We start from the raw sequence: 144,179 nt of genomic DNA on the forward strand, positions 1-144,179 counted from the left end.
CCTTTCTACTCCTCTGTCTCTCCTCTTTCCTTCCTGCTCCTTCACTTCTCCTGTCTGGCCCCGGCCTCTTCTCTAGGCCTGCCTCGTGGAGCTGAGCTCAGGCTGAGCCTCAGCTCCCTGTCAGCTCTCTCTGGCTGACTACTTCTCCGCACTGACTAAAGATGGCTCCCACCTTTTATCTGCTTCTCTGTGTGAGCCCAGGTGACCAGCACCCAATGAGCTCCTTCCTATGCTCCAGAAACCATCCCCTTCTGCTCCTACATCACTGGGTTCTCTCCCCCCTCCCCACTCCAGCCAGGGACATGGTCAGTTGTGCCTGCAATTATATGAGAGCACCGTCGAGCTGTCCCCCGGAAATGGGGAGTGTGTATGTGTATGTATGCAGCTAACTGAGCCCTGGTCCACACTCCATCCTTACCTGGGAGTGGAATATCACACCTCTGGTCGAGGTGCAATACCCCTGTAGCAACCGAACCCTCGGGGCGCTACATATGCAGCAGAGTCCCAGTGTATACTATAGGATGTAAATACAGCAGAGTCTCAGTCTATCCTATGTGATGTATTCAGCAGCATCGGAATATCTTATGTGATCTATATACAGCAGTCTCAGTGTATCCTATGTGATATATACAGCAGTCTCAGTGTATCCAATGTAATTTATATACAGCATTCTCAGTGTATCCTGTGTGATGTATATTTAGCTGTCTCAGTGTCTTCTGTTTCAGTATATCTTCTGTATGAATACAGCAGTCTCAGTGTATCCTATCTGATGTAAGCAGAAGTATCAGTGTATTGTGTGTGATGTATATACAGCAGTCCCATTGTATTCTATGTGATGTATACAGTAGTCTTGGTGTATGATATGTGATGTATACACAGCACAGTCTTGGTGTATCCTATGGAATGTATACAGCGTATAAGTGTCTCCTATCTGAGGTATATACAGCAGTCTTAGTGTAGCCTATGTGATGTACATACAGCAGAGTGTCAATTTATCCTATATGATGTATAGAGCAGTCTCAGTGTCATCTCCTATATGATGTATATACAGCAGTCTTGGTGTATCTTTTTTATATATATTCAGTGTATCTTATGTGATGTATATGCAGCAGAGTCTTAGTGTATCCTATATGAAGTATGCAACGGTTGCAGTGTATCCTATGTGATGTATATACAGCAGTCTCAGTGTATTCTATGACATATATATACAGCAGGCTCGGTGTATCTTATGTGATGTACACACAGTATGTAATATATATACTGCACAGTACCTTCTGGTCTGTGCACTGGGTGTAATTCACAGTATCTGTACTATTCTGTATATATATATATATATATATATATATATATATATATATATATATATATATATACAGGACAGGAGAAATGGTAATGTGCAATGTACCACTTCTGTCCTGCTGAAGGATGGGTGGGATTGGGCCCTTAGGGAGGGTCAGTATTGGTAAGTTTATTATTTTATATGTTTGCAATCCTATGGGGAAATAAAAATAAATCCAGGACAACCTGTTTAAAGGGGTTGACTCAAGTATGAACGTTATTCGCTATCCTTGCGATAAACGTTCCAATCGCTGGGGGTTCTACTGCTGGGACACCTCTGATCCTGAGATCCAGGTCTCTGAAGAGTACCGTATGAATGCTAAATTCTTTTCAAACATGTTACAAATCCATCTGTTCCTGCTCCTAATTCTGAAGGCTCTCTGTTCTCACCATCCCTTCGCTGAATATTAGGGATAGCAGGAGGGCAGGGGAGGGAGGAAGTTGTACATTGATCTGCAGTAGAGCATGAAGGATGTGTGTCAGGGAAAACAGTACATAGACAAGGAGAAAAGCACATGAAGAGGAAATATGCAAAGTACTGGAGCTGTGCTGGTGCAGAAAAGCATGTGTAGTGTAAGGTATACTAGAGCAAATGAAGACAGCAGCATCCTGGATACACAGAGCTCATATCCAACCTATATTACTTGGAGGGACACTCCCACAGGAGAAAAATCTGAAGCTTGGAACAAGATGCAAATTACAGTACAGACCAAAAGTTTGGACACACCTCCTCATTGAAAGATTTTTCTGTATTTTCATGACTATGAAAATTGTACATTCACACTGAAGGCATCAAAACTATGAATTAACACATGTGGAATTATATACTTAACAAAAAATGTGTGAAACAACTGAAAATATGTCTTATATTCTAGGTTTTTCAAAGTAGCCACCTTTTGCTTTGATGACTGCTTTGCACACTCTTGGCATTCTCTTGATGAGCTTCAAGAGGTAGTCACCGGAAATGGTTTTCACTTCACAGGTGTGCCCTGTCAGGTTTAGTAAGTGGGATTTCTTGCCTTATAAATGGGGTTGGGACCATCAGTTGTGTTGTGCAGAAGTCTGGTGGATACACAGCTGATAGTCCTACTGAATAGACTGTTAGAATTTGTATTATGGCAAGAAAAAAGCAGCTAAGTAAAGAAAAACGAGTGGCCATCATTACTTTAAGAAATGAAGGTCAGTCAGTGCGAAAAATTGGGAAAACTTTGAAAGTGTCCCCAAGTGCAGTTGCAAAAACCATCAAGCGCTACAAAGAAACTGGCTCACATGAGGACCGTCCAAGGAAATGAAGACCAAGAGTCACCTCTGCTTCTGAGGATAAGTTTATCCGAGTCACCAGCCTCAGAAATCGCAGGTTAACAGCAGCTCAGATTAGAGACCAGGCCAATGCCACACAGAGTTCTAGCAGCAGACACATCTCTACAAGAACTGTTAAGAGAAGACTTTGTGTAGTAGGCCTTCATGGTAAAATAGCTGCTAGGAAACCACTGCTAAGGACAGGCAACAAGCAGAAGAGACTTGTTTGGGCTAAAGATCACAAGGAATGGACATTAGACCAGTGGAAATCTGTGCTTTGGTCTGATGAGTCCAAATTTGAGATCTTTGGTTCCAACCACCATGTCTTTGTGCGACGCAGAAAAGGTGAACGGATAGACTCTACATGCCTGGTTCCCACCGTGAAGCATGGAGGAGGAGGTGTGATGGTGTGGGGGTGCTTTGCTGGTGACACTGTTGTGGATTTATTCAAAATTGAAGGCATACTGAACCAGCATGGCTACCACAGCATCTTGCAGCGGCATGCTATTCCATCCGGTTTGTGTTTAGTTGGACCATGATTTATTTTTCAACAGGACAATGACCCTAAACACACCTCCAGGCTGTGTAAGGGCTATTTGACCAAGAGGGAGAGTGATGGGGTGCTACGCCAGATGACCTGGCCTCCACAGTCACCAGACCTGAACCCAATCGAGATGGTTTGGAGTGAGGTGGACCGCAGAGTGAAGGCAAAAGGGCCAACAAGTGTTAAGCATGTCTGGGAACTCCTTCAAGATTGTTGGAAGACCATTTCCTGTGACTACCTCTTGAAGCTCATCAAGAGAATGCCAAGAGTGTGCAAAGCAGTCATCAAAGCAAAAGGTGGCTACTTTGAAGAACCTAGAATGTAAGACATATTTTCAGTTGTTTCACACTTTTTTGCTAAGTATATAATTCCACATGTGTTAATTCATAGTTTTGATGCCTTCAGTGTGAATGTACAATTTTCATAGTCATGAAAATACAGAAAAATCTTTAAATGAGAAGGTGTGTCCAAACTTTTGGTCTGTACTGTACATATCAGTATGTCTGAAAATGAATGACAGCAGTCTGTAACTTGCAACTTTAAAGTGAAATTTTATTAACTAAGGTAACCATCAACATGTATAAATATTTTTTTTCCATGTGAAAGGGGTTTGTTGACTTTTTTTGCTGTATTATCTGAGAGTAGAATGATGTAGTGGCAGATAGCCTGATTCCAGGGATGTATCACTTACGGGACTGCTAGATGGAGTTTTGATAGAAACCTCCCTTTCTCTGTTGTAAATGTATCAGTGGTCAGAATAGTGAGCTCTGAATACCCAGCCCACACCCCTGATTAGCAGCTTCTTGTGTACACTGTGAATTGCTAACAAGCTGCCAATCAGTGGTGGGGGCGGGGTTACACAGATAAGCCTTACTTGTCTACCCATGAGAACTAGTCAGGCAGTGATAATCTTCTGCTGATAAAACAGTGATTGTATTGAAACTACAACAGACGGCCTAATAAGTGTTACATCCCTGGAATCAGGCAAAAACCTGCTGACCGATTCCATTTAAATGTTGAGTCTGTTAGATCATGTAATTTACCCATTATGTCTTGTATGGCTTCATTCTTTTACTTGTTGCTCATCCTAATACCTACTGTATATAAAACATCTTTCTAGGTAAAATAAAGTGCCGATGACATGTTGTTGATTTACACTTTAGATTTTGAGAAAGACACACAAGGATTCCTTGTTAAAACCAACTTTATTACAAAAGCAAATGATGCAGGATTTATTAAATTGAATTTTAAAATGTTTTATTCTCAGAGTACAAATTGTATGAGAGTCCGTGTGGTTGTTGTCCAATACAAAGCTCATTCCTGAGACATGCTGCACTCCATACATCAGAGGTCTCCCAGATATTACAGAACTAAAACTCCCAGCACACCTTTCTGGCAACTGTAGTTTTGCAACAGCTGGAGAACCACAGGTTAGAAGCCGCTACTGTTCGTGATCACATCCCCGGCTGATGCGTCAGATACGTGTACAGTAGGACCCTGTAGCCACATATTTACATGATCATCAGGATCAGATAGTCACTGGCACTGCCATTTTGAATCGCACATCTAAAGCTTTACAGTCCACAATGCTTTCTGCGTATATCAATATTCAAATACAGAATTTCATTTTTTATATACAACGTTCTATATACACCACTGCGCATGTACAGAATTATGTAGCTCTATAAATATTCTTTCATTTGTACAAAACATTTACATATGATCCATACGTGCCAACATTCAAGATTTTGCCAGGACAATCCGGCAAAGCAGACTGCTGAAAGGGCGAAGGTTAGCAAAACCACAACCCAAAGTTTGTTTTGGGTGTGTATGTCCCATATTTGGCATTCTAAATGTTAGTAAGTATGTATGATGAAGAATTAGAGAGGTTGTCCCAGTACAGACATCGAAGGCATTTTGCTTCTATATAGCATATATGTCTGACTGGTGGGAGTGCGACTGTTCTGATCTCCACTTTTTACTACAACGAAGTGGTGGCAACACTCGGGCACATTTATCAAGCTGTCTAAAAGAAAAAAATGTCTTTGCCCATAACAACCAATAACTAAACAGCTTTCATATTACTAAAGCAGTTTAAGAAATGAAAGCTTTGCCCTGATTGGACAAAAAGACAGTTTTAATAAATGAGGCCCACTATGACCTCGGTTGGCTAGACCTTATCGGAAAAGCCTAATGGAGCCAACAAGGCATGAAGAGTCACCGCTGCTACTACATTCAGTCACAGCAGGCAGGCCCTCACAGACTCTTGTAGAAATTGTATTGTCGGCCATATTGGTTATCACATATCTATCCCAGAAATAGTAATAAATAACATTAAAAAATGAAAAAGAAGACAAAGTTTTTAAAATCCTAATGGATAAGAATTAAGGATTTATGGTATATTAAGTTTTGATTTTAGGGAGTAGAAAACAATTGTAGTTGAGTCTATGTAAGCACTTTACTATATATGTGTATGTCTATAGACTCCCTGCAGGTAGGAATGACTCCATCTATGTACATGTCTATAATATTCTCTATATACAGATCTACATAATTCTGTGTACACATACATGTAACCAAACATATGTACAGTTCAGGTATTTTTACATATATATGTACATAGATCTGAATGTATACACGCGACCCATGCTCTGCCTATAACACAGATACAATCCTGTTTGGATACTGTAATACCTGCAGTTATGACAACCGACAACAACGCAATATTCTGCCTGCCTCTTGTTCTTCATCCTCAGCTGGAGACTTGAGCCGTAAAATTGGAGGGTCTCCACTGGTTGGTGTGTAGTATACAGTGGTCCCATTAGAGCACCATGGTGGGGTCCCAGGGTCACTGGAGTAATCTATACTTCCAGATCCAAGCAATTCACTAGTACTCCGGGCTAGGTATCGCCCCTGCTTGGCTGCCATCCTCTGTCTTTTTAGCTCAGAAAGAGTAAGAGGTGCCTGGTCCAGGACTCCACTCCACATAGGACTTTGTGAATATGAGGACAAAGAGTGATTGCTGTTACCATTGGTTAGTGGTGTGGGTATTGATGAATCGGTAATAGTTTGGGAACAATAGAAAGGAGGTAGTGGAGAGCAGTACCCATTCCGATATGGGGTTTCTGGAAAGATTTCTGGAGATGACAGGACTGTGTTCAGATCCATAGAATCGTGCTGTAAAAAGGATAAATATGAGAAATTATTGACTTATGCTGATGTCATCAATATTACGTTTGTCTTCATATCAGTCACACCTCAGGGTTTTGCTTCAAAGACGATTAACATCCATATTCTTAATTAATGTTAATTAATGGGTAGAATAGCAAAATACTTGTATAAATGAGCAAATTTAGAATTTCAATGAATTTCTCATTAAAAAATCCTCCTTGTTCTCAAGAACAGAGTCATTTTTAATTTTATTGCTTACTGCTCGTTGCCTAAGTTACGCACCACCACTGCAGTCTATCAACAGTGTCTGATCTCCTAGGCAAGGAGTGCTGCGCTTACAAGCTCTTTGTTATTCATTGTTCGATCCTGCCAGCTTCAGTGATCTTGCACTCCTCTTTTGCTGAAGAGGCAAACCAGCCACCTCGAAGACCGCACAGTATGGGCCAGCACTGCAATAATGCCACTGGCCCAAACTGTCAATCAATCAGGAGTGCAGTGCCTCCCGGAAATCAAAGCCGGGATGCTGGGGAGCGGAGTGCTTCTGAAACTAAATGATGATGATAATGCTTTAAACCGATGGGCTATTTATAATACTTATGTGTTCGTATATGGCAGTTGATTCGGGCTCCCACTGGCACCAGGGCATGGGGAGACTACTATGTCTGCTCCTCCTATAGCTACACCCTTTTATTATACAGGAAGGTGCCATATACACTGTGTGCAGAATTATTAGGCAAGTTGTATTTTAGAGGATTATTTTTATTATTGATCAACAACTATGTTCTCAGTCAACCCAAAAGACTCTTAAATATCCAAGCTTAATATTTTTGGAAGTTGGAGTAGTTTTTTTTTTAGATTTGGCTATCTTAGGAGGATATCTGTTTGTGCAGGTAACTATTACTGTGCAGAATTATTAGGTAACTTAATAAAAACCAAATATAATCCCATCTCACTTGTTTTTCAGCAGGTAAACCAATGTCAGTGCAAAAAATTTAGAAATAAACATTTCTGACATGCAAAAACAAAAACCCAAAAAATTAGTGATCAATATAGCCACCTTTCTTTATGATGACACTCAACAGCCTTCCATCAATAGATTCTGTCAGTTGCTTGATCTGTTTTCAATCAACATTGCGTGCAGCAGCCGCCACAGCCTCCCAGACACTGTTCCGAGAGGTGTACTGTTTTCCCTCCCTGTAGATCTCACATTTTATGATGGACCACAGGTTCTCTATGGGGTTCAGATCAGGTGAACAAGGGGGCCATGTCATTATTTTTTCTTCTTTTAGACCTTTACTGGCCAGCCACGCTGTGGAGTAGTTGGATGCATGTGATGGAGCATTGTCCTGCATGAAAATCATGTTTCTCTTGAACGATACCGACTTCTTCCTGTACCACTGCTTGAAGAAGTTGTCTTCCAGAAACTGGCAGTAGGTCTGGGAGTTGAGCTTCACTCCATCCTCAACCCGAAAAGGTCCCACAAGTTCATCTTTGATTATACCAGCCCATACCAGTACCCCACCTCCAGCTTGCTGGCGTCTGAGTCGGAGTGGAGCTCTGCCCTTTACTGATCCAGCCTCTGGTCCATCCATCTGGCCCATCAAGAGTCACTCTCATTTCATCAGTCCATAAAACCTTTGAAAGATCAGTCTTAAGATATTTCTTTGCCCATTCTTGACGGTTTATCTTATGTTTCTTGTTCAAAGGTGGTCGTTTTTCAGCCTTCCTTACCTTGGCCATGTCCCTGAGCATCGCACACCTTGTGCTTTTTGATACTCCAGTAGCGTTGCAGCTCTGAAATATGGCAAAACTGGTGGCGAATGGCATCTTGGCAGCTTCACACTTGATTTTCCTCAATTCATGGGCAGTTATTTTGCGCCTTTTTTGGCCAACACATTTCTTGCGACCCTGTTGGCTATTTGCCATGAAACGCTTGATTGTTCGGTGGTCACGCTTCAAAAGTTTGGAAATTTCAAGACTGCTGCATCCCTCTGCAAGACATCTCACAATTTTGGACTTTTCAGAGCCCGTCAAATCTCTCTTCTGACCCATTTTGCCAAAGGAAAGGAAGTTGCCTAATAATTAAGCACACCTTATACAGGGTGTTGATGTCATTAGTCAACACCCCTCCTCATTACAGAGATGCACATCACCAGATTTACTTAATTGGTAGTTGGCTCTCAAGCCTATGCAGCTTGGAGTAGGACAACATGTATATAAAGTATCATGTGATCAAAATACTCATTTGCCTAATAATTCTGCACACAGTGTAGTGCAGGTCTGGATCTGATATATTCCTATCTAATTCTAACACACCTCTTTTTCTGTAAATAAAACAAGCCATTTTCTAAAATTATGTTGTATATATGTTGTCTACATCGACATGGTCCCCCATTTTTCATCATGTAATTTTAGATTTTCCTCTGTTACTTTACTGGCATAGCTGTCCAATTTACAGCATATTGCTCTGCTTGCTACAGTATATGATATCCTTTTGTTTTTTCCATGTTGCTATACAGCAGATGGAGGTTATATATTTTATATATTTTTTGAACATCTAAACAAATGTTTAGAATTTTTCTAGCTTATTTTGTGCTACTTTCTTGGTTCTGTAACACAATATGTATAATTCTAAGTCTAGATTCTAATTTTAGAGATGAGAGAATCAATTCGCCGAACCCTGGTCCCCCGGACAATTAAGTAGTTCATGGCCGACGGATGGGAGCGATATGAACCATCTTCTACCTGTCGGAATTCCAGATGATTTTCCTGATTTGTAGATGTAGAGTGACATGACTGTTGCGGCATGATGTCACGCCGGACCTACTAATTAGAAGAGGTGCTGGGGATGCCGGCAGATAGGAGGTGGTTTGCAGTGCTCCCGTCCGGCTGCCTTGGAATACTGAAATGACCGGGCTTTTTCATCGATTTGGTCATCTCTACTAAATACTCAACTGACTATTAAGTTCACGAGCAAGCAAGACATTGCAGGTCTAGTAATTGCCTATTTCTTAGAAAGGGATGCTTTCTGCTGAAACTTCAGAAATGCCATACATTTACAAGTAATAATATTTGAAACCCTAAACCGGAACAATACTTACCACAACACTCAAGAAGAAGCCTCCCACTGCCAGAAGGTAAATATGTAGACCATATCTTCCAAGATGACCAAGCCATGACTGCTTGCCTGCCTGTATTCTCTACTGTACAAGTGGTTTAAATATTCAGCAGAAGTGCAAAGACAGGCAACAGAATCTGCTGTATCTGCGCCTGTGCTGAATGCTTTCATCACCTGAGCAGTAGAGGACACAAATTTGGAAGTGTTCATGTGGGTAATCATGAGACCACTGTAATCTTGGGAGCTATGGATAGGGCAGTCCATTTATACACTGTACTCTTGGGCAGTGGGGGGCATCTACGTACGTTCTGCAGCACGCAATGAGATTCCTATGCAAGTACACGTCAGTGTATGATATTTCAGAATTTTCAGAAGAAAGGGAACAACTACTTTATCTATTCATTTGAGGGGTTACATAAGTTCACCAAAAGACTGTAAAGAGAGTTTTGCAGAGTTGAACGCATTTTAACTGTAGACTATGAGTATTTTTAGGGGTAAAAACACACAAGTTGTTCAAGTGGAAACCACTTCAATAAATGCTCCAGTCTTGAAGAGTTTTTGGAGTTTTTCCTTTCCTGAAGCATTTCCTGAAGCAATTTTGAAAAGGTTTTGAATAATTTTGGAAGAGTTTTTTTTTATCCTGTAGCATTCTTTGCAGCCTTTTGATTTTGTGTCCAGTTTGATGAGGTTTCCTTCAGGATCTGCTTCAAAGAAGTGTCATGAACTTTCTTTTTTTCCGCTAGGCAACTTTTTCAAGAGTAAAAAAGCTAAAAAATATGAACTGCAAAATGGATTTCCCATAGAAATTAATAAGAAAAGTTTTCCACGCATTTTTTAGAAATATTTTGGAGCTCCAAAAAGCTCCATGTGAACATGATGGTGTCATACTGTATTAAAGGGAACCTGTCACGTCCTAGTTACTATCATCACTGCCCCCATTGGTTTGTTAGTGATGCAATGTGCATCACTAACAGGCTGTTTTCATGAAAATCGGTGGTAGTATAATGATGTTATAACATTTTATATACTTTATCTACCTGCTGGTATTCAGTCATAGGGGTGTGGTTCTCAGATTCAGTCATGGGCGGGCGCAGCATTCAGTCAGTGCTGGCGCCACCCATGACATTTGAATGCTGCTCCTGGCAAGCGCTAAGTTTATGGGGCGCATGCGCATTTGCACACGCCGGGAGCCACAGGTCACAGCATGTGCGCACTGAGGCTGGTACACACACAAGAGACAGAGCCTGCCGTGCAACATTAGATTTAGTTAATTTCTTCTGTTTATTCTTTTTATTTTATGTCATTTTTATACTATATTGTTTTGTCCATTTTGTAACACCTTTGTATATTTTTATAAGCACTGCCTACTTTTTTGAATTAAATATATAAAAATGTAATAGCTTCGTTCCTCTTGCTCTATAAACTGCACCCCTGAAGCCATATGCTACCTGCCTGTAACGGGTGTCCAATCGGCCTGTATAAATGATTGGTGGTGGCTACTTCCTTTTATTATTGTGGAAAGGGCAGTGACCATACCATGGTATATATAACTATATATTCCATGCTTTGGAATCGGATGTGTATATATTAGACACTCGCTGTGAATTCCCCAATAACCGGCCTAATAGTGGAAGCAGCCTTGGCCTTGTCCATCACTCGTCAGTCAATTGCGGAACTGTCCTGACGATTGGAGGCAGTAGAATGCGTGATCTCCCAGTGTTTCCTTGACAGTACAGTATGTTCTTCAGTTAGTTGCCAAAAACAAATTATGCGACTGTTTGGGTGACTACTATTTGCTACTATTTATCTAATTGAAAATGAAAGAGGTGGCTGAGCTGCAGGAACAGCCACTAAGCAGGGTATGGAGCAGTAGTGTCCGGATCCACACACTGTTTACTTCCAGTCATCAGGAGAACTGCAAACAGCTGATCAGATGGAGTACAAAGTGTTGGACCCCCACTGACCAGATATTTTAGGTCATCAATATGTAAGTCCTGGACAACCTCACAAATTGCAACTATTGTACACAGTTTTGTTGTATATTCCACCCCTTCTGGCAACTGGAAGAAACAAATCATATAATCTAAGGTTTTCAGACTCCGTATTTACCCTTTGCATGTCAGGACTGCCTTCTTCTTCATCTTGAGTCACCTCGGCATCCCCTGCAGAGACGAGACACTGCCACACCACAGCCTCCTTCTCATACTCCCGTCTGTACATATTTGTTCTCTCTGACAAGCTGGCACGTCGCACTACCTTCCTGAAAGTTAAAAAGATGATTAGACTGCTGCAATGAAATGTGCATTATGTTTGGTTGTGGTATTTGCAAAATGCATAGACTGAATGGATAGATTTTTCAGCCATCTAAGTATCAAGTAGGACCTCATAACGTCTTTGAAGGGTTTGTCTTACCTTAACCCCTGTCTCATAAGGACAGGAACCACATATACATGATAGATCCAGGAGCTGCTCCCTCCCATTCTTGCAGACCCAAGGCTCCCATGCCTTTTGTGGAAGTCAAAGTTTGGTATATACTGCCACTTTTCCAGTGATGACAGCTGATCAGCAGTGGATAGACATACTTGCTTGTTTTCATACAGTGGAAGTATTTTTGCTGGGGCTAGATGTGTCTCACTATGGTATGCAATGCAAGCACAGTACCAGCGCAGGTACTCAGAAGAGAAGACTCTTCATCATCTTCAGGACAGTCCGGAGTTTGGGTCATTACTGACCAATTATGAGGCATCTTTAAATGAGGCATGAGCAGGTCACATCTTGCTCCCAACTTCAGGAACACAGGCATTGCCAGCCTACAAGGGCCATCGTCAAAAGTTCTGGTCAAATGTGTGTTTTTTAAAAGTAGCAGGCAGTAGGCCTTTCACCTTAACAGCCATTAAGAGCTGAGGAGTTTAGTTTGTTACCTGACATCCTAGGATTTACTTTGTACTATAAAGTGAAAATTGATTTGCCTGTGTAACCCAAAAGATGATGATCCTGTGAATTAATATTCCACCAAAATGTTGCACCATATATAAATTTGGCACCATTTACCAAGACATAGTTTAGATTAAGACTGGCATATGAAACAACAGTCTGCTCAGTTAATTATAGTAACATAATCGTAGGGTGATCCCACTCACTGCATCTTGCTGCATACATCCCAATCTTCAGCTACTATGATACCCAATGGCCCACCATTTGTTTCACATCCATGCAATTGGGCATCATGGCGGGTGGAGTTTAGGATGCACACAGCAAGATGCAATGTGCTCACCTTAAGACCTTGATCACACTGTCTCTTTGCAATGCATTTGGAGGTCCCACCTGTATCCCCTTAAAAACGAGCTTCATACCGACCCCCTTAAGGGTCATAGACTACTATGACATAAAAGGGAGATTCAGGGGAAACCCCTGAACGCACTGCAGGAACACATGTGAAAGGGACTTTTGGGTTGAAAATAATTAGAAGATTGAATCGAGCTTTTAAGAGTCGGACCTTCACCTATGAGATATTGCTTCCTTGCATAATGAATAATAATAATGAAAGCATAAATTCGAACCTTCGCTTCCCATAGTATTGTGCTGAAGAAAAGAGTCTTATGAAGTTTCTGTTAGCATAACATAGTACTTAAAGGGAACCTGTCATGTCAAAAAACACTATTAACCTGCAGATATTGGGGTCAATCTGCAGGTTAATAGTGTTCTAAAGCTGTGCAGCCGCCACACTGAAGGCCAGACTACTGGGAAGAAATGAACTTTATTCCTCCTTGCATAAGCATATAACTTAAATGGTTATTCCCAACTTAGCCATCTATGACATATCCACAGGATATACCATAAAGGTCTCTGAAAGGTGCAAGAATCGGACTAGCATCTATCTCCACCCCTGTCACACCTGTATTTTGTCACCTGATCCCTCAGTTCAGTCCAGATGAATTACACCCCAGAGTACTGAAGGAGATCGTAGAAGAAATTTTAGAACCACTCTCCCTAATCTTTGAAAATTCTTGGAGAACAGGAGAAGTCCCAGAAGACTGGAGAAGAGCAAATGTTGTTCCTATCTTCAAAAAGGGGAAGAAGGTGGACCCAGGGAACTATAGGCCGGTGAGTCTGACTTCTATACCAGGAAAGATCTTTGAACAAATTATTAAACAACATGTATGTAAGTACATGGATAAGAATGAAGTGATTAACCAGAGTCAGCATGGGTTTGTAACTAACAAGTCATGTCAGACTAACTTAATTTCCTTCTATGACAGAATCACTGACTGGGTGGATCAGGGAAATGCTGTAGATATAGTATATCTTGACTTCAGCAAAGCATTTGACAAAGTATCTCACACCATCCTTATTGAAAAAATGACCAAGTATGCAATGGACCAGGCAACTGTTAGGTGGATTCATAACTGGCTTAGTGATCGGACTCAAAGGGTGGTTGTAAATGGCTTCACATCCAGCTGGATGAATGTCTCAAGTGGGGTACCACAGGGCTCCGTCCTGGGACCTGTATTGTTCAACATCTTTATCAATGATTTAGATGAAGGAATTGAGGGTAAACTGATTAAATTTGCTGATGACACAAAGCTAGGAGGGATAGCTAATACTAGAGAAGAGAGAGAGAGGATTCAAAAAGACCTAAATAAACTGGAGCAGTGGGCAGCAACCAACAGAATGGTTTTTAACAGGGAAAAATGCAAAGTACTACATCTGGGCAATAAAAATGAAAAAAGCATATACAGAATGGGAGGAATAGAGCTAAGCAACAGTACATGTGAAAAAGACTTAGGTATACTAATAGATCATAGACTGAACATGAGTCAACAGTGTGATGCAGCAGCAAAAAAGGCAAATACAATTCTGGGATGTATTAACAGAAGCATACAGTCTAGATCACGTGAAGTCATTATCGGTCTTTACTCCTCTTTGGTCAGACCTCATCTGGAATACTGTGTACAGTTTTGGGCACCACATTTTAAAAAAGACATAGACAAACTGGAGCAAGTTCAGAGAAGAGCGACCAGAATGGTGACTGGTCTGCAAACCATGTCCTATGAGGAACGGTTGCAGGATTTGGGAATGTTTAGCTTGCAAAAAAGAAGACTGAGAGGAGACTTAATAGCTGTCTACAAATATGTCAAGGGCTGTCACATTGTAGAAGGATCATCTTTATTCTCATTTGCACAAGGAAAGACTAGAAGCAATGGGATGAAACTAAATGGGAGGAGACACAGATTAGATATTAGAAAAAACTTTTTGACAGTTAGGGTGATTAATGAGTGGAACAGGCTGCCACGAGAGGTGGTGAGTTCCCCTTCAATGGACGTCTTCAAATAGAGGCTGGACAGACATCTGTCTGAGATGATTTAGTGAATCCTGCTTTGAGCAGGGGGTTGGACCAGATGACCCAGGAGGTCCCTTCCAACTCTACCATTCTATGATTCTATGATTCTATGATTCTCCAAGGTAGTCGATAGCAGTAAAAGTAGATATGACTGACTAAATATTTGATTATGCAGGTGAAAGACTGTTCAGGTATCAGGGGCAATTATTTATTTGCCCTTTGGTGAGGAATAGCAAAAGTAGCATTTTTTTGTTGAACACAGCATATGGCGGTCATGATGGGACTGGGAGTGATTATATCTCTGGTGGGCTGAGTGAGAGTTAGAAATGAAGGAAGGTTTGTATTCGAGGGTAGAGTTCATGAAAGCCGGTAGGCAGCAGGGCAATTGGTGAAGTGTGCTTCGTTGCGTTTTTGTAGCGTTTTGCGGCGTTTTTACGGCCGCGAAAACGCTTGTAAAACCGTCTGCCATGCAAAGCAATGTGAATTCGGATGTGCTGTGCACATGATGCGCTAATTAGCGTGCCGAATTCGCATTGTGTTGCAAAACGCAGCATGACCATTTCTACCGCGATTACGCTGCAAATTCACGGCCATTGAGGAACATTGAAGCGCAGCAAACCCGCAGGTATATGTGGATTTGCTGCGTTACAATTAAATTCAATGGCCACGAATTTGCAGCGTAATCGCGGTGCGTGTGGTATCCAGGATGAAGAGGAGACTACAACTCCTCTTCATCCCGGCTACCACACGGTGAAAAAAAGAAATAAAAAAGTAAAAAAACAGTATACTCACCTCTCCGGTCTGCTCCCGGTGGTGTCCTCTCTCCTTGGCGTCCCGCGGTGTACTTGCAGGACCTGCAGTGACATCATTTAGTCAGCTGATGGTCACATGACCACTGACGTCAGCGGTCAGGTGATGGTCGCGTGACCATCAGCTGACTAAATGACGTCACCGAAGGTCCTGCCAGTACACCGCGGGACGCCGAAGAGAGAGGACGTGGCCGGGAAGAGACCGAAGAGGTGAGTATACAGGTTTTTTTTATTTTTAACTTTTTAATTCTTTTTTTTTTTTTTTTACTATAGATGCAGCATTTAAAGCATCTAAGTTAGTCACACAACATAAATCCATGGCGGTTACATGGATTTATATTGTGTGACCATCTTGTCAAGCACGTTTCCAAGTGATGCTCAAAAACGCATGTAAAAACGCTGAGAAAACGCATGTAAATCTGCATGCGTTTTTTTTCTGCCACAGAGAGGCAAAAACGCTCTGCGTCAAATCTGCTACGTGGGGACATAGCCTCAATGTAATAACCAAGCACCACTTTCTTACTGACCCATGACTTCCAGTGCTGGAGCTCCTGCGGCTCAGAGAAGACTTGTTTTTCTGCTGAGATTTCATTATGAGGTCGTGCTTGTGCTTCAGCTCTAGGAGCAAAGAGCGGAGGTCCTCATCCTCACACAGATCTGGGGACAAAGTGTAAAACATACATGAAGTCACACTACAATAAGACACCACCTCAGAAATCTTTCCTTCCAGACAAGTGATGGACATGATTAGTCCTCTCTATCTAATCTTGAAAATGGAGAGCACCTTGATAAGGAAGTCTTAAGCCCCCGTCTCACATAGCGAGATCGCTGCTGAGTCACTGTTTTGGTGACGCAGCAGCGACCTCACCAGCGATCTCGCTATGTGTGACACTTTGCAGCGATCAGGCCCCTGCTGTGAGGTCGCTGATCGCTGCAAAGTGTCCTGGACCATTTTTTGGTCCTTGCCCTCCCGCTGGTCAACACACATCACTGTGTGGGACCAGCGATCAGGCTGGTAACCATGATAAACAGCGGGTTATTAGGGGCACACGCGCACTTAGTAACCCGCTGTTTATCATGGTTACGAGCCTGCTACGGTGAGTGGTAACCTCCCGCTCACCGTAGCAGAGTGGTAACCATGATAAACAGCTGGTTCCTAAGTGCGCGTGTGCCCCTAGTAACCTGCTGTTTATCATGGTTACCAGCCTGATCCTGCTTCAGCAGCAGGCTGGTAACCAGGAGCAGGACATCGTGGAAAGATTCTTTCCACGATGTCGCGGCTCCCCTGATCGCTGGTGAGCCTGCCTGTTTGACAGCTCACCAGCGATCACTTAGCGACGCACTAGCAATACCGGCCAGGTCACATCGTTGTCGGGATCGCTGGTGCGTCGTTATGTGAGACGGTACCCTTATAAGAGCTTCAAATACAAGGTGGAGAGAAGCTAATTACCATGATACCTCATTAGCCATTTTTGCACAGTTGCACAGTAGCAAGTAAATAAATTACATATTCATCACTACTGTTTCTCCCTCATAAGCATACAATGGGTGAGCCAGTCCTGATGTGTCTACATCAGAGACCACACAGGAGTAAAAGATAAGAAACGGTAAACATGGATCAAACAAACCACATCACCTCAGATGTTTTTTGCACCCAACACGCAGATAACATATCTGCCCCCTGATAAAGCAACTATTTTATGCACAAACCACTTTTTTCCCTACATATCTACCTCTGTTAGTGGTAACATTGTATTATTGTTGTATAAAATCTATATATTAGGAACATTCACCATTTTTAGGGAATTCATCCTTCCCCTATTCTAATATAATTTTGTTTATCCTTTTCTACCTGTAAGGCTGTGTGCCCACGATGCGTTTTTTAAGCGTTTCCGCAGCGGCAAAAACGCTGCAGAAACGCTTAAAAAACACATGGTTGAAAGCCTGCCATGTTCCCCAATGATAATCCGCATGTGCTGTGCACATGCTGCGGAAATTTCCGCTGCGGATTATCATTGCGGAAAAAAACGCAGCACTACCAATTATTATGCGGAAGTGCTGCGTTTTTGCCGCCATTCACTTGCATTGGAACGCATGGATTCCACATCACTGTATATGTAGATGCGCATTCCATGCGTTCCAATGTGCGGATGGTACCTGGTGTGGAAGAGAGGAGACTCTCCTCCGGACCTGGGTACCATAGAACCTGTGAAAAAAAGAATAAAATAAAAAATAAATGTTATATTTACCTTCTGACGGCCCCTGCTCTCCTTGTCTTCACTTGCCGGCAGCTCGCGATGGACTGAAGGACCTGCGCTGACGTCATAGTCATGTGACGGGTCACGCGATGCTGACGTCGGCAGGTCCTTCAGTGTACTGCGATCTGCCGACAGCCAGGACGGTGAAGCAAGATTTATTTTTTTATTTTTAACATTTCTTTGGGGTCACACTATATAAATCCATGCCTTTTGCATGGATTTATAAGGTGTGACCAAGTTGACAAGCACTTTCCAAGTGATGCTAAAATCGCTTGGAAAGAGCTTGACAACCCGCATGCGGAAATGCATGTGAAGAACGCTTCACATCCGCTTGTCCCTGGCAGGAAAAACGCATGTACAATCCGCATGTACAATCCGCATGTACAATCCGCATGTACAATCTGCATGTACAATCCGCATGCATTTTTTCTGCAAGGGGAGATGCAGAAACGCTCAGGAAAAATCCGGAGCATTTCTGCATCGTGGGCACATAGCCTTACAATATATAAGTTGCTGTATTTTGGAACCATTTTTTAAATATATTTTTATTCTTAGGATTAATGTAAACATAACCACTCCTTTCTTAGTTGATATTTGTAAGACCATCTCCAAGTACATGTTTTAAATGTTTTTATATGTTGTTATTATTATTATTATTATTTATTTACGGTATATAGCACCATTGATTCAATGGTGCTATACATAAGAAGGGGTTACATACCAAATACAGATATCACTTACAGTAAACAAACTAACAATGATAAACTGGTATGGAGAGAAGAGGACCCTGCCCTTGCAGGCTTACATTCTACAGGATGGTGGGGAAGAAGACAGTAGGTTGGGGGGGTTGCAGTAGCTCCGGTGTTGTTGAGGTGGCAGCAAGTAAGGTCATGGCAGGCTGTAAGCTTGTTTTAAGAGATGGGTTTTCAGGCTCCATCTGAAGGATCCTAGTGTGGCGGATAATCAGTCGTGTTGAGGCACAGAATTCCAGAGGATGGGGGATATTCAGGACAAATCTTGGAGGAAATTGGGAGAGGAACGAATAAGTGTGGAGGAGAGAAGGAGGTCTTGGGAGGACCGGAGATTACATAATGGAATGTATTGGGAGATTAGTTCAGAGATGTATGGAGGAGAGAGGTTATGGATGGCTTTGTAGGTCAGTGTTAGTAGCTTGAACTGGATACGCTGGGCAATTGGGAGCCAGTGACAAGATTTGCAAAGGGGGGTAGCAGAGGAGTAACGAGGCGAGAGATGGACCAGTCGCGCAGCGGAGTTAAGGATGGACTGTAGGGGTGCGAGAGTGTTAGCAGGTATGCCACAGAGGAAGATGTTGCAGTAGTCGAGGTGGGAGATGATGAGGGCATGCACAAGCAGTTTAGTAGATTGAGGGTTGAGGAAAGGACGGATTCTGGAAATATTTTTGAGCTGGAGGCGACAGGAGGTGGCAAGAGCTTGGATGTGGGGTTTGAAGGACAGGGCAGAGTTAAGGGTTACTCTGAGTCAGCGGATTGTCGGTACAGGAGTGACGTCATTTATTGTGATAGAAAGATCAGGTGGGAAAGATATGCGAGATGGGGGAAAGATGATGAGTTCAGTTTTGTCCCGCTTGAGGAAGCGGGAGGAGAAGAAGAAGGATATGGCTGCTAGACATGCTTGGATTCTGGACAGCAGAGAGGTGACATCTGGGCCGGAGAGGTAGATCTGGGTGTCATCAGCGTACAGATGGTACTGGAAGCCATGGGATTTTATGAGCTGCCCCAGGCCAAGGGTATAGATTGAGAAGAGTAGGGGTATTAGGACAGAGTCTTGAGGGACTCCAACAGAGAGGGGGCGGGGTGAGGAGGTAGTGTGGGAGTGGGAGACGCTAAATGTGCGGTTAGAAAGGTATGAGGAGATCCAGGATAGGGCAAGGTCTTTGATGCCAAAGGAAGAGAGGATCTGTAGTAGGAGGCAGTAGTCAACTGTATCAAAAGCAAAGGACAGGTGAAGAAGAAGGAGTACAGATAATTGTTAGCTTTGGCTGTAAGTAAGTCATTGGTGATTTTGGTAAGGGTAGTTTCGGTGGAATGGTGGGGGAGGAAGCCAGATTGCCGGTTGTCGAAGAGAGTTAGATGAAAAGTGGGAGGAAAGTTCAGCGTGACAGTGTTGCTCAAGGAGTTTGGAGGCAAATGGGAGCAGCGATATGGGGCGATAGCTGAACAAGGCGGTTGGGTCGATGGATGGCTTTTTGAGGATGGGCGTGATTGCGGCATGTTTGAAGGCAGCAGAGAAGGTACCAGAAGTTAGTGATAGGTTGAAGAGATGGGTTAGGGATGGAATGAGTGTGAGGGTGAGGTTGGGGAGGAGGTGGGATGGGATGGGGTCAAGTGCACAAGTGGTGAGGTGTGATTTGGAGAGGAGACGAGTAAGGTCTCTTTCCATGATGTTGGGGAGGGAGGTTATGGGGGAGGGGCAATGGTGTGGAAAACAAAGGGGTTGTGGTGGTTGGACAGTAAAGACTTGCCATGTTTGGTCAGTCTTGTTTTTGAAGTGTGTGGCAAACTCCTCAGCAGAGATGATGGAGGTTGGAGGGGGCAGTGGAGGGCGGAGGAGAGAGTTAAAAGTGTTGAATAGCAGTTTGGGGTTGTAGGACAGGGAAGATATGAGGGTTGTGAAGTAGGCCTGTTTAGCAAAGGTGAGGGCTGATTTGAATGCGAGTGTTGCTTGTTTGAATGCAGTGAAGTCATCTTGAGAATGTGTTTTCTTCCAATGCCGCTCCGCAACCCTGGACGCTTATACTGTATGTTAATAATAAAGCTATATGTTTCTAAATTATTTATGGTATGTGTAGTCTTTCTTTATAGGTTCATTAAATAATTTAATAGATCGGACATTTATACACACGATGATATCAAAATGTTTATTTTTTTACTTTCTTTATTTTTTAACGAGCAAAAGGATGAATGATTTAAACTTTTACATATTTTTTAGATTTTTAGTATATATGTATATATTTTTTTTTTACTTTACTTTTTTTTTATTTCCCCCTAGGGAACTTGAACCTATGGTCAGCTGACCACTCATACTGTATCTGATGTTCTCGTGGGAGGTTAACAGGATTGAGTGGATAAGCCCCTGGCTGCCATGGTAGCCCATCGCGAACACTGGCATACAGTCATATGAAAAAGTTTGGGCACCCCTATTAATCTTAAGCTTAATGTTTTATAAAAATTGGTGTTTTTGCAACAGCTATTTCAGTTTGATATATGTAATAACTGTTGGACACAGTAATGTTTCTGCCTTGAAATGAGGTTTATTGTACTAACAGAAAATGTGCAATCTGCATTCAAACAAAATTTGACAGGTGCATAAGTATGGGCACCTCACCAGAAAAGTGACATTAATATTTAGTAGATCCTCCTTTTGCAAAAATAACAGCCTCTAGTCGCTTCCTGTAGCTTTTAATGAGTTCCTGGATCATGGATGAAGGTATTTTTGACCATTCCTCTTTACAAAGCAATTCCAGTTCAGTTAAGTTTGATGGTCGCCGAGCATGGACAGCCCTCTTCAAATGATCCCACAGATGTTCAATGATATTCAGGTCTGGGGACTGGGATGGCCATTCCAGAACATTGTAATTGTTCCTCTACATGAATGCCTGAGTAGATTTGGAGCGGTGTTTTGGATCATTGTCTTGCTGAAAGATCCATCCACTGCGTAACTTCAACTTTATCACTGATTCTTGAACACTATTGCCAAGAATCTGCTGATACTGAGTGGAATCCATGCGTCCCTCAACTTTAACAAGATTCCCAGTGCCGGCATTGACCACACAGCCCCAAAGCATGATGGAACCTCCACCAAATTTTACTGTGGGTAGCAAGTGTTTTTCTTGGAATGCTGTGTTTTTTTGCCACCATGCATAACGCCTTTTTGTATGACCAAACAACTCAATCTTGGTTTCATCAGTCCACAGGACCTTCTTCCAAAAAGAAATAGGCTTCTTCAAATGTGCTTTTGCATACCTCAGCCGACTCTGTTTGTGCGTACTTGCAGAAACGGCTTCTTTCGCATCACTCTCCCATACAGCTTCTCCTTGTGCAAAGTGCGTTGTATAGTTGACCGATGCACAGTGACACCATCTGCAGCAAGTTGATGCTGCAGCTCTCTGGAGGTGGTCTGAGGATTGTCCTTGACTGATCTCACCATTCTTCTTCTCTGCCTTTCTGATGTTTTTCTTGTCCTGACACTTCTGGCCTTAACAAGAACTGTCCCTATGTTCTTCCATTTCCTTACTATGTTCCTCACAGTGGAAACTGACAGGTTAAATCTCTGAGACAGCTTTTTGTATCCTTCCCCTGAACAACTATGTTGAATAATCTTTGTTTTCAGATCATTTGACAGTTGTTTTGAGGAGCCCATGATGCCACTCTTCAGAGGAGATTCAAACAGGAGAACAACTTGCAAGTGGCCACTTTAAGTAGCTTTTCTCATGATTGCATACACCTAGCTATAAAGTTCAAAGCTCAATGAGGTTACAAAACCAAAAAAAGTGCTTTAGTAAGTCAGTAAAAAGTAGGCAGGAGTATTTAAAACAAGAAAATGATAAGGGTGCCCATACTTATGCACCGGTCAAATTTTGTTTGAATGCAGATTGCACATTTTCTGTTAGCACAATAAACCTCATTTCAAGGCAGAAACATTACTGTGTCCAACAGTTATTACATATATCAAACTGAAATAGCTGTTGCAAAAACACCAATTTTTATAAAACATTAAGCTTAAGATTAATAGGGGTGCCCAAACTTTTTCATATGACTGTACAAGTCAGTTAAATGCCCTTGTCAGTGACTGACTGCAGCATTTAAATAGTTAAACAGCAGTGATCGGAGATAGCTCCAGTCACTGCTGTTACAGGCATATGCTGGCGGTGTAACACAGGCAGTGTCATGCCGATATCGAGCAGGCAGAGCCCTGCAAATGACCTGTGACTAAAATGTATGTCATAGATTGTTAATGGCTTCAAGTGAACAAGCTGCCAAACAGATCTATACATTTCCCAATAAGTAGTAGGTGCTGTTGCATGTACTAAAACTTCTTGAAATACAAATCAACCATGTCAGGATTCTCTGGGGTCTGAGACGAGTTCGGGTGGTCACATGGCAATTTGTATACTTCGGACACATTCCGACTAGATGTTCGTAGGTGGTCTCAATTTATTTAAATTGAGCAAGGCCAAGCACATCTAGTTGGAATGTGGCTGGAACTATACAAAACCACATACAGTACTTGCAGTTACATTACCGCCTGGTATCGCAACAGATACCGGAAAATCCTGACAGCGTTCAGTGCACATGCTGTGAGGATGTAGAAGTCTGCAGTCATACAGAGTGATTGCAGACTTCTATCAAAAGACCATACAACCCATTTAAAAATTATGAATGTTTTCTCTCTCGCTTGTACCAAGATCCAATCCACTAACCACAAATTATAAGGCATAATTTAGAAGTATTTTGGTGATTTTTGGTGAAAGATTCGTTATAAAAATATTAAATGGATGACAACAATCAAAATGACCAAAACATTTGACATTCATGACAAGTATTATTTTACAGTACAAAAACTGTCCATATATCTAGTTTACCAAGAAAGGGCGGCATAACATTTCTGTGTATTGAGGATTGACCTCACAACACTATGTATGAAACTCACCCAGAGGAGTTTCGTCCAAGGAAGTCTTACTGCTCAAACTGGCACCGTGTGACACCAAAATCTCTGCTACATAAATCTGCAAAGCAATTAGAAAGAACTTACTAAAATAATATAATCAGCAGATTATTTTTGGAAATTGCTCTCCTTAACAAATCATATCCCCATCAGTTGCCCATCTTTCTGGATCACTGACTATAGTCAAGAGCAGTCTGAGATCTACTCTCTCTTCTGTCATTGGATAGCAAAAGGGTGAAACTCCAATAATATTTCATGGTAAATTACAAATAATACCACCCAAACTTACACATCTTTTTACTAAGGATGTAGCTGCACTGACTGTTCATAAGGTAGCAGGTAGCAATGCCTAAAGAGAAGGGTTGAAAGTGCAAGTTCATCTGAAGGTGTATGATGATCTGCATTTAAGATGATGTCGTGCAGCTTTGGTCTCTCCAGAAGGTCCACTTATAGTCCTGTTTTAATTGAGAAGTCCTAATGGAGACTTGCACTAGCGCAGCTTAAACCAGCCTCAATATGGCCAGCTCCACACTTCTATGGAGATCTGAACGTGCCACTCTTTAAGCTAGAGTAAACCATAGTCTCTAATGCTAGAAAATAGATTGGATGTAATGGGAAGGGGTTAGGTTGGTTTCAAGAAGTATTTCTCTTATTATGATCCATAATATTTGCTTCGTCCAAACACTACAAAAAAACTCACTTTACTTGTCTATCTCTTTCACTCCCATAGTCTTTGAATAGAGCAGCACCACACATTTACAATAACCGCTGCTCCATTTAGTCAGGGAACAAGGAACCCCGTTCTCACTAACCATGATATCCCAACTATAGGACTCAGAGTGATCAGAAACATTACCTATTTTGTGCATTCTTCAGACAATCCCTTTAAGCCAATAAATTGAAACCTTTATATATGTTATAGTCGATACAATCCTTACCTGTCCCCAAAAAGCTGCGGCATGAAGAGGTTCCCACATGTCAGGATCTTTGACTTCCACAAAAGCCCCATTTTCAAGTAATGTCTCTGCAACTTCTGCAAAACCCCTGGAGGCTGCAACATGGAGCTGTAACAACAGAGAACTCAAGATAAGAGCATATTCATCTACAATATCCAACGTAAATTATCTTCTACCACTACACAATTTGACCCTGGTGACACCAGGATAGCATACAGGCTTATTCGGACCTGGGGGATATATCTGGTCTTACTGTATATTTTTATTCTGCAAAACACCCATGAAGACACATGAAGATCCATATGAATTCAACAATGGGCCCCAATGACTTACAGTGGGCTGGGTAAAACAGGTTCCATTTACAGCAAGAATAATGCTGCATGCTACAATTTTCTTGCCATTAGAGGTCCACTACTTGGACAACCCCTTCTTAAATGCTTTAATCCTCCATGAAATATATAAAAACCATACTCCTGGACCTCAGCCCTTCCAGCAACGTCATCGCGGAGTCTGTCGGTGTGGCGCCCCTGAGGATTCAGTCGCCACAGAGGTACTGCACCCCCCCCAGAGGTGTGGTATCTCCTTCTCTCAGGTAAGGAGGGAGTGCTGCCCGGAACCCCAACACCGGCATCCAAGACTACACTGCTCCAGGCCGGCTGGAAGGGCAAGATGCAATGTGTTTTCCTGATGAGCCCTGTCCCTCGCTTGAGTGGGGGGAACCCAGAGGTAGGGGGAGCCAGTAGTGGGTGTGGGTGGAGGAAGTAGTTTAAGGGAGCACTATAGAGTGAGATATATAAAGGGGAGCCATTTTAGGGTAGCAGGAGCGTTCGGTAGAGGAGTCAGAGGAGAACAGTCAGGGAGCAGAGGCTCTTTAGGAGCTCTGCTCCACAAGTAGGGCCCAGTCCTAGAGGCCCAGGTAGGGAGTAGGCTCTGTTCAAAGAAGGGATCCTAGGGGGTACGGCGAGTGCAGGACGGCACCCGTACGCCCCGCATCTGTCAGAAGACAGAGGGATCGTAGGCCGCAAGAAGGGGACCGGCCCCTGGTCCAGCCGTGTTACTCCAGGTCTCGGCTGGGAAAACCGGAGGCTTCTGGCTTATATAGTCAGTTGCCGAAGCCGCATTCTAATCCCCGTGAGGGTCAAGCAGGTCCGGGAACTCCGACGCACAGGAGGGACTTCAGAGCACCCGAGCGGGATTGAGAGTGGGCAGCCCAGGGCAGGAGGGAGAAAGACCCAGCGTGAAGTCGGTCTAGCTAGGAACACAAGAAAGTTGGGTTCTGTCCGGTACTCCTAATCTGCCTGAGGAAGTGCTGAACCCCTGCCTGGTGAACGCAGTGCGACGTGGGAGGCCGACAACTGTACAGTGCACCAGTGGAACTGTCATAAGAACTGTGAGTAAAGACTCGGATGACTGCACCGCACTGCCTCCGTCCATTCTTTATCTGCGCCACCTTTCCCTCACTGCACTACAACGCCCAGCGCAACTTCTACATCCTACACTGCCCTGGAGCTAGCTCTACCTGTGGAGAGCCACACCATCCCTGCTGCCGTAACACCAGCTCCAGACGACTGCTCCGCAGAGGCGGCTCCCTTTAGCCGCATTCCACAGGTGGCGTCACGAACGTTATTTCAAAACCCCATATTAATAGGAGATTCCCCTTTTTACTGACCGCCCTGGGTCACGGACCGGGCCAGCCACGTGATATCCCCCAGCGACCAGGGGCCCGGCTGCCGAGTACCCCACGGCCCAGGGGGCGCGTCACCGGCACTCATGGTACATTGTTATATCATGTGACTGCTGTAGTCCATCAGAGGCCGCTAATGGACTGTAGAATTCCTTCTTGGGGAAATGTGAAGGTAGCAGCCCATCAGCTGCCACTGATAGGAAGCAGCATTCATGTCACACCACAACGTCACATGAGTGCCGGCAGACACAGTGCAGACATCACTGGAATGGCATATACAGTATATGTTTTTTTCCTTATTTTACATTGAGGATTATACCATTTAAGAAAGAGTTGTCCAAGTATTGGACTTTTAATGGTAAGAAAAGTGTAGCATGCAGCACTACTCTTCTAATTGAAACCCCCTTTAACTACAACAGAATGGCTAAGAAATATACAATTTTCTAATATATACTGATTATTGGAATATTTGATAAGGGTACGTTCACATGGATTTTTTTACATGAATTTTTCCAATATACTAAGCTATAGGCATTCTATAGACCCCCAAACACATTAAACTAATGTCGGCCAAACCTGCTAATATCATTGGACTCGGTTGATATTCTTAAAAGGGTTGTCCAGTCCAAACCAACAAGTCTGCAGTCATTCTGTGTGACTGGAGACTTATGAATCCCCCAGCGAATGCACTGTGTGCTGCGGGGATTCGCTGGTTTTATACCCGGGACCAGAGGGTATGTATGAGTAATACATGCTCCCGGCCAGTGGACGCAGCCTCGATCTCCAATAGAAGTGTATGGAGCGAGGCTGCGCCCACTGGCCGGGTGCATGTATAACTCATACATACCCTCTTGTCCCAGGTCTGAAACAGGCAAATCCCTGCAGCTGGAGGGATTCATAAGTCTGCAGTCACACAGAGTGACTGCAGACTTATTGGTTTGGACTGGACAACCTCTTTAAGCCTATGGCAGCCTCCTGACTCTCCCCTGACAGATGATGATGGGGGAAATAAAGATCCAGCAATTGCCCCCAGAACATGGAGCCTGAGGGAGGCTCAAAGACCTTCTTCCACATACATAAGAAGACAACAGTATTATAAATAGCACATTTTAGTTAGGGGCTGTAGTTACAGTTTTTGCATTGGTAACAAGTTTTGCCTCAATTTGTGAAGAAAAGACAACTATGGGGGAAAATTACTCAGATTACAGTCGTATAAAAGTTGTATATTTTTACCCAACCTGTAGTTGCTTAAAAATATTGCAGCTTTTTTATACTTGTCCCACCCACTTTAAATGGAGGTAGGGTCTTCAAGGGAGGAGTATGGTCAACCACAGCCCCTCAGACATACTATATTAATGTTATAAAGGCTGTGTGCCCACTATGCGTTTTTTAAGCATTTCCGCAGGGGCAATTCCACTGCAGAAACGCTTAAAAAACGCTTGGTAGAAGGTCTGCCATGTTCCCCAATGATAATCCGCATGTGCTATGCACATGCTGCGGAAATTTCCGCTGCGGATTATCATTGCGGAAAAATACGCAGCACTACCAATTATTTTGCGGAAGCGCTGCGTTTTCGCCACCATTGACTTGCATTGGAACGCAAGGAATCTGTATCACTGCATCTGTACATACGGAATCCATGCATTTCAATGTGTGGATGGTACCCAGGTTTGAAGAAGAGGAAACTCTCCTCCAGACCTGGGTACCATAGTACCTGTAAAAAAAGAATAAAAAAAAAATAAAATTATACTTACCTTCTGATGGCCCCCGGTGCGCTCGTCCTCCCATGCCGGCAGCTCGTGGTGGACTGAAGGACCTGCACTGACGTCATTTAGTCATGTGACGGGTCACGTGACCTCTGACGTCTGCAGGTCCTTAAATCTACCGCGAGCTGCTGGCAAGCAGAGACAAGGACTCCGGGGGCCATCAGAAGGTAAGTATATATTTATTTTTTACCATTCTGTTAATGGTCACACTATATAAAATCCATGCCGGTTGCATGAATTTATATAGTGTGACCAAGTTGACAAGCACTTTCCAAGTGATGCTAAAATTGCTTACAAAACGCTTGTCAACCCGCATGCGGAAATGCATGTGAAGAACGCTTCACATCCACATGTCCCTGGCAGGAAAACGCATGTACAATCCGCATGTACAATCCGCATGTACAATCCGCATGTACAATCTGCATGTACAATCCGCATGCGTTTTTTTCTGCCAGGGAGATGCAGAAACGCTCAGGAAAAATCCGGAGCATTTCTGCATCGTAGGCACATAACCAAATAATAAATTATAGCCGGAATCTACTCCAGAGAGCTTAGCTTTCTGTTTGGGGGACACGGACAACCCAAAATTCCCACACATTCGCAATTAGGCCATGTTCACACGTTCAGTATTTGGTGAGTTTTTTTACATCAGTATTTGTAAGCCAAAATCAGGAGTGGAACAATCAGAGGAAAGGTATAATAGAAACACGTCACCACTTCTGTATTTATCACCCACTCCTGGTTTTGGCTTACACATACTGAGGTAAAAAACTGACCAAATACTGAGCGTGTGCACTTGGCCTTGGGGAATTACTAATTACAGTACACGAGGAGTGCACATTATATTATCTGTATAACATGAAGCGTGTAATGGGTGATTCTGGTCACAACAGCCTGTAGTGGACGTGAACACATAACCGTTATTGGGGAAAGTAACATGACCGCACTATTCCTCTCACCAGAGTGGCCCCCTGGCTGTCTGTTCTGTTCAGGTCCTGTCCGGCTGCTACCAGCGCTCTGACATCGCTCAGCATGTGACGCTCCGGGGCCTGCCGAGCCTCGTTAACCATTTCTTGTGTGATACCTAGAGAGCGGTGAATGTAGGAAGACGAGGTACAATCTCAGTGACATTAACAGAGAAGCCAATGATACATTCTCATATTAACCACCCCAGTCTGGTAAGTGATTAGCAGCTCGAAGGAAGGAAAAAAGCTTTGCCTCCCACCTTTGTAGGTCATGCAGTTCTCTATGACGCTCAGCGTGGCTTCATCCTCACACAGGTCGTACACCATGTTGCCGTCTGCATTTACTGCCAGCAGATCTGCACCACTGGGGACAGGACAGAATCAAAACTCACTGTGATTAGTCTTACATTGGTGGGAACACCTAAAAGATAACTGCTCAGCACCAGTTACATAAAGAATTAACATCTGTACTGCTCCAGTGTCCCATTAACCAGCACAAACCTCAATACTTCTATCAATACCAAGTTTCCAAAATATATCGATTTTTTGCTATGAAAAACCTTTATAATTATCATAGTACAAAAAAATATGGCAGTACAAAGTGCACAAAAAAGACAAGTAAAGCGGAGAGAAGGTGGTCATGGCAACAGTATTCAGACAATAGTATAAAAATAGTTACAGCAAACTACAGGCAGAGTATATGGCGCTGCGTCAGTACATGGATATATATTAGAGATGATGTATACAGCTTGGCATTGGTGTGACATCTATAGAAAACATTTCTGGAACTATTTTACTAATATTGATCCAAATTTACAGTCTGTCTTATAGTCCAAAGAAACATTTACTGTTGCGAAGGCTTCAGGGCTAAAATCTCCCAGAATTCCTTAGCGTCACTTCACCTTTGATCTCGGACTTGATCTTACATCTGTCGAGAGGTGGAGGTGAGATATACAAGACTTAGGCCATGTGCACACATTCAGTATTTGGTCAGTATTTTCCATCAGTATTTGTAAGCCAAAACTAGGATTGGGTGATAAATACAGAAGTGGTGACGTGTTTCTATTACACTTTTCCTCTGATTATTCCAATCCTGGTTTTGGCTTACAAATACTGATGGAAAAACTCACCAAATACTGAACGTGTGCACATGGCCGTAGGCGATCTTGTATATGGTTCCAATTCTAACTAATATCCTGGTAAACTAGTTCTTTTTGGTTCCTATTTGTACATTTATATAGGCTGAAACACCAGCAACAATGCTGGTAAATTGGTATCCTACCAGTACCTGGCAATGATTTGTGTAACTCCATAGGCTTATATGACTTCCACTGAAATCAATGGAGCAAACACTGTATCCAGGTAGTCAAGGTTCAGTTTAAATCCATGGGGTGTAATGCTTCACCAATACATTCTATAGAAATGTATGAGTTAGGTGCTGACCTTAAAGGGTTATTCCTACAATGGCAATTTTGTTTTTACAAAATAACAGTATATGCATGACTATTGTTAATATATAATACAAGCAAAACATAAAGTTTCTTTCATGTACCTTTGTGGCTTGTTTTCATCTCTTTCAGCTTCACAGAGCTGAATGGGTGGTCCGATTAGATGTACTAAAACTACATTTTGCAGCAGCGATTGCTGTTTCTCACTGCAACAGGCCTGTCCCTTTGCTCTCATTGTGTGTGCTTTCTGATAGAGATAGACCTTCACAAGGCAGGGGCATATTGCCCATAGCAGCAGAACTTCCATTGGGGATTTCGATTCAATGCTATCTGCACCCTTAGTATTCAGATACAGTTGAATATAATGAGGGTGTGACAATTCATCCTGTGCGACTGACCTCTCACTCTCAGCAGGTGCCTGTGCCTGCTGTAAACGGTGAGCAGATTGGAAAAGTTCACCATGGGGGAACGAGGGCAAGGTGAGTGTTCCTTTTTTTTGGAAGAGCTCTTGTGGCGCCCCTGAGGGTTCAGTCGCCACAGAGGTACTGCATCTCACCCAGAGGTGTGGTATCCCTCTCTCAGGTAAGGATAGAGTGCTGCCCGGGACCCTAACACCTGCATCCAACACGTCCACTTCAGTAGGGCAGGACGAGATTGCTCCTAAGGGAGAGCACAGTCCCAGGTCCCTGGCTGGAGTGGAGGGGAACCAGGTGAGGGGGAACCATGTAGTGGGTGTGGGTGGAGGACGTGGTTCAGGGGAGCACTTGTGAAGGAGTTGTATAAAATGAGAAGCCATCTTGAAAGAACAGGCAAGTCTGAGAGGAGAAGTGAGGGGAGCAGGGGCTCTGCACGAGCTCTGCCCCAGAGTGGGCCTAGCAGGGAGGCCCAAGACTGAGAAGGAGAGAGGAGCAGGAAGGAAGGCTCCAGGAGGAACGAGAGGATCCTAGGGGTACGGGCAGTGCTGGAGGCCACCCGTACGCCCGAATCTACCAGGTGTGGAGGGATCAAGCCGCAGAGGGGACCGGCCCCTAAACTAGTGGAGAACTACAAGACTCAGCTAGAAACCGGAGGCTTCTGTACTTTTAAGGTGCAGTTGCCACAGCCACAATTACATCGCCGAAAAGGTGGCCACAGAGGATCCAGGTGACTGCAGGTCGCCCGACAAGACCCGAGGCTACCGGATTGGGACACTGATTATGAGGCTCAGGGCAGGAGGGTGAGAGCCAGCGCAGGAAGACGAATGAGAAAGGCACATAGAAAGGGGTCCTGTCAGGCACTCTTGAACTACCTGAGGGATTGCTGAACCCCTGCCTGGTGAACGCAGCGCGACATGGGAGACTGTAATCTGTACAGTGCAACCTGAGGAACTGAACAACTGTGAGTAAACTCTTAAGACTGCACCCCACTGTCTCTGTGAATTACTGCTGCGCCATCCCTCCCTGCACTACACTGCACTACAACGCCCAGCAACTTCTACAACATCTACACTGCCCTGGAGCTAAACTCTACCTGTGGAGAGCTAAACCAACTGGATATCATTTCACACAAAACCCCAAAAATGGGCCAGATCTACAGGATAGGGGTTACTTACTAGAATGGTGGAAGTCTGAGTATATTACTCAGCTATCTTTGGCTGTTCCATAGAGAATTGAGTAATCGTGTGGTCGGACCTGCACTGATCGAGTAGTTGTCATGTACTCTGTATATAGGTGATAACTTTATCTTTCTGGAATACCACTTTACATCTCAAGGATTCAAGCAGATTTCCAGGACACTGTGAGCAGAGGTAAGTGGGAAGTCGGTGGAGCATGTGCAAAGGGTGCTGGGTGCTGTTAGAACCTTGCTCTTAGGTTTTTTCCTTTGCTGGTCACATGACCTTGTTGGCCTATTTAATCCTGCTCCGCCCTTCTGGCTTTGCTGGACTTCATTGTATAACTACTTTCTAGCTAGCCTGTGCTCTGTATCTAACTCTGTTAGTTTGCTTGGTCTACGGACCTCTATGTTCTATATATTTTGTTTGTTCGTCTGTCTGCTACTATTTCTGTTAGGAGGTGTCCCATTTTCCTCCCAGTCCTTAATACTTGTAGGGATTCCTTCCCCACATCTATAGGTCTCCGTACAGACTAGCTTAGGACTTTAGCAGGTCTGATCGCAGGATCAGGTCCCCTGTTACATCGTAGGGATTTAGCTGAGTTCTATCGTAGGGACAGATCTCCTCTCTTTCCTTAGCTCTGGTAGCAGAACATAACAGTAAGTCCAGCCTGCAAATTCTCTAAGGAAAGATTTTTCTGTTCCATCATGGTGTCGGTTCAGGATTTGGCTCATCGCCTGCAGGGACTCTCTCTGGAGGTGGCCGAGCTCCGTCAGCACGTGAGTAACTGTCCTGGAGCACATTTCTTGGAGCCTAAGGTATGTTTGCCGGATTTATTTTTTGGTGAACACCGAGAATTTTTTTCATTTAAAAATGCTTGCTTATTGTATTTTCGTTTGAGACCCAAGTCCTCTGGGGATGAATCCCAGCGCATAGGGTTCATAATGTCACTTTTGCGCAAAGAGCCTCAGGAGTGGGCCTTTTCTTTGCAACCTAGTGATACATGCTTCAGATCAGTGCATAGTTTTTTTTCTGCTTTGGGACTATTATATGATGATCCTGACCGTGTCTCATCAGCTGAGACTGAGTTGAGACGTTTGAAACAGGGATCAGGTAATGTGGAAAAATATTGTACTCATTTCCGTCGTTGGTCTACTCAAACAGGGTGGAACGATTCTGCTCTGAAAAGTCTATTTCTTGCTGGGCTCAATGAAAGGGTTAAAGACCTGCTAATTGCTTATCCTACACCTGAAGATTTGCAACAGGCTATGCAATTAGCTATACGGGTGGATAGGAGACTGCGTGCAAGGGTTAATGAGAGCAAATCCTCTGCTATGTCAGTTTCTGGTTATGAGAATGTGTGTACTAACAGTGGTGAACCGATGGAGATTGGATCGGTGGCACCTCGCTCTCAAGAAAAAGACCGTAGATTTTCTGAAGGCTTGTGTTTCTATTGCGGAAAATCTGGTCATTTGATTAAAGGCTATGAGCTTCGTATGAAGAAAGAAAAAAAAATGGTCAGTCATGCCCGTATTGCCTGTTTAAATTCCAAGGGTGTATTTTTAGCTGCTTCCACGATTGCTCAGGAAAAATTAATGGAATTTCGGGTGTTTGTTGATTGTGGGTCTACTCTGAATGTAATTGATGGGGGATTCTTGGAAAGACTCAATTTAAAACCCGAACCTTTATCATCCCCCATTGCTGTGGTTTCTGTGGATGGTTCCCCTTTGAAGAATATTACTCTCAAGGTCTGTGAATTTCCTCTCACTATTAATGGTGTTCACCATGAGAAATTGGATTTGGTAGTTTTGAATAACTTGCCTTCTCCAGTAATATTGGGATTGCCCTGGTTAAAATTTCACAATCCTGTACTGGATTGGTCTACCAGTGAAATTAAATCCTGGAGCCATAAATGTTATGACAAGTGTTGTAACGGGCGTATTGCAGCTTTGGATAGGGGAGAATTGCCTGTTCCTATTCAGGATTTTTGGAGAGTTTTTTCTGAGAAGGAATCGCAGGTTTTGCCTCCCCATAGAGACTATGATTGTTCTATTGAATTTGTCCCTGGAGCGACTCTTCCTAAAAGTTGTTTATTTAACCTTACTATTCCTGAGAGGAAGGCTTTGGAGGAATACATACAGACAAGTTTGGTCGCCGGTCACATTAGGCCCTCTAAGTCTCCTGTGGCGGTTGGATTTTTTTTTGTAAAAAAAAAGGACGGCGGTTTACGTCCTTGTCTGGATTTTCGTGAGATTAACAAAATTACTGTACGCAATCCTTACCCACTGCCATTGATTCCTGATCTGTTTAACCAGTTAATGGGGGCCAAGTGGTTCTCTAAAATTGACCTTAAGGGGGCATACAATCTGTTGCGCATGAAGGAGGGTGACGAATGGAAGACTGCTTTTAACACTCCTGTGGGTCATTTTGAGAATCTGGTTATGCCTTTTGGTCTTACTAATGCTCCTGCATTTTTTCAGAATCTTATTAATGACATCCTTAGACCTTTGATCGGCAAAAATGTGGTTGTGTATTTGGATGACATTTTGATTTATTCGCCGGATCTGGAGTCTCATTGGCGGAGCGTACGTGAGGTATTACAGTTATTAATGGACAATTCGCTTTTTGCTAAGCTGGAGAAATGTGAGTTCGCTGTACAGAGAATTAGTTTTTTGGGTTACATTATCTCCAGCGAAGGTTTTGAGATGGACCCGGTTAAAGTTCAAGCTGTACAGGAATGGCCTAGGCCTATTGGTTTGAAATCGATACAGAGGTTTTTAGGTTTCGCCAATTATTACAGAAAATTCATAAAAAATTTTTCTAGTATTGTCAAACCTCTGACCGATCTCACCAGGAAAGGTGCTGATGCGGTTCAGTGGTCTTCTGAGGCCATTGAAGCTTTTGTGTATCTCAAGGAGAGGTTCACCTCTGCTCCCATCCTTATGCAGCCTGATGTGACTAAGCCGTTTTTGGTTGAGGTTGATGCTTCCTCTGTGGGGGTTGGCGCAGTATTGTCTCAGGATAACGGGGATGGATTACATCCCTGTGCCTTTTTTTCAAAAAAATTTTCAGAGACTGAACTGAATTACGATATTGGTAATCGGGAATTATTGGCTATTAAACTCGCATTTGAACACTGGCGCCACTTCTTGGAAGGTGCGGAATTTCCCGTTCAGGTTCTTACGGATCATAAAAATCTGATATATCTTGATGCTGCCAAGCGCTTGAATGCCCGTCAGGCTAGGTGGGCACTGTTTTTCTCGCGGTTTAATTTCTCCGTTACTTACATCCCTGGTACTAAGAATGTTAAGGCGGATGCCTTGTCTCGCAGTTTTTCTCCCATAGTCGGTGCTGAGAAAGAGGAGAACATTTTACAAGAAGGTGTTGTGATAGCTGCTTTGGACTCCGTTTTGGAAGATGAGATTCTTAAAGCACAGGAGAATGCCCCATCTAACACTCCTCATGGGAGGTTGTTTGTGCCTGGGACCTTTAGGAGAGATTTGTTTGTTGAGTGTCACGAATCTCGTTTGGCAGGTCATCCCGGTATCTCTGAGACCAAGAGACTGGTGGGTCGCAGTTTTTGGTGGCCTGGATGGCAGAAGGAAGTCATTAAGTGGGTGCATCAATGTACTATATGTGCTAGATCTAAGTCCTCACATACTCCTGCTGCGGGGTTGCTTTGTCCTTTGGAGGTTCCCAGTGCTCCTTGGACACATTTGGCTATGGACTTTATAACTGACCTTCCCCCCTCTGAGGGTTTTACTGTCATCTGGGTGGTCGTGGACCGTTTTAGCAAGATGTGTCACTTGGTTCCCTTCGTCAAACTGCCCTGCGCTAAAACTCTCGCTAAGGCCTTTGTCAAGGAAATTGTCAGACTTCATGGCGTTCCTACTGACATTGTTTCTGATAGGGGTCCTCAGTTCGTGGCTCGTTTTTGGCGTGCCTTTTGTGACAGGTTGGGAGTTCATTTGTCGTTCTCGTCCGGATATCATCCTGAATCTAATGGCCAGACAGAAAGGAAAAACCAGGATGTTGAGCAGTTCTTGCGTTGTTTTGTGGCAGACAATCAAGAGGGGTGGTCTGAGTTTCTGCCACTTGCTGAATTTGCTCTGAACAATCATACATCTTCTTCTGCTGGTTGTTCGCCTTTTTTTTGTTGTTCTGGGAGACATCCGTCGTTTGGGTCGTTCTCCAAGTTGGGATCTGCCGTGCCTGAGGAGGAGAATTTTTCCGGTGATTTGGAGAGAGTTTGGACGGATGTGCGTGGTAATCTTCAGGAGGCCAACAAAAAATCTAAGGACTACTTTGATAGGAAACGACAGGAGGTTTTGTTCGCTGTTGGTGACATGGTTTGGTTGTCCTCTAGGAATCTGCGGTTGAGGATTCCTTCTAAGAAATTGGGTCCCAAGTTTGTAGGGCCCTTTAAGGTGCTTCAGGTTGTCAACCAATCTGCTGTTAGGTTGGAGGTTCCTACCTCCTGGAGAATTAATCCGGTATTTGATGTCTCTCTGTTGAAAAAAGCTGTTGTATCGGATTGTGACGCCTCTGCCTCTGTTCCTCCGGTGGTGGAGGACGGGGAATATGAAATTTCTCGCATCCTTAACTCTAGACGGTATAGAGGTAGTTTGCAGTATCTTGTGGCCTGGAAAGGTTTCGGACTCGAGGATAACTCTTGGGTGAGGTCGGATGATGTTTCCGCGTCCAGACTTATCAGAGCGTTTCACAGGAGATTTCCTGATAAGCCTGGTCCTAGGGGATCCGGAGGATCCTCTTAGAAGGGGGGGTACTGTTAGAACCTTGCTCTTAGGTTTTTTCCTTTGCTGGTCACATGACCTTGTTGGCCTATTTAATCCTGCTCCGCCCTTCTGGCTTTGCTGGACTTCACTTCATTGTATAACTACTTTCTAGCTAGCCTGTGCTCTGTATCTAACTCTGTTAGTTTGCTTGGCCTACGGACCTCTATGTTCTATATATTTTGTTTGTTCGTCTGTCTGCTACTATTTCTGTTAGGAGGTGTCCCATTTTCCTCCCAGTCCTTAGTACTTGTAGGGATTCCTTCCCCACATCTATAGGTCTCCGTACAGACTAGCTTAGGACTTTAGCAGGTCTGATCGCAGGATCAGGTCCCCTGTTACATCGTAGGGATTTAGCTGAGTTCTATCGTAGGGACAGATCTCCTCTCTTTCCTTAGCTCTGGTAGCAGAACATAACAGGTGCCAGGTGGGGAGCCAACAAGCCAATCTGGTTTGGATAGAATTTATATAGAATATATATGTGTCCCAGGTTAAAGAAGGTCTAGCCGCAACTCTGCAAGACATTGTGTTGCCTGATCATTGCCACCTAGCAATAATCTGGGTCATGTATGCAGACTGGCGTGCCAACTGAGCTTGTGGTCAGTATGAGGAAGTGGCGGTGTATTCCCAACTTCCCACACAATCACCACATTTCCAAACATAATCAGCAAAAGAATTTGTAAATAAACTATATGAGTAAGACTGGGTTCACGTGAGTCTGTATATGGAGCGCAATGCCCAGTCTGGGGGCTAATCTACCAACCCAAACTTACAGCCTCATATGTGTCTATAAGGCTGTAAATTCAGGTCAGGAGACCGGCGGTCAGTCCAGATATTGTGGTCCATATACGGACCACAAAATATGCTTATGTGAATCTGGCCAAAATGGTTCCTGAATACCCCCTTAACATCTTGACATTATAAAAAAAAACAAGGCCTTAGGGTGCACAGAGACTGTATGGCAGCAGAAGGAAGCATACAGAGGTACAGTATAGACCACCCCACCGAGTGCCCTATAACAGTAATAGAAAATGCTCCTGAAAGGAGTTCCTATCAAGAGCGTTTTTTACCATGAGAATCCTATATGTGTGCACGTTTTCTACAATAAATACCTAAGTGCACAGAAGTGCATATTTAGAACATATTACTCTGATATGTAATATCTCTATAAACCTAGAGAATATGCAGGATTATTTTTAGGAATGAACTTAGCAGGGCGACATGAAGCTATTTGCGTATATGATAGAAGATTATTAACCATGGAAACATAATACGTATGTAATTGTTGATGCTAATAGGGTGGTAAACCGCCTTGCCACTTTTAATTACATACTTAGAATAAAGAATACCGCTTGTAACCACAAGGTGGCAGAATAACTAACCAGACCAAGGATATTTCCCATGTGAAGAAGATGGGAGTTATTTTCTTTAATAACATTAAGTAAATGCCATATTGAGGAGAACAAACAGGAGTATTCCCTAATAACATAAGGGCCTGCGGAGATGCACAAAGCAATAATGAAGCTGGAGCTTTCAGGGTCTATGCTGCACGTTGACTCTTCACAGAGAACAATATAGAATATTACCAGCAAACACACTTACTGCTGAATCAGTATCCGCACCAAGTTGGTATGACCACAGGTCGCCGCCGCGTGGAGTGGCGTCCACAGCTCGTTGTCTGTGACATTCACATTAGCACCATGTGATAAGAGCAACTTGAGAAGATCTTCATAGTTATCAATGCAGCACTGAGGGGACAGAGTGACAGGACAGATGATGTGACATGGCATGAAACCATGATCTGAGATAAAACAGGTTTCCTGACATTGTGACAGACAAAGACACAGGACACTGTATGAGACACAACAACATCACACTGACTGGCAAAATGCTGGAGCCACTAGATAAGAGGATGACACAGCAAACTACTAAAATATGACTTTTACTTCAATGCACATGAGATGAATTGGTGTGTTGAGGAGATCTAAAGAGTAAAATGACTAAAAGAATAAAATGAATAAAAATCTAAAAAAAGATATAAAACAATAGTAATTATATATTAGTGCAATAGTATTCCCATATTATACTTTTATGGTTTATTTGTTGGATATGCAATAAAGGTCTGATGGCGGGACCTTTACGGCATATCCATAAAGGTGGGAGTTCCAACTCTGAGACGCCTACTCAATGGCAAATAGGGGTCTATTGACTCACTATCTGCCTGGTGATGTGGTTACAATAAATGGAGAGTGTACACGGCTCCCTCCATTCACACGTATGGGACACATGGAAGGAGTCTGTGGCTCATCTGGCACAACCAGGATCCACCTATGAAAGTCCCACCTATCTTAGAAGAAAGGTCCCCTGACCTCCCATTTGGCCAGGTGACATGGCCGACAGTGGCTAGAAAGGTCTCTACATATGAATGCAGCTTTGTCTATTCAAGTCTATAGATGTTACACAAAGATATGATGGAAGTTATTAGTAGTCTGTGGCTGAACGTGTCCATAATGGAACTCAACTGATTGATAGATGGAGGTGCCATTTCTAGAGCACCCACCTATTAAAGAATGGAGACCTGATGACCCTGTTCTGCCAGTCGTGGTGGTCAGTAGGGTTTGCAGACTGAATCAGAAAGAGTGTGTGGCTCTCTACCAACAGGTGGAGGAAAAGCCTCAGTTGGGTATAACCCTATAAAAGTTTTTCTCTCTAAAATTAAATTACATGAACAACTCAAAAGCTTTTCATTTCCCATAGTCATATAACATGCATGAATATTATCTTCCCAAAAATCGAGGAAACTTGTCATCTTGGAACCTTCATAAAACAAGCCCCATTATTTCTCTGTTAATAGATCATTGAAGATGCAGATGTATTAAGGAGTTTACAAGATCAGACAAACAGTGGGTGGCACACAATGCCTTCCTTATAGTGAAATTCATGTTGGGAGCAAGGAATGTGCTGAAGGCTGAAGTTCTTTCCCACTGCAAAGATTGGCATAGGCTCGGCTTAACCACATAACTGCTGGAAAGCCACATACTAGGACACACTTTAGGTAGAGACGTTAGGATGAAGTCAGCGGTGGCAATGGCTCAAGACTATATACATATCCTCATACCTGATGTAGAGCTGTCAAGCCATCTTCATTGCTCAGGTTGGGGTCCACCGTGGTCTGCAGTAATAAAAGGACTGCAAAACAGAAAGCAACATAACACATATGTAATTATGCATTGGACAATAAGATGTTTCCATATTGCTCTATGTTCCCCAAAAATGGTGACATCGCCCTTAGTTTCTGCTTCTGTCCAACACATTGCAATATTTTAACTATTTCTAAGCTAAGGAGAGTGCAGAGTGGGAATACACGCGATTGATAGCAAATCCCTGTCCAAGTCTATGATGGCTTAACGTGTCTATCTCATATCCATGAGTACATTGTGGTGTATTTTATCATGTTGCAGACTCTTTAACAGGAATTAAAGGTGGATATAATGTACATCAGAATGTAACAGATCTACACAGCTGTTTTCTGAAAGCCTCTTCATGTCCTCTAGAGACAATATATTTGTATACTTCAATTTCTATTGCAGAGATATCCATTAATTCTAGGTCACCAGTCACCCATTGATCGACCCGTGCTTTATTTAATACTGTATTCAATTTAACTGTGTGATTGATTGTGGAGAGCATAACTACTTGCAGAGCAATGATGGTTTTCACAAAGGTCAAACAGGGCCTCATTGCCTCCAAGCCAAAGGATGTCTTGTGCATACACCATCAGGCATAAGGGTGAGTTCTCATGTAGCGGCCATGGCACACCAGAGGAGCGACCATGATACAGTCGAAAACTATATCTGTCGCTTCACGAATTGTATTTAAAAGTTACTTAAATTTGCAGATAAAACTCCTGTTTCTCTGCAAAATAGACTAGGCCTTAAAAATCAGTTTGGAAACTGAGCCAATCTGTAGTAAAAATGTGGTACTTGTCAAGGAATATAGTATCTAGTAGGGAGCAAGTGACAGACAGTTCTTGAAATTGACGTATTGGAAACAAAAATGGGCAAGTGTCCATCCCCACAGGGCCTAACATGGTCCTATTGTGCCTCATAGAAGTGTGACTAAGATCAAATACTGAAGAGTAGATAACAGGGTAAAAATCATAAAAATGGCAGATTTCGTGGTTATTTTTGGTAGTGGTTAGTACTTGCCTAAAGTGGTCTAAGGAAGGACACCTGGTAAACCTGTGACAAGGTCATGGGCTTCCAAGGCTCACTGATGTACGTGGGAGTGAAAATGAGCTTATTTCTTGTGATTATTCGGAGAAGAAAGAATGAGTGCTACCATGAATCCTGTGTCATGCCAACAGTAAAGTATCCTGAGACCATTCATGTGTAGGGTTGCTTTTCATCCATGGAGCGGGTTCGCTCACAATTTTGCCTGAGAACACTGCCATGAATAAAGAATGGGATCTAAATATCCTCCAGGAGCAACTTCTCTCAACGATCCAGGAGCAATTTGATAATGGACAATGCTTTGTCCAGCATGATGGCGCACCATGTCACAAGGCAAAAGTAATAACTAAGTGGCTCGGTGAAGAAAATATTGAAATTTTAGGGTTCATGGCCAAGAAATTCCCCAGATCTCATTCCCATTGAGAACCTGTGGTCAATCCTCAAAAAACGGGTGGACAAACAAGAACACAAAAAATGTGAAAACTCCAAGCACTAATTAAGCAAGAATGGGTTGCCATCAGTCAGGATATGGCCCAGAAGCTGATATTCAGCTGCCAGAGCGAAGTGCAGAAATCTTAAAAAATAAGGGTCAACATTTTAAACATTCTTTGCATAAACTTAATGTATCTGTTAATAAAAGTGTAAAAATGTATTACATGCTTATAATTGTACTTCAGGAACCACAGAAACATCTGACTAAAAGATCTAAAAACAATGAAGTAGTAAACTTTGTGAAAACCAAAATTCGTGCCAGTCTCAAAACTTTTGGCCGCGTCTGTATGTATCATGACTCCTAGGTAGTAACTGTTTTTTTTCTATTTTATTATTTTGGTACACATACTATGCTAAAGTGTGAAGCTTCCTGAAAAAAAGGTTAATATAGAGCTAAGTTCCAATTAACCCCTTCACCTCCAAAGCAATCAGAGGGAACTGTAACCTTTCCACTCCAGCACACTTAGGAGTGAAGTAATAGTTGTCTCAACAATTATTAAAGGCTTTTCAACTAGGTCATTACCATTTACATGAACCTTTAACACTGGCTACTAGTGCTGGAAGTTGTGGCAGAAAATGGGACATGGTGTAGACCTGCTCTATGTGTGATAGGTGATCAGATGCCAAAGGTCAATGTCTTGATGGCGAATGACGCAAAACACATGGATTTTTATGTCGCTCCTTTACATGGGAAACTTGATATATGGACTTCTTATCAATAGAAGATTTTTCTCACAACGCATTTGTAGCCCCCATGTGTCCACCATACATGGCCATCCAAACATTAATCCAGAAAACTGGCAGGAAAACAGATAAAGGGAATCTATCAGTAGGATCAACCCTCCTAAACTGTTTATATGGGCATATAGGTCATAGGAATCTGAATAAAATGATTTGATATCTGTGATCTGATGTCTTATTCCAGAGAAATCCATGTTTTTCTTATATGTAAATGAGCTGTTCAGGACTATGGGCCGGACACTGATCTGTATGAGAATCTGTCTCCAGAGATTATTATAAATGAGAGGGGGCATTACCAGTGTGAGATATGTAACTTTCACTACATTAAAAAAACTAGTGAAATGTACTCTTTAAAGAACATTCCAGGCAAAACTGATAGACTGTTTTCTGTCCAATGTAGGGGCTGAGCATGACTGGAGGACTCTTAGGCCCCACTATCAGTATTTGGTCAGTATTCGGTCAGTATTTTTTCTCAGGAGTGGGAGCCAAAACCAGGAGTGGGTGATAAATGCAGAATTGGTGACTTGTTTCTATTATACCTTTTCTCTGATTGTTCCTCACCTGGTTCTGGCTTTCATTCCTGAGAAAAAATACTGACCAAATACTGACCAAATACTGATAGTGGGGCCCTGGCCTCTGACTGCAACCTTGAGTCTTGTACCACACCCCTTCAGGCCCTGCACTAGGCATTCATTTTTCCCTTGAGTGTTCCTTTGCTTGGTTTTGGACTGATTCATATAAATCACCATTTCTACTAAGGTAATATGTAAGAGTGCTAATTATACCATCAGCTCTCTTCTGAGCGCTCAGAACCATATAAACAATTTATTAATGTCAATATCAAAGCTAAAGCTTGAAAATTTCCTTTTGGGTTACAGTAGTGCTCAAAATAATAGCAGTGTGTTCAAAAACACAAGTTAAGCACAAAATCTTTAGGCCATGTGCCCACGATGCAGAAATGCTCAGGATTTTTCCTGAGCGTTTCTGCATCTCCCTGGCAGAAAAAACGCATGTGGATTGTACATGCGGATTGTACATGCGTTTTTCTTGCCAGGCACAAGCAGAAGTGAAGCATTTTGATCATGCGGGTTGTCAAGCGCTTTCCAAGCGATTTTAGCATCACTTGGAAAGTGCTTGACAACTTGGTCACACTATATAAATCCATGCAACCAGCATGGATTTTATATTGTGTGACCAAGTTAGTTGAAAAAAATAATAAAAATGGTAAAAAATTAAAAAATACATATACTCAATTTCCGATGGCCCCCGATCTCCTTATTCGATGCGTCCGGTCTTCCTGATGTCTGGTGGTTGTGTAAAAGGACCTTCCATGACGTCATTTAGTCATGTGACAGGTCACTCGACCGCCGATGTCAGCTGTCGTGTGACCCGTCACATGACTAAATGACGTCATGGCAGGTCCTTTTAGACCATCAGGAGCTGCCGGGGAGTCAGGACGCATCGCTATGGAGACCGGGAGTCATCAGAAGGTGAGTATAATGTATATTTTTTATTTTAATTCTTTTTTTTACAGGTACTATGGTACCCGGGTCTGGAGGAGAGTCTCCTCTTCTCCAGACCCGGGTACCATCCGCACATTGAATCGCTTAATATCCGCATGTGCACATGTAGTCATGCGGATATTAAGCGATTCAATGCAAGTCAGTGGCCGCGAAAACACCGTGATTACGCACAATTTAGCATTCCTATGAATCACTAAACTAATATTTAGTTGAATACCCACAGTTTTTTAGAACTGCTTCACATCTATGTTGCAACCAACTTCTGGCACGTATCAACTGTTATTCCAGCCCAGGATGCTTTGACTACATCCCACAATATTCTGACATTTGTTGGCTTTGATTTAGAAATGGCATTTTTGATGTCACCCCACAAGTGTTCTATCGGATTAAGGTCCAGGGATTGGACTGGCCACTCCATAAACTCAATTTTGTTGGACTGGAACCAAGATTTTGCTTGTTTACTGGTGTGTTTAGGGTCGTTGTCTTGTTGAAACACCCATTTCAAGGGCATATTCTCTTCAGCGTAAGGCAACATGACTTCTTCAAGTATTTTAATATATGCAAACTGGTCCATGATCCCTGGTATGCGATAAATAGGTCCGGCACCATAGTAAGAGAAACATGTCCATATCATGATGCTTGCACCACCATGCTCCACTGTCTTCAGAGTCTACTGTGGCTTGAATGCAGAGTTTGGGGGTTGTCTGACAAACTGTCTGCGGCCCTTGGCCCCAAAAAGAACAATTTTACTTTCATCAGTCCACAAAATGTTTCTCCATTTCTCTTTAGGTTAGTTGATATATTCTTTTGCAAATTGTATCCGCTTCAGTACATGTCTTTTATTTAACAGTGGGACTTTGCGGGGACTTCTTGCTAAGAGATTAGCTTCACACAGGCGTCTTTTAACTGTCACAGTACTCACAGGTAGCTTGAGACTGTCTTTGATCATCCTGGAGCTGATCATTAGCTGAGCCTTTGCCATTCTGGCTATTCTTCGATCCATTTGAATGGTAGTCTTCACTTTTCTTCCATGTCTCTCTGGTTTTGCTTTCCATGTTAAAGCATTGGAGATCATTTTAGCTGAACAGCCTATCATTCTCTGCACTTCTTTATAAGTTTTAACCTCTCCAATCAATTTTTTAATCAAAGTACACTGTTCTGTCTCGAACGACCCATATTTCTCAGGTTTTCAAGGAGAAATGCATGTACAACATGTGCTGGCTTCACCCTTAAATAAGGGCCACATGATTCACACCTGTTTCTTCACAGAATGATTGACCTCACTAATTGAACTCCAAACTGCTATTATTTTGAACACACCCCATTACAATTAATTATTCAAATGCACAGACTCAAAAACATGCAGATCATGAATGCTGAGTCTGTTGGTTTTCTTAGCATCTACTGCACCAACTGGTAAATTGTTTGACATGTGGTAATATAATTTCTAGCAAAAACAGTGATTAATCTGGTTAATCATATTGGACTGCTATTATTTTGAACACTACTGTACTTCTAGAGCTACGCAGGACTTTATCGCCAGTGATCCATAATTTTAAAAAGTCAGTAGGGATAATAGAAAGTGCTGGCAACGCAGAAAAGAAACTTGTCTAAAGCCCCCCATACACATTACATTATTGTCTGCCATACCCGCCAATTTGGATGAGCTTGGCTGACAGTCTAAGATCTATGGAAGCTCCTCACTGTCCACCAATAGATGATGTCAGGGGTCAGAAGGCTTGTCTTCAGACTGTCGATCCTTTTGTTCACTAAGCAATAAGCTGCCAGCAGAGAATGTCTCGTAGTGGCTCTCAAAGAAAACACGGGAGCTCTCAGTCAAGACGGGAAAGACAGAGGAGATAGCTGTCGGCCGTACTATATAGGTGTCTGGTACACGCCACTCTCCCTTAGGAGGTCGTGCTGCAGGGATATTTCCATCCACTCTGCTTACTTTTCAGCATTTTGTGGGCTGGCTGTTGGCACTTATAACTATGCAAGTTGACTTTAAATACCACTGGGTACTTACATTTGTGCTACAACCTGTATATTTATTCCGATGGGTCTTCATTGTAGTACGTGACTTGATATTTACTAATGTTATATATACACTACAGGTCTCCTTTTGTGGTATATCAATGTTACTATTTTATATGATTGTATATGTGATGAAGTGTATGCGCCTCTCCTTTTTCTTTCTGTATTTCCAATGCACACCATTAATTGGTTTTAATAAAGTGTTCGTAATTTCACTATACACGTTTTATGTAATTTTTGACTTTATGATCGGTTTTCTTTGTTTGGTTTTTTACTTTAATGGCTGAGCCTGAACCACGAAACGGATGAGAATAGGACATGTCTCACGGACAGGACACGGATCCATTTTTAAAACTGATGTGTTTGGATCAATAAAACTCTATGAGTCATTGTGCTGCTGCTTAAAAAACAACAGCACGCACGTGTCCAGCGAATGCGTGGATTTAACCTGAATCTAAGAATCCTTGCCTGGTGAAGGCCAATGTTCCCATCGCAATTTTATTTTGATGATCAAGGACCCTAATAAATTAACAATGGTAGAAATCTGGAGATTGAGAAAGTCCAAACATTACCTAAGACTTTGTCTATGTCCATGAGACATATCGAGAAGACAAAGTCATCAGCTTACCAATTTAAGGTAACAATAATGGCTTGTTGGCTGCGGTGCACGAACAAGGCTGCGGTGCACGAACAAGGCTATGGGCCGGTTCCCAAAAAGGATAAAATAGAGAATTTATGGCTCCAGCATTCAGACATGAAAATGTTAACAAACCACTCTAAAATTAAAGAAAAAAACAATAAAAGAAACACTTAGCCATACAGAGCCTTTAATCATAGCTATCATGGGCTTGAAACACGTAGGGAAGTGTTTCTTTTATTTTTTCTTTAATTTTAGAGTGATTTATTAAAAATGTTAGCATTAATGTTAACATTTTCCCTTGCGGATACTGGAGCCATCAACTTTCTACTTTGTCTATGAGACCTTGAGTCATGCGCATTTATTTCTACTCAAATACCATTTACATGAGCGCTTGTACATCGATACTATGTATTACTCTGCCCCTTGGTATGGATTGCTGCTAACAAAACTCATTATTAAAGATAAAATACAGCATTTATTGGGTTTGATATCACATATTAATTGATGTTATTCTTTGATGCTTCTGTATTTTTTTATTACTTTGATTATTTTGGTTTGATGATGTCATTAAATATAATTGTCTCAATTTGCAGATGTCACTGTTCTATCTATCTATCTATCTATCTATCTATCTATCTATCTATCTATCTATCTATCTATCTATAGATGGAGTGCTAATATATGATGGAGAGCTAATTTATAAACCACTTTCCCACTGAGCACTGCCTGGCTTAACATCTTTCCATTCCATCTTTCATTCTTCAGAAGGAGAAACAGTACCCTCTCGATCTCTGTCACTGGACTTTCAGCAAGTCAACCAGTACTCTACTTTGCACTAATGGGGGCCAAGGAATCCAAAAATACTGTCTACAGATGGAGACTTTTCTTATGGGATAAGACTGGTTTGTCCCAATATCCTAAGTCTTTTAGCAAGATTTGTTAAAGGGTTGAACGTTGACATACACCATAGCTACTTCCAAAAGGCCATCTTTCTTCCTCCTAGTGTGGAACTTACTTGTAGACCTTTTTTCCTAAAAAGTATTTCCACGTCAGCTTTCAGTCTCCACAAGGAGAAACAGTACCCTCTGACCTCAGTCATTGGACTTTCACCCAGACAACCAGTACCCTTCTCTTTACTGATAAGGGGTAAGAGAACTCCAAAAAAACAGCAGGTGGAACCTTTTGGTTTTGGATAAGACTCGTTCATCTCCATATTCCAAGTCTTGATGCAAGGGTTACCTAAAGGTACTTTTCATCCAATCATTCAAATATATAGAAGTATCCACAGCCCCTGCTCTCTCCTCTCCTTTATCTCTCTCCACTTTTCTCAATATTGGTTTTTTTTTTGTATTTTTTTCACAATTATTTATTATAATTACAATAAAAAATAGCGCAAACAAGGTGACATAGCCATAATCAAATGACAATCAGTTAGAATTACCGAGCGATATATAGAAGCTGCTTGACATTAAAAGCTACAAAGTTTCTGAGGTAGTCCTAACACACTTCTTGTTTCATCAGTGACTCAAGTTTCATCTCTGTCCCCCCCCTCATGCTTTACACTGCAGCACTGTGCATCAAACACATTCAATGAGACGTCAGCGCACACTAAGATGATTTACATCAGATAGTATCATTATGGACTGCGTGCAGTTAAACCATAAAGTTAGCCCTCATAAGGGGGGATGGCCGGAACCTTCAAAGCCCTTAGCTGAAAAACCTTTACATTTCTGTTTACAACAAGAACGACTCTGAGAATTTTTTACCACTTGATCACCAATGAAAACAGGATACAGAATTACCACATCCTGCAAGGTATACATAACATTGTGCTTTGCAAAAAAATCACATAAAAGTCTGAAGCTATTAATAAATATTGAGGGGCTCGGAAGCTCAGAAAATGCGTCTATCACAGAGATCAGACAGAAACAGTCATGGAACTATCTGATCTAAACTCTTGGCAAGTGTCATTATGTGCATAGAAACATATGGCCCCCATAATTTCTATACATGGACAATTACACCATATTCTAGAATCAGGACCATGAATCCCTGCTGGCCCTTTAATATTGTGTGTGTTTACTGGTTGGGATTGTTGTGGTCTATAACGGTTGCATCTGTCAAACCAGATCTTGAGTTACCAGCTACAACTGTCTGTACTCGTGACCTCTCAGAAAGATCTATATAGGTTGTCTCCCATCATATGTATAGATGATTCTCTATGCAACTGAATTTAAAGGAATCTATATTGGGTAGTATGCATTTCTTCTTTTAAGGCCACGTTCACATGTTCAGTATTTGGTCAGTATTTTACATCAGTATTTGTAAGCCAAAACCAGGAGTGGGTGATAAATACAGAAGTGGTGACGTGTTTCTATTAGACTTTTCCTCTGATTGTTCCACTCCTGGTTTTGACGTACACATATTGAGGTAAAATACTGACCAAATACTGAACGTATCCTAAATCCACCTTTGGACACAAATTTTTCTAGAATTACATACAGGTATTTTTGCTTAACAATCATTTTTATAATTAGGTATCATGGGAAATTCTGCACTGTTTGACCTTTATAGTCTCTGTGTTGCCACCATCTATTGCAAGTTGCAGAATGAGTTAACTGAGAATCTGTCAGTGAAACTATTCTGCCAGTCCAATGGGAGAGCTTGTAAATCTTTTATTTGTCACTTGTTTTAACTGATTTATAACCCCAGATCACATCAAAGTTGAATGTGCAGGGAAACAACGAGTCTATAAAAGCAAAACTGCAAATTTTTTTCATTAAATTGAATTGCAAAAATAATTTTTAGCCCCAAATACATGCATTTAAGTAAAAAAAAAATGCCCCCAGAGGTGGATAGAAGCCACATGCAAGAGTACAGACATATAGTTGCACGCATCCCAGATTGACCACAGATTTGATTTGACAGATTATAGTTTAATCAGGCTGCAATTTTGAAACGTTTCTCAAATTTAGATGACACTAGACAAATTTTCACAACAGACAAGTTTAATAGCTTCCCAAAAAAGTACTAGAAAGTCCTGCATGTATTATGTTTAAAGAGTAACTGTTATTTTAATGTTTATTTCATAAATGAATAGTGCACATGAAAATAAGCAACTTTGTAATATATCTTGTCAGTGAAATCTGCTTCTTTCTCCTCCTTTCTCATTCATTCTCAAATTCTCAATTTATGGGTAAAATGTGTATTTAGTGAAGACAGTTGTTACATTACTGAGATGGGAGATGACATTTGGTGCTTCTAAAGTTCTATGGAGAGGGGAGGAGCTAGAGACAGAGCTCCACCTCTCCCTCTCATCTACCAAGTACCGTAGAGTAGGACTGCTCTAGGTCTACTGCACAGGCGCAGTAACTGTCTTATTAATGTGTACTGAGCAGGTAAGAAGTAGCCGGGCCAGAAGCTAATATGCTCGCTCCTGACTTCCCAGCCATGATCACAAGCAAGAATGCCTGGGCTAATTTAAAGAGAACCTGTCATCAGAATTTTATACCCTGAAGTAAGGGCATATACTCGTATATAAAGGTGCTGTAATGCTGAGTAAACTCTTATTTTTCTTGTAGAAATCTGTTTTGCTGTTTTAGAGAAATCCATAGTTGAAATTGTATACTGAGTCACAAGTACAGTGGGGAGGACCCTGCAGATACAGCTCTCCTGCCTCTCTCTTTATTCTCTGCCTCCTGGGTCACATGAGTGACCTGTCAATCAGAGACAGGAGGCAGGCAGTGGGCGGAGAACAGGGCGAGAAGCAGGAGAGCTGCAACTGCAGCGCCCAACCCCGGCACTGGCAGATCATTAGCACATAATTCAACTGTGGATTTCTCTAAAACCACAAAAGTGATTTCCACAATAAAGGTGAGGATTTATTCAGCATTAAAGTGCCTTTATATACAATCCCATTAGTTTGGGGTATAACATCCTGATCACAGGTTCTCTTCAATCCGATCAGTGGGGATGATGGGTGTTACTCCCCTAATGATCTCGTAATGATGACCTATCACCTGGAGAGGTTAACCCCTTTAAAATAGATCTTCCAAAAGAAACCTTACTGTATAGTTAAATGTATAGCTAAAGGTTCTCCTACATATTAAACTAAAATTGATAAAGATGGATGATTTCAGCCATAATGAAAGTTCACCTGGTGAAATTCAATAAACGATTTTTCAAAGTGACTGGTGACACACCGTCATTATCTGGAAAGAAGTCGTCCACGTTTGATTCTTTTTGGCCCATAGTTGGCCAAAAGATCTTTGGTCCCTTATGTCATTGAAAATGTATGGCCTGGGTGAATTGCTATATGGACTATAGTGTAGACAAACATTTCCCAGCCAGATACTTCTTCCATCAACAGACTACTTCTCTATAGTGTGTATGGCCCCTTACGAGTTGAGCCAAGCAGCAGAGACGCTGCCTTGCAATGGTGAACCTGAACCACAGCATTGTTCTTGTGGGTTATTGAGCCCCTTCGCTCCACCAGCATTACTGGCAGACATTACATCTTTAATGTTACTCCTCAAGGTGCCAGTAGATAGTTGTATTGAGTTCTGAGTTTTGGAGAAAAAGTATAAGATCATTAACCCTTGCATTTCATAACCAGCTGAACGAAGGTGGAGCGAGACTCCAACAACCCTCACGCGGTGTCTCTCCTGCTAATGTGTCATGTCCACCCCCTATGTTCCCTTAAACAAAGATCTGGTACTCGGCTCTCTCAAACCCGCTGGCTCCGGTTCCTAACAAGTCTGAATAACAAGCTTCACCAAGGTTTATTGGTACAGAAATAGTCAGGTGTCCTTGTGCTTCTTTAACCCTTACTGACCCACCCAGTCACCTTTGTACTGCCGAGACCTTGACGTTCACACCTTTTTTTTTTACTTCCCATCAAAGTCTTATTAATTCAGAAGTTAATCACATATTTTAACCTTGTCGAACGCTCTTTCTGACAGGATGTTCAGAAGTCAACATTGTCATGTCAGTGGAGCTAGTAATTATATCAGCCCTCGTATTATTAACCTGACATTATGGATCACTCTCATTCTTACTTCGCCGCCACAGCATGTTACAACACAAAAGCACATTATAAAAAAGGACTTATTTAAAGGGGTTGTCTAGGGCTTTGATATTGATGGCTTATCCTTAGAACAGGTCAACGATATCAGATCGGTGCTAGTCCGAAACCCATCACCACCACTGATCAGCTGTTAGCAGTTCTCGCTGTGCATTGAAGTTTGACAAGAACACCACAACTCCGAACACGGTGTATGACCATTCTTAGGAACTCCAGCTCAACTCTCATTGAAGTAAATAGGAGCTGAGCTGCAATACCAACATTTCCCTGGGCTATGGTGTCCTACACTGTGGCCACTACAGGACCTGGTAACAGCTGATCAGTGGGGGTGCTCCACCAAAGGGATACTGATACCCCAAGGAGAGGTCATCAATATTGTAGGCAGAGACAACCCCTATAACTAGACTCCAAGAACAGGAATGGAAGTTTGCCTTACACTTTTATGATATTCTATTCAAAAATTATCTTTAGGCTGTGTGCCCACGTAGCGTTTTTCAAGCGTTTTTGATGCGGAATTTCCGCAGCGGAAACGCTTGTAAAACGCTTGGTAACCCGCACCCCATGGTCCCCAATGGGATTCCGCAAGTTCTATGCACATGCTGCGGATTTTTCCGCAGCGTTTATGCTGCGTTCAAAAATCCGCAGCATGTCATTTAATTTTGCGTTTCCGCAAGCAGAATTGCCTTTGTCCAATGCATAAAAAACGCAAGGCAATTCCGCATGTGGAAAACGCGTGATAAACGCGCGAAAAATGCGCGATAAACGCGTGCGGAATTCCGCATGCGTTTTTCCGGGAGAGGACTTGCAGAAATGAAGCAGAAATTTTCTGCTTCATAAATGCAACGTGGGCACATAGCCTTAATGGGTTATCCCATAAACAGCATATATCACCTATCCACAAATGTATCCTGACTCAGGATCCGAACACTTGGACCCATCACCAATCTCTAGAACAGGGTCCAAAAGTCTCCTGTGTAAAAAGCTCCACTGCTCCATTATCTGTTAGTTCTGGCTCCTATTACAGAAGTTTAGGGGCAAGCGGATTTGAATTGATATAGAGCTCCCTGAAAAATGATTATTTGCTTGTTTTTACATGCAGACATCTTAACCAGTTTAGGACCGGGCAATTTTTCCCGTTTCTTAACCAGTCACATTTTTTCATGCGCTTTTAACGGCTCTAAAAATATTCTCTTTAGGATATTCAATTAATTTTTGCCTCTTTTTTTGGTGATACATGGGACTTCATTTTTATGCTATTTTTATATTTATTTATTTTTTTCTGATATGAGAGGAAAATGCAAAGGAAAATAGGAAAAACATTTCTATTTTCACTTTTTTTTTTCATTTGTTTTTTTTTTACAATCACAAAACATTGCTAAAAAACATTTTAAATTGCGTTCCCCTTTCTGTAGAAATTATATTTATATATTGGACATTTTTTTTTTTCGACTGAGAAGGGTGTAGAAACACTGATTTGGACTGGCAGCGTCTCTTTTTTTTGTTTGTTTTATTTTGTTATATTTTTTCTTATTTTTTATTTATTTACTTTTTTTTCATTTATTTCACCCACTATGTCCCATAAGGTCTTAAAATAACTTTGAGGGGGATTTTAACATATTAACACATTCTTTTCATTGCTGATTCTCCCAGCAACTGAGACTGGTATATTAGCCCAACATACAGGGGAAATTCAAACTCCTAGCATAGCAGAGTTGATTGGGTATTCTAGGATCCAGCAGATACTGCTGCGCCCCTACACCCAGCAATCACAGGGTTACTGGTTCTGGAGACAAAAGCACTGTCAGTACTTCCTAATCTGTATAAACAAGCGCTGGTTCAGCTCTGTTTATAGGACAAAAAAGGGTGACATGGTAATAAACCATCTCTGCCTTCTCTATGGGGAGTCCAGCTGTGTGTGGCAGCCACATAACCATCTCCACAGCTGAACAGTCTCCTGCAAGCTACTTACATTGTGATGATGTTTTAGAACGTCAGTGCAGAGCAAAGTGTGCACCGCCCAGACGTTTATGGTATATGGGCAGTCTAGAAGTATTTAAAGGGGTTTTCACACAACTGAAAGTTATTCCTTATTCATAAGTTAGGTGATAATGATCACTGGGTGGCCAACTGTCGGGTCCTCCAGCTATCCCAAAAATGAAGCTCTGCAAAGCCTGTCTGAATGGAGTGAAGGTCGAGCATCCACTCCAAAAACCAGGTGAGGAACAATCAAAGAAAAGGTATAATAGAAACAAGTCACCAATTCTGCATTTATCACCCACTCCTGGTCTTGGCTCCCACTCCTGAGAAAAAGTACTGACTACTGATAGTGGGGCCGTGGTCTAAGGGTAACTTTTAATTTAGGGAAAAATACTTCAAGGGCCTTTCACATGGTGATTATCAGATGAAAAATCATTAGTGGAAGAAAGTTCCGATTCAATGACCAGTGTAAACATGTACAGTGATCAATAATTGACAATTTGTGGTTTGCCGATGATCACATCTTCTATACTTATGGGCAGTACATCCACTTTTGGAAACATACAGAACCCTTACACTTACACACAGATATGGGTAAAATAGGATAGTCTATAGGCCCCATGCATATTAGATTTATGTCACCCTAACACGCTGCTTTCCGCCAACCATCCAGTGTGTACACATGACACAGAGAAGATTCAGACAGTATGAATTCAAACCCCTGATCCTTTTGTTCTCAGGGAAAATAAGCAGCTGACAGAGGAATCTGACAACAGCTTACTCCTTTCTCCTGACTGATAACACATGAATGCTCCATCCAGAGAAATAGCTAACAGCTATTTAAAGGGAACCTGTCACCAGAAAAACGCTATTAATCTGCAGATATTGGATTAATCTGCAGGTTAATAGTCTTATTAACCTGCCCGGCGCCTGCACTTAGCCCAACGCTGCAGGGAGAAAATGAACTTTATTCTCTTGGTAACATTCGGGTGTCAGTCGCCAGCACGGGTTCAGTCACCGATCTGAGAATACAAAGCGGCGGTTATAACCAGGCCGTGGACATGGTTACAGTGGCCGCTCTGTATTCTCAGAGCAGTGACTGAACCAGCGCCGCCGCCGCCCCAGTGACTGAAACTGGAACGCTGCTGGGGGGAATAAACTTCATTTTCTCCCGCAGCGTACAGCTACAAGCAGGCGCCCGGAAAGGTTAATAACACTATTAACCTGCAGATTAACCCCATATCTGCAGGTTAATAGCATTTTTTCTGATGACAGGTTCCTTTTAAGGAGTATGGAATTATTGTGTCTATCACGATTACATGGGGACTAAAAGAGGTCTTCCAAGATTTATTTTTTTATTCCACTTGCTTTCCCACTGTAAAATGTATAAAAGACATCATGACTTTAGAAATTAGGAGAGCTGCAGCCAAACACTGGGCTCAGCAGTGATGCCGACAGTCAGTATGAGACAGCTCAGACCAATAATTGGTAGTGATTACGTACGTTGTAGTTGTGATGTCACCGCTGCAGCTTGTCAACAATGACTGGGGTCCACTGCAGAGAGGAAGCGCTGGATCTGCAGTGGGTGAGTAAAGTTAACTTTATTATTTTTACAGTGGGCAGAGGAAAAAATTTAAAAAAATAGTGGAAAACTCTATTAACGATAGTCCAATGCAAGTGTTCCGCAGCCAACATCATACTAGGTTAAAGCTGGCCATAAGATTGGTTGTACCTACTAATGATTAGTGTTGAGCGAATTTGTTCGCAATTTCAAATTCGTGTTCGGGGTTCCGGCTTGTTCGCGCAAAAAAATCGGCTCCGCCCACGATAACATCTGCATGACAGCGTGGCAAATCAGGGATGTTCGTGGACGGAGTCGATTTTTTTGGCGCGAAAATGCCGGAACCCCGACCACGAACACGAATTTGAAATGCCGAACAAATTCGTTCAACACTACTAATGATGAAAAGATGTTATATTTATGGGGGTGTTTCCTTCATCCCTTTACAATGGATTTTGGAAAAAGAAGGATCTGGTATGTTGGATCCTTTGTTTCTGCAGGAGATAAGCCTCTATAAGGGTTATTACCCTTGCCCCACTGATGTAAACAGGCACGCTAGGCTGAGGGTTCACCCAACAGCTACGGCATGTGTATGCCCATTCTTAACCTTTACTAAAATCATTAATCAGGTTAAGGGCTCGTTTAGACGAGCGTATTATACGGACGCATGCTGTCCATGTAAAAATCAGAGACCAATCACTGACCAATGTTATACAATAGGGCTGTTCAGATGACAATTTTTTTCACTCGGTATGAGTGTCTATGCAAAAAGAAATTGCAGCGTGCACTATTCTTTTCTGTATTCTATAAGTCATTAGGTACAAAAAAATCGTATTAAATACGGCCATACAGATCCCATCCCGATGCTGTGTAAGATACTGTGCCCCAATCTGCCCGTCCCTGTGCTATGTGGCCAGCATCGGAGAACGTGTTTACAGCATATTATGTAAAGCCTGTTTTTTATCAGGATTTGTAAATGCATTTTTTTTCAGCCTCAGTGCTTATTACTAACAACACTGAACGCATCCGCCCACGATCCCACGCACTGCAATGATTTTGAAGCATCTGAATTCTATGACTAACAGAACAAATTTCTAAACACTTGTAATTCTTAATCCCACACAAATCAGCAGATGCGGTAATCGTTCTCATCTATACTAAAGAAGGTGAAAGAAACAATCTGAGCCGAACATTTACTGCGTCTTACTTTATTGCAGGGCCTGAAGGGGCGATGTATGACAAACACTAATGAGAGAAGCATTGTGTCATGCTCCACCCCCTCAGGTCCTGCACTAGCCATAACACAATGTATTACTTTGGCTTAAAGTGCTCCTTTAACATATTTTTGTTCTATCTCAATACAGATCGATAAATGCCTCATATGAACTTATCATTACAGATCTGCATAAATCTCAACCCTATTATTCTAGAATAACCCTCTAAATGCCTCTACCTTACCACCCACACAGCATTGTCTCCTAAACAGCTCAATCTATAGCCATAGCCCCATCCAAACAAACTATCCAATCTGTATTAATCATTCGTGTCCATTAATATACATCTTTTATTGATATCACAAAAAAATAGAAGACAGCACTCCTTTTAGCAAAAAAATGTTGTTGATTTTAATGGCCCATAAGGGCTAGTGGCGACGTTTCGGCTCCAATATGAGAAATTTGAGAAAGGTCCATATTGGAGCCAAAACGTCGCCACTAGCAGTTATGGGCCATTGAAATCAACAACAATTTTTTGCTAAAAGGAGTGCAGTCTTCTATTTTTTTGGAATATTTGAAGGTTTGGTATATGCCTGAGGATTCAGCACCCGCTATTTTTAATTGGATGCTTGCTAGTGCTGCTTTAATTTTTGTTTTTCTATTATTGATATTGTACAATGAAAATTCATAGCTCTTTTTTAAACTAATTGTCAAAATCAACTTTGTCAACTGTTTTGTTACCAAAATGACACAAATTATTGGTACAAGCAAAAATTGCAGGTCAATCACTGACTACCATCTAAATTTGCTTTTACACACAAGCCTTATGTTCCTCTATTCCTGCTGTCTTCTGTGGTTCATATTTACCTTCTTCTGGGTCATTCCTCAGACAAGCCTCATGGAGGGTGACACGGGAAGGAAAAGACACTCTTTTGCTCCTTGTGGGGGTCTTCCTTCTAGCTTTCTGTTGACGCCGTCTCCTGTTCTCCTCATCCCTCTCATTCTGGGCCCACCTCTTCAGTTGTTGCTCCCTTCGTTTCTTGGCTGCACGTAGTCTTTCTAAGGTAGATGCCTTCTCCAAGAGCTGAAGTTCTGCCAATAGATCCATTGGCTTTGAGGCCATATCTGACTGTCAGGACAGCATAAGTTCCTCTCTCACCAGATGTGGATACGCTGACATATCTGTTAAATAAAGGAGAGTATTCACAACTATGACATTTAGAAGTCTGATTTGTCTTGTGTGTAGTGAAAACACTCAAGTGCTCAAAGCCAAAACAATCGAAACGGTTAACTGGAACACCATCACTTTCGTGTTTTCGGTTATTAATATTTATCTTTTAGCCTTCTTTGAGCGCTCCAGGGGACAGTTCCATATTTAACAAACCTCTCTCGTTATACTGACTTTTGCTTTACAGTTTTTCATTTAATTGCACTTTGGATTAAATGTACAAAATAGGCACCTACCACCCACCTATCTCTAGCAGGAGGCTAAACAAATCACTTAAGACTCCATAAAAATCAGATAGAAGTTGTTGTTTTTTTGGAGGGACCAGCCAACTATCTAATTGTGTATGGTGAACACTCAAAAGATAATATAAGGGGAGGTATGGAGCAGATTTGGTAAATTTCCTTTCCATTTCTTTTGTTCTCTTGGGAGATAAGCTGCCGCCAGATGTGTCTTGCAGCAACTTAAGCCCACCATACACATCAGATGACTTCCAGATGAACGATACTTTGGCAGCTCGTTTTGCCATCAGTTATCTCGGCCGGCTCTCCCATACACAGAGAACTTGTTTGGTTGAGTGCTCCTTTGTTCTGTGTAAGAACACTGGAAGAAGAAAAGGATCAGCTGTCTGAAATTGGACATCCCGGATCCTTAATTTCCCAGACAATACCCATTAGAGTGTTGACCAAACCAGTCGATGTAGGCAAGTCTAGTCAACATTAGTCTTAAGTTTAAAGGGAACCTGTTATGACTGAAAACCAGCGACTACTGGGAAGAAATAAATTAATTTTCTCCCAGTAGCCACACTTTCAGTAAGACAACAGAATTGTAATTCACTTATGCGCAGACTAACCCTATATCTTCAGGTAAATATCATTTTTCGAAGTAACAGGTTCCCTTTAAGGCCCCCATTCATGTAAAAAAGCTGTCTGCCGACCGATTGTTGTCTTTCTTGGCTCCTCCATACACAAGAATTTTCGGTATGGTCAAGCATTGTTATGTTCCTTATGAGAGAACTCCTTTGCAGCGCCAAACAGAAGGATTGGCCATTGAACTTCAGCAGCTGCTGGATCTCTCTTTTCACCAACATCTACTGTCGAGGAAGAATCAGGAGGTCCCCATACACATAAGACTGTCGACTGATTCTGTCAACATCAGGCAGTTTGGATGACTTTATTCCAGTGTCTAACTGGGCCTTTAATTGCCTCTTGCCATTAAAAACACAAGCATTTTGGGAAAGCAGGGCATCCAAAATATTGGTGAAAAATGCCTATATACCTTAGATAAATGTTAGCTGAAGGGTTGTTCAGATGACAGCTATCTCTCTAAACTCTCCCATACACATGAACGTTCAGCTTGGCCAAGCATTCATGAGCTTTCTATTGGGATAAAAGAGTAAGTTGAAAGCAGAACAAGAGGATCGACTATTTAAAGGGGTTATTGGGCCTTAAGCTACAAGTCTGCAGTCACTCTATGTGACTACAGACTTGCAATTACTCACAACGCGCACACTGTGAGGATTCTACGATGACGGTGCCGCGAGCGGCGGGTTCGTGACCGCAAGTATATGATTTGCATACATGCAATCACGTGCCGACTAGATGAACGTGGCCCCTCTCAATGCAAGTGTATTGATCAAGGCCAAAATCAGTCTAGTCGTAATGTAGCCAGAAATATACAAATCACATACTTGCAGTCACATGACTGCCCGTTCACAGCGCCAGAGAATCCTCACTTTGCATAGTGCGCACAATGTGAGGATTCACAAGTCTACAGTCACATAGAGTGACTGCAGACTTGTAGCTTAAGACTGGACAAACCCTTAAAATTCAAATACAAAGTTGGGAGGCCCACGAAAATTAGATGGTCATACATATTAATCTAATGGGAGGCCCCCATAGACATTAAGCTAACGTGTAGGAGTGGAAGGCATAAAGCTAAGAAACCATGACTATAAAGATATCTACTGTATAATTAATACATACTACAACGGGGGACAAAGGAGTTGGACTGGCCCCCTCAAAGATAAGAAGATACTGGTCTGACGTAATCATGAGGCCAAACAGAAACAGGGCTTATGATGTTCAGAAGAGGAAACCCCAATTAGGTAATCTTGTTACTGGGGATCATCATTTTTGGGGTTGATGACTGAACTGTCATGTAGAGTTGGCAATTCAATTACACATGTGCTTGTTCTATATAGCTGGTGAATGGACCAACAGTATAATCATAAGGAATGGGCCAAACAGACCCCAGGAGGACACTGTATCCCATTCAATAGTACTGATAGAATACCGTATAGCACAATGACCTAATTTGTATAAAGGGGTTTAATCTCTGATCATTCAGCTGTGTGACACATCCTGTATGGTAAGAGAAACAGAGGTGTCAATTGAAACCAAAGCAGGAAAGACAGATACAGACTGGGCCATGTGGTGACTTCCTGCACTGAAGATCAGCAGAGAACATGAACCACTAGAAGACAATGGAAAATGCACAGAATATGCAATAGCATGATAGAAAGAACAGACTGCAGTTAGGACACATTGTTCCTTAAGTTATAGCAGAAGGGTTCCTTTTCTTGCCTGCAATTTACTACCTACAAATCCAGGTGTCTTGAGCAGCTGCCAATGTTTTCCCAGTCTAAGTACACATCTTATGGGAGGAATCCATTGAAAGAAAATTAACATCTTACTCCCAGGGATAGCGAAAAAAATGAACTGAAAAAGCTATTCATCAAGTGTCACTGGCAATAAAATGGTTGATATTGGTTCCTTTTCAAATAAAGATGGATAGGTGATGTTTATTGGTCTGAAAGCAATGTCTCCTCTTCTGGGTATTCTGGTGACAGCCCTGTGACCTGCATAATGGAAAATACTGATGACCACTACAGAATCCTACCTTGTCATGCTGCCTATCTGTTTGGTACAGTCATAGAGGTGCAGATAACATAGCTGATATAGTCAATATGATTGCATTCATTAACCCCTTACGGGCTGAGCAATTTTTCATTTTTTCCTCGCCCTTTTTTCCTACTGGTGAATTTTATCTGGGAGTTTTCTCCCAGCCTGTAGGCAGCAGCAACTTTTATTTGTAAGAAGGTAGCCCATAACCTCTTAGGTGAGCGATGACATTTCTTTACAGTGGGTACGGAAAGTATTCAGACCCCTTTACATTTTTCACTCTTTGCTTCATTGCAGCCATTTGGTAAATTCTAAAAAGTTTATTTTTTTCTCATTAAAGTACACTCTGTACCCCATCTTGACTAAAAAAAACAGAAACGTAGAAATATTTGCAAATTTATTAAAAAAGAAAAACTGAAATATCACATGGTCATGTAAGTATTCAGACCCTTTGCTCAGTATTGAGTAGAAGCACTCTTTTGAGCTAGTATAGCCATGAGTCTTCTTGGGAATGATACAACAAGTTTTTCACACTTGGATTTGGAGATCCTCTGCCATTCTTCCTTGCAGATCCTCTCCAGTTCCGTCAGGTTGGATGGTGAACGTTGGTGGACAGCCATTTTCAGGTCTTTCCAGAGATGCTCAATTGGGTTTAGGTCAGGGCTCTGGCTGGGCCAGTCAAGAATGGTCACAGAGTTATTCTGAAGCCACTCCTCTGTTATTTTAGCTGTGTGCTTAGGGTCATTGTCTTGTTGGAAGGTGAACCTTCAGCCAAGTCTGAGGTCCAGAGCACTCTGGAAGAGGTTTTCATCCAGGATATCTCTGTACTTGGCCGCATTCATGTTTCCTTCAATTGCAACCAGTCGTCCTGTCCCTGCAGCTGAAAAACACCCCCATAGCATGATGCTGCCACCACCATGTTTCACTGTTGGGATTGTATTGGGCAGGTGATGAGCAGTGCCTGGTTTTCTCCACACATACCGCTTAGCATTATCACCAAAAAGTTCTATCTTCGTCTCATCAGACCAGGGAATCTTAGTTCTCATAGTCTGGGAGTCCTTCATGTGTTTTTGAGCAAACTCTATGCAGGCTTTCATATGTCTTGCACTGAGGAGAGGCTTCCGTCGGGCCACTCCGCAATAAAGGCCCGACTGGTGGAGGGCTGCAGTGATAGTTGACTTTGTGGAATTTTTTCCCATCTCCCTACTGCATCTCTGGCACAGGCACAGTGATCTTGGGGTTCTTCTTTACCTCTCTCACCAAGGCTCTTCTCTTCTCTGATTGTCAGTTTGGCTGGACGGCCAGGTCTAGGAAGACTTCTGGTGGTCTCAAACTTATTCCATTTAAGGATTATGGAGGCCACTGTGCTCTTAGGAACCTTGAGTAATGCAGAAATACTTTTGTATCATTGGCCAGATCTGTGCCTTGCCACAATTCTGTCTCTGAGTTCCTTGGGCAGTTCCTTTTGAGTTCATGATTCTCATTTGGTCTTACATGCACTGTGAGCTGTGAGGTCTTATATAGACAGGTGTGTGCCTTTCCAAATCAAGTCCTATCAGTTTAATTAACACAGCTGGACTCCAATGAAGGAGTTGAACCATATCAAGGAGGATCACAAGGAAATGGACAGCATGTGACTTAAATATGAGTGTCTGAGCAAAGGGTCTGAATACTTATGACCATGTGATATTTCAGTTTTTCTTTTTTAATAAATTTGCAAAAAATTCTACATTTGTTTTTTTTTCAGTCAAGATGGGGTGCAGAGTGTACTTTAATAAGAAAAAAAATGAACTTTTTAGAATTTACCAAATGACTGCAATGAAACAAAGAGTGAAAAATTTAAAGGGGTCTGAATACTTTCTGTACCCACTGTATATATTTATTCCTCCTCTAATAGTGTGACCCCATTGTGTGCACGTTCTTTCCCTCTAAAGTACATCCTAGAATGGTAGACTATATCATTTGAGGCTGTAACCTGTTATGAACTAGATAAACCTTTGTGTCTAACACCTCTAACAAATGCAAAAGAAAAAAAAAAAGCCCCAGACACTGACCTAACCACGAGCGTTCTGTAATAATGTTTGGCAAGTGGACAAAACAGATGCAAATACAAAAATGTCTCAACCTTAAGGGAGAATACATTTATTTAAGTCTTTTACTTCAAGAACTTTTCCAGTTGTATTTAAATAACTTCTTTGAATAACCCTGATAAGATACCTATTTCACCTCACCTTGGAGACTAAGGCGATGTAGCCACCATTAGGAGTGCTGAAAAATAGAGATAGGAACCAAAGGTGTTCAGCTGAGCCAATTGTGCCATCCTTCAACCAACTGGTGGTGGCTACCGCTCATAAGGAAGCTTTCACTGGATTCAACTGTAACAATTTTTCAGCTGTGAAAAGTTTGAAGGGAGAAGTTAGCCAGCCTAGACAGGTCACTCTCTATAGTCTCCAGCCAGCGTCTGCATCTAACACCTACCTCCATCACTGCAGCTCAGGCAGCAGCCAGATGTAAGCAGTGAATGGAGAAGAAACAGCACAGCTCTGTTGACTGTATAGTGGCCATTTTCAGAGGCTGCAGCTCAGCTCTAATTGAAGAGAGTAGAAGCTGAGCTGCAGTTCTCAGCCATAGCTACTAAGTAATGAACAGAGCTGAGTTGTTTCCCATGCACTGTTTGCCTCTGGCTACTGCCAGAGATGATCAGTGGGGGTGCTGAGTGTTGGACCTCACCAATCTCATATTGATGACCTATCCCAAAGATAGGTCATCAATACCCAAAAAGTGGACAACCCATTTAACCAAGAAAATGAAGAAAGGGAAATGAAAGAGAAGAAAGGAGGAGAAACAGTAAAGGCCCCATACACATTAGATTAAAGTCATTTGAATCTACCAATTTCGACAGGACATACCAGCCATCTCCTGTGTATGGGGGCCACATTGACAGTATTTGCCACTTTCAAGTTCCCTATATACCATGGACTTAAGTCAGCTGAACCTGTCAATATCAGAGAGGAAAGGCTCTGGCCTGTTGGCTTTCCTCCTGTCAATCCTTTTGCTCTGGGAAATAAGCTGCTGCTAGAGGAGCCTGGCTGCAGCTTTTTCATGGAGAACGCAGGAGCGCTAGGCCAAGTCAAGTGTTCCTATGTGAGCAACGGAGTAGGAGGAGATTGTTGTCGGCCAAATGATCATTTGGCCAACAGCTATCAAATGTGTATGAGGGCTTTAAATATGAATACCCAATCCAGTTCTCAGGGGAGATAAACTGCTAAAGGTCTCTACTGTATGTTGGGAATGATAGCCATTTTCAGGATCATTTTTGTGTAAGGTTTATGTGGGAGTCTGAAGAGATTGCCATATGATGACAACTATATCATGTGTATGGGAACATTTGATGAGAAGGAGTGAATAATTACACAAAAAATGAGGACCTCATCTACAAAGGAGTTTATGGCTTTTTCATAAACTCATAGTAATCCAAGGTGAAATGTTTGAATATCTGTCATGTACCACACTACAGATGCAATTTCAACTATGGACATCTTAAAATAATATCATCGATAAAGTAAGCACCCACCAAATAAAACTGCAGATCAGGTAAAACTGAAAGCTGCTTTTTCAACCTACTCAAACATTCAGTCAAGTGCTGTAGGTGGTGTGAGAGGTAGTACAAGCCATGTCCTTGTTTCCATAGAATCTCTTGCCCTATCTTTTCCATCATTGCTGATTCACTAAGAGCTAGAAGATGAATAACACATCGCTCACTGTACCTCCTACCTGGTTAAACCACGGTGCAGCCTTTTAATCTGCTGTTTCAGGGGAATTTAGCTTGTGTAGGGGCATAGCTAGAGGAGAGGGAGCTGATGGGGCATCAACATGCAATTCTACCTTGGTCAGGGTATTTAGACACAGGGCTAGGGAAGTGAACCGAATCTTTGGTGAAGGAAAGCGTAGCCACTTACAAATAACGGATATTGAACTGCACTGCTGATCCTTTAAATGATCATGTGTAAGTGAACGATAAAGCTGTCCAAGAAAATCAAATTGAATATGAGATAAAATATTATGGACCACAGAAAAACCAATGGATCCATAACTGACTCAGCACTGACCTTCTTCTTCAAGCACAGATGACCAGATCAAAGCTTACACTTGAAATAGCATAAAACAACTCTGTTTAGAAAAAAAAGTACCTAAGAGTTGGTGGACAGATAGGATCACAGAATTAATGAAGGGACCGTTGAAGGGACCTAAATAGAAGACAGGCTGGTCTAGGACAGGACACTCTGTCACCTAATAACCATTGAATATCAAATCATTTCCATTTCCGGCCAGTAAATAGCTATAATAATTCGTTCATATATCTATAAAGCTCACCATCCAGCTAACCTGGACAGTGCCCATTCTCTTAAAGGGGTTACCAACTCTTTTTCATGGATGTCCTATCCCTAGAAGAGATCATTTAATATAAGATGAGCACCCGCCAATAAGCTGTTAGCACCTTCATCAGTGGTCAGACATAAATGGTGCAATGAGCTCCGTATACTGTAAACAGTGGGCATTATGAGTACTGCGGATCACCTCCTATTCTGTTCAACAGGAGCTGATCTGTAGTACCCAGGAGAGGCCAGTAAGTAGTGTACGGAGCTGTGCTGTTCCACTCACTAAACAGTGTACGGAGCTGTGCTGTTCCACTCACTAAACAGTGTACGGAGCTGAGCTGTTCCACTCACTAAACAGTGTACGGAGTTGTGCTGTTCCACTCTGTACAATGTTTACAACCAGCTGCCATCAGAGGTGATAACAGCTGATCGGTGGGGGTGTAGGTATTGACCCCACACCTATTATTCCTAAGGATAAGTCATCATTATAAAAGTAGTGGTCAACCCCTTTAAGGCTATGTTCACATTTGCATTGTGAGCCTCAGTTGCCAATTCCGTCACAAATGGCAGTAAGAACAGGGCATTATCATACAGCACTTCTTTTGCTGTCAAAACTATAGACGCAACAGTACCCCAGCAAAGCCCATTGAACGTCGGACCCCCAGGTGGGGTCTGTGTGGTACTGTTGATATCTGTTGTATTCTGCATCCAGGAAAGCATCTTCTGTTATAAATAGATGTCACAGTGCATCTCCTGGTGTTCCCAGGTTCTATAAATGTGTTCTGAAAGCATGAGTAGACTTTTGTAGAAGAAGCAAAGAACTTCTTAGTTCTACCTTCCATGGCCAGTCCTGTGTTCTGAAAACTTGGATGTATTAATCCGTGCATGTGTACTGAGTATAACTTTGTATAGCTTCATTTTAAACTGTAAAATTCAGAATTTCTTTCCTAAACATTTATGTAGAAATAGAAACAAAACATTTAAAATGCAAAGTCTACATTTTATGAGAATAGTACATGAATGTTACGTTAGACCGGTGAGCACCTGTGTGCAGCTATGCACCTGCTGAGCAAGTGCGTCCCGGGATTTTGGAAAATGCTTACAACTGTGAAAATAGGTTAGGAATCAGGATTATGTGAATAAAGCTCAGGCGGGGTTCACAAACCGAGGGCCAACGGCAGTTAAAAATGTTTAGGGAGAAATGACACCCAAACGTAGAAGGACCCTATATATCTCCTTCCTTTGGGATTGAATCTGAATATTCCCAATAAAGCAAGTGCACATTGAGCTTCGCATAGTATGCATAGAGCTTCCTTGGGTTTAGATATCAATCTGAGCACATTCTGCATACAGAGGTCCTAAATAGGTAATACAGAAATGGACAATCAATAGATCACATCTCCAGCCCTAGTCCTGTGCCAAATTCACCCTATACTGCTTTGGCTGTGTACTGTAAATGCAGCAAATGTCAAACACTAAAGATACCCATCTGTATCTATACATATATATATAATGTATAATATACACATGTATATAGCCATCCTGGATGACCAGCGCACGTGTTCACTCACACACGATATGTAGTCCGATAGAAGAATATACAGGTATCATGTGTCCGTTGAGGATAAAGCACCTGCAGCGAAGTGATGGGAGCTATGTGTTCCCATACATTAATACATATTTCACTGTAATAATATATACCGTATACCGGAACTATTCTTTCCTTTGATTTCTACATTTTTGTACATTAAATATAAAAGCATTACGTAAAATACAATACCGTCATGGTAGATCTAGCATGCATAGTATAGCACACATACATTTAGGCTATGCAGATAAAATATACAGGTACAGATCATCTCCACATACTGTGAGCAGCACATTCATATCCATACATACCTATATAATATGCAGGGATTGAGATCCAAGTGACAGCATAGAGGGACTAATGCAGACAGCACAGAGCTGTATAGACACAGTGCACAGTGCTGGGAGCTCTGCAGGGTAAGAGAGGAGGCGTCTGCTGCAGCCTCACTACCCAGAGAGGAGGAGGGGGAGAGTGCAGAGACTTCTCATTACACAACTCCACCTACAGCACAACCTAGCGCCACTCCATCTACATACAGTACACCGACTGCATGCCTTCTACTGTAAATGCCACCCTGCTGCATGCTGTATAGCTTCCATTACAATTATTATTATTCTTTTAATTGACCTTATTGATTACTATGCTCAATCTGATATAATGTTATATCCATTACAGCCGATCTGGGTCAGCTTCTTTATTGTTCTGGTGCTGCGCCATTGGGTTCTCTATAAAACTGTACCCTATATAGTATTTTCTGCAGGCTCTGCTAGCACATATACAGTTCACAGATACCATATAATGTCCAAATGATCATCGTCAGTTTGGATGGCTCCCCATACCAATGCTAAAAATTGTAAAAATTAAACCTCCAGACAGCTATCTGAATAAAAATACTCTACGACTACATAAATACCACCATATAGAGCTCAAACATACTGTGACCAGATATCAGCTCCAGAAATAAAGTAGTCTAATGACAGTGCTATATAGTATCAAAATTATTAGTTGTGTTGGTTAAAGTCCCGGTTGTCAGGCATCAATCAGTTCTACACACCCTGAAGATCTCCCCTATTTTTCACCCTGGCATTTGTGTCCATTCCAACTGGTTTCTTTTACTCAGGGCAAAAACATATTTAGATGTTTTAGGATTGTGTCTTATCACTAGTTTCCTAAACAGGTTCCAAGGAAGATACTCTATCTCCTCCAAAAAGAATTCATATTAGCTCATTTTGAGAAGAATGTTTCATTTTACAGCCCCTTGAGCATTTTACTATAAAAAGAGCTTGATCGGGATGCTATTATCTGCTTCCTCTCTATAGATAAAACAGTTCCATGGTCAAAGCCTGGTTAGACAGTTTTCATCGTGCCTATAGGTCTTCAACTTGTGCATTTCCAATTGCTATGAAACTCTCAGTATGGTGCAGGCTATCAGGGCATCCTGGGAGTTGTAGGTCTGAAACAGTGACAGACCTACAGCTTTCCCCTAGTAATTGAATCTGATCACGGGGATTTTGCGAAGCTGGACTACTGACTGTCAGTTAAACATCTATCCAGCTTCTTTTCTAAAAGAGGTTGTCATCATTACGTAAACCGTTAAATTTCCATTTTCATTTGCCGTATTAGGCAATTTTAAGTTAATGGAGGGGCATCCTCAGCTCAGGATCCTTAAAGGGGTATTCCCATCTCCAAGATCCTATCCCAATATGTAGTAGGTGTAATAATGGTAATATTAGCAAATATCTCCAATTACAAATGTAGTATATTTTTTTCTGATTTGCTATCTCCTCATGTGCAGGCATCGCAGGACCTTAGGTATCCATGGTTGCGTCCACTGATAAAGTCACAGTTAGCTAGTTGCTAGTGGTTGTAACCGTGCATACCCAAGGTCCTGCAATGCCCTGTACATGAGGTAAGAGAGATAGGGAATCAAAAATACTATACTACATTTCTAATTGGAGGTATTTGCTAATATTATTATTACACCTATTACATATTGGGATAGGATCTTGGAGATGGGAATACCCCTTTAATGCTTAGCCAGAGTGGAGAGTGCCTGTGAAGATCATCTCTCACTCTGTTGGACCTGCCCTGCTGTACACAGACAGCCAATTGGTTTAAATAGGCAGCATGTAATAATTAGCTTCTACTGTGGTGGGACTGTGCAAAGTCTGTAAGAGGTGCTAGCTGAAAAAAGGCTACCTCGAAAAAACTTAGCATCAACCACTCTGTTTGGGAGATCCCAGAGAGGAAACCCCGGCCCTCAACCTTTAACCTTTGGGGAACCTTTTTTTCTTCCATGGATCATTTGGATATTCATAACATCCTACGGTGGCCGTACAAATGTCACGCTAACTCCCTCAAAGTACGTCCTGATGCTGCCACTGGTGTCAGGACATAACTTTTCATTGCACGCTCCTCAGCATTCAGCAGTGAACAGTGCGTGTGTGTGTGACGCACCCCCTGGGCCGTGTGTGGGGGAATACCCGGAGCCGGGTCTCTGTGTAATGCTGGGGGTTGTAGTCTCCGTGGCGGCGACCCGGTCCCGTGGCTCAGGGTGGTCAAACCAGTGGCGGATCTGTTTACTTGATTTTGTAATGTTTAAATGTCTAACTACGCCACCCGTGGATTGCGATCACTGAGAACCGCCGCTGTGGGGCAGACCGCTGAGGCTGATGTTGTGTGCGCAGCAGAGGGTAGTATAACTCCCCACGGGAGGAGTATAGCCTCAGGGCAGCGTGTGTAGATGGTGAGGGTTGTGGTGCATAGGCGCAGCAGAAATGACTCAAAGTCCGTGCAGTTCAGGGTCTTTACTGTTGGTAATAAAGGAGACCCTGCCGGGAGTACTGGCTAACATTCGAGGCCTGGTCAGTCTGTGAGCGAACAAGAGTCCCCCTGGCCAGGTGGAGGTGTAGGCCTTCCCGTCTGACTGCACTCTTCCTGGCTACCTCGCTGTAGTCGTGTAGTAGCCCATGTCCCTGAGTGTACCGTGTGGTGCTCACCCATATGGCTGGTGACTTGGGACCTTTGGTTCCTTCCGCTCCTCGATGGCGGTGCCGGTCCCTTGCGTATGACTGAGCCTCCGGGCTTTCTATGGCCAGAGGACCTGAAATCCCCTGCCAGGTGGTTTCTGCTGCTGGATGTTAATATCCTCACAGCCTCGGACTCCGGTGTCCGGTTCTCTGCGTCTTCTGCCAGGACGAGCTCTGCTAGCTTCCAGTCCCTGGCCTTCAGCTCCTGGCTCCTACAGAGCTCCTTGCTGCTGCTCTGTCCCTTCCTCTGGAACTAGACTTCTTCGCTAACCCCGCCCCAGATCCAGTTTATAAAGGGCAGGTTCCTCCCCTCCCTGGACTGGGGCAGGAGGTGTGGCATGCAATATTGCTCCTGACCAGGAAAACCCATGCTCGCTCTCAGACATGGTATTTCTACCACTGTGGCAACCAGACCCCTGGGGTGCTCACAGAGCAAGAAGACATTATAGGGCCAGCAGTCGGCAAAATACAGCTGCTGGCCCAGCACTGTGGTCCCCGGGAATCTTCCTAGGGGCCGGATAAAAGGTGATCAACGGTCGTAAATGGCTCGTGGACCTAAGGCTCCCCACCCCTGCGATAGATGATGGCAGGGGAAAGAAGATGCCAGCACATTAGATTTCTGACTGCTGATCCTTTTGTTCTCTAGGAGATAGGTCCCCACCAGACAAGTCCTGCAGAGGCTCTCTCATAGAGCACACAGAAGTACTCCTCTGACACCTATCTATAGTGTGTGCAGGGCCTTAAAGTCATTATTAAGAGATAGACTTGGCTATGATTCCAGAGATGAGGCATTAGAAGTTACTAAGTCCCCATTGCAAATTATAGAAAAGTCTGACAAATTGGCCGACTAGCTAATTAAACTATTTTTTTTGATAAGATTAAATCTAGCAAATGGATGGTGACAAAATTAAAATATAAAAAAATATATTTATTTTTTCATTATTTTTCTTTGCTCTGCCTTTCTTCTTTGAGTTTGGGGAGGAGAAAGGGAATGTGATCTGGGATGACTTCTTAAGGTTTATTCTTATACGGAGAAATTAATTAAGATTTAAAATAAAAAAGTGCGAACAAAGCAACACATCATCCCTACAAAAGTGACAATACAACAACTGTTGCTGAAATTACAGACAAGATCAGAGCAATTTTAAAAATGCAATCTGCCAAGGTAAACGTAATGGATACATGCAAAGAGTGTTTCACGGGGACATAATTTACCAAGACAATAGCAAGTAAAAGTGAGCTCACACAAAGAAACAAAAAAAGTATTCTGAAGTGTACCATGGAAAACAAGTTAATTGCACCTTATCATCACTAAAGGTTATCGTAAAGTTTACTAGGAATTGACTGGTTTGAACTTCTAGGTATTTAGTTAACAGGAAAACATTATGTCAGCCCATACTATCTGTAGCATGTCAATAAAGGGGTTGTCCACCTTTTTTATGAACTTTCTAACATGTTGTAAAATAAAACAAACTAAGCATAGTCACTTTACCCATCCTCCACTACTCGAATGCTGTCTGGGTCTCCGCCTATCTCTAGTCTCAAGTATGGTTGCAGTGGTCAAATGTCCTTTTGTCCAGAACAAGATGTCTGGAGACCTGCTCAGTACATCGTGTTCTTGTTGTAATGCAACCAATTTCTGGATGCAATGGTGACACATTGGCCCAATCCAAAAGTAGTACCTAAACTCAACCAGTTCTATTTGCTCTGTTCAAAAATAGATGTGGAAATTAATTGTTTAGGAGACAAAGGTTTTTTAGCTGGAAACTAGTTGCAAACTGATGAAAACCGTGTGATGGACCGGGGCTTTAGTACTTTAGCTAAAGAAAGCAATCCTGATAAAATGGAGTTAGCACAAGGAGCTGGTTGTCGAAAGCCTTGAAGTTAGGAGTTTGTATGGCTCCAGGATGTCTTCTCAGTGAACTCCCAGGTATGAGCTAACCGATTATTGGCAGTATTTCAGGAATGTAGGGATGTTGAATTAAAACGTAACCCCTTTCCGACACGTTTTGTATATGTATGTGACTTGTGTGCAAGTGTATGGAACAGGCTACCCAAAAAAATATGGTAGACTTGCATTTTTTTTCACCATTTCGCTCCATTTTTCGGTTTTCCAGTATGCTTTATGGTATAATGAATGGAGTCTTTCAAAGTTACAACTCTTCCTGCAAAAATCTTACCTAAATAATGGCTACATCAATGGAAAAATAAAAAGTAATGATTTTCGGAAGGTGAGGGTAAAAAAAATTGGCCACGGTGGGAAGGATTAAACCTTAAGAGAAAAATTGGTCTTTGGTTTTCCCAGTGTTATATAGCTTTAATAAAGGGTTGATGCCTTCAGGATTCATCCAAATGCTGAAAAAGTCACCATCAGAGTAAGGGGCCCAAATGCACAATATATCGTTGGGCCGATCTTTTGGCCAGCAGTTACCTCTCTCAACTTCTTAATACACTTCTGTTCTGTACAAGAGGGCCGCTGTCAGACTCCTTTGGTGGCGTCTTATCTCAGCATAAGGATCGACATTCCAAAATCAGACATGCAGAATCCTTATCTCCCCTGACATCACCTGTTGGAGGAGTATTGGGAGACACCTATATACGTACATTAGACTGTCGGCGGAGCCTGGAAATATATGGATTTTTGGCAAATGTTGGTCTAATTTGTATGAGGGCCTTAACAGTTACAAAAAACATCTTATGTTACTGAACCTCTTAGAGTTGAATTATAAAGGGAAAACAAAGCCCCAGCAGAGCCATGGGCGTGTTGACCTATGACTCAGCTTTGTAGGGCAAGCAGTTGCTAAGCACAGTTTCTAGCTTAGTGTGGCCGTTTGTGGGGTCAAAAGTTTATAGGGTGGAAAAAGGGTGGTGGTTGGCAGTTACAGGGAAGTATATATAATTAAGGCGGGGTGAGAGCTGATAAACGGCAAGTAGGCACCACTGTGAAAGGTCCAGCCCTCCTGCCCTGTGAACTTTGGAGTAAGTAACCTGGAATAGTTAAACTAAGGTATTGAGGGTCATCGGGTCATTTTGGCAAGTGGTGGAAAGGGGGTTCTTGGAGTTGGTAGCAAAATTGTGGTGGGGACTTTGTACATCTGGTAGATGGTAACCTTCCCGTTATGTCCGGAATTTGATTAATTGCCTGGTGGATTTTGGGACTCTTCAGGGTGGGGTCCCTGGGAATTGGTGATATGGAAAGGATTTTCCAGCAACTGAGATGACCCGAGCCTGTGGTCTCGGATGGGGGTAATGCTGGATGGTTTATTTATTATATTGGTTTCTGCCAGGTTTTGGTTCTCCAAAAACCTCCTCACCTTTAAATTATTTATTACAGACAGCATGGTTGCTCAGTGGTTAGCACTGCAGCCTTGCAGCGCTGGGGTACTGGGTTCAAATCCCACCAAGGACAACATCTGCAAGGAGTTTGTATGTTCTCCCTGTGTTTGTGTGGGTTTCCTCTGGGTTCTCCAATTTCCTCCCACACTCCAAAGACATACTGATAGGGAATGTAGATTGTGAACCCCAATGGGGACAGTGCCCATAATGTCTGTAAATTGTCTGAATTGTAAAGCGCTGCGGAATATGTTGGCGCTATATAAATAAAAAGATTATTATTATTGTAATGTTTGTTGTGAGTAGTAGATAAAAAAATAAATCTACAAATGTGAATATTTGAACTGGATGTTTAGGTCTGCCCAATATTTACACCAAATAAACATGGATAGGGCAACTTCTGCTATTTGTACAAGGATTAAAAGAGTTGCCCAGATCCCTGATCTCAACATCATTGAGTTCGGCCTGAAATACATGAAGAAACTGAAGTATTTACACAAGTGTACACCCACAGAAGGTGTGTTGTTAATTCTCCATGATGTTTGTAATAACCTCTCTGCCAAGTTCCTTCGAAAACTGAGTGCAAGTGTACCTAAAAGAATTGATGCTTTGATGCTGTGAAAAGGCGGTCACACCAAATACTGATATGATTTAGATTTTTATCTTGCTCATTCACTTTGCATTTTGTTATCTTATAAAAATAAACTATTAACACTTCGGTTTGTGATGGCATTTTTACTTTGCAGCATTTTTTTCCTAGCCTGTCTACAACTCTTGGTCAAATAGCCCTTACACAGCCTGGAGGTGTGTTTGGGGTCATTGTCCTGTTGAAAAATAAATGATGGTCCAACTAAACGCAAACCGGATGGAATAGCATGCCGCTGCAAGATGCTGTGGTAGCCATGCTGGTTCAGTATGCCTTCAGTTTTGAATAAATCCCCAACAGTGTCACCAGCAAAGCATCCCCACACCATCACACCTCCTCCTCCATGCTTCACGGTGGGAACCAGGCATGTGGAGTCCATCCGTTCACCTTTTCTGCGTCGCACAAAGACACTGTGGTTGGAACCAAAGATCTCAAATTTGGACTCATCAGACCAAAGCGCAGATTTCCACTGGTCTAATGTCCATTCCTTGTGTTCTTTAGCACAAACAAGTCTCTTCTGCTTGTTGCCTGTCCTTAGCAGTGGTTTCCTAGCAGCTATTTTACCATGAAGGCCTGCTGCACAAAGTCTCCTCTTAACAGTTGTTGTAGAGATGTGTCTGCTGCTAGAACTCTGTGTGGCATTGACCTGGTCTCTAATCTGAGCTGCTGTTAACCTTCGATTTCTGAGGCTGGTGACTTGGATAAACTTATCCTCAGAAGCAGAGGTGACTCTTTGTCTTCCTTTCCTGGGGCGGTCCTCATGTGAGCCAGTTTCTTTGTAGTCCTTGATGGTTTTTGCAACTGCACTTGGGGACACTTTCAAAGTTTTCCCAATTTTTCGGACTGACTGACCTTCATTTCTTAAAGTAATGATGGCCACTCGTTTTTCTTTACTTAGCTGCTTTTTTCTTGCCATAATACAAATTCTAACAGTCTATTCAGTAGGACTATCAGCTGTGTATCCACCTGACTTCTGCACAACACAACTGATGGTCCCAACCCCATTTATAAGGCAAGAAATCCCACTTATTAAACCTGACAGGGCACACCTGTGAAGTGAAAACCATTTCCGGTGACTACCTCTTGAAGCTCATCAAGAGAATGCCAAGAGTGTGCAAAGCAGTCATCAAAGCCAAAGGTGGCTACTTTGAAGAACCTAGAGTATAAGACATATTTTCAGTTGTTTCACACTTTTTTGTTAAGTATATAATTCTACATGTGTTAATTCATAGTTTTGATACCTTCAGTGTGAATGTACAATTTTCATAGTCATGAAAATACAGAAAAATCTTTAAATGAGAAGGTGTGTCCAAACTTTTGATCTGTACTGTATATATATACTGACACATAGAGGTACGGTAAGGAAGCATAAGATAAGTGTGGAGGAGTTCTCATCAAGATGTTTGATTGTACTTAACAATGGCATTAAAGGAAACTGATGAAGGAAGAGGAAGCAGATGAGATAGGGGGAAAGAAAATAGGAAGACGCTTACTCTATTTACGACACATAGATATGATTTAGTAGTGACATTACTCACTGACTAAGTGTGGATTTACAAATGGGGAAGGTGGGGGTAAGTTAAAGCAGTCTCTAAAGGGGTTCCCTGGTTTCGACAGTCCCTACTTTAAAAAAAAAGGCTTTGACAATAGGTTGTGCTGTCCTGCGGAGACTCCAGCACTCAGTTGTAATCTGTATCAAAAACTGGCAGCAAGTGTTCAATTTTCCTACAGTGTGTTACATGTCTACATGGATCTATACTCACGACATCTACTTCAGTTGCCAGGAGCCGCTCTATTCACTCTGCAGATGGCGCTAGTGATGGAAGAGATGTTATAGCCAGTATCTCAAGACACTGCCCAGCCAGGGATTAGTCTGAGGCTGAGACTTGTGGTTCCACTATGCCAGGTTAATGGGTGTGTGTGCTGTCAAGTAGCTTAGCAGGTGTAATCAGTTCTCTGCTGTGGCTAATGTGTCCTGTGCTGAGAAAATCTTATAAATGTGCCCCTGCTGTGTACTGTGTAATAACCACGTCGGACCGAGCAGGAACATGGTCTGCACATACCACATCTACTGGGCAGGGGAGGACGCAAAAGAGTATAAAGACAGGACAGCATAGGATCACAGCTGATTTTTCTGTAAGGTACAACATGTTTAAAAACAGTCAGCAAATGCTTTACCTCACAGAAATAATCCCATTCTGTTTTGTCTGTATACTCTTTTGTGTCTTCCCCTGCCCAGGAGATGTGCAGACCATGTCCCTGTACGGTCAGACACAGCCATTACACAGTACACAGCAGGGGCACATTTATAAGAATATCTCAGCACAGGAATATTTTTTTAACACATCCAATTGTGGAACTTATTTTTATTCCAAGAATCTATTGATTAAAATATACTTTGTTAGTAGGAAAATCCATTTAAACTCCCAACATTCTGCCAAAGTTGGCTTATATTGTGCCTGGAAATTCCCTGAATTCTGGTGTTTGTATTCTGAGTCCTGATATAATTGTGGCTTCTACCCTAGCTTCATCTGACTCTGTTATTCCCTTCTAGTCTGACCTAGGCCTGTTTGCCTATGTTCTGACTAATTGCCTGGTTAACCCGACTATCCCTCAGACTTTGGTTTTGGATTTCTGATTCTGTCCTTGTATTGTCACTCCAGTTATTGATCCAGCTAGCTCACTCTTTCGTCTGGCCAGCAGGCACTCTGTGGAAGCAACCCAGGGGACAGCATTGAAGTCCAGATTACAGTACAGTGGTTAAAGCAGGGGTGGGGAACAATAGGCCCGCGGGCCATTTATGGACCCCGAAGACTTTTTCTCCAGCCCCTGGGAAGATACGCTGGGACAGCAGTGCTTGAGCCAGCAGCTGCGTTTTGATGGCTGCCAGTCCTTCAATTTCTACTTGCTCTGCGAGTGCGCAAATGCAGCGTGCATTACTGAATGCTGCAGCGCGTGCACTGAAAGATTACGTCTTGACATAAGCCAGTTCCAACATCAGGACCATAGGCGTACTATAATGAGGGCAATCTGGGCTACCGCCCGGGGCCCCGGGGCTCCGGGGGGCCCATGGCCAGATTGCCTTCATTATAATATGTGCGGCGCCGCGACACATACCGGCAGTCAGAGGCGGGACGCCCCCTAACCGCTCCCCCAGCAGCTGCGCAGGGCCGCTGCTTCTTCTTCGGCCAGGCTAGCACCGCACCTGTTAACTTTCCTGTGCGCGGCCGTGTCTGCTAGTGTGACATCACACAGTGAGCGCCCTGCACTGCTACTTACCACAGGAGAGGAGCTGGACGACTGGAGCCGAGCCGGTGGATGGTGAGTGTGTGTGAGTGTGTGTGTGTGTGTGTGTGAGTGTGTGTGTGTGTGTGTGTGTGTGTGAGTGTGTGTGAGTGTGTGTGAGTGTGTGTGTGTGTGAGTGTGTGTGTGTGTGTGTGTGAGTGTGTGAGTGTGTGTGTGTGAAGGCAGATATCATTGTGTGATGTCTGTTTATATGTATTTTTGTGTTTCAAATGTGTTTATGCGTGTATGTACAGTACAGACCAAGAGTTTGGACACACCTTCTCATTTAAAGATTTTTCTGTATTTTCATGACTATGAAAATTGTACATTCACACTGAAGGCATAAAAACTATGAATTAACACATGTCTGAAAATATGTCTTATATTCTAGGTTCTTCAATTTTGCTTTGATGACTGCTTTGCACACTCTTGGCATTCTCTTGATGAGCTTCAAGAGGTAGTCACCGGAAATGGTCTTCCAACAATCTTGAAGGAGTTCCCAGAGATGCTTAGCACTTGTTGGCCCTTTTGCCTTCACTCTGCGGTCCAGCTCACCCCAAACCATCTCGATTGGGTTCGGGTCTGGTGACTGTGGAGGCTAGGTCATCTGGCGTAGCACCCCATCACTCTCCTTCTTGGTCAAATAGCCCTTACACAGCCTGGAGGTGTGTTTGGGATCATTGTCCTGTTGAAAAATAAATGATGGTCCAATTAAACGCAAACCGGATGGAATAGCATGCCGCTGCAAGATGCTGTGGTAGCCATAATGGTTCAGTATGCCTTCAATTTTGAATAAATCCCCAACAGTGTCACCAGCAAAGCACCCCCACACCATTACACCTCCTCCTCCATGCTTCACAGTGGGAACCAGGCATGCAGAGTCCATCTGTTCACCTTTTCTGCGTCGCACAAAGACACGGTGGTTGGAACCAAAGCATCATCAGACCAAAGCACAGATTTCCACTGGTCTAATGTCCATTCCTTGTGTTCTTTAGCCCAAACAAGTCTCTTCTGCTTGTTGCCTGTCCTTAGCAGTGGTTTCCTAGCAGCTATTTTACCATGAAGGCCTGCTGCACAAAGTCTCCTCTTAACAGTTGTTGAAGAGATGTGTCTGCTGCTAGAACTCTGTGTGGCATTGACCAGGTCTCTAATCTGAGCTGCTGTTAACCTGCGATTTCTGAGGCTGGTGACTCGGATAAACTTATCCTCAGAAGCAGAGGTGACTCTTGGTCTTCCTTTCCTGGGACCTTGTGAGCCAGTTTCTTTGTAGTCCTTGATGGTTTTTGCAACTGCACTTGGGGACACTTTCAAAGTTTTCCCAATTTTTCGCACTGACTGACCTTCATTTCTTAAAGTAAAGATGGCCACTCGTTTTTCTTTACTTAGCTGCTTTTTTCTTGCCATAATACAAATTCTAACAGTCTATTCAGTAGGACTATCAGCTGTGTATCCACCAGAATTCTGCACAACACAACTGATGGTCCCAACTCCATTTATAAGGCGTGCGGCCTCCCGCTGTGTATAGATGACTAAGTGCGGCCTCCCGCTGGATATAGATGGCTACGTGCGGCCTACCGCAGTGTATAGATGGCTACGTGCAGCCTCCTGTGGTGTATAGATGGCTATGTGCGGCCTCCCGCTGTGTATAGATGGCTACGTGCAGTCTCCCGCTGTGTATAGATGGCTACATGCGGTCTCCCACTGTGTATAGATGGCTATGTGCGGTCTCCCGCTGTGTATAGATGGCTACGTGCGGCCTCTCGCTGTGTATAGATGGCTACGTGCGGCCTCCCGCTGTGTATATGACTCGCCCCATGGGCCGTGGGGTACTCGGTGCAGGGCCGGTCGTTGCTTGGGGAAATGTCACAGTGGCGATCATTCAAAAGGGGATTTTTATAGGGGATTTATGTACAAAATTCGTGACGCCACCTGTGGTATGCGGCTAAAGGGAGCCGCCGCTGCGGAGCAGGTCCTCTGGAGCTGATATTAGTGCAGCAAAGCTGGTGTGGCTCTGCACAGGTAGAGCTTAGCTCCAGGGCAGTGTAGATGCATTAGGAGATGCTGGGTGTTGTAGTGCTGGGGTGATGGCGCGGATAATAATCACAGAGACAGTGGGGTGCCGTCTTCCGAGTTTACTCACAGTTATTCAGTTACTACCTCCCACATCGTGCTGCGTTCACCAGGCAGGGGTTCAGCAATCCCTCAGGTAGTTCAAGAGTGCCTGACAGGACCCCTTTCTCTGTGCCTTCCTCAGTCGTCTTCCTGTGCTGGCTCTCGCCCTCCTGCCCTGCGCCTCGCAATCAGTGTCCCAATCCGGTACCCTCGGGTCTTGACGGGTGACCTGCAGTCCCCTGGACCCTCTGTGGCCACCTTTTCAGCGATATAATTGCGGATGTGGCCACTGCACCTTACAAGTACAGCAGCCTCCGGTTCCTAGCTGAGCCTTGTAGTTTTCCACTAGTTTAGGGGCCGGTCCCCTCTGCGGCTCGATCCCTCCACCGCCTGGCAGATTTGGGCGTACGGGTGGCCTCCAGCACTTCCCGTACTCCTGGGATCCCTTCTGTTCCTGGAGCCTTTCTCCTGCTCCCTCTCCTCTTCCTTCAGTCCTGGGCCTCTCCTTAGGCCCGCTCTGGAGCAGAGCTTGTGCAGAGCCCCTGCTCCCCTCACTTCTCCTCCTCTGACTGATCTGACTGGACTGAACTGAACTCACTTCCCAGGATGGTTCCCATTTTTATATCACTCCTTTTCCTGTGCTCCCCTGAACTACGTCCTCCACCCACACCCACTACATGGTTCCCCCCTCACTTGGTTCGCCTCCACTCCAGCCAGGGACCAGGGACTGTGCTCTCCCTTAGGAGCAATCTCGCCCTGCCCTACTGAAGTGGATGTGTTGGATGCAGGTGTTAGGGTTCCGGGCAGTACTCTATCCTTACCTGAGAGCGGGATACCACACCTCTGGGTGAGATGCAGTACCTCTGTGGCGACTGAACCCTCAGGGGCGCCACATACCCCCTTGGTAAAACACAGCACGTCCGGGGGCTGGAACAGAGTAAAAACAAGGTATTTCAGACTAACAAAAATTTTAGAATGCATTCACATATAAGATTAATCAGCAAAACTTTTTCTTCCCTTTATGGGAGGCACATTACTTGAACGTTACTGGTTTCTTTATCAAAACATTATAAGAATTTTTAAATAACATTTTTCTTCACATATAAAACATTGGCCAACAGGTTACAGCGCGATCTGTAACCGGGTGTCCATTTTCTTTATCAAGGTGCAAACTAGCAAACAGGAACATGAGGGACCCGCCCGAAAACCCTCAACGTAGGCTCTGGGCGTGGCTGCAGGGCATAGAGGATCCAGGCGTTGGACCACGTCTTTGGCCACGCCAAACGGGTTTTTGTTCTGAGGTCAGCTTTGTATGTATAAAACCAATAAGGGGCACTTTAAGAAGTGCAACTATTTACAATGGAAAGTTTTTAGCTGCTGACCGTGCACAAGCTAAATGTCCTTGTACTTTTACCGGGTACACTAAACAAATAAGCAAAAACTCTTCAAACACACAAAATTATTATCTCAATATCCTTCCGGGTAACTTATGTACAGTTCAGTTCCATCTACTATGCTTTAGTAGTGGTATCGCCGCTGGGGAAACACCTCATTTTTGCAGGCTGACCCAGTCGGGTCATCAGCCCTAGACTGCGGGGGCAGGTCCTCTTCCTCCTCGACCACTCTGTACACCTGGAGGGCGTACCACCCGCGTTCCCCCTTGTGTCGGGTGAAAGTGAAACGATCACCGGGATAGAGGTTCCTGTCGGGATGTCCTTTCTCAAGATGGGACTTGACATCCCGCCGATTTACAAATATATCCCGGGCTATTTGTGGATCTCTTATGAAGCCCCATCCGGCTTCCAGGTCAAATTTGACTATAAGCCCCGCCATACGGGGACTGGGCGTGACGGATTCTGTCTTGCGGGCTTGAGCTTTGGCTGCCATATTCCTGGCCTCCATCTGCTCCCAGCGCATCCGCCGGGTGTGCAGCTCCCTTTCTAGCTGCAGGAGTTCTTGCCGGCAGTATTCCTCCCTACTGAGGGCTTGGGCCTGGGTCTCCCGGGGGAACCCCATAAGATTCCCCTCCCAGTCGTCCCACCGAAATTCTTCTTCTCTTTGGTAGGCAACCGGGGGCGCTGGTGCAGTTAGTAGAGGGGGTCCCTGCTGGTCCTCGACTTTGTCGGACCAGTCTTAGGTGGTACGTCCGTACACCCACTCGGGTGCAGGGGCAGGTGGCTCTGGAAGGGGGCCGAGCAGCAGGTCTGCGGCATGGGCGCCCGGAGTTACAGGTTCTGGGCCCAGGAGCTGCTCTAGGGCGAACGCGCCCGGGGATGGAGGATTCTCCAGGAGGCCCAGGAGCAGGTCAGAGCTTTCAGCGCCCGGGACAGGGAGACTCCTCTTACCTGCTCCCACGGCCGCTCCTGTGCTGCACGCTGCCTCCTGGTGCTCATCAGACTCCGCCGGGGCTGGAACGCTGCTGGTGGCACATAGCGTTCTCTGCTGCCGAGCAGCAATCTTCTTTAGCAACTCCTTCTTCCATCTCGCGACTGCTGCCTGCTGGGCCTCCTCCACTCTGCAGCTCAGCTCGTGCACCTCAGCTTGGAGGAACTCAGTATCCTCCGGGGACAGTTTAGAGATCACCCCCTCCAGGGTGATGGGTGTCTTGGGCTGCTGCAGGCCATGGGCGGGAGCTCGGTCCTGACCTCCATCCATGTTGGCTTCCGGGTGCGGTCTGTCTGGTCTGCTGGAGACCACACCCTGTCTCCACTGTTTCTCTCCTCCTCCTCTCCCCTTTCAGTTGCGGTTCCATGGCAGCTTGCTGTCGGTCACCCCTTGAGGCGGTCCCCCCACTTTGATGGACACATCTATATACATGGCCACTGCTACTTGGGGCGGGCTCCGCTTTTAGCGCCATTCTGGAACTCGGCCCACGATGGGAGGATCTTTGTTGTCCTTGATCACGCACATAATGGCGCCCGTTCTTCTGGGGCGGGCGCAACATTCAGTATAGAACAGTCTCTAGGCGCACAATACCCGGTGACAACGGGTGGGTTCATATCCTGTTTGTGAAGTCAAAGATGGCGCGCCCCATGGGCCGTGGGGTACTCGGTGCCGGGCCAGTCGTTGCTTGGGGAGATGTCACAGTGGCGGTGACCCGGTCCGTGACCCAGGGCGGTCATTCAAAAGGGGATTTTTATAGGGGATTTATGTACAAAGTTCGTGACGCCACCTGTGGTATGCGGCTAAAGGGAGCCGCCGCTGCGGAGCAGGTCCTCTGGAGCTTATGTTAGTGCAGCAAAGCTGGTGTGGCTCTCCACAGATAGAGCTTAGCTCCAGGGCAGTGTAGATGTATTAGGAGATGCTGGGCGTTTTAGTGCAGGGGTGATGGCGCGGATAATAATCACAGAGACAGTGGGGTGCAGTCTTCCGAGTTTACTCACAGTTTTTCAGTTACTACCTCCCACGTCGTGCTGCATTCACCAGGCAGGGGTTCAGCAATCCCTCAGGTAGTTCAAGAGTGCCTGACAGGACCCCTTTCTTTGTGCCTTCCTCAGTCGTCTTCCTGCGCTGGCTCTCGCCCTCCTGCCCTGCCCCTCGCAATCAGTGTCCCAATCCGGTACCCTCGGGTCTTGTCGGGTGACCTGCAGTCCACTGGACCCTCTGTGGCCACCTTTTCAGCGATATAATTGCGGATGTGGCCACTGCACCTTACAAGTACAGCAGCCTCCGGTTCCTAGCTGAGCCTTGTAGTTCTCCACTAGTTTAGGGGCCGGTCCCCTCTGCGGCTCGATCCCTCCACCGCCTGGCAGATTCGGGCATACGGGTGGCCTCCAGCACTTCCCGTACCCCTGGGATTCCTTCTGTTCCTGGAGCCTTTCTCCTGCTCCCTCTCCTCTTCCTTCAGTTCTGGAGCAGAGCTTGTGCAGAGCCCCTGCTCCCCTCACTTCTCCTCCTCTGACTGATCTATCTGGACTGAACTGAACACACTTCCCAAGAAGGTTCACCTTTTTATATCACTCCGTTTCCTGTGCTCCCCTGAACTACGTCCTCCACCCACACCCACTACATGGTTCCCCCTCACTTGGTTCGCCTCCACTCCAGCCAGGGACCAGGGACTGTGCTCTCCATTAGGAGCAATCTCGCCCTGGGTGAGATGCAGTACATCTGTGGCGACTGAACCCTCAGGGGCGCCACATATAGATGGCTAAGTGCGGCCTCCCACTGTGTATAGATAGCTACGTGCAGCCTCTCTCTTTGTATAGATGACTACGTGTGGCCTCCTGCTGTGTATAGATGGCTACATGCGGCCTCCCGCAGTGTATAGATGGCTACGTGCGGCCTCCTGTGGTGTATAGATGGCTACGTGCGACCTCCCGCTGTGTATAGATGGCTATGTGCGGTCTCCCGCTGTATATAGATGGCACCGTGCGGCCTCCCGCTGTGTATAGATGGCACCGTGCGGCCTCCCGCTGTGTATAGATGGCTACGTGCGGCCTCCTGCTGTGTATAGATGGCTATGTGCGGCCGCCTCCTGTGTATATATGGCTACGTACGGCCTCCTGCTGTGTATAGATGGCTACGTGCAGCCTCCCGCTGTGTATAGATAGCTACGTGCGGCCTCCTGCTGTTCATAGGAGGATTGTGGCAGCTCATATTGTGTGTAGGGTCTCATACTGTATATAGGGGATGTCAGCATACTTAATTGTGCTCAATATTAAGACATGCATTTAATGTAAAAAAAATATTATAATTAATATATTAATATTGTGCCAAATTAATTTCACGTGAACTGTCACATTATCTATCACAGGGAATCATGTGACATGTCACATGATACATCAGGTGTGAGTGTGGGGGGGGGCCCCGCGCCTTCTAAACGGCCCGAGGCCCTTGCTACTCTTAATCCACCCCTGATCAGGACACTTTGTGGGAGGTGTTAGCACACAGTGTGCTCCGGTGCTATAGGAGAAGACAGCAGCGGCAGCCCCTCCTGTGAAGTCTATACCATAGCCCCAATCCCTCCTGTGATGTCTATACCGCAGCCTCAGGGTCTCCTGTGATGTATATACAGCAGCCCCAGCGTCTCCTGTGATGTGTATACAGCAGCCCCAGCGTCTCCTGTGATGTGTATACAGCAGCCCCAGCGTCTCCTGTGATGTCTATACTGCAGCCCCAGCATCTCCTGTGATGTCTATACTGCAGCCCCAGCATCTCCTGTGATGTCTATACTGCAGCCCCAGCATCTCCTATGATGTCCATACTGCAGCCCCAGCATCTCCTGTTATGTCTATATTGCAGCCCCAGCATCTCCTGTGATGTCTATACTGCAGCCCCAGCATCTCCTGTGATGTCTATAGTGAAGCCCCAGCATCTCCTGTGATGTATATACAGCAGCAACTGCATCTCCTGTAATGTCTATACCGTAGCCCCCATGTCTCCTGTGATGTATATACTGCATAACCATTGTCTCCTGTGATGTATATACTCCAACCCCAGTGTATCCTAAGTGATGTATAAACTCCAGGCCAGATGTCTTCTATGTGATGTATTCACAGCAGTCTCTGTGTCTCCTATGTGTTATGTTCTGCTACCAGAGCTAAGGAAAGAGAGGAGATCTGTCCCTACGATAGAACTCAGCTGAATCCCTACGATGTAACAGGGAACCTGATCCTGCGATCAGACCTGCTAAAGTCCTAAGCTAGTCTGTACGGAGACCTATAGATGTGGGGAAGGAATCCCTACAAGTACTAAGGACTGGGAGGAAAATGGGACACCTCCTAACAGAAATAGTAGCAGACAGACGAACAAACAAAATATAAAGAACACAGAGGTCCGTAGACCAAGCAAACTAACAGAGTAGATACAGAGCACAGGCTAGCTAGAAAGTAGTTATACAATGAAGTCCAGCAAAGCCAGAAGGGCGGAGCAGGATTAAATAGGCCAACAAGGTCATGTGACCAGCAAAGGAAAAAACCTAAGAGCAAGGTTCTAACAGTACCCCCCCTTCTAAGAGGATCCTCTGGATCCCCTAGGACCAGGCTTATCAGGAAATCTCCTGTGAAACGCTCTGATAAGTCTGGACGCGGAAACATCATCTGACCTCACCCAAGAGTTATCCTCGGGTCCGAAACCTTTCCAGGCCACAAGATACTGCAAACTACCTCTATACCGTCTAGAGTTAAGGATGCGAGAAATTTCATATTCCCCGTCCTCCACCACCGGAGGAACAGAGGCAGAGGCGTCACCATCCGACACAACAGCTTTTTTTAACAGAGAGACATGAAATACCGGATTAATTCTCCAGGAGGTAGGAACCTCCAACCTAACAGCAGATTGGTTGACAACCTGAAGCACCTTAAAGGGCCCTACAAACTTGGGACCCAATTTCTTAGAAGGAATCCTCAACCGCAGATTCCTAGAGGACAACCAAACCATGTCACCAACAGCGAACAAAACCTCCTGTCGTTTCCTATCAAAGTAGTCTTTAGATTTTCTGTTGGCCTCCTGAAGATTACCACGCACATCCGTCCAAACTCTCTCCAAATCACCGGAAAAATTCTCCTCCTCAGGCACGGCAGATCCCAACTTGGAGAACGACCCAAACGACGGATGTCTCCCAGAACAACAAAAAAAAGGCGAACAACCAGCAGAAGAAGATGTATGATTGTTCAGAGCAAATTCAGCAAGTGGCAGAAACTCAGACCACCCCTCTTGATTGTCTGCCACAAAACAACGCAAGAACTGCTCAACATCCTGGTTTTTCCTTTCTGTCTGGCCATTAGATTCAGGATGATATCCGGACGAGAACGATAAATGAACTCCCAACCTGTCACAAAAGGCACGCCAAAAACGAGCCACGAACTGAGGACCCCTATCAGAAACAATGTCAATAGGAACGCCATGAAGTCTGACAATTTCCTTGACAAAGGCCTTAGCGAGAGTTTTAGCGCAGGGCAGTTTGACGAAGGGAACCAAGTGACACATCTTGCTAAAACGGTCCACGACCACCCAGATGACAGTAAAACCCTCAGAGGGGGGAAGGTCAGTTATAAAGTCCATAGCCAAATGTGTCCAAGGAGCACTGGGAACCTCCAAAGGACAAAGCAACCCCGCAGCAGGAGTATGTGAGGACTTAGATCTAGCACATATAGTACATTGACGCACCCACTTAATGACTTCCTTCTGCCATCCAGGCCACCAAAAACTGCGACCCACCAGTCTCTTGGTCACAGAGATTCCGGGATGACCTGCCAACCGAGATTCGTGACACTCAACAAACAAATCTCTCCTAAAGGTCACAGGCACAAACAACCTCCCATGAGGAGTGTTAAATGGGGCATTCTCCTGTGCTTTAAGAATCTCATCTTCCAAAACGGAGTCCAAAGCAGCTATCACAACACCTTCTTGTAAAATGTTCTCCTCTTTCTCAGCACCGACTATGGGAGAAAAACTGCGAGACAAGGCATCCGCCTTAACATTCTTAGTACCAGGGATGTAAGTAACGGAGAAATTAAACCGCGAGAAAAACAGTGCCCACCTAGCCTGACGGGCATTCAGGCGCTTGGCAGCATCAAGATATATCAGATTTTTATGATCAGTAAGAACCTGAACGGGAAATTCCGCACCTTCCAAGAAGTGGCGCCAGTGTTCAAATGCGAGTTTAATAGCCAATAATTCCCGATTACCAATATCGTAATTCAGTTCAGTCTCCGAAAATTTTTTTGAAAAAAAGGCACAGGGATGTAATCCATCCCCGTTATCCTGAGACAATACTGCGCCAACCCCCACAGAGGAAGCATCAACCTCAACCAAAAACGGCTTAGTCACATCAGGCTGCATAAGGATGGGAGCAGAGGTGAACCTCTCCTTGAGATACACAAAAGCTTCAATAGCCTCAGAAGACCACTGAACCGCATCAGCACCTTTCCTGGTGAGATCGGTCAGAGGTTTGACAATACTAGAAATTTTTTTTATGAATTTTCTGTAATAATTGGCGAAACCTAAAAACCTCTGTATCGATTTCAAACCAATAGGCCTAGGCCATTCCTGTACAGCTTGAACTTTAACCGGGTCCATCTCAAAACCTTCGCTGGAGATAATGTAACCCAAAAAACTAATTCTCTGTACAGCGAACTCACATTTCTCCAGCTTAGCAAAAAGCGAATTGTCCATTAACAACTGTAATACCTCACGTACGCTCCGCCAATGAGACTCCAGATCCGGCGAATAAATCAAAATGTCATCCAAATACACAACCACATTTTTGCCGATCAAAGGTCTAAGGATGTCATTAATAAGATTCTGAAAAAATGCAGGAGCATTGGTAAGACCAAAAGGCATCACCAGATTCTCAAAATGACCCACAGGAGTGTTAAAAGCAGTCTTCCATTCGTCACCCTCCTTCATGCGCAACAGATTGTATGCCCCCTTAAGGTCAATTTTAGAGAACCACTTGGCCCCCATTAACTGGTTAAATAAATCAGGAATCAATGGCAGTGGGTAAGGATTGCGTACAGTAATTTTGTTAATCTCACGAAAATCCAGACAAGGACGTAAACCGCCGTCCTTTTTTTTTACAAAAAAAAAATCCAACCGCCACAGGAGACTTAGAAGGCCTAATGTGACCGGCGGCCAAACTTGTCTGTATGTATTTCTCCAAAGCCTTCCTCTCAGGAATAGTAAGGTTAAATAAACGACTTTTAGGAAGAGTCGCTCCAGGGACAAATTCAATAGAACAATCATAGTCTCTATGGGGAGGCAAAACCTGCGATTCCTTCTCAGAAAAAACTCTCCAAAAATCCTGAATAGGAACAGGCAATTCTCACCTATGCAAAGCTGAAATACGCCCGTTACAACACTTGTCATAACATTTATGGCTCCAGGACTTAATTTCACTGGTAGACCAATCCAGTACAGGATTGTGAAATTTTAACCAGGGCAATCCCAATATTACTGGAGAAGGCAAGTTATTCAACACTACCAAATCCAATTTCTCATGGTGAACACCATTAATAGTGAGAGGAAATTCACAGACCTTGAGAGTAATATTCTTCAAAGGGGAACCATCCACAGAAACCACAGCAATGGGGGATGATAAAGGTTCGGGTTTTAAATTGAGTCTTTCCAAGAATCCCCCATCAATTACATTCAGAGTAGACCCACAATCGACAAACACCCGAAATTCCATTAATTTTTCCTGAGCAATCGTGGAAGCAGCTAAAAATACACCCTTGGAATTTAAACAGGCAATACGGGCATGACTGACCATTTTTTTTTCTTTCTTCATACGAAGCTCACAGCCTTTAATCAAATGACCAGATTTTCCGCAATAGAAACACAAGCCTTCAAAAAGTCTACGGTCTTTTTCTTGAGAGCGAGGTGCCACCGATCCAATCTCCATCGGTTCACCACTGTTAGTACACACATTCTTATAACCAGAAACTGACATAGCAGAGGATTTGCTCTCATTAACCCTTGCACGCAGTCTTCTATCCACCCGTATAGCTAATTGCATAGCCTGTTGCAAATCTTCAGGTGTAGGATAAGCAATTAGCAGGTCTTTAACCCTTTCATTGAGCCCAGCAAGAAATAGACTTTTCAGAGCAGAATCGTTCCACCCTGTTTGAGTAGACCATCGACGGAAATGAGTACAATATTTTTCCACATTACCTGATCCCTGTCTCAAACGTCTTAACTCAGTCTCAGCTGATGCGACACGGTCAGGATCATCATATAATAGCCCCAAAGCAGAAAAAAAACTATCCACTGATCTGAAGCATGTATCACTAGGTTGCAAAGAAAAGGCCCACTCCTGAGGCTCTTTGCGCAAAAGTGACATTATGAACCCTACGCGCTGGGATTCATCCCCATAGGACTTGTGTCTCAAACGAAAATACAATAAGCAAGCATTTTTAAATGAAAAAAATTCTCGGTGTTCACCAAAAAATAAATCCGGCAAACATACCTTAGGCTCCAAGAAATGTGCTCCAGGACAGTTACTCACGTGCTGACGGAGCTCGGACACCTCCAGAGAGAGTCCCTGCAGGCGATGAGCCAAATCCTGAACCGACACCATGATGGAACAGAAAAATCTTTCCTTAGAAAATTTGCTGGCTGGACTTACTGTTATGTTCTGCTACCAGAGCTAAGGAAAGAGAGGAGATCTGTCCCTACGATAGAACTCAGCTGAATCCCTACGATGTAACGGGGAACCTGATCCTGCGATCAGACCTGCTAAAGTCCTAAGCTAGTCTGTACGGAGACCTATAGATGTGGGGAAGGAATCCCTACAAGTACTAAGGACTGGGAGGAAAATGGGACACCTCCTAACAGAAATAGTAGCAGACAGACGAACAAACAAAATATAAAGAACACAGAGGTCCGTAGACCAAGCAAACTAACAGAGTAGATACAGAGCACAGGCTAGCTAGAAAGTAGTTATACAATGAAGTCCAGCAAAGCCAGAAGGGCGGAGCAGGATTAAATAGGCCAACAAGGTCATGTGACCAGCAAAGGAAAAAACCTAAGAGCAAGGTTCTAACACTATGCATTATATATAGCAGTCTCTGTGTCTCCTACGTGATGTATACAGCAGTCTCAGTTTCTCCTATGTGATGTATACTGTAGTCTCAGTGTCTCTTATGTAATGTTTTTTGTAGTCTTGGTGTCTACGATGTGTTATATATACAGCTCTCTCTGTGTCTCCTATGTGATGTGTATACAGCAGTCTCTTTGTCTCCTATGTGATGTATATACTGCAGACCAACCCCTCCTTCAGTTCTATAATTGTAATGTGAGTAGTGATGAATTTCCCACTGTGAGGAGACCAGCAGTGTAATATACATGTGTTCGGTACAACTTACTGCTGTGATCAGTTCATTACAAAGCTTATCAATGCAAAGAGTCATATGCAAATCTGGAAAAGCAATTACAAGTGGCAACAACCCCCATACCAACTAACATCACAGCCACACCACAAAGAAGCAGCTCCTGCAATCACATTAAGGATGAGTTAATTAAATGTTTGATTAAATATAGCCAAATAATTTTCAAATTGATAATTTTTGTATGGCCGCTAAAGGATGATATAAATATCCAAATGTTCCTTGGCAGAAAAAAGGTGAAAAGGTGTAAGCCAAACCAGGAGTGGAAGTCAGAAGAAAAGTATAATAGAAACATTTCACCACTTCTGTATTTATCACCCACTCCTGGTTTACAAATACTGAGGTAAAAAACTGACCAAATACTCAGCGTGTGCACGTGGCCTTAGGCTACATTCCCATAATGAGCTTTTGGTGAGTTTATGACGCTGCATATTTTTGAAAAATTACAAGTAACCCATCTTAATCTGCAACATCAAAAGCTCACCAAAAAGCTCACCATGGGAATCTAGCCTTAAATGAATTAGGTTACTTGCGTTTTTTCATTGTGTTTTTGACACTGCGTTTTTCTGCCTCCTGTTGGTGTGTCATATTTTAAATAAAGCTGCTTTGTTTTTGTTACTTCCTGGTATTTGGCTTTGACAAAACTTTATTGATACAGTCATGTGCTGAATACATGTGTTTTTGATGCGTTTTCAAAGCGGAAACGCACTAAAAACACAACTGCATTTTTTACCTGTGGATTTTACGCATCTAATCCAATTCTATGGGAAAAATCTGCACATAAAATTCAGCGTACCCGTAAGAGAAGTTGACATGTTGCAGATTTGAAACACGCACCGCAGGTCAGCTTATGCTGTGTAAAAATCATGAGTTGGTGAAAAATGCTGAAGAGGTGGACGTGTTTCTGTTACATTTTTCCTCTGATTGTTCCACTTCTGGTTTTGGCTTCCAAATACTGATGTAAAATACTGACCAAATACTCAATGTGTGTACGTGACCTTAACTCCCTCACGACCTTGGACATATCTATACATCCAGGTTGGTAAGTACATACTGACCTTGAACGTATGGATACGTTCTGACAATTTTGCACGCCCGATTACCGCCAGATGATGAGCTGACATGACAGCTGACACCTGGTAATCACTGCCTGGATCGGTGCCCTCCCCGCTCCTGCCAGTTTATCTCACTAAATGCTGTGATTGCAGCATTTAGATGGCAGGCAGAGGGAGAGGGCTCCCTCTACCCTCCGATCGTCATCGTGAGGGGCTGATTATTGCCATAGTGACCCGATGCCGTCATGGCGACATCCAGGTCAACAGAGCTAACAAATTTGTTACATCATGTTCAGAGCATGGTGTATCAAGCTTGTATGTCAGTGCAGCACTGACAGTTTATAAAGCATAGCAATACTCGTGCATTGCTATGCTTTACAAGTGACCAAAGTGGAAAAAAAAGGGACTAAGTAAAAAAGTAAAAAAAAATTGTAAAAAAAAATCACTAAATAATAATACAATATATATGCACATATATTGTACCCATAAATAAATATTTTAAGAACAAAAAATAAAAAAGTACACATATTTGGTATCACCGCGTCTGGAACAACTCGACCTATAAAACTGTCGAACAAGTTAACCCCTTCAGTGAACACTGTAAAAAAAATTTAAAAAAGAGGCAAAAAAAGATGCTTTATCATTATAATGCCAAAACAAAAAGTGGAAAAAATGCGATCAAAAAGATGAATGTAAATAAAAATGTTATCTCTGAAAATGTCATCTTGTCCCGCAAGAAACAAGCCACCATTCAGCTACATCAGCAGAAAAACAAAAAAGTTATAGTTCTCAGAATAAAGCGATGCAAAAATAATTATTTTTTCGATAAAATAGTTTTTATTGTGTAAAAGCGCCAAAACATAAAAAAAATATATAAATGTTGTATCGCTGTAATCATACTGACCCGAACAATAAAGCTGCCTTATCAATTTTAACACACCCGGAACGGCATAAAAAAAGCCCCCATAAAACAATTCCTGAATTGCTGGTTTTTGTTCATTCTAGCACTGCAGCCTTAAAGCACTGGAGTCCTGGGTTCAAATCCCACCAAGGACAACATCTGCAAGGAGTTTGTATGTTCTCCCCGTGTTTGCGTGGGTTTCCTCCGGGTTCTCCGGTTTCCTCCCACACTCCAAAGACATACTGATAGGGAATCTAGATTGTGAGCCCCAATGGGGACAGTACCCATAATGTCTGTAAAGCGCTATGGAATTAATGGCGCTATATAAGTGAGTAAAATAAATAAATAAATAAATTCTGCCTCCCAAAAATCAGAATAGAAAGAGTCCAAATAAAGTCATGTGACTGAAAATGGTACCATTAAAAACGTCACCTAGTCTGGCAAAAAACAAGCTCTCACATGACTCTGTCAGCCAAAATATGGAAAAATTATAGCTATCAAAATCTGGTGATGCAAAAATTTGTTTTGCAGTAAAAGTCGTCTTTTGGTGTGTGACAGCAGCCAAACATGAAAACCCGTATAAATATGGTATCGTAATCGCACTGACCTGAAGAATAAAGTCGTCTTATCACTTATACGGCACGAGGAATGGAGTTAAAAATAAATAAAACCAATTCTTTACCTGCTGTTGATTTTTTCATTCTGCCTCCCAAAAATCAGAGTAAGGCTCGGCTCACATTTATCCTGCACTCTACGCTGTGCGCTTACACCGGAGTTTCTGTGTAAATCACACGTAACAGAAGATTTCTTATAATGAGGTAGATGGAGGCCTGTGGTGCATAAAAACGCGGTGCGCCACAGTTTTGTGCACTTCTGAAAAGAAGGACAAGAGATGCCAGACGGAATCCAGAGTAACTCTGCTCAAACCAGTGCAGCAAAATCTGAACTTCAATATGCCGCTTCTTCCCTTCTGAGCTTTGCACTGTGCCTCAAAAGTAGTTTTTGACCATATATGGGGTATCGACGTACTCAGGAGAAACTGCACAAGTTGGGGTTAAAAAAACATTTTTGTGGGAAAAATGTGATTTTTTTATTTTCATGGTTCTAAGGTATAAATTTCTGTGAAGCACCTGTGGGTTCAGGTGCTCACCACACATCAAGATACATTCCTTGAGGGTTCTAATTTTTAAATGGGGTCACTTGAAGGGGTTTCACTGTTTAGGCACATCAGGGCTTCTCCAAACACGACATGGCGTTTGCCAATGATTCCAGCCAATTTTGACCTCCAAAAGTCAAATGGCCCTCCTTTGCTTCCAAGCCCTGCCGTGCACCCAAACAGTAGTTTTCCCCCACATATGGTGTATCAGCGTACTCAGGAGAAATTGCACAACAAATTTTGGGTTCCATTTTCTCCTGTTATCCTTGTGAAAATGCAAATTTTGGGGCTCAACTTTATAAACTTCTGTGAAGCACGAGGGATTTCAAGGTGCTCACCACACATTTAGATAAGTTCCTTGAGGGGTCTAGTTTCTAAAATGTAGGGTCACTTGTGAGGGGTTTCCACTGTTTAGGCACATCAGGTGCTCTCCAAATGTGACATGGTGTCCGCTAATTATTTAATCTAATATTGCATTTAAAAAGTCAAATGATGCTCCTTCCGAATCTTGCTGTGCACCCAAAAAGTAGTTTTTCCCCACATATGGGGTATTGGAGGGCTGAGGAGATATTGTACAACAAATTTTGGGATCCATTTTCTCCTAGTAACCTTGTGAAAATAAAAAAAACTGGGTCTAAATTATCATTTAAAAAAAAAAAAAAGTTAAATATTAATTTTTTTCCCCACATTCCATTAATTCCTGTGAAGCACCTGAAGGGTTAATAAACTTCTGGAATGTGGTTTTGAGCACCTTGAGGGGTGCAGTTTTTAAAATGGTGTCACTTTTGGGTATTTTCTGTGATAAAGGCCCCTCAAAGTCAGTTTGAATGTCAAGTGGTCCCTAAAAAAAATGGTATTGTAAATTTTGTTGAAAAATTAGAAATCGCTGGTCAACTTTTACCCTTCTAACTTCCTAGCAAAATTATGTTTTAAAAATTGTGCTAATGTAAAGTAGACATGTGGGAAATGTTATTTATTAACTAATTTGTGTGACATAGCTCTCTGTTTTAAGGGCATAAAAATAAAATTTTTGCCAAATTTCCATTTTTTCTTTACAAATAAATGCAAGCCATATCGAACAAATTTTACCACTATCATGAAGTACAACATGTTACTAAAAACAATCTCAGAATCAGTGGGATCCTTTGAAGTGTTCCAGAGTTATTACCACTGGGGTAGATTGACTCGCTCGGCTCTCACAGAGGTAGACACGGGAACACTTCTTGGGTTAACCTCCTGCTGGTTTATTAGGACATGGCATAAACCACTGCAGGGTTCCAAAAAAAATAAACACGGCCTTCCCGGCATAACGAGAAACAAAACAAAACAAAATAACGGATAGCACAGTTCATAAGTGAGCAGGGTTTCGCCCACTCCAGATAACAGAACACAGTTCACCAAAGTCCTTCTGTGTAGCTCTCTGGCCATACAGTCTGGAGACTTCCTTCTCCAAACAACACCACAGAAAAAAAAACAGTAGCTGAACATTTAACTCCTCCAGCCACTCCCTTGAGGTGGAAATATAGTGAGCAGGCATCCTGTCCATCTCACACCTGCACACAAAAAACCCAACCCAAAATGGCTGATTAACTTCTTCAGCACCTAACATGCTGGAGACAAGCTTTTGGGCTCACATCACGGAAGACAGCAACCTCTGTGACACATATCTTTCCTCACATACATCGCCAGTGACCCTGTCACATCACATAAAGTGACATTGGTCAAAATGGTAAAATTAGGTGAAAATACACTTGGGGTGAAGGGGTTAAAGTCCAATCTATCAAAATATGAAATTATTCATCTCATAAACTAGCAGCATAGCTTGTTTCTGAATGGTATCACAAATTTTATTTGCTCCCAGATACAGCAGGATGCATAAGGGGCAGATTTATGAAACTGTCTAAAAGAAAAGCTGTTTTTGTTTCCCATAGCAGCCAATCCCAGTGTATCTTTCATTTTGCAAGTACACTATTAGAAAGCTGCATTGTGATTGGTTGTTATGGGCAACAAAGACTGTGTTTCTTTTAACTATTTTTGCAAATCTTCCCCTTCGGCATGAATTAATGGCTTCAAAGGGGATACTAGTTATAAAACCTTATTAGAGATGATGGTTGTGTAATGCATCTAATGTAAAACTTGAAACAAGAGTATAGGAACTGGAGTAACGCCACCCACCATCTAACATATAAGATTCTTCTAAGAACAGATATAATAAGAACAAAAGACATTGCTGAGACTAAGACATATCTGGTTACCAACAGTTGTGTAACTGGAAATGAATACTGGACCTAAATCTAATATAATCTTTTCCCGCTTCAAACCAACAGATCTGGAACAGCGCCATTTGGATTAAGTTTTATACTCTATCGCTTAGAGGACTTTTCCCGTAATTTTGATATTGATGGGTTATCCCCAAGGATAGGCCAGGAAAGTTAAAAAAGTCTAACTTATACTCCCTATTAAGATCAGCCAATTGAAAGAGCAGTGGTGCTCCTGTGAGGGCTGTGTCCCCTTCATTGTCTACCAGGCACAGCTCCATACATTTTGTAGAGAACTGTGCCTGGTACTGCAGAGAGCAGAGAATGGAACTAAGCAGCAGTACCAGGCATAGCCGCTACTAACTACAGTGGCGGACACAGTTAGAAAAAGGCTCCTGTTTAAGAACAATATATGGGCACTTTGCATAAGCATAATCCTGCCTATGACAGAAGCTGCTTGCTGCTTTGAAGGTGGCATTGTGCCCCTTTACTTCTTAGGCCCCTGGTCGGCTGTACCGGCTGTACCAATGATATGTCACTGGCAGTAGTTAAAAGCCTCCAGCCAATCAGAGGCTGGCAGCTGACGTCGAAGCGCACATCGCCGGCATATAATGTCACTGCCATGCTCCTCAAATGGATGAGGAAGATGACGTCGCTGGACTGAGGCCAGGTAAGGAGAAACTTTTTTTTTACTTTTTTGTACTGAAAGCTGCAATATGGGGGCAGGATGGGAGACACATGGGGGCAGGATGGGAGACCAAATGGGGCCAGGAATGAAGACACTGTGGGCCAGGAATGAAGACACTTGAGGGCCAGGAATGAAGACACTGGGAGCCAGGATGGGAGAACATATGGGGCCAGAAATGAAGACACTGGGGGCCAGGAATGGAGACACTGGGGGCCATGAAAGAGACACTGGGGGCCAGGAATGAAGACACCGGTGGTCAGGAATGAAGACACTGTGGGCCAGGAATGAAGCCACTAGGGGCCAGGATGAGAGACCATATGGGGCCAGGAATGAAGACACTGGGGGCCAGGAATGGAGACACTGGAGGCCAGGAATGAAGACACTGGGGGTCAGGACTGAAGACACTGGGGGTCAGGATTGAATACACTGGGGGCCAGGAATGAAGACACTGTGAGGCAAGAATGAAGACACTGGGGTCCAGGAATTAAGACACTGGGGGCCAGAAATTAAGACACTGGGGGCCAGGATGGGAGACCATATGGGGCCAGGAATGAAGACACTGTGGGCCAGGAATGAAGATACTGGGGGCCAGAAATGGAGACACTGGGGGCCAGGAATGGAGAACGTTATTACAGGAAGAGGCCAGGGAAATTATTACTGTAGGGGCTAAAGAAATATTACTACTGCTGTGATATATGTTATTTTTGACGATACTGTTTTCAGTGGCGGAGAGGGCGTCCTGTTACTGTGCAGGGCGATACTATGTTGATTTTTTTTCTTCATCTGGTCTGGTGTACAATAGAAGTTGGGAACAAATTGGGGAATGTGCTCTGGAAGTGGTTCTGTAGATAACTGTGTGTTATTTTCTGCAGAGATGAGTCCTGGTTGTAAGAAGCGATGGTCGTCTGTGCTGAATGAAGAAGAAAAGCGAAGATGAAGGACTTCAAACTAAATAAGTCACTGATGAGTCAGTGTGTTACCTGTACACTGATGCTATACACTGTATACTATGTACAGAGCTCCTGTGCATAATGGCACTTATGGTAATATTAATATTGTGGTTTTTTATTTATGATCAGTATTGTAGTATTCGGTCACTATGTTGTGGTAATTGTTATGATCTGCAACATGAACTAAGGAAAGATAGGGGAAAGCTGTCCCTACAGTAAGACTAAGCTGAATCCCTACGATGTAGCGGGCTGCCTGTTCCTAGCGAACAGACCCGCCTTAGTCCTCAGCTAGTCTGAACGAAGACCTATAGCATAAAGGGAGGGGTCCCTAAAAGAACTAAGGACTGGGGAAAAAAATAAGACACCTCCTAAACAGATAAGTAGTTGCAGAACACAAAAAAACAAACTGACAAAAAGGTACTAGAGGTCCCAGAAAAACCAAGCGAACTGACAGAGAAAGGCACAGAAGCACCTGGCTAGAGAAACAGTCAAACACTGAAGTCCAGCACAGCCAAAAGGGCGGAGCTGGAATATAAAGGCAGATGGTCACGTGACCGCAACACACAAGATGGAAAAAACAAACAGGAGGGTTCTAACAGTAATATGTGGTCTGGTCATGGTGTGATGGTATTTGTTCCTTGTATGTGGTATTATTTCTATGTGGTGGTAATATGTGGTCTGGTCATGATGTGACGGTATTTGTCCCTTGTATGTGGTATTATTCAGTCACTATATGGTGGTAATATGTGGTCTGGTCATGGTGTGGCAATATTGTCTCTTGTATGTTGTATAATTCAGTTACTATGTGGTGGTAATATGTGATCTGGTCATGGTGTGGCGGTATTCGTCCCTGTATGTCGTATTATTCGGTCACTATGTGGTGGTAATATGTGACCTGGTCAAGGTGTGGAGATATTTCTCCATTGTATGTAGTATTATTTGGTCACTATGTGGTGGTAATATGTGATCTTGTCATGGTGTGGTAGTATTTGTACCTTGTATGTGGTATTATTTGTCATTTTGAAAAAGGTGTGTGACACACTCCCTTAAAGAAAAATAAATAAAAATATATACGTAAAAAGAGTATTGGGTATTTTAAGACATTTTTAATAGGATAGTGTAGAGTAGGACTCGGCCAAAAGAGTCTACCTTGTCGTGGTGGCAGGCTTAAAAAATCTTTTGGCCAAAACAAAAACTGATGGATATGGATGTAATGTGGTGTTCCATGGAAACTGTTAATGTGTGATTGGTGAGAATGTGGTGCAGAAGTGAAGTATTTCCAAGAGTGGGGGTGGGACTGTGGAAGGTTCAAGGGGTGAAGGCAGAGCTGAGGTGGAAACTGGGCGGAGTCTCAAGGAGGCCCAAAAATGTTGCCAGTATGAGGCCCTGAAATTCCTGGTGGCAGCCCTGTGTCCACCCATGGTATAGTAAACAATGATGATGGTGGCTCTTAATCAGCTGATCGGTGAGGGTGCTGGAAGCAAGATACTTTACACATAAATCTTACATACGCATAAAAGGCTGCATCAGAATATACTGCTAACATTAGAGAATTATTTAGGTAAGAGTAGGTAGTGGAGTGGTGGACAGTGCCGCTGTGTTCCTTCTCCTGAAGACACCAATCGCGTCAATATTGTGTAATGTGAATAGCGTCATGTGTTTCTATGCATATAACGAGGTGTGATATGGGGTAGTACAAGTACTGTTAATATAGCAATGTAAAGTATAATATGCATAGTGTATTTATAGTATAGGGTTAAGGCCAATAGGCTTAGTACATACTCGGCCATGGCTACTGCCCGCGGCCACTTTACAGCAGTATCACTTAAAGGCGTTTTCCATTTTCAGAAAACCCCTGCATCCCAGCTTTAGTTTTCTTTCAAAACAAACTGGGTATTACTACCCCCCCCCCACCCCCGGATTTGTTATTATCTGCATCGTTGATGTCACATCAAAAGTGCTGCAGTCAATCACTGAACTGAGTAGTTCTGAGCAGTATCTGCTGTTTGTATGGGCAGAGCTGCTAAGCTCAGTGATTGGTTGCAGCACTTTCGACGTAATATCAGCACTGCAGACAATATCAGACATGGCAGCGGTGCAGACACAGCAGGGGAACCCAGGAATGGTACATAAAGTGCAATTTATTTTTGATAAATAAATCGCACCTGGTTACAAGGGTTTTCTGAAAATGTAAATCCCCTTTAAGATCTGCTATTTAAATAATTCTGTAATGTTAGTGAAACGCCCAGGGGGATGGGGACGACTCAGTACCGGGGCCTTTGCCTGGCCTTGGGGATGTCGCGGTGGTCGGCTCCCGGGCCCGTACCCGGGGGTCAGCTTTTAAAAGGGGATTAATTGTTAACTCTATGAAAGTTTGAGACGCCACCTGTGGTTTCTGGTGAGAATCACCAGCGCTGCGGCAGTACACTGAGGCCGGTGATAAGGCAGCTCGATGGTATAGCTCCCCACAGGTGGAGCTAGGCCTCAGGGCAGCGTACAGAGAGGGGGATGCAGGACAGGCGAGACCCAGCCGGGTCAGAGCAAGAATGGGGACGGACACGGTAGTCACTTCAGTACCTTTTACTGGTGGTAGTTCAGGCACATCCCGGAGCACTGTAGGGTGAAAGGTGCATATCAGGATCCTCCCCAATGAGCGGGTGTAGGGCCTCCTGTTTCTTGCCTCTGCGTAGTAAGTTTCTGACCTGCCTGAAGCTAGGCCTAACTTTATCTCTGTCCTGCACCGGCTGACGTTGTGGTAGGGCCTTCTCTTGGAGTGCACGCTCCCAGCTTACGGGGCCTATGTGTCTCCTGGCTCTGTTACGTATCAGCTCTCTGGTGAACCTGGGACCTGTAGTTCTCCAGAGATTCCGGTTATGCCTTACCGGGTCGTAGAGATCCCGGTAAGCTCAGACCCGGTGTCCGGTATATGTTTCGGGGTGAGCTGGGTAAGCTCCTCTGCCTCCACTGCTACTCCCTTTCCACTCACCTTTGGCCACACTCAGGCCCTCACTAGGCTACTCACACTAGTGGCAGCTTGCCGCGCTTCACCGATCTTATGGCGCCGGCACACCCTGAGCTCTAACTGAGCTACAACTGAGTTCTCTAAACTAGACTGAGCTCCACTGCAGACAGACCTCTTTCAGGCTTCTCTACTGCAGGAACTCTTCAGAGGAACTGCTTACTGCCTAGCTCCACCTTCCCTATTTATATCCCTAATGGGCTCCCTCTGCTGGTCTGAGGTGGAAGGTGGAGATGTGTGAATGTTTATGGGGGCCTGTTGTGGAGGATTCCATTAATGCATCCTTCTAGGATCTGTGGTACCAAGCGCAGCTGGGCGCCACATTAGCAGTATATTCTGATGCAGCATTATTTTATATGAATGTAGGATTGAAAAAATTGTAGGCACTGAAAGGTCTAGTCAGGACAGATACTGGTATACCCTTCTGTACCCAAGTGTATGTAGGATCATCAGCTATAAACAAAAGAAAAGGATGAATTGGCACAGGATAGTGAAGGGGTTATAGAATAGGCAGGCAGTTAGGGGTTAAAAAGTAAAAAAATGAATAAGGAACACAAGAAAGTTAAGCAATCAGCAACGAGGATGAAGAAAAATGTTAGTAGAAGGAGAGCGGTAGACAGAGAGAAGTTTGAAAGATTATTCCCACCAGTGGTCTGAGCCTAAAAGAAGAGGGGATGGAGAGGAGTCAAGGATGGCATTTATTGAAGTGGCTGCTCATATTAGGGGTATCACCTATCAGGGTGGTCCCAAAGACAAAGAACAAATGAGAGCCATCCAGGTGACAGGGAACATTACATTTTATTTACAATTATGTTGCATTTTAATAAATAAAAAGTTATCAAATATATGTTGTCATAGATAGAAATTAAAATCCATGAAACATCTCCAGAGAAAAGACAACTCACCCTCACTGGACATATGGGATTAATTGTGGCTGGGAAAGAGAGAAACGGATTAGAACTAGGGGAGAGAGAAACTAATTATAACTGAGGAAGTGAGAGAGATGACATATTTGTTATCATTCATATTCTCTGAAACAAGGCCAAGAAAGGAAAAATTCTTCCGGGGTATGTAAACTTTTGAGCACAACTGTATATACCGCCTGTGACCGCTGGGAGCAAAGATATCCTGTAAGTTGGAGATCTCATAAAATTCTAACAGACCTAGCACATCCCACAACTAACCCCATCATGAGCTCACCAAGGGCAGGTATGTGGGCGTAACCTTGAAATAATAAAAAACAGAATTTGGTCTTGGTTATTTGTCAGTATTGGAACGTACAGTTTGCTATGGGTTCTGTCCGTTTTCCTAAGGAGTACCTTCCTCTGCTAAGCTCTGAGCCATTTTTGTGACATCAGGTTTAGTAAATTTGCTTCGTTATCCCTTTCATTTTATGTAATTGTATATAGCATATTGTTTTGTTCTCATTCTGAATCATCTTTATATATTTTTTTATAAAACTGCCTACCTTTGTGGATTAAAAATATAAAATTTAATAGCTCTGTTCCTCTTGCTCTGTAAACCGCACCCCTGAAGCCATAAGCTACCTGTAACGGGTGTCCAATCGGCATGTGTAAATGATTGGTGGTGGCAATTAGTAGTTCTTTTTGTTAATGTGCAGTTCGCAGTGACCGTACCGGTGTATATAAATTCCATGTGCTGGAATTGGAGGTGTATATACCATACGCACACTGTAAGTTCCATAATAACCAGCCTAGTAGTGGAAGCAGCTGCAGCCTTGTCCATCACTCGCCAGCAAATTGCGTAATTGTCCTGATGATTAGAGGCTGTGTCTCCCTTACAAACGGGCAGCAGCGGTGGGATCTGTGAGATCCCCTCAGCTGTTATCCTTGACAACTGGTGACATCAGTGGGATCTGCACAACTCCCATGGCTGTTATCCTTGACATATGTTAATAATATTAAAATTAAAGTTATTGATGGCAATTAATATATGGCATATACAGATGCCGATACGGTTGAACTTGTGGGGGGCCTCCCAGCTCACGGGCCCCATAGCGGCAGTGCAGGGAGATCGTTTCTCCCTTGCTCTGCCGCAGAGTTTAAAGAAGTTGTCCACTATTTTTCCATTGACACCTATCCGTAGGATAGAGTATCAATGTTTGATCGGCCGGCGGCCGAAGTACTTACTTCTGATGCTTGGCCGTCTAGCTATAGTGGCCGGGACTTGTTACTGCACATCTGCCTCCTATTCAATTCAATGGGAGGCGGATGTGTAGTACCCTGCAGCAGCCACTACAGCTAGACGACCAAGCACCGGAAGTAAGTACTTCCGGCCGGCGGTCGCCAACACTGGCTCTGATAACTGCTGATCGTGGGGGTCCTGGGGTGCGGGATCCCGGCCGATCAAACATTGGTTCCCTATTCTAAGGATAGGGCATCAATGGAAAAGTAGTGGACAACTTCTTTAAATGTATTGGCGCATGCTGATACAGTTAAAAGTAGCGTAGCCGGGTGGGCATCTCAGACTCATAGCGGAGGGTCCAGGGCGGCCGCACCCTTTGCCCCATCGCCCCCCCCGGTAGCTACGCTACTGGATGGTATTATATAAGTAAGTAAAATGAATAAATAAACATTAAAAAAACAGATAAGTACACTTTAAGGATTGTTCTATAATTAATGAGAAAAACTACCATGGCATTTAATTGTCGATTGTTACCCCTAGCTATACATTTTTACTTTCCAGTCATTAGTGTTGTATCTGGATCTTTTTGTGGTGCAAGCTGTATCATTTTTGAGTCCATATGACTTTATGATTTCTTTTTATTTCTTTTTTTAATGAAGGCAAAGTAACCAAAAACAGCGATTCTGCCACTTCCATCTTATTTAACATTTTTTCTTCTCTAGATTTTATTTACATTACTGGAAAAGGGGTATGAACATTTGTGAATATATTTTTGCACATATTTTTCTTTATTTATTGCATGTACAATAATATTGCAGTGCATTGCAGTGTTTTGTAAATGATCTTCATTAGGTTGGGGGAAATATATACCAGGATGGGCCCAGGAGAAGGGATACATATACCAGGTTGGGAGATACATATACCAGGATGGGGCCCAGGAGAAGGGACATCTATATCAGGATGGAAAACATATACACCTGTATGGGGAACATATATGCCAGGATGGGGAACATATATATGGAGGACATATATATATATATATACACACAGCGAGGAACATAAGTATTTGATACACTACAGATTTTGCAAGTTTTCCCACCTACAAAGAATGGAGAGGTCTATAATTTTTATCATAGGTACACTTGTTGTGTTTCTTCCATTTTCTAAAAATTGCACCAACAGTTGCTGCCTTCTCAACAAGCTGCTTGTGTTATGATCTGCTACAGGGACTAAGGAAAGACAGGAGAACTGTCCCTACAATAGAACTAAACTAGATCCCTACGATGTAATGGGGAACCAGATCCTGCGATCAGACCCGCTAAAGTCCTCGGCTAGACTGTACGAAGACCTATAGATGTGAGGGAGGGATCCCTACAAGAACTAGGGACTGGGATAAGTTGGACACCTCCTAGCAGAAATAGTAGCAGTCAAAGACAAACACACAACAAAAAGCATAGAGGTGAGAAGACCTAGCAAAACTAACAGAGAACGGCAACAGAGCACCAAGCTAGCTCAAGAGTAGTAAATACAATGAAGTCCAGCAAGACCAGGAGGGCGGAGCTGGATTAAATAGGCAAAAATGGTCATGTGACCAGCAAACTAAAAAAAAACTAACAGGAGAGTTCTAACAGTACCCCCTCTTCTAAGAGGATCCTCCGGATCCCCTAGGCCCAGGCTTACCAGGAAACCTCCTGTGAAACGCTCTGACAAGTCTGGAAGCAGAAACATCATCCGCCCTCACCCATGAGTTATCCTCAGGTCCGAAACCCTTTCAAGCGACGAGATACTGCAAACTCCCTCTATACCGTCTAGAATTTAGGATGCGGGAAATTTCATATTCCCCGTCCTCCACCACCGGAGGAACAGTGGCAGAGGCGTCACCATCCGACACATCAGCTTTTTTCAACAGAGAAACATGAAACACCGGGTTAATCTTCCAGGACGTAGGAACCTCCAACCTAACAGCAGATTGGTTAACTATCTGAAGCACCTTAAAGGGCCCTACGAACTTGGGACCCAATTTTTTAGAAGGAATCCTCAATCGCAGATTCTTAGAGGACAACCAAACCATGTCACCAACAGCAAACAAAACCTCTTGCCGTTTCCTATCAAAGTACCTCTTAGATTTTTTGTTAGCCTCCTGAAGATTACCATGCACATCCGTCCAAACTCTCTCCAAATCACCGGAAAAACTCTCCTCCTCAGGCACAGCCGAAACCAATTTGGAGAATGACCCAAAAGACGGATGTCTCCCAGAACAACAAAAAAAAGGCGAACACCCAGCAGAAGAGGATGTATGGTTGTTAAGAGCAAATTCAGCAAGTGGCAGAAACTCAGACCACTCCTCTTGATTGTCTGCCACAAAACAACGCAAGAACTGCTCAACATCCTGGTTCTTCCTTTCTGTCTGGCCATTAGACTCAGGATGATATCCAGATGAAAATGACAAATGAACTCCCAATCTGTCACAAAAGGCACGCCAAAAATGAGCCACGAACTGAGGTCCCCTATCAGAAACAATGTCAGTAGGAACACCATGTAGTCTGACAATTTCCTTGACAAAGGCCTTACCGAGTGTCTTAGCGCAAGGCAGTTTGATGAAGGGAACCAAGTGACACATCTTGCTAAAACGGTCCACGACCACCCAGATGACCGTGAAACCTTCAGAGGGGCGAAGGTCAGTAATAAAGTCCATAGCCAGATGTGTCCAAGGTGCACTAGGAACCTCCAGAGGGCAAAGCAACCCCGCAGCAGGAGCATGCGAAGACTTGGATCTAGCACACACAGTACATTGGCGCACCCACTTAATGACTTCCTTCTGCCATCCAGGCCACCAAAAACTGCGACCCACAAGTCTCTTGGTCTCAGAAATTCCTGGATGACCTGCCAACCGAGACTCATGACACTCAACAAACAAATCTCTCCTAAAGGTCCTAGGCACAAACAACCTCCCATGGGGAGTGTTAGATGGGGCATTCTCCTGAGCTTTAAGAATCTCATCCTCCAAAACGGAGTCCAAAGCAGCAATCACAACACCTTCTTGTAAAATGCTCTCCTCTTCCTCCACAACACCGACCATGGGAGAAAAGCTGCGAGACAAAGCATCCGCTTTAACATTCTTGGTACCCGGGATGTAAGTAACGGAAAAATTAAACCGCGAGAAAAAGAGTGCCCACCTAGCCTGACGGGCATTCAAGCGCTTGGCAGCATCAAGATAGATCAGATTTTTATGATCAGTGAAAACCTGAATGGGAAATTCAGCACCCGATTACCAATATCGTAATTAAGTTCAGTCTCAGAAAATTTTTTTGAAAAAAAGGCACAGGGATGTACTCCATCCTTGTTTTCCTGAGACAACACCGCACCGACCCCCACCGAAGAAGCATCAACCTCAACCAAAAACGGCTTAGTCACATCAGGCTGCATAAGGATGGGAGCAGAGGTGAACCTCTCCTTTAGAAACACAAAAGCTTCAATGGCCTCAGAAGTCCACTGAACCGCATTAGCACCTTTCCTGGTGAGATCGGTCAGCGGTTTGACAATAATAGAAATTTTTTTTATGAATTTTCTGTAATAATTGGCGAAACCCAAAAACCTCTGTATCGATTTCAAACCAATAGGCCTAGGCCATTCCTGCACAGCTTGAACTTTAACCGTCTCAAAACCTTCACTGGAGATAATGTAGCCCAAAAAACTAATTCTCTGTACAGCGAATTCACATTTCTCCAGCTTAGCAAAAAGCGAATTGTCCATTAATAACTGTAATACCTCACGTACGCTCCGCCAATGAGACTCCAGATCAGGCGAATAAATCAGAATGTCATCCAAATACACAACCACATTTTTGCCGATTAAAGGTCTAAGGATGTCATTAATAAGATTCTGAAAAAATGCTGGAGCATTGGTAAGACCAAAAGGCATCACCAGATTCTCGAAATGACCCACAGGAGTGTTAAAAGCAGTCTTCCATTCATCACCCTCCTTCATGCGCAACAAATTGTATGCCCCCCGGAGATCAATTTTAGAGAACCACTTGGCCCCCACTAACTGGTTAAATAAATCAGGAATCAATGGCAGTGGGTAAGGATTGCGTACAGTAATTTTATTAATCTCATGAAAGTCCAGACAAGGACGTAAACCGCCATCTTTTTTTTTTACAAAAAAAAATCAAACAGGTACAGGAGACTTGGAAGGCCTAATGTGACCGGCGGCCAAGCTTGTCTGTATGTATTCCTCCAAAGCCTTTCTCTCAGGAATAGTAAGATTAAATAAACGACTTTTAGGAAGAGTCGCTCCAGGGACAAATTCAATGGTACAATCATAGTCTCTATGGGGAGGCAAAATTTGTGACTCCTCCTCAGAAAAAACTCTCCAAAAATCCTGAATAGGTACAGGCAATTCCCCTTTATCCACAGCAGCAATACGTCCGTTACAACACTTGTCATAACACTTAGGGCTCCAGGACTTAATTTCATTGGTAGACCAATCCAGTACAGGATTGTGCAATTTTAACCAGGGTAACCCCAATATTACTGGAGAAGGCAAATTATCCAATACCACCAAATCCAAATTTTCTTGGTGAATACCATTAATAGTGAAGGGAAATTCACAGACCTTATGAGTAACACTCTTCAAGGGAGAGTCATCAACAGAAACCACAGCAATAGGGGATGACAAAGTTTTAGGTTCTAATCTAACTTTTTCCAAGAATCCCCCATCAATCACATTCAGAGTAGAACCACAATCCACAAATACCCGAAATTCAATTAATTCATCCTGAGCAGCAGTAGTGGCAGATAGAAATACTCCCTTAGAATTTAAACAGGCAATACGGGCATAACTGACCATTTTTTTTTCTTTCTTCATACGAAGCACACAGTTCTTAATAAAATGACCAGAATTTCCGCAATAGAAGCACAAGCCTTCAGAAAGCCTGCGGTCTTTTTCCTGAGAGCGGGGTGTCATCGCCCCAATCTCCATCGGCTCTCCATTGTCAGCACAGACCCTCTCAGGACTCGGAGCTGACATAGCAGAGGATTTGCTCTCATTAACCCTTGCACGCAGTCTCCTGTCCACCCGTATAGCTAATTGCATTGCCTCCTGCAAGTTTCCAGGTGTGGGATAAGCAATCAGTAAATCCTTAACCCTTTCACCTAGCCCTGCAAGAAACAAGCTTTTCAAAGCTGAATCGTTCCACCCCACCTGGGCAGACCACCGACGGAAGTGAGAACAATATTTTTCCACATTACCTGATCCCTGCCTCAAACGTCTCAATTCAGACTCAGTAGATGAGACACGATCAGGATCATAACACAACAAACCCAAAGCAGAAAAAAAACTATCCACTGATCTAAAGCACAGATCACTAGGTTGGAGAGAGAAGGCCCATCCCGGAGGATCTTTGCGCAAAAGTGACATTATGAACCCTATGCGCTGTGATTCATCACCAGAGGATCCGGGTCTCAAACGAAAATACAATAAACAAGCATTTTTAAAAGAAAAAAAATCTTGTTGTTCGCCAAAAAATAGATCAGGCAGACGTACCTTTAGTTCCACAAAATGCGCTCCAGAACAGCTACTCACGTGTTGTTGGAGCTCGGCCACCTCCAGAGAGAGTCCCTGCAAGCGTTGAGCCAAATCTTGAACCGAGACCATGATGGAAAACTGGAGGTCTTTCCTTAGAGAAAATTTTTTTTTTCTTTTAGGGCTGGACTTACTGTTATGATCTGCTACAGGGACTAAGGAAAGACAGGAGAACTATCCCTACGATGTAACGGGGAACCTGATCCTGCGATCAGACCCGCTAAAGTCCTCGGCTAGTCTGTACGAAGACCTATAGATGTGAGGGAGGGATCCCTACAAGAACTAGGGACTGGGATAAGTTGGACACCTCCTAGCAGAAATAGTAGCAGTCAAAGACAAACACACAACAAAAAGCATAGAGGTCAGAAGACCTAGCAAAACTAACAGAGAACGGCAACAGAGCACCAAGCTAGCTCAAGAGTAGTAAATACAATGAAGTCCAGCAAGACCAGGAGGGCAGAGCCGGATTAAATAGGCAAAAATGGTCATGTGACCAGCAAACTAAAAAAAAACCAACAGGAGAGTTCTAACAGCTTGCCTATTGTTCTGTAGCCCATCCCAACCTTGTGCAGGTCTACAATTTTGTCCCTGGTGTTCTTAGACAGCTCTATGGTCTTGGCCATGGTGAAGAGGTTTGAGTGTGATTGATTGAGTGTGTGTAAGGTGCCTGAGCGAGGTAGTTGTGAGCGAGCTGCTGCCTCTGCTCGCTCTGGCACCCTACATACAAAGTGTGTCCCCGTCCTGGTGTGCTGCTGTGCATGTGGTACTTCCCACTTACCTCTGACCCACAGGCCTTCTCTGACTCCAGGAATTCCTCTTCTGGAACCAGAGCAGCAATCAATCCAGGAAGCACTAGATTCATAAAAACAATCAAACTGGACAGAAATGATGGTACCCCTGAAAATAATGTGACAAAAGGGACATGTTAAATCAAGTGGTGTCCACTAATTAGCATCACAAGTGTCTACAATCTTGTAATCAGTCAGTGGGCCTGTATACAGGGCTACAGATACTCACTGTGCTGCTTGGTGACATGGTGTGTGCCACACTCAACATGGACCAGAGGAAGCAAAGGAAAGAGATGTCTCAGGAGATTAGAAAGAAAGTTATAGACAAGCATGTTAAAGGTAAAGGTTATAAGGTCATCTCCAAGCAGCTTGACGTTCCTGTGTCTACAGCTGCACATATTATTCAGAATTTTAAGATCCATGGGACTGTAGCCAACCTCCCTGGATTTGGCCACATGAGGAAAATTAATGACAAATTAAAGAGATGGATGATATGAATGGTAACAAAAGAGCCCAGGATAACTTCTAAAGAGATTAATCGCACCATCCATCGTTGTTTAATCCAAAGTGGACTTCATGGGAGACGACCAAGGAGAACACCATTATTGAAAAAAAAATCATAAAAAAGCCAGACTGGAATTTGCCAAACTACATGTTGACAAGCCACAAAGCTTCTGGGAGAATGTCCTATGGACAGATGAGACAAAAATGGAAGTTTTTGGCAAGGCACATCAGCTCTATGTTCACAGAAGGAAAAATGAAGCATATCAAGGAAAGAACACTGTCCCTACTGTGAAACATGGAGGAGGCTCTGTTATGTTCTGGGGCTGCTTTGCTGCATCTGGCACAGGGTGTCTTGAATCTGTGCAGGGTACAATGAAATCTCAAGACTATCCAGGGATTATAGAGAGAAATGTGCTGCCCAGTGTCAGAAAGCTTGGCCTCAGTCGCAGGTCATGGGTCTTGCAACAGGATAATGACCCAAAACACACAGCTAAAAACACCCAAGAATGGCTAAGAGGAAAACATTGGACTATTCTGAAGTGGCCTTCTATGAGCCCTGACCTAAATCCTATTGAGCATGTTTGGAAAGAGCTGAAACGTGCCGACTGGAAAAGGCAACCTTCAAACACGAGACAACTGGAGCTGTTTGCTCGAGGAGTGGGCCAAAATACCTGTCGAGAGGTGCAGAAGTCTCATTGACAGTTACAGGAATCGTTTGATTGCAGTGATTGCCTCAAAAGGTTGCTCAACAAAATATTAAGTTAAGAGTACCACCATTTCTCCACAGGCCTAATTCATGAATTTTTTTTTTTTAAATTCTGTGGAAGCAGGGTTGAAAAGCAATGACCAACTTTCATTTGTTCATTTTCATAGATTTTTAATTTACTATTACTTTTGTCAGATTCAAGTTATTTCTGTGACCATTGTGGGTTTTTCTTTCATTAAATGAGGGGTACCAACAATTTTGACCACGTGTGTATATACCAGGATGGGGGATATATATACTAGTATGGGCCCAGGATGGGGAACATATATACCAGGAAGGAACATGGGGTAGGGGACATTACTACATAATGGGGGAGGGGGACAACTCATGCCCTTATAGAATTTAGAACGCTACAAGGACCCATACATCTGATCAACATGCGGGGGCGGATGAGTGTGTGAGGCTGTGTGGGGGGTCCCAGGTCCAAATTTTGCACCGGGGCCCATCAGATTCTAGTTATGCCAGTGCTCCCCAGGCACTGTGGGCCCCAGAATTTGTAATGAGATGTCAGGCTGTGTACTTAGACTGAAATCTAAGTTGCAGGGCCACTGAGTAGGTACAGAATGCTTTTAGCACATGAATTAAATCTTTTATATAAACATAGAAATGAATCACTCCACTCATCACACATTGTGAGAAGCAAACTATATCACTGTTCACTTATCACTTATTGCCACGCACTTTTTGTAAATGACATGTCAGTTTTATTGAATAAACAATAAGCAATGTCAGTTACAAAAAATGATATTTTAGTCACATTTTCAAGAAATCAGTTTAAATGATACTTTCTTTTAGATAATTGCCTGTATGTTTCTTTTAAGACATGGCACTGTATTGTGACATACTGCGTCCCACTATTGTGAAACACACACCGCTGACAGTACATCGAATTACATAGTGATCTCTGTGGGTGGAGGTAATTACATTGTCTTGAGTGCTGCTTTCTTAGAGGGTAACTCCTGACAGGAACTACTTTAAAGGTTATGTCAGGGAATTACATAAATAAATTTTTTTTTGCGTGAAGCCATCATAAGAGATGCTCATTTTACCATTTTTAACATATTTTTTTATGTGAATTTCACATTTACATAAAATGAGAATGCTGGATTTCTTATAATACATTTAGTATATGTGGTTAGTTGTAGCTGGGCTTTTTTTTTTTTACCAGGGACAAAGATTCACTATGCTTTCCTACACAAAGCAAGGCAGAGTAGCTTGTTAGTGTGGGGCCCCTGAGGGTTCAGTTGCCACAGAGGTACTGCACCTCATCCAGAGGTGTGGTATCTCATTCTCTCAGGTAAGGATGGAGTGGTGCCCTAACACCTGCACCCAACACTACACTACTCCAGACCGGCTGGAAGGGCAATCTGCACTGCTTTCTTCTGGCCCCGTCCCTGGCTGGAGTGGGGGGAACCAAAGTGAGGGGGAACCATGTAGTGGGTGTGGGTGGAGGACGCAGACCAGGGGAGCACTTGAAGAAGAGACATACAGTACAGACCAAAAGTTTGGACACACCTTCTCATTTAAAGATTTTTCTGTATTTTCATGACTATGAAAATTGTACATTCACATTGAAGGCATCAAAACTATGAATTAACACGTGGAATTATATACTTAACAAAAAAGTGTGAAACAACTGAAAATATGTCTTATATTCTAGGTTCTTCAAAGTAGCCACCTTTTGCTTTGATGACTGCTTTGCACACTCTTGGCATTCTCTTAATGAGCTTCAAGAGGTAGTCCCCTGAAATGGTCTTCCAACAATCTTGAAGGAGTTCCCAGAGATGCTTAGCACTTGTTGGCCCTTTTGCCTTCACTCTGCGGTCCAGCTCACCCCAAACCATCTCAATTGGGCTCAGGTCTAGTGACTGTGGAGGCCACGTCATCTGGCGCAGCACCCCATCACTCTCCTGCTTGGTCAAATAGCCCTTATACAGCCTGGAGGTGTGTTTGGGGTCATTGTCCTGTTGAAAAATAAATGATGGTCCAACTAAATGCAAACCGGATGGAATAGCATGCCGCTGCAAGATGCTGTGGTAGCCATGCTGGTTCAGTATGCCTTCAATTTTGAATAAATCCCCAACAGTGTCACTAGCAAAGCACCCCCACACCATCACACCTCCTCCTCCATGCTTCACGGTGGGAACCAGGCATGTAGAGTCCATCCGATCACCATTTCTGCATCGCACAAAGACACGGTGGTTGGAACCAAAGATCTCAAATTTGGACTCATCAGACCAAAGCACAGATTTCCACTGGTCTAATGTCTATTCCTTGTGTTCTTTAGCCCAAACAAGTCTCTTCTGCTTGTTGCCTGTCCTTAGCAGTGGTTTCCTAGCAGCTATTTTACCATGATGGCCTGCTGCACAAAGTCTCCTCTTAACAGTTGTTGTAGAGATGTGTCTGCTGCTAGAACTCTGTGTGGCATTGACCTGGTCTCTAATCTGAGCTGCTGTTAACCTGCGATTTCTGAGGCTGGTGACTTGGATAAGCTTATACTCAGAAGCAGAGGTGACTCTTGGTGTTCCTTTTCTGGGGCGGTCCTCATGTGAGCCAGTTTCTTTGTAGCGCTTGATGGTTTTTGCAACTACACTTGGGGACACTTTCAAATTTTTCGCAATTTTTAAGACTGACTGACCTTCATTTCTTAAAGTAATGATGGCCACTCGTTTTTCTCTACTTAGCTGCTTTTTTCTTGCCATAATACAAATTCTCACAGTCTATTCAGTAGGACTATCATCTGTGTATCCACCAGACTTCTGCACAACACAACTGATGGTCCCAACCCCATTTATAAGGCAAGAAATCCCACTTATTAAACCTGACAGGGCACACCTGTGAAGTGAAAACCATTTCCGGTGACTACCTCTTGAAGCTCATCAAGAGAATGCCAAGAGTGTGCAAAGCAGTCATCAAAGTAAAAGGTGGCTACTTTGAAGAACCTAGAATATAAGACATATTTTCTGTTGTTTCCCACTTTTTTGTTAACTATATAATTCCACATGTGTTAATTCATAGTTTTGATGCATTCAGTGTGAATGTACAATTTTCATAGTCATTAAAATTCAGAAAAATCTTTAAATGAGAAGGTGTATCCAAACTTTTGGTCTGTACTGTATATATAGGGAAGCCATCTTTTAGGGGGAGAGAGTAAGAGGGAGTGAGTGAGAGGACGAGAGGAGCGGAGGCTCTTCGGGAGCTCTGCTCGGTAGGCGGGCTTAGCCTGCCAGGCCCAGGACTGAGAGGAGTGCTGAACCCCTGCCTGGTGAACGCAGCGCGATGTGGGAGGCTGTCACCTGTACAGTGCAACAACTGTAAGTAAACTCGGATGACAGTACCCCACTGTCTCTGTCAGTTATTGCTGCTGCGCCATCGCTCCTGCACTACAACGCCCAGCATCACCATTTACACCTACACTGGCCTGGAGCTGAGCTCTGCCTGTGGAGAGCCACACCAACCCAGATGCCCTAACATCTGCTCCAAAGGTCTGCAGCAGCGCTGGTACTCATTACCAGGAACCACAGGTGGCGTCACGAGACAAAACCGTTTATCACCCCTTCAAGCAACAACCCCTTTTTAAGAGTGACCCCAGGGTACGGGCCCGGGAGCCGACCGCCGTGACATCCCAAGAATGTAAAGGCCCGCGTACCGAGTCCCCCATATCCCCCTGGGCGAGTCATTAGCGCCCCCATGAAATCCAACAATCCGGGCCATGCTGAGCCAACTTGCTCTTAGCTATCTAGCTATATAATTGTCTTATCCCGTCTGTCTGTCTGTCTGTCTTTCTGTCTGTCCAGGAAATCCCGGGTCGCTGATTGGTCTGGCCGCGGCCAATCAGCGACGCGGCATTTCAGAAAAACATGGCGGCCATTAGCGGCTCATGTGCGGCACGGAGGTCAGCGGCGATGCAGCCGGGAGACGCAGCCGGCTGCTCGCAGCATAAGTCCCCTGACCGCAGGCGCCGCTGACCTACATGCGGCTATCGTCGGAAGATCAGCGGCTACGGCCGCTTATCTCCCGAGGACAAGTGTGATGCCCCTCCCCTCCCCTCTCCTCTCCTCCCGTCCCTCCCCCCGCTCGATGAGGACCCCGGCACCCGACGTCATACTTACCCCTCCCCGTACCTGTGCAGCAGCTCCTGTGTCTTCCGCTGATGCTCTGTGACGTCTCAGGTCAGAGGGCGCGGTGACGTCTTTACACCGCGCTCTCTCCTGAGCGGTCACAGCGCACAGCGGGAAAATGCCGGCTATGCTGGAGTCCAGAGAAGCAGTGAGGTGAGTATTGGATTTTTTTTTTTGGAATGGGGCCATAGGGGACCTGCATGGGGCACTATGGGGGGATGTGACATCCTGCATGGGGTATTATATAGGGGGGATGTGACAGCCTGCATGGGGCACTATGGAGAGATGTGACATCCTGCATGGGGCACTATGGAGAGATATGACAGTCTGCATGGGGCACTATGGAGAGATGTGACATCCTTCATGGGGTATTATATAGGGGGGATGTGACATCCTGCATGGTGCACTATGGAGAGATGTGACATCCTGCATGGGGTATTATATAGGGGGATGTGACAGCCTGCATGGGGCACTATGGAGAGATGTGACATCCTGCATGGGGTATTATATAGGGGGGATGTGACATCCTGCATGGGGCACTATAGGGGGATGTGACATCCTGCATGGGGTATTATATTGGGGGGATGTGACTTCCTGCATGGGGCATTATATAGTGGGGATGTGACATCCTGCATGGGGTATTATATACGGGGGATGTGACATCCTGCATGGGGTATTATATAGGGGGGATGTGACAGCCTGCATAGGGCACTATGGAGAGATGTGACATCCTGCATGGGGTATTATATACGGGGGATGTGACATCTTGCATGGGGTATTATATGCATGGGGTATTATATATGGGGGATGTGACATCCTGCATGGGGTATTATATAGGGGGGATGTGACTTCTTGCATGGGGCATTATAAGGGAGGGGGGGGGATGTGACATCCTGCATGGGGCATTATAAAGGAGGGTCGAGAAACATATGCTAGAATACCCGATGCGTTAGAATCGGGCCACCATCTAGTGCTCTTATAAAATCCTTATAAAATATCTCAAATAAAATATATAAAGAAGTCCAGGTTATTCTTTTGAAATTCGGATTATTTATTTGCAGAATTATAATGGTGAGGCTTTTTTTTAGGATTTAATCAAATGGTGTAGTTTAGTGTAGTTTTTTTCCTGGAATGGACCTAAAATAAAGAAATTGTTGGACTAAAATTTTATTCCAAACTTTGTAAGTTATTAGTTACATACAAGATAGGTAATAATTTGCTAATCATTGATGGTTGGATTCCGGGGATCAGCAAATTATCACCTATCATGTGAATAGATAATCTCTTACCCAGATTGGAATAAACCTTGAAAGGGTAATGGCCAATGGACAAGAAAATACATCACATAATTTTTCAATTAATTGACAATCTAATGTATGTTATATATCATTTTTTTATATTTACCATATACTGACATTGAGGCCATGACCCCACTATCAGTATTTCATCAGTATTTGGTAAGTATTTTTTCTCAGGAGTGGGAGCCAAAACCAGGTGAGGAACAATCAGAGAAAAGGTATAAGGCTACGGCTCCACTATCAGTATTTGGTCAGTATTCGGTCAGTATTTTTTCTTAGGAGTGGGAGCCAAAACCTGGTGAGGAACAATCATAGAAAAGGTATAAGGCTATGGCCCCACTATCAGTATTTGGTCAGTATTTTTTCTTAGGCGTGGGAGCCAAAACCAGGTGAGGAACAATCATAGAAAAGGTATAAGGCCACGGCCCCAGTATCAGTATTTGGTCAGTATTTTTTCACAGGAGTGGGAGCCAAAACCAGGAGTGGGTGATAAATGCAGAATTGGTGACTTGTTTCTATTATACCTTTTCTCTGATTGTTCCTCACCTGGTTTTGGCTCCCACTCCTGAGAAAAAATACTGACCGAATACTGATAGTGGGGCCGTGGTCTAAAGGGGTTTTCTGAAGAGGAAAGTCTCTTTGAAAAAAAACAATCTGTCCCAACAGGTCCGACTTTTCTTATAGAAGGTATCTCCCAAAAGACCAAATGCACATTTCTGCATCTGAAATCACTACGGTTAATTAGTTGTATGCATAAAACATGCATTTCAAGAATTGTATTGCCTATAACAACCAATCAGGTCCTTACTTTCCTTTTAGAATAAATCATGAGTATATAAAAGTCATAATCCTATTATTTGCTACGGAAAACACTAGGACCCGGATTCATCAACACTAGCTGTGACTTATGATGAATATGCTGGAGTGACTTGGCTATGCCCTATCCCAGTGAAGCCCAGCCCACTTTTCAAAAAGTTAGTGGAGTTGGCCTGTGACTGGTAAAAATGGCAACATGTTTGCCCAAGTACGAGTTGATAATAAAATTGCAATATTTCAAGCAGCTTTATGAAGGAATGTCATCAAAACTGCTTCATGAATCAGGCCCTAAATCTTTTTTTAGAATAGTTTTTATATACAATGATGTATAAATAAATATATATACATATATATAAAATACAACAAGTCACAATAATATAATCTGTGTAGTCCTTTCACTTGACTGCCTGTGAAGATTAAGTGTAATAATAAATACATGAAATGTGTATACACCCTCTTATTACACTATTATAAAACCCAATGATTAACCAGTTTCAAGGATAGACCATAAACATCACTGGTACCATGATATAGATATACATTACATATATATTACAGTTTCATTCTAGATTTTTATTGCTACCGTGTAGATATTTAATGATTGTTTTCTAGTATGCTTTCAGGCAATAAAGAAAGTTGTGATAGCTTTCATGGCCCTGTCTGGTTCATATCTGCTACTGCATTTATGTTGGACCTTATATACATGGTAGTATTGGAGATCTATGTGGCACAGACCCATAATACTGCACCTATAGAGTCTATATTGTTTTGAATCGTGCCTCCGCTCTTACATAAAAGTTGCTTCTCACATTTTCCATGAGATTCTGCAAAAAAAAATTGTGGCTTGGTCCATCACATGTCATATTATGGAGGTATTCTTGAGGAGCTTTGTTTTTAAGAGAATATACAGTACCATATAAAGCTCAAGGAGTACCTATGGATCTGTAACTTGGATTAGTAGTGATTAAAATGAATAACATATAGAATTGCATTCTATAGGACAGTGCAGTGACCTCGGTTCTTGAATGTTCTGTAAAGTGTTATAAACTTGTCATAAATACTTGTAGAAGTACACATACAGTAGACATATACACAGTCTATGGCCATAATGATATATTTTATGGATCTTCTCTTAAACTCTCACCATAGTGGAAAAGGTTCCTCTTCGGAAAATGTATCCAGGTTCTCTTCTGTTGCGTAATGCCTCCTTGACTCTTGTAGACACAACTGCCACTTTTGCAATCTATTTTGAGGAATGCTAATAACTAAAATATAGATATTAAAATATAATAAAAAGGAGGACGTAACAACGAACCATGACTATAGAAGTTTAATGCTTTGTTTGTAATGAAACATGATGGAAAAACAATTCATTTCATTTCAAACAAAATGAGACACTGTGGTTTGTAAAGTTCACATGTAGTTAATAGTATAGAATGAGTCAAGGGCCTCAGTAATTGGCACTCCTTGACATACTATTATGTCACAGTGATCATACAGGCTCAGAAGCTGTACACGTGGGATCATAACAGAGCCATAGCGGTGAGGGACCACCGGGCTCCCGCTGTCACCGACAAGATTAGATCCCAGCTGTTTAACCCCTTAGATGGATCAATCAAGTGACTGCATCATCAAAGGTATTTGGTAGAGGGAGGGTTTCATGAGTTACCGTGGCAGTTGGAGGCCTAACACAGGCCCCCAGGGTCTGACATATATATCTGTTAAGCCCCATTCAGACGTCCGTTTTTCACCAAAGTGTTGTATCTGTGGTTTTCACAGATGGAACATGATGCCATTATAATCTACGGAGCCATTCACATGTCCCTATTTTTGATGGACTGTGTATCTACATAAAATCAAGGAGACATGTCACAAATCAACAAAGAATGGAGTGAAATGGGTTAAATCTGTGCTGCCAGTGAATGATGATGGAATTTTTTTTCCCCATCATCATTCACCAACAGCGCAGATTTAACCCATTTCACTCCATTCTTTGATGTTCTTCAAGCCAGTGGGTCTGCAGCAGCCTTGAGTCTTTTTAGTGGTTGTGATCACACAACCCAGCCAGGTGAGCACCATCGCCCACAATCTCCTCATTTTACCCAGAAAAGACCCTATTGCACTTATTGTCCTTCCAGCTTTCTACCCTATGTCACAAATCAAATCATTAACCAGACAAGTCTATACGTCCGGGAAATCAAAGAAAGCACATGGATTAACATTGCTATGGATGGATTTGCAATTGACTTATTTTTTCATACATGCAACACTGTCTTAAAGAGGTTGTCCACTACCTAACGCAGTTACTGTTTTTGCCATAGATGCCTAAGGCTAATGACCCTAAATAAGCCCATATACTTTTTCTACCGTTTTTAATATTGTTTTGCACCTTTCTGTATCACTTCCTGTCCCCTGGAATCAGCTCTGTTCTCAGAGCCATCACTTCCTCTTCAAGATCCTCTTCTCACTTATGACCACATTTCCCATCAGCCCTTGTGCTGGGCTACAAGTCAGCAGTGAGTACACCCCTGTAAGGACACTGTCCCACTCTTCTCCCAGCTTCACACATAATGTCCTGGCCAGGACACTGCTGGAGGCAAGTGACTGATACAGTGCATAGAAGTAACACAAAGCACCAGAACACCAGCACTGGCAATTAGGTTTTTCTAATCTAGTATACTATTTAAGAGGATACCTATATATTTAACACTAGGCACTTGCTCCTTTACGATTTATAATTATTGACTATCTGATATCGTTCATTCAGAGTACATATACAGTACAGACCAAAAGTTTGGACACACCTTCTCATTTAAAGATTTTTCAGTATTTTCTTGACTATGAAAATTGTACATTCACACTGAAGGCATCAAAACTATGAATTAACACGTGTGGAATTATATACTTAACAAAAAAGTGTGAAACAACTGAAAATATGTCTTATATTCTAGGTTCTTCAAAGTAGCCACCTTTTGCTTTGATGACTGCTTTGCTCATGTAGCACCCCGAGGGCTCGGTTGCTACAGAGGTATCGCATCTCAGTTAGAGGTGTGGTATCTCACTTCCAGGTAAGGATGGAGTGTGGATCCTGACAGCTGCATGCATTACACCACATTTCCGGGGGACAGCTCGACGGTGCTCCCAGCAGCGAGCACGACAGACCATGTCCCTGGCTGGAGTGGGAGGGAGGGAACACCCAGAACAGGGGGAACCCAGTAGTGCAGGAGCAGAGAGGAAGCAGTTCCTGGATGCACAGAGAGAGGAGTATAAAACGGTGGGGGCCATCTTAGGAGGGAGTTCTGTGAGAGGAGAAGGCAGGGAGCAGAGCTGCTGCATGGGCTCTGCTCCCTGGGCAGGCCTAGCACAGAGGCCGGAGCCTGAGGGAAGAAAGAAGGGGAGCAGGGAGGCTCCAGGAACACGGAGGAAGGAGGGACCCCAGGGGTGCAGAACGGTCAGTAGCCACTGCACGCCCGAATTCACCTGAGTGGAGGGGTCAGGCCGCAGAAGGGGAACCGGATCCCTAAATTGGTGGAGGAGAAACTACACTCAGCCAAGAACCGGAGGTTGCGACCATTCATTGGTGCAGCCCCCTGCTAAACCTGCTAGGAAGGCACCACATAGGGCCCAGGGAAAATGGCCGGCACGTTAATCCGACAAGGTCTGAGGCAGCCGGACAGAAGTGAGGTCACTGGTGGGGTATGAGAGGCCAGAGGAAGGACACATAAAGGGGGTCCTGTGAAGCGCTTCTAAATTACCTGGAGGTTGATCGAGCCCCTCACATGGTGAGCGCAGCATGGCAGTCCTTGCTGACAGAAGTGACCTGGATAACAACTGTTAGTAAAAGACCCTGGACTGCATCATTGGACTCTGTGTGATTACTGCTGTGCCTGTACCATCACCCCTATCCCCCCTACACGCTGCCCTGAGGCTACGCTCCTCCCGTGGGGAGTTATCCTATCCCTGTGCTGCACACCAACACCAGCCTCAGCGGTCTGCCTTGCAGCGGCGGTTATCCCTGACCGCAATCCACGGGTGGCGTAGTCGGACATTCAAAACACTGATAAATAGACTGCCACAATTTGGTCTGACCACCCTGAGCCATGGGATCGGGTTGCCACTACTACCCCCAGCATCGTACAGAAGCCCGGTTCCGGGTACCCCACGGCCCAGGGGGCGAGTCACTCACTCTTGGCATTCTCTTGATGAGCTTCAAGAGGTAGTCACCGAAATTGGTCTTCCAACAATCTTGAAGGAGTTCCCAGAGATGCTTAGAATTTGTTGGCCCTTTTGCCTTCACTCTGCAGTCCAGCGCACCCCAAACCATCTCGATTGGGTTCAGGTCTGGTGACTGTGGAGGCTAGGTCATCTGGCGTAGCACCCCATCACTCTCCTTCTTGGTCATATAGCCCTTACACAGCCTGGAGGTGTGTTTGGGATCATTGTCCTGTTGAAAAATAAATGATGGTCCAACTAAACGCAAACCGGATGGAATAGCATGCCGCTGCAAGATGCTGTGGTAGCCATGCTGGTTCAGTATGCCTTCAATTTTGAATAAATCTCCAACAGTGTCACCAGCAAAGCACCCCACACCATTACACCTCCTCCATGTTTCATGGTGGGAACCAGGCATGTAGAGTCCATCCGTTCACCTTTTCTGCTTCACACAAACGCACAATTTGGACTCATCAGACCAAAGCACAGATTTCCACTGGTCTAATGTCCATTCCTTGTGTTCTTTAGCCCAAACAAGTCTCTTCTGCTTGTTTCCTATCCATAGCAGTGGTTTCCTAGCAGTTATTTTACCATGAAGGCCAGCTGCACAAAGTCTCCTCTTAACAGTTGTTGAAGAGATGTGTCTGCTGCTAGAACTCTGTCTGGCATTGACCTGGTCTCTAATCTGAGCTGCTGTTAACCTGCGATTTCTGAGGCTGGTGATTCGGATAAACTTATCCTCAGAAGCAGAGGTGACTCTTGGTCTTCCTTTCCTGGGGTGGTCCTCATGTGAGCCAGCTTCTTTGCAGCGCTTGATGGTTTTTGCAAATGCACTTGGGGACACTTTCAAAGTTTGCCCAATTTTTCGGACTGACTGAACTTCATTTCTTAAAGTAATGATGGCCACTCGTTTTTCTTTACTTAGCTGCTTTTTTCTTGCCATAATACAAATTCTAACAGTCTATTCAGTAGAACTATCAGCTGTGTATCCACCAGACTTTTGTACAACACAACTGATGGTCCCAACCCCATTTATAAGGCAAGAAATCCCACTTATTAAACCTGACAGGGCACACCTGTGAAGTGAAAACCATTTCCGGTGACTACCTCTTGAAGCTCATCAAGAGAATGCGAAGAGTGTGCAAAGCAGTCATCAAAGCAAAAGGTGGCTACTTTGAAGAACCTAGAATATAAGACATATTTTCAGTTGTTTCACACTTTTTTGTTAAGTATATAATTCCACATGTGTTAATTCATAGTTTTGATGCCTTCAGTGTGCATGTACAATTTTCATACTCATGAAGATACAGAAAAATCTTTAAATGAGAAGGTGTGTCCAAACTTTTGGTCTGTACTGTATGTATTTCTAGAATGATGAATTTGTACTAATATAACATTGTGAGTATATAATATACTATTTGGTATAATTTATAACATTACTTTGGATGCATTATACCCACCCACAATTTTTTATCCACCTGTGGGCATTTTCCCTTGTCCTGTTTTTAAATATGATTCATATGTTATAATAAACAACATTTATAAAATGTAAAAATATTTTTGTTGTGTATTTAATTAATAGGTTGTTTGGTTCCAGTAGGGTACACAACATATATGATGCTTTTTTGATATGTGCTAAGTTTTCCCACCTACAAAGAATGGAGAAGTCAGTAATTTTTATCGTAGGTACACTTCAAATGTGAGAAACAGAATCTAAAAAGAAAAAAACAGAAAATCACATTATATGATTTTTAAATAATTAAATTGCATTTTATTGCATGAAATAAGTCTTTGATCATCTACCAACCAGCAAGAATTCTGGCTCTCATAGACATGTTAGTTTTTCTTTAAGAAGCCCTCCTATTCTGCACTCGTTACCTGTATTAACTGCACTCGTTACCTATATAAAAGACACCTGTCCACACACTCAATCAATCACACTTCAACCTCTCCACCATGGCAAAGACCAAAGGGTTGTCGAAGGACACCAGGGATAAAATTGTAAGCCTGCACAAGGCTGGGATGGGCTACAGGACAATAGGCAAGCAGCTTGGTGAGAAGGTGTAGGAGTGGTGGAGATTATGTTCTACTCTCTGACACCCCAAGTGGTTAAATGTATTTTATAGTAATGTATGTTATCTGAAAGTAAAACCTCCTGGGGCTGCAGTTTAGCCCAGACAGGGTTAACTGATTGGGGAGGGGGAACTGAGAGTTAGTGCCAAGTTTAGGAAGTGTCAAGTTCAGTTAGGGAAAGTAAGGAGAAGTGTTAGCAGTGGTCATAGGCAATGGGTTGCTAGGGTCAACATGATAACTATCATACGTCACAACACTGACAGGGTCACTCCAAATTACATATGACGACACACATACATCCTTATAGGCAACATTAAGGAGTATACTGGAGTTTGGACACAAATGAAAGTTTAAAATTCTTATATATTTTATTGAATCATAATTAAAACAATCATCACAACAATTAAAATTTAAGCAGGAAACCAATCTCTATCAGCACACAAGATTATACATGTGGGTCTCAGGTCAAGGCTGTATTTAATGATTTGGCATAGTCAAAGATAATTAAATTAATAAAGATAAAGTTCAGCAATAAATTTATAGTCTCCAAACAGGTCTAAGGTGTCCATTGCCATAAAGTGACAGTGCCAACAGTATAGGCAAAAGCACAGATTATATGCTCTAAAGTGACCGTGCTAGCAGCAACAATATGTCGTTGGGTTGATGCCTAAGTAGTCAGAGGTAGTTGGATTAGTAAAAATGAAGTTCAGTAAATTTATAATCTCCAATAGTCAGAGGTAGTTGGATTAATAGAGATAAAATTCCTTAAATAAATTTATAACTCCAAGTGGGTCTAAAGTGTTCATTGTCATAAAGTGACAGTGCCAACAACCTAGACAAAGGGCCCAGACTATATATTTTAAAATGACAGTGCTAGCAGCAACAAAATGTAGGTAAACTAATGCCAGCCTAGACAAAGAGCCCAGACTATAAACTTTAAAGTGACAGTGCTAGCAGCAACAAAATATGGTTAAACTGATGCCTAAATAATGCCCAATAATGGACTATTGCGTAACGCACGGTCAGTAGTGACTAAACATTGGCTCACATAAGTGTCAGTCCAAAGCGGACATCAAATTTCACAGCAGCACCAGGAATCGTGGGTTACCCTCTCTCATGTTATTTGGCTGTAAGTAGTTTACTCCACTGTCTATGTGAAATTTGATGTCCGATTTGGACTGACACTTATGTGAGCCAATGTTTAGTCACTACTGACCGTGCGTTACGACTGTTGGCACTGTCACTTTATGGCAATGGACACCTTAGACCTGTTTGGAGACTAGAAATTTATTGATGAACTTTATCTTTATTAATTTAATTATCTTTGACTACGCTAAATCATTAAATACAGGCTTGACCTGAGACCCACATGTATAATCTTGTGTGCTGATAGAGATTGGTTTCCTGCTTAAATTTTAATTGTTGTGATGATTGTTTTAATTATGATTCAATAAAATATATAAGAATTTTAAACTTTCATTTGTGTCCAAACTCCAGTATACTCCTTAATGTTGCCTATAAGGATGTATGTGTGTCGTCATAGGGTCAACATGAGCCTGTTAATCGGTGCAGTGGATTGCCATAAACCCCTTCCGTGCAAATCCATCTGTCAGCCTAAGGATCATGAGATGGACGTCAAGGCTTTTGGGCGGACTAAGTCTGCGGTGCTGCAGGGAAAGATGTACTCATAGTCTAAGAAACGAGAGGTAATGGAATCAGGGTGCACCACTAGTGGTGGAGAAGAATTCCTAGTGCTAGAAGAGTTAGCAACCCAGACCGAGAATTAGGGCTGAAGTTATGTCCGGTACCTGTGGAAAAAACTATATACTGTTGTGCCCTATCCTACATGCTCCATTGTAATGACCGTATACTGCAAAGTAAAAGTTTCACTGTTTTAATATATTCGGTGTCCCCTGGATTGTGTGCTGCAAAGGTTCTGGAAGATGAAAACCTGAAGCTAGTGGAGGCTCATAGACCACAAATAAGTGTGATGCACCCCACACACAGAAGCACACTGGGATCGGGACACGCTTTTCCTGTAGGGTGCCAGAGCATGCAGAAGCAACAGCTCTCCCATGACTACCTCGCTCAGGCACCTTACAAAGGCAACAACTGTTGGCACAATTATTAGAAAATGGAAGAAACCCAAGATGACTGTCAATCTTCCTCGGTCTGGGGCCCCATGCAAGATCTCGCCTCATGGGTTAAGGATGATTCTGAGATAGGTCAGGAATCAGCCCAGAACTGCACAGGAGGACATGTTCAATGACCTGAAGAGAGCTGGGACCACAGTCTCAAACATTACTGTTAGTAACACTCTATGCCGTCACATGTCCAGGCCCGTTTGAAGTTCGCCAACTGGATGATCCAAAGGAAGCATGAGAGAAGGTCATTTGGTCAGATGAGACCAAAATAGAACTTTTTGGTATCAACTCCACTCGCAAGGTTTGGGGGAAGAAGAAGGATGAGCACAACTCCAAGAACACTGTCTCAACCGTGAAGCATGGTGGGGGAAATATCATACTTTGGGGGTGCTTTTCTGCAAAGGGGACAGGGCGACTGCACTGTATTGAAGAGAAGATGGATGCGGTCATGTATCGCTAGATTTTGTCAAGCAACCTCCTTCCCTCAGTAAGAGCATTGAAGATGGGTCGTGGCTGGGTCTTCCAGCCTGACAATGACCCGAAACACACAGCCAGGGCAACTAAGGAGTGGCTCCCTAAGAAGCATTTCAAGGTCCTGGAGTGACCTAGCCAGTCTCCAGACCTGAACCCAATAAAAAATCTTTGGAGGGAGCTAAAACTCAATGTTGCCCAGCGACAACCCCGAAACCTGAAAGATCTGGAGAAGATCTGTATGGAGGAGTGGGCCAAAATCCCTGCTGTAGTGTGTGCAAACTTGGTCAAGGACTAAAGGAAATGTCTGACCTCTGTAATGGCAAACAAAGGTTTCTGTACCAAATATTAAGTTCTGTATTTCTATTGTATCAAATACTTATTTCATGCAATAAAATTCTAATTAATTATGTAAATATCATACAATGTGATTTTCTGTTTTTATTTTTAGATTCTGTCTCTCACAGGTGTAGTGTACCTACAATAAAAATTACAGACCTCTCCATTCTTTGTAGGTGGGAAAACTTGCAAAATCGGCAGTGTATCAAATACTTTTTTTTGCCACTGTATCAGTGCACAGCATATAATACACTACTAAAAAAAACATACACCAGGTGATAGTTGGACATATAATTATATCTATATCATGTGAAATCATTGCTGTATATGGCTCTGCACAGTGCTAACTTTGAATACGTTTTTTTTTGGGGGGGGTTGCATTCTGTATATTCACTTGACTGATACCGAGATTACCCCTTATTCTAGATTTGTACCACATTTTTATATGCATCAGGTTTCCCACCAACAAGGGAATGGACTGTGTGTAAATTACCGTATTTTTCGGACTGTAAGACGCACCGGACCATAAGACGCACCTAGGTTTTAGAGGAGGAAAATAATAAAAAAAAATTTAAGCAAAAAATGTGGTCATGATGCACTTTTAAGGGGGAGGGGGTCTTCTGCTAACACTGGTATAGGGGTAATGTCCCCCAATTCTGACAATATCCCCCATCCTGGTATATATGCCCCCCTTCCTTTAATACGTGGACCCCATCCTGGTATGCCTGCCACCCCTCCATCCTGGTAGGCATGGCACCCCTCATGCCCAATCTTGGTATGCATGGCACCCCTCATCTTTATCCTGGTATGCATGGCACAGTAATCCCCATCCTGGTATGCATGGCACCCCTCATCCCCAATCCTGGTATGCATGGCACCCCTCATCCCTATCCTGGCATGCATGGCACCCCTCATCCCTATCCTGGTATGCATGGCACCCCTCATCCCTATCCTGGTATGCATGGCCCCCTCATCTTTATCCTGTTATGCATGGCACCCCTAATCCCTGTCCTGGTATGCATGGCACCCCTAATCCCTGTCCTAGTATGCATGGTCCCCCTAATCCCCATCAAGATGCACATACAAAAAAAAATAAACACTCCTACTCACCTTTCTTCTCTCCTCCAGCACTGCGTCCGGTCTGCCGGCACTGATCTCTCCATGTGAGCCGCACATAGCGTCACTGCCATGTGCGGCTCACAAGGAGAGATCAGCTGCCAGAAGTCACTGCTCCCCACTGCTGTGTGCGCGGGGAGCAGTGACTTCACTCTCCTTCATAACCGGCACACAGCGGAGCCTGCGGCTCCTGCTGCTGCCGGCTATCTCGTGTGCCCGCTCATTAAAGGGCATGAATATTCACCCCTCTCCACTCCCATGGGCGTGGAGAGAGGTTGAATATTCATGCCCTTTAACAGCGGGCACACGCGATTCCGGCAGCAGCAGCAGCCGCGCTCCGCTCCGCTGTGTGCCGCTATTAAGGAGCATGAATATTCAGTGCTCCCCACGCCCATTGGCAGCGGGGACAGTGTAGGCTGCAGCGGGTAGCTGCTGCCTCCTGTGCCCCGCTCCTCCAGCGCTACCGCTCCCCTCACACCCCGTATATATATATACACCCCCCCAACATTCAGACCATAAGACACCCCCCCCATTTTCCTCCAAAATTTTGGAGGAAAAAAGTGCGTCTTATGGTCCGAAAAATACGGTATTAGTTGTTTATATAGATTTATTTGTGTTTTCTATAACAATGGTGGTCGCTACATTTTTCTTCTGACTGCACAATGTTATCCCTCAACATGTGAAATCCTACGTATGCACTGTTAGGATTCAGCTGTTTTTACACTTTGTGCTGGTCACATGACCGTTCTATATACAATTTGCATAGGAGGTGATCATGCTGCTCTTTTATATGCTTCTCTCAATGATTTCACATGAAAGAAGCAGAAGAGAAACAGGTTGTAAGTATGCATATTGCATATGGGGCCATCATGTGACGAATGCAAAGAGTAGAAAAACATCCCAATCCTAACAGTATTCTAACATCAATATATATTTTTTTATTTTTTTTGTGAAAAAAAGTTCCCAAAAGTTTTTTTTTTTTAAAGTTGGTGTGCAAAAGGACCTCCATCTGGTTCTGTTCTCAGATCTCGGTAGTAAGCTCAGTTCTATTCTTTGACATACAGTTGTGCTCAAAAGTTTACATACCCCGGCAGAATTTTTCCTTTCTTGGCCTTGTTTCAGAGAATATGAATGATAACAGAAAAACTTTTTCTCCACTCATGGTTATTGGTTGGGTGAAGCCAAACTACTTTGTTTTCTCTTTTTAAATCTTGATAACAACCAAAAACATCCAAATGACCCTGATCAAAAGTTCACATACCCCAGTTCTTAATATCGTATATTGCCCCCTCTAACATCAATGACAGCTTGAAGTCTTTTGTGGTAGTTGTGGATAAGGTTCTTTATTTTCTCATTTGGTAAAGATGCCCAGTTTCTGTAAATTCCTGGGCTGTCTAGCATGAACTGCGCGCTTGAGATCTCCCCAGAGTGGCTCAATGATATTGAGGTCAGGAGACTGAGATGACCACTCCAGAACCTTCACTTTGTTCTGCTTTAGCTAATGACAGGTCGACTTGGTCTTGTGTTTTGGATCGTTGTCATGTTGGAACGTCCAAGTACGTCCCATGCGCAGCTTACGGGCTGATGAGTGCAAATTTGCCTCCAGTATTTGTTGATAACGTGCTGCATTCATCTTTGCTTCAACTTTTACCAAGTTTCCTGTGCCTTTGTAGCTCACACATCCCCAAAATCAGCGATCCACCTCCGTGCTTTACTGTAGGAATGGTGTTCCTTTCATCATAGGCCTTGTTGACCTCTCTCCAAATGTAACGTTTATGATTTTGGCCAAAAAGTTAAATTTTGGTCTCATCCCTCCAAATTACCTTGTTCAGAAGTTTTGAGGCTTTGTCTCTGTGCTGCTTGGCGTATTGTAGGCGAGATGTGTCATTTGTCATTTGTGGCATTTACGCAGTAATGGCATTCTTCTGGCGACTCGACCATGCAGCCCATTTTTCTTCAAGTGCCTCCTTAGTGTGCATCTTGAAACAGCCACACCGCTAGTTTTCAGAGAGTCACGAATTTCAGCTGATGTTATTTGTGGGTTTTTCTTTGCATCCCGAACAATTTTCCTGGCAGTTGTGGCCAAAATTTTGTTGGTCTACCTGACCATGGTTTGGTTTTTACAGAGCCCCTGATTTTTCATTTGTTAATCAGTTTGAACGCTGCTGACTGGCATTATCAATTCCTTGGATATTTTTTTGTATCCCTTTCCTGTGTTATACAGTTCAAATACCTTTTCCCGTAGATCATTTGACAATTCTTTTGCTTTCCCCATGACTCACAATCCAGAAACGTCAGTGGCTGGATGAAAGATACAAGAGTCTGTCAGGATCCCAGAAACTCCGTCAGCTTTTATGCACACCCACTGATTACAAGTAAACAGGTCACAGGTGAGGATGTTACCTTTAGTAGCCATTCAAACCCATTTGTGTCAAATTCTATACATGTTATCAGGCCAAAATCACCAGGGTATGTGAACTTTTGATCTGGGTCATTTGAATGTTTTTGGTTGTCATTAAGATTCACCACCCAACTAATAACCATGAGTGGAGAAAAAGTTTTTTTGTTATCATTCATATTCTCTGAAACAAAGCCAAGAAAGGAAAAATTCTACAGGGGTATGTAAACTTTTGAGCACAACTGTGTATCCTAAAATTAGGTCTGTTTCCATATCTAAACAAGAAGCTCAGTTCTGTTACCATATCTATGCAGTAATCTTGGTTCTGTTCCCACATCTATGTAGGAAGCTTGCTTCTGCTCAAACATTTATGTAGTAATTAGTGATGAGCGAGCACTAAAATGCTCGGGTACTCGTTGCTCGGGTCAAGCAAATTGGAATACTCGGATGCTCGACCCGAGCAACGAGCCCAATGTAAGTCTATGGGAAACTCGAGCATTTTTCAGGTGGTTCCCCCCGGCGGTCTGCAGAGGGCCTAAAAATTGCCCAAATCGATGGGAACAGTGCTCAAATGACATGGGAACAGCATGGGGAAGACCCCTGGAAGCATTTCTGACTCCGAGGTCACTGATGTCAACAACGTTGTCAGAGTATTACGCCACTTTTACGGACTCACAATAAAACATACAAAAACAAAACCAAAATGGATTTTCCTGTGAAATATATTAATGAACATCCTTTCCAGGGTAATGACTTGTATATAAGGCAAAATAAATAACCAAAACCAAAAATACTCTTCCACACCTAGGTCTATGTTCACACATAGCGTTTTAACTGTAGGACTTGGAATCCTAACAGCCTCGGACACCAAAGTCCGGTAGTTCAGTTTCTCGCTCAACCAGGACAGGCTCCCCTCGCCTTCCGTCCCTGGCTCGTGGCTCCTCTACTGCCACTCGTCCTCCTCAGCCTCAGCTGAACTGGCTCTCCCTACTCTGGGACACCTCTCAATCCAGAGACAGGTTATCCAGAACTCTCTAACCCTGCCCCCAGTTCCAGCTTTTATAGGGGCAGCCTGCTCCCCTTACTGGCCTGGGACAGGAGGTGCTGCAAGCTAATGGTCCCTGACCAGAGAACCTCCCCCTTGCTCTCAGACACAGCTTTATTATACATTTGTGGCATCCAGGCCAGGGTGACACATTCCCCCTAGTAAAATTTAGTACTCCGGGACTAAACAAGAAACAAGAGTAATATGCATGACCTTAAAAACATTATAAGGCAGGTAGAAACAAACGACGCACAGGTTGAGTTCTTAAGGTCACAGTGTGGTCTGTGACCGGGTGTCCATCTCACCAACAACAACGGGGAGCTTTAACCAGGTGGGGGGTCTGCCGTAGCCCCAAGTCTTTGACAGTCCTTGTTCCTTCCGTTGGTTAAGCTCCAAACGTATTTACAGGAAAGTCTCGGTTACTCACAGTTCATAACCTGTTAGTCCATGTATTAACTGAAAGAAACTGAGAAAACGCGTAGTTACTGGTCATGCAATTACATTTTAAACAATTCAACATTTTGCAGGCTACTTACATTTGCTATCACACCCTACATTCTCCAGCAAGCTGGTATTTGCCCCTTAGTGCTCCGGGTTGACCTACGCAACCCACTGTCTGGTGGTGGTCTAACCTGGCTTTTCTCACTAGCGCTCGGGGTGCAGTCACGGGCTAGATTTACACGCAGAGCAGGCAGCTGTCTGCGCGTCCTCTGGCTTACCGCAGGCATGGCAGGCTCACTGTTAGCAGAGGGTTGACTCTCCTGGGCTGCTGGTACAGGCTCTTCTGCCTCTGGGGCTGCTTGTTCTTCTTCACCTTCCTGCTCTAGTGTAGGTCGTTGCTGAATTGGTTGCAGGAAATGTAGGACGGGTACCACTATGGCATCGTTTTTCCGAGTCCAGGTCCGGGGGAACTCTCCGAGAACGGTGCTGATCATCTCTTCCTTGTCCTCTGCGGGTTCAAGGTCACTTTGATCCTCTTCTGCACTCTGTAGTTGCTCGGGGCACCTTTCTAGGTGGTCTCTGGAGACGGTACTAGTGGTTTCTCCTCCATCCTTAGTGACCACGCATATCTTCGGGTTGTCGTGATCAGACTGCAGTACTGTGTAGGGTTCCCTTTCCCACTGGTCGTCCAGCTTGTGTAGCCTTCTCTTTCACTTCAGGACCTGCTCACCAGGTTCTAGGGGACCAGCAGGGGCGTGTTGGTTGAAGAGCCTCTCTTGCTTTTCTCTCGCCTGGGCCAGGCTCTTCTCCACACTCTCCTGTACCTTCTTGTACTGCAGTCGCCTTTCCGTATCCCAGTCCGCGTCCGGGGAGGTGTCCTCGGGCGTTAGGACTCCCATCTCCAGGTCTATGGGCAGCTTACCTGGTCTGGCTCGCATCAGGTAAGCCGGGGTGCAGTTTGTAGCATTCACCGGGATATGGTTGTATAAGTCTATCAGGTCCGGCAGTTTTTCAGGCCACAGGCTACGTTCCTCCAGGGGCAATGTCTTCAGGAGCTCAATGACTATATTGTTCATTTTCTCACACATCCCGTTGGTTTGTGGGTGGTAAGGCGTTGTCCGAATCTTCTTACAGCCATAGAGGTTGCAGAACTCCTGGAAGATTTCAGCCTCGAACGCTGGACCCTGGTCTGTCAGGACCTGTTCCGGATACCCGTGTGGGCAGCAGAAGTGTTGCTGGAAGGCTCTGGCCGCCGTTTGAGCTATCAAGTCTTTTACAGGGACCACCACTAGAAATCGGGAATAGTGGTCCACGATTGTCAGGGCATAAACGTATCCTGACCGGCTTGGAGCCAATTTGACGTGGTCCAGAGCTACCAGCTCAAGAGGCTGCTTGGTGACGATGGGCCTCAAGGGTGTCTTCTGGCTGGTGCGGTCCTTCCTCCTTAGATTACAAGGGCCACAGTCTCTGCACCACTTCTCTACAGCCCCTCTCATGCCGATCCGGAAGAACCGTCCTCTTAGAAGGAACTCCAATTTCTTCCAGCCGAAGTGCCCCGCTCTGTCATGGTAAGCCTCCAGGACCATAGCTGCATCTCGCCTTGGGACCATGACTTGCCAGGTCAGCTCGTGCGTCCGGTGGTCAACGAGTCTCCTGCACAGCTTACCTTCATAGAGGAACAGCCTGCACTTCTCTTTCCATAGCTGCTTGGCTTCTTCTGGAGCATCCGGATCTAGACGGGCGTCTTCTCGGGTCAGCAGGTCTTTCACCATGCGGATTGCAGGGTCACTATCTTGGGTCTCGGCCCAGCTGTGGTGTGGTAGGGGATTGATCATGATGGTTGTTAAGTCTTCCTCCTTCACGCGGTGGGAGTATTGAGTGGCTCCATACCGGTGAAACGCAGAGAGTTCTACCTCCTCCAGCTCTTCTGGGTCTTCGCCTCCGTCAGGTAAGTGAGGCATTCTTGATAGGGCGTCAGCGTTGGCATTGGTTCTGCCTGCCCGGTACTTGATCGTGAAGTCATAATTCGAGAGTCGCGCCATCCACCGCTGCTCTAGGGCACCTAGTCTTGCATTGTCCAGGTGTGTCAACGGGTTGTTGTCCGTGTACACGGTGAACTTTGCGGAGGCCAGGTAATGCTTAAACCGTTCTGTGATGGCCCACACCACTGCCAAGAATTCTAGCTTGAAGGAGCTGTAATTCTCCGGGTTTCTTTCAGTGGGCCTCAGCTTCCGGCTGGCATATGCGATCACCCTTTCTCTGCCCTGTTGGTTTTGTGACAGTACGGCTCCCAGCCCCACATTACTGGCGTCTGTGTGGAGGATAAAAGGCTGGGCATAATCGGGGTAGGCCAGGATCTCATCCCCCGTGAGGGCCATCTTCAACTGGCGGAAGGACTCCTCTTCCGGCTTGTCCCACTTGAAGGGTGGCTTTTGACTTCTGAATTTGGATTGACCTATCAGGAGGTCCTGCATTCTAGCTGCCATCTTAGTGAACCTGGGGATGAACCTTCGGTAGTAGCCTACCAACCCGAGGAACTGCCTCACTTCCTTGATGTTTGAGGGGCTTGGCCAGCTCTTGATTACTGTGACCTTGTCAGGGTCGGGGGCTACTCCTTCTGCACTCACCACGTGCCCTAGGTACTGGACCTTTGGTTTCAACAGGTGACACTTTTATGGTTTCACCTTCAGGCCATAGCCAGCCAGGGCTTCGAACACCTCTGCCAGGTGTTTTAGATGGTCCTCGTAGGTCTCCGAATAGACGATCACGTCGTCCAGGTAAAGTAGGACCGTCTCGAAGTTTCGGTGCCCTAGACAGCATTCCATCAGCCTCTGGAAGGTCCCTGGTGCGTTGCAGAGCCCGAAGGGCATACAGTTGAACTCGCTCAGTCCCATCGGGGTGGTGAAGGCGGTCTTCTCCTTGTCAGCCTCTGCCACAGGAACCGGCCAGTATCCGCTAGTAAGGTCCAAAGTAGAGAAGAAGTTAGCTGATTTTAGGGCGGCCAAGGACTCCTCTATCCTAGGTAATGGATACGTGTCTTTATGGGTGATACGGTTGATTTGTCTATAGTCCACGCACATTCTCATGGTACCGTCTTTCTTTTTTATCAGAACCAAGGGGGCTGCCCAGGGGCTACAGCTATCTCTAATGACCCCAGCTTCTTTCATTTCTCTTAGCATGCCCTTTGCGTTCTGATAATGTGCAGGGGGTACAGGTCTGTGCCTCTCTTTTATTGGTGGGTGGCTCCCCGTGGGGATGTGGTGTTCCACTCCCTTTACTCGGCCGAAGTCTAGCGGGTGTGTACTAAAAATTCTCTCGTACTCCTGAACCACCCGGTAGACTCCTTGTTTTTGGTGCAGGGGAGTGGAGTCAGCACCCACGTGGAGTTTCTGGCACCAGTCCTCCTTTTGTTTCTGGGAGCCATTACCCTCCGCCTGTGGAGATGGAGGCAAAGTTTCCACGGCCCTGATAGCTTTGTGTTCAACAGCAAACAGTTTGGCAAGTGTAGCGTACCTGGGTAAGTGTACCTCCCTCTCCCCAATGTTGAGAATGCGAACGGGCACCCTCCCATGACGGACATCAACCACCCCCCGGGCTGTCAAAATGGTGGGCCTGCTGTCTGAGTACACGGGTTCTACCATGGCTTGGTAGTCTCTGCCTCTCAACCCGATTGCAGTCCGACACAAGATCATCATTTCACTTTTGGGAGGCATGGAAATGGGGAATGGGTCACTCATTCTTACGCTACCGATCTCACCACCAGACAGTTCTACCTGCTGCCATCTCATCAGAGCCTTTATCTCTTTGTTGAGGACTCTCTGTTGGCTGGAACTAGCATTCATCGCCACCTGCTGCAAAATCATAATTACTTCTGAAAGACAGTTTTCAATCACGTTAGTACCCACAGTTATTTTAGGGTGACTCTCACGGCGATCAATGTCCACAATGATCACTCCCTGTGCCGGCAGTTCAACCTTACCAATCTTGATGGTCATCTCTCTGAACCCCACTTGCGGCACAGGTTGGCCATTGCTGGCGATGATGCTTAAGTCATCGTCTGGATAACGGGTTATATCCGCGTCATTCCAGTACCGCTTGAAAAGTACGTAAGGGATGGTAGTCACTTGAGACCCGGTGTCCAGCAGTGCACTCATGGGGATACCGTCCAGCAATACAGATAAGACCGGGCGTCCCCCCACGTACTTATCACGCCAATTAGACGGGCCTGGTGAACTTATGCCTGGGGGTTGGCCCTCTGCCCCAGGTCGGGCCCATTTAAAGTACAGTACCTTGCAAGGTGTCCTGGCTGACTGCAACGGCGGAAAATCGGCTGTCCATCCTCAGTGTAGCGGTCGGCGGGCCTCCCTCTGAACGGCGGGATCCTCCTCTGTCGACGCCACGGGACATCCTCCGGACTGGAAGCCAGCTTAATGGGTCCTGACGGGTCGACCTGTAATGACTGTACGGTCCTGGTCAATGCAGCAACACTTCTGGTTAGTTCCTGGACCTGATGGTGCAGGTCTGCAGGCGGGGATGGGCTTGAGACCTGCGCATCAGCCCTCACAAGGTCTGCAGGGTAGGGCGCCGCCCCCTGGTGGTAAGTAAAGGCAGTGCGCCGGGAAGTTGCAGCGCCACTTGGTGGGGGTTCTCGGAGCACCCGGATGGCCCTATCCTTGAACTGCGCAAAAGTCAGATCGGGGTTCTGTAGGGCCATGAGGCGCAGCTGGGTCCTGTGGGCGCTGGACAGCAGACCTTCTATGAACTGGTCAGTTAACAGCTTATCGGTGTCCTGCACGCTACCAGGGTCAGCTTGTTTGATAGCTCTCAGGGCTTCTTGCAGGTTCAAGGCATAGTCTCTGATACTATCCTGGGCTCGCTGCTTACAGCCATAGAACCGCATTTTAATCTCTGCTGAGGTACGGGTATCAAAGGTACTCCGCAGCCGGGTCAGAATGTCCTTTACTGTCCTTTTCTCCTCATCTGACCAGGATTTCACCTCCCGCTGGGCTGCACGGGTTAGCTGCCCCGTCAGAATGCTCACTTTCTGTTCTTCTGTCAGGGGATAAACTTTAAATAAACTGTGCAGTCTTTCTTTGAAGTGAGTCAATGTATTGGGGCAGCCAGGCTGCTCCGGGGATGTAGGGCATAGAGAACGGCATCACCGCTGCTGCAGCCACGCTGGTGGTAGAAGGTCCCTCCGCGTCCTTCATCTTCCTCCCCCCTAGTTATCCGTGGCCTACCTTCCGACGATCCTCTTCTGTAGGCCGCGGCTCCGCTGGTGCTGCTCCGGGCGAGGACCTTGCGTCGCGTCCTTGTGACGTCAGCGTCGCTCTCTCTCCCTTCCAGGACCTTGCGCAGCATCGGTGCGTAGGGCGGAGCTTCAGGTCTCGCGCGGCTTGGACGTCCACGCCCCTCTTCTTCCTGAGCGGCGTCCTGCAGATGGCGTCCGATGGCGGGAAAACGGCTGAAGATGGAGGGAAACTGCTGAAGATGGCGGGAAACTGCTCTGGCTGACGGGAAACCTCCTTCCCAAGGAACGCAGACAGTCTTTTCAGGCACGCAGTACCCGTTTGTGGCGGGTTGGTCAGAATCCAGAGTTGGACAATGGCCTTATTGGCAATGCGGTTTAAGAAATAACATGCATAAGCATGTCCGATCCACATTTAAAAAGCAGCTATAGAGTGTCCGGGAACCTTCCCCCACACTTTTCTTAGCCAGGGCTGCTTCTCGGCAGGGTTGGACTGGCCCACCAGAGAACCGGATACTCCTTCGGTGGGTCCTTGCTTCTCTTTCAGGAGAGTTCATAGTGCCGAGGTGAGGCCATGATGATGATAGAGGCCACCATCTGCTTAGTTTTCTGTTACTTGGAATGCAAGCGCAAGTATGCAGCCAGCCACCCACCCACCCACAGGCCGCAACACTAAACTGCCAGGTTTCTGGGCAGCTGCTTGCACTTGAAATATGGCCTTTTAGGCTCGTGGAGGCGGAAGCTTTTCATAACCTCATGCCGGTGACGGCCGGGTGTCCATACTCGGTCCCCAGCCGCTATTTCTCCCGGTATCGTCTCCGCCTTCCACAAGCACGGGTCCCACAACATTACCCGTGCCCTCCCCAGTGCACTTACTGGGAAGGACTGCCTAACCACAAATACGTAAACAGGTGAATGTGGCCAGGGACGATACGGAGCCAGTCCACAGCTTTTTTTGCTGAGAGTTGTATTTAGCTCGGTGAAAGGACTGGTAGAGAGGGAAACCGTATCTACTCCGGCTGTCATTTCTCCGTCACCAGGTTCCGCCCATTGTCACACACGACCATGCTTGACTGTATGTTCAGCGATGAGAGACACAGATCAGGCTGCTATGTTACAGCTTTCAACAACTCTGTAGCGCTGGGCGGTTTGTCAATTAAGCATGTTATCTTCAGCACAGCCTGTTGCCGCTTGGCCAAGGCAGTGCTGCAGTGCTGTCAGCTTGTGACTGATGTGGTCATTTCGGAGATGGAGGAGGAGGTGCAGGAGCTAAACAATGTGATTACATTGAGGTTAAATTGATGACGCTGTTTTTTATACTAAAGAAAGATCCTATTGTTTTGTTTTTTTTACGTTATTTTTTAACCACTTCGCACCAGAGCCTGTTTTTGCCTTTGTGACCGGGCCAATTTTTTCAATTCTGACCACTGTCACTTTATGAAGTAATTACTCTGGAACGCTTCAACGGATCCCCCTGATTCTGAGACTGTTTTTTCGTGACATATTGTACTTCATGATAGTGGTAAAATTTCTTCAATATCACTTGCGTTTATTTGTGAAGAAATCGGAAATTTGGCGAAAATTTTGAAAATTTTGCAATTTTCAAACTTTGAATTTTCATGCCCTTAAATCAGAGAGATATGTCACACAAAATAGTTAATAAATAACATTTCCCACATGTCTACTTTATATCAGCACAATTTTGGAACCAAAATTTTTTTTTTGTTAGGGAGCTATAAGGGTTAAAAGTTGACCAGCGATTTCTCATTTTTCCAACAAAATTTACAAAAACATTTTTTTTAGGGACCACATCATATTTGAAGTCACTTTGAGGGGTCTTTATGACAGAAAATACCCAAAAGTGACACCATTCTAAAAACGGCACCCCTCAAGGTGCTCAAAACCACATTCAAGAACTTTATTAACCCTTCAGGTGCTTCACAGGAATTTTTGGAATGTGGAAGAAAACAATGAACATTTAACTTTTTTCACAAAAATGTTACTTTAGACCCAATTTTTTTTATTTTCGCAGGGGTACCAGGAAAAAATGGACCGCCAAGTTTTTTGTGCATTTTCTCTTGAGCGCGCTGATACCCCATATGTGGAGGCAAACCACTGTTTGGGCGCACGGTAGGGTTTGAAAGGGAAGGAGCGCCATTTGACTTTTTGAATGTAAAATTTGTTTGAATAATTGGCGGACGCCATGGTGCATTTGGGGAGCCCCTGATGTGCCTAAACAGTGGAAACCCCCCACAAGTGCCACCATTTTGGAAACTAGACCCCTTAGGGAACTTATCTAGATGTGTGGTGAGCACCTTGCACCCCCAGCTGCTTCACAGAAGTTTATAATATTGAGCCGTAAAAATAACATTTTCGCATTTTTCCCACAAAAAATGTTTTTCATTCCCTAATTTTGCATTATCATAAGGGTAACAGGATAAATTGCACAATGAAATTTGTTGTGCAATTTCTCCTGAGTACGCCAATACCCCATATGTGGGGGAAAACCACTGCTTTGGTGTACGGCAGGGTTCGGAAGAGAAAAGAGCGCTATGTTGGCTGGGATAGGTTGCAGACACCATGTCACATTTGAAGAGTCGCTGACATGCCGAAACAGCAGAAACCCCCACAAGTGACCCCATTTTGTGAACTACACCTCTCAAGGAATTCATCTAGGGAAGTAGTAAGTATTTTTAAATTTTTTAATTTATACCATTGGGCAGTGAAAAAAGCATAATTATATTTTTACCACAAAAAAATGTTTTACCCTCAGATTTTACATTTTCACACAGGGCAATGGGTAAAAATGGTGCTGAAAGGTGTCACACAATTTCTTCTAAAAGTGGCAATACCCCATATGTGGCTGTATCATACTGCTCAGCCATACGGCGAGATCTGGGGGGGACGGAGTACTATTTGACAACTGGAGAACAAATTATTGTAGAACAGGCATTTGGATTTGGGAGCACAAAATTTTCTGAATTTCTTTTGGGGGGCAAGGGCCATTTCGCTTTTCCAGAGCCTTTCTGCTACCAGTAACTTGGAAGTCCCTTATATTTTTAACAGATGACGGACCTGAGTGGGGACTAGCTTTTTTTGAGGACTGAGTTGAAGCTTTTATTGGGAACATTTTACGTAACATTTATCCGGCGCTCTAGGCTGAGCACTTACATCGGGGTTTCCATCTAAATTTCCACGTGATGTAATTCAGATGAAACCCCTGCGGGATCCATTCACTGTAATGAGGCAGCAGAGTTACTCTGGACTCCGTCTGGCCTCTGTTTATCGGTGTCCTTTTTTTCAGAAGTGCACAAAACTGTGGCCAACCGCACTTTCATGCACGCCTAAAACAAATGACACCGTGGGATCACAGGCCAGACGGCATCCACAGTGGCCTATATCTGCCTCATTACAGGGAATCTTCCGTCATGGGTTCGGTCTGATTCACGTATTTCAGAGATTTACACGGAAACTCTGGTGTAAGTGCTCAGCGCAGAGCGCAGGATAAATGTGAGCAGAGCCTTACTGCGATCTTTGGGAGACATAATAAACAAATCAGTAGCAGGTGAAGAATTGGTTTTATTTATTTTTTACGCCGTTCCTCGTGTGATATAACTGATTAGATTACTTTATTCTTCGGGTCGGTGCGATTACAGAGATACCAGATTTATATCGGGTTTTTAGGACTGACAGCTGTCACACACTAAGAGACGCTTTTTTTTGCAAAATCTAGTTTTTGCATCGCCATATTTTGAGAGCTATAATTTTTCTATATTTCGGCCGACAGAGTCATGTGATGGCTTGTTTTTTGCGGGACGAGTTGACATTTTTATTGGTACCATTTTTGGGTACGTGACATTTTTTGATCGCTTTCTATTCCGTTTTTTGGGAGGTAAAATTAACAAAAACCAACAATTCAGGAATTGTTTTTTGAGGGTTTTTTTTATGCCGTTCTGCGTGTGGTAAAAGTGATCAGGCAGCGTTATTCTTCGGGTCAGTACGTTTACAGCGATACTACACTTACTGTATATTTTTTTATGTTTTGGCGCTTTTACACAATAAAACAATTTTATAGAAAAAATATTTTTTTTGCATTGCTTTATTCTGAGCGCTATAACTTTTTTATTTTTCGGCTGATGGAGCTGTATGGCAGCTTTTTTTTTGCGGAACAAGATGACGTTTTCAGCGGTACCATTTTTATTTCCATTTTGCTTTTTGATCGCATTTTTTTCCACTTTTTGTTTGGCGATATGATGAAAAAGCATATTTTTTTGCTCCGTTTTTTATTTATTTTTATTACGGTGTGCACAGAAGGAGTTAATTAGTGTGACAGTTTTATAGATCGGGTTGTTTCGGACGCGGCGATACCAAATATGTGTACTTTTTTTGGTTTTGCATAAATATACGGATTTATTGGTTTAATATTTTATTTATTTATTTTTATTTATTTTGTGATTTTTTTTTTAACATTTTAAAAACATTTTTTTTTACATTTTTACTTAGTCCCTGTATGGGACATTAATTTTTATTTTTCTGATCACTGATCTCATGTAATGTAATAGACATGTATTACATTACATGAGATCTTTGCTGACTGTTTCACAGTCAGTGTGTCCTGCCAGGCTTCAGCTGCAGGCTGAGCCTGGCAGGACACCATATATGGCAGATCTGGAGGCGGTCATATGACCTCCAGCTGCCATAGCAACGCCAGGTCCTGGAAGGTATCAGGGGTCGTCGGAGGGGTAAGTAAGACGACCCCCTCTCCTCTGTCTATCTTCTATATGCCGCGATCACTATAGATCGCGGCATATAGAACATAGCAAGGGATTAACATCATTGGGACCTGATCCAATCAGGTCCCGATGTTGTCCCCTGTCAGAGCTAACGCTCTGCACCGGAATCGTAGCGCTTGCAGGACCCTGGGGGTCCTGAGCGCTGCGGGACCACCCACCGTTTTTAAACGTCGGCGCTGCACAGAGCCCAGCAAGCGCCAACGTTTATCTACAGTGGGCTGTCGGGAACCGGTTAAGACAAATGCATTCACCGGGAAATGTCATTTTAACATTTTACAACCTTATCTGGCAATGTGGTATGTGACACATCATCAGACACATCCTGTTTTATTTATGATGGAGGGACTCTGAAAGTCATAAAGCCTATTTTTATAGGGACATCAGACGGCCCTTACTATTCTTAAAAGGCCAGCAGTCGGCCCTCGTTATTGTTAGAGAGCTATCAGCCGGCTATGCTTTGTTGTTCCCATTATTAACAAGTGGGTCTCCTATACTGTTATTGCGTATCCAGTGACTGCAAGGGCTGCCAAAAATTTGGACGCAACCCAATACCCCTTTGAAGAGACATAGAGCAGGGTCTCAGTAAAAAAAAATGTTCCCATTATAAAGGAGCAGGTCTCCTATAGTGGTAATGCCCATGCTGTGACTGCAAGGGCTGCCAAAATTTGGGAAAAATCCCACTAAGAATTTAAAGACACATAGAGTAGGGCCACAGTAACGACAAATTCCATTTAGAAAGGAGAGAGTCCGCTATACAGTTATAAGGTATGCAGTGAGTCCAACGGCTGACCAATTTTAGGAAAAACCCCACTAAGAATTTAAAGACACATAGAGCAGGGCCACAGTAACAAGGTACGACATGTTACCATTAGAAAGGAGAGAGTCTGCTATACTGTTATAGGGTATGCAGTGAGTCCAACGGCTGACCAATTTTAGGAAAAACCCCACTAAGAATTTAAAGACACATAGAGCAGGGCCACAGTAACGACAAATTTCCATTAGAAAGGAGAGAGTCTCCCATAGTGTTGGCCTACGCAGTGAATGCAAATTTGGAGGCACTTCAATGCCCATTGGAAGAGACGTGGAGAAGGGCCTCATAAAAAAATGTTCTCATTAGAAAGGAGCAGGCCTCCTATACTTGTAATGCCCATGCACTAAGTGTATAGCCTGACAAACATTTACCCCTGGGGGTATACATGAACATACTGTATAAAAAATTTTTTTTACGGGCATCATGAACACCCTTTAAAAAAATTATGTGGGTGTTGCATCACGGACCACGGTCATCCTGGTGATATGGTGGTGGAGGATGAGGAGAAGGAGGAGGACAAGAACAAATAGACAAAATCAGGAAAAGTATACCCATGTGTGGGTGTTAAAAGGTGCATGGGAATACACCTCCCAAGAAAAGACACTCGATTTGAGTTTGTTACTCTGCTATCATTCGGTGGTGTTGAGAAGTCTGGCCCAATCCAGCCCTTGTTCATTTTTATAAGAGTCAGCCTGTCAGCATTTCCAGTTGACAGGCGGATGCGCTTATCAGTTATAATTCCACCAGCGGCACTAAAAAGCCGCTCTGATAAAATGCTGGTGGCAGGGCAGGCCAGGACCTCTAAGGCATAGAGAGCCAGTTCATTCCACGTATCCAGCTTGGATACTCAATAATTATTAGGCACAGCGGAATCACGGAGGACGTTGGTACGATCGGCAAGGTACTCCCTCAGCATCATCCCAAACTTTGCACTCCTTGCGAGAGTACCCCGCGCCTCAGGGCCTGTGCGATGGGAGAGTCTGAGAAAACTGTCCCAGAACTTTGACAGTGTTCCCCTGCCTCTGCTGGATTGAAGTTGTGTCTCTCTCGCCTGCTCTCCTTGGTTGTCCAATGAAGTGTGCCCTCTGCCACCAGCGTTTTCAGATGGGAATTTTTTTAATAGTTCCACAACAAGAGCCTTCTGGTACAGCCCCATTTTTGTAGATCTGTCCGCCTCAGGAATAAGAGATATAAAGTTCTTCTTGTAGCGTGGGTCTAGAAGTGTCACCAACCAGTAATTACGGTCACCCAAAATTTTGAGAACGCGAGGGTTATGGGAAAGGTAGCGTAACATAAACTCAGCCATGCGTGCCAGACTGCTAACAGGCAAGACTTCCGTGTCCTCACCAAGAGGATAACTGACCATGCTCTCCTCCTCCTCCTCTCTATCCTCTGGCCATCCACGCTGAACAGACGGTATGACAGCTATGCAGGTAGTACCATCTATAGTGCATGAAACTAGCTCCTGTCCTTCGTCCTCCTTCTCCTCTTCCTGATTGTCACCCAATCCACGTTGGGATGAGATGAGGCTTGGCTGTGTGTAATCACCCTGTATGGTTCCTTGCTCCATCTCATCGTGCTCCACCTGCAATGCATCCTTTTTGATTGTGAGCAGAGAGCGTTTCAGAAGACAGAGAAGTGAGATTGTGACGCTAATTATGGCGTCATCGCCGCTCACCATCTTGGTGGAGTCCTCAAAGTTTTGGAGGATGGTACATATGTCTGACATCCATGTCCACTCCTGAGGTCTTATGTGTGGAGTCTGAACTGAATATCGAAGGCCTTGTTGATGCTGGTACTCAACAACTGCCCTCTTCTGCTCAAAAATCCTTTCCAACATCTGCAGTGTAGAGTTCCAATGCGTGGGGACATCACACACCAGTCTGTGATCCGGAAGCTGCAAACGCTGCTGAAACACTGCAAGGGCGGCGGAAGCAGTAGCTGACTTTCTAAAATGGGCACACAGGCAGCGTACTTTAATAAGCAGTTCTGGCAGCTCCGGGTAGGATTTGAGAAACCGCTGAACCATGAGGTTAAGCACATGGGCCAGGCATGGTACGTGTGTGAGCTCGCCTCGCCTCAGAGCCGCCACCAGGTTCCGGCCATTGTCACACACGACCATGCCTGGCTGTAGGTTCAGCGGTGTGAGCCACAGATCTGCCTGCTCTTTCAGAGCTGTCCACAACTCTTCAGCATTGTGGGGTTTGTCACCTAAGCATATTAGCTTCAGCATAGCCTGTTGCCGCTTGGCCGAGGCAGTGCTGCAGGCTTCCAGCTTGTGACTGATGTGGTCATTTCGGAGATGGAGGCTGAAGAGGAGGAGGAGGCTGAGGAGGATGAGGTGCAGGAGCTGTAGACCGCGGGGGCAACCCTGATTGACTTAGGGCCCGCAATCCTTGGCGTCGGGAAGACGTGTTCCGTCCCAAGGTCCGACTGGGTCCCGGCTTCCACTATGTTAACCCAGTGTGCCATCAGCGAGATGTACCGTCCCTGCCCACAAGCACTTGTCCACGTGTCCGTGGTTAGGTGGACTTTCCCGGTAACTTCGTTGTTGAGGGCATGGTTAATGTTTTGGGACACGTGCTTGTGTAATGCGGGGACGGCACACCGGGAGAAATAGTGGCGGCTGGGGACCGAGTACCGAGAGACGGCCGCCACCATCAGGTTGCGGAATGCTTCCGTCTCCACGAGCCTAAAAGGCAACATTTCGAGTGCAAGCAGTCGTGAAATGTGAGAATTTAGTAGTGAGGTCTGTGGGGCGTTGGCTGCATATTTGCGCTTGCGTTCCAAGGACTGGGGTATGGACAACTGAACGCTGCGCTGGGACAAGGACATGGACGTGCTTCCTGATGCTGCTACTTGAGAGGGCGCAACGACAGGTGCAGGGCAGGTGGCATCTTCGCATGCACCATGGACAGGGGATTGGCTTGCATGCACAACAGCGGAAGAAGCAATTGTGCCACCTGCAGACACTGTTCCTGGACCCTGGGGTTTGGCCCACAAAGTCGGGTGCTTTGCTGCCATGTGCCTGATCATGCTGGTGGTGGTCAGGCTGGTCGTTTTGCCACCCCTGCTGATGCTGGCCTGGCAGGTGGTGCAAATGGCCTTTTTGGGGTTATCGGCAGAGTCTTTACAAAACAACCAGACTCGTGAAGACCTAACAGTTGTACTGGCAACTTCCTTTGTGTTGGTGTTACGGGGAACAGTTGCCTGCCTTCTGTCTGCGGCCACCACACTTCTTCTTCCTGCCTGTTGGGGTGCTCTGCCTCCCTCCCCCTCTGTGCTGCTGTCCTCACTCTGCATGTCCTCCTGCCAGGTTGGGTCAGTTACTATATCATCCACCACCTCGTCTTCCACTTCTGCACCCTGGTCCTCCTCCTTACTTTCTGGCAATTGTGTCTCATCATCGTTCACCTCTTGTGACACTTTC

At 43.9% G+C, this 144,179-nt stretch overlaps 1 protein-coding gene across 1 annotated transcript; it reads right to left on the bottom strand.

The window, feature by feature from the left end:
* Positions 1-4,367: 4,367 nt before the first annotated feature.
* On the bottom strand, positions 4,368-66,850 carry PPP1R16B (protein phosphatase 1 regulatory subunit 16B). The gene is made up of 11 exons (XM_073683789.1): positions 66,691-66,850; positions 57,152-57,466; positions 39,906-39,976; positions 38,390-38,535; positions 29,216-29,319; positions 28,950-29,074; positions 24,523-24,648; positions 23,570-23,645; positions 16,148-16,277; positions 11,580-11,730; positions 4,368-6,358 (listed from the first exon to the last, which is right to left on the bottom strand). The coding sequence occupies exons 2-11, from the start codon at positions 57,405-57,407 to the stop codon at positions 5,882-5,884; spliced, it is 1,662 nt and encodes a 553-aa protein (XP_073539890.1). The 5' UTR covers positions 57,408-57,466; positions 66,691-66,850; the 3' UTR covers positions 4,368-5,881.
* Positions 66,851-144,179: the final 77,329 nt, after the last annotated feature.

This window comes from Phyllobates terribilis, unplaced genomic scaffold (genome assembly GCF_046119375.1).
Source record: "Phyllobates terribilis strain yellow unplaced genomic scaffold, ASM4611937v1 Scaffold_5__5_contigs__length_657084704, whole genome shotgun sequence".
Taxonomy (NCBI): domain Eukaryota; kingdom Metazoa; phylum Chordata; class Amphibia; order Anura; family Dendrobatidae; genus Phyllobates; species Phyllobates terribilis.

Coding starts and splice junctions, on each gene's coding strand:
- PPP1R16B (XM_073683789.1), bottom strand. CDS start 57,407: ATGGCCTCAAAGCCAATGGATCTATTGGCAGAACTTCAGCTCTTGGAG. Junction 16,278..23,569: donor CTTGGACGAAACTCCTCTGG/GTGAGTTTCATA, acceptor CTTTGTCCCCAG/ATCTGTGTGAGGATGAGGAC. Junction 6,359..11,579: donor GCAGTCCTGACATGCAAAGG/GTAAATACGGAG, acceptor TCCTTTTTACAG/CACGATTCTATGGATCTGAA.